Below are 111,902 nucleotides of genomic sequence, written 5' to 3'. Positions count from 1 at the left end.
TTATATCTTGAGTAGTTTTATATCATCTGCAAATTTTGCCACCTCACTGTATACTGATCAATTATGTGAATAGGATTGGTCCCAGTACAGACCCCTCAGCGACACCCCTATTTACCTCTCTCCATTCTGAAAACTGACCGTTCATTCCTACCCTTTGTTTCCTATCTTTTAACCAGTTACTCATCCAGGAGAGGACCTTCCCTCTTATCCCATGATTGCTTACTTTGCTTAAGAGCCTTTGTTGAGGGACTTTGTCAAAGGCTTTCTGAAAATCAAAGTACACTATATCCACTGGATTCCCCTTGTCCACATGCTTGTTGACCCCCTCAAAGAATTCTAGTAGATTGGTGAGGCATGATTTCCCTTTACAAAAACCATGTTGACTCTTCCCCAATAAATTATGTTCATCTATGTGTCTGACAATTTTGTTCTTTACTATAGTTTCAACCAGTTTGCCCAGTACTGAAGTTAGGCTTACTGGCCTGTAATTGCCAGGATCACCTCTGGAGCCCTTTTTAAAAATTGGCATCACATTAGCTATCCTCCAGTCATTTGATACAGAAGCTGATTTAAATGATAGGTTACAGACTACAATTAGTAGTTCTGCAATTTCACATTTGAGTTTCTTCAGAATTCTTGGGTGGATACCATCTGGTCCTGGTGACTGATTACTGTTTAGTTTGTCTATTTGTTCCAAAACCTCCTCTAATGACACCTCAATTTGGGGCAATTCCTCAGATTTGTCACCTAAAAAGAATGGCTCAGGTTTGGGAATCTCCCTCATATCTTCAACCACAAAGACCAATGCAAAGAATTAATTTAGTTTCTCCGCAATGGCCTTATCGTCCTTCAGTGCTCCTTTAGCATCTCGATCATCCAGTGGCCTCACGGGTTGTTTAGCAGGCTTCCTGCTTCTGACGTACTTAAAAATTTTTTTGCTATTACTTTTTGAGTAGAAGGATCTGGTTTTTGTCCAACAGAGCCCCAAGCCGGGTACCTTCACCCAACCCAATCAGATCACCCTGAGCAAGCACCTAGTGATATCACAATCGACAGTAACATCCCAGGATTTCCTGAGCCAGGGGGCAGTGGGAGCAGAGGAAAGGACCCCAAACAGTCTCCTCTTCAGGCACGTTTGTGAAGACCACATCACTCTTACCTCACCGATATCACAGGAGTTGTTCCCAATCTAAAGCAGTTTTGCTGGACTCAGAATCTGGCCCCCACTGCTTGTCAGATTTCTCCTCCCACCTACCTACCGCTAACTGGGAAGTTCCTCTTTTCTGTGGATTCAGGGATGGGGGAGGTGAAAACTGAACTGCCCTCTCAGAAAACACTGGCTGGACAAGGTTGGACCCCTTCACTGTGATGGGCTGCCTAGATCCCCCGGGCTTGTTAAACAGGTTCCTCCAGGAATGGCTCAGCCCAGCTGGGGGCATAGAGATCAAAGCCTCAGAAAGGTTTAAAAGACACAGACACTTTCTGGAGGAGGGCAGATGGTTAAGGGGGGAATCGAGGCAGAGATTGTTGGGGAGCAGTCTGCGCCCCAGGGGTTGGGGAGCCCGGTGCAGGATAGCCTTTAGGGAAGATAGGTATGGATATAGACTGTCTTAAGAGAGGGATAGAGGCTGACCTAGGATTCAGGCACTCTGGGTCCTATGCTTGGCTTGGTGACCAGCCTGCTGGGTAATCTTGGGCAAGTCACTTCCTCTCCCTTCCCCCCATGCTCTGTGCCTCAGTTTCCCCACCTGTAAAATGATACTGTCCTCCTTTGGAAAGCACTTTGAGCTCTGCTGGTGAAAGGCACCATATAAAGGTTAGGGATTACTGTTTAAAAAGACTTTTCTCTTGTCATGCTTCCTTCCTACTGTTAAGATTAAACAATACTTTAAGAAGGCTGGTTTGGGTCACTGTATTCATTTCCTGGTAACAGCTTCCAAAGGGATGAACCTCAGGGGCTGAACTCAGTCGGGACTGTTAGGCAATGAGGGTTGGTACACAGAGTATTGTAGCCAGCGCCCTATCTGGGAGTGAAGAATTGTGAAATTCCTCCCCAAGGTGAAAGCTAAGGGCCTAGCACCTGGAGGGAGTGCACTCAGAGAGCCAGGGAGCGGTCAGAGGCGCAGCTGGCCCTCTCAAGGTCTGGGGGGAGGGAGAAGGGGAACTTGGGGGGGAAGGGGGAATCTGTTTTTTTCCCTGGTCTGGAAAAATTGGAAATTTGGGGGGAAATTGAAAATAAACTGTTCTATTAATGACAGGTTTCAGAGTAGCAGCCGTGTTAGTCTATTAAGTATTTTTCTCTCAGAATGAACAGTGATCAAGGAAGGAAAGAAGTAAAATTGAGGTAGGCTGTTTAAGTTATATTATACTGTTCAGAGGATGGCTAGTTTTGCCTACAGTTATGGCACTTACTGTGTGTAGATGTATATCGGATGATAATGCACTATTGAAGAGTTTGGTGGTGGTTTTATGATCAAGTTTGGCTATATACCTGAATTTACAGTTGGTCCTTAATATTGTCAGGCCAGGTCTATTTACTCATTATTTCTGACCTGAAATGATATAACCTTCTCTTCTGTTTACAACAATATTGATGTTTTCTATTTGCAACATGTTATATTTTTATCTTATTTGCCAACGGGCAAAAATATACACCTAAGTACCTCAGTGAGCAGCTGCAGCGCCGGCCCTAATGCTAGGTATATTTGTCATCATTCAAATCCAAACTAAAGAATTTCTACATATCTATTTCATAAATAGACCAAACGGTACTTTTTAATGTGCTAACGAAATTATCCATCAGACAATTCTGATTCTTAAAGAAATAATCTTTAGCTTTGATAAATGCACAACTACTGCAGAGTTTTCCCCCAAATTTCTGATTTTTGCTGGAAAAAAGGGGGGGAAATGTGCTTTTTTTCCATGCCTTCAAAATTTCTGCACATTCGACAAGCCTCGTCCTGACCCACGATAACCCCCTAGATGACAAGAAGCAGTCACCCCTAGGGGGCAGCGATGTGTTTGACTTCCAGTTTTTCCTTTAGCAGCTCCCATCAGCCTCTGGGGCCCCCAAGGCCCTGTCCACACCACAGCTTCAGGAGTTGGTTGGCTCTAAACTTTTTTTTTTTTTTTTTTAAGATCAGTGCAATATAGTTAGCACTCAGTTGCCATGGCAACTAACCCTGTTTCACTGGTGCTTGGATGTCCCCCCCGTTCCCAGATTGCAACATTGAACGGCGTGGACCCCTAACCACACGGGCGCTGACTTTTGTTTTTGATGGTGGGTGCTCCACCCCTGCTCCGCCTCTTCCCCCGAGGTCCCGCCCCCGCTCCGTCCCCTCCCGCCTGCTGCTCGCTCCCTTCTGCGCCCTCTTGCCTTAAAGGCGAGTGACGGGGATGGGGCGGAGAGGAGTGAGCCGCGGGGGCATTAGGGGACGAGGCAGAGCAGGGGCAGAAAGAGGCGCAGCACAGGCAGGGCCACGGGGGAAGAGGCCAAGTGGGGGTGGGGCCTTGGGGTCTGTGGGTGCTGAACACCCCCGATTTTTTCCCATGGGTGCTTGAGCCCCGGAGTACCCAGCTTCCTCCTTCCCCGCTCTCTGTGTGGTAGGCCATCCCAGAATGCACCGCACCACAGGCGGTGGCGGCCACTCTCGCTCCCACTGAGAATACCCAGAATGCCTGGGGGGGGGCAAACAAACATGGCCGACACCGGCCTGCAGGGAAGAGGTGCTGGGCAGACACAACATAACTGTGTCCATTGCAAGCGGGTCAGACGCGAGTCACCACGAACCCCTGACACGCCTGCAGCATGGATGGGACCAACGAAGACTCCTAGGGCTGGCCCCTAGACTCGCTATCAAGGGCATCTCTCGGCGCTGATCAGCTGGGGGAAGAAGATATACGTGAGCCGTGCAGGAAGCCTCAGACGAGCTCCAGGAGAGGAGAGAGAACAAGGTCAATGTGCTGCCGTTTAAGCCATCAGCAGCGCTCACCGGAAGCTGCTCGGAGGAAGTGCGTGCAGCAGGCGTTAAGAGGCACTGGGTAGTTAGCACTGCAGATGGGGTGCTGGCAGCAGTGGAGAGGGCCATGGACCCCAGGAGATTTCTACCCTCAATGGAGACGCCCACGTGGAGCTGCCCAAAGAGCCACGCCCGAGAAAGACGAGGGCTTCAAGTGGGTGGTGCGTCAGATTGCTGCAATGGGTTGAGAGTTTGTCTCCTGGCGGGCAGACTCAGGCAAACAGAACCCCAGCAATCACTGCACCATGCACCGGCCAGCGTAGGCCACTGAGGAAATGGCTCCCAGACAGACTCAGCACCCCTCTTGAGCCTGCTGGCTCCCCCTACAGTAAAGGACCTGACCCAGGACCCATGCTGGAAGACAGAGATTAACCAGTCGAAGGCTGTGTCCGATTTCTGACAACACAAACCAGGGCCCTGTTCTTCAGCGTCTCAGGGTGAAGGGAAGAGGGGAGTGGAGTGAAGCTGGGGTTTATGTCAGTAGGATGGGGGAGGGGGCTGGCACAGTTTGGGTGGGGGGTGTATCACTAGAGGGCGATGCTCCTGGGGGGGGGGGGGGTCTATGTGACTGTAGAGGTAGGAGGGGATGGGGCATTCATAAGGTGGCCCATGGGTGGGGGGGGGGGAAAGAGGGGGATATATGGGAGGAAATGGAAAGGCCCTGACTGTAGGTGAAAGAAGGGAGCTCCTGGTGGCCAAATTCGGCGGGGGAACTCCCAATTGGAAGGAAGCACCAAGAGCTGCTGCCCATTATCCCTGTCGTAGAAGGACAAGGCCCTGCAGTCAGGTTCCCTGGGCTGAGGGATAGCCCAGAAACGGGCCAGGGAACAGCGCAGAAGAACTGCCTCGCAAAGGTTAACTGGAGCCTTGAGATGCTCTTTGAAAAAAACCCATCTGTCCTCTGTGCGTGGGCTGGGAAAGACGCTGAGAAACTGGAAGGCCAGGGTGGATTTGCCATTGATGTAACACACTCAGGGGATCGGGGCAGGGCAGGTGGCGCAGATGAGTACAGCACACCCACGGAGCATTCCGAGACAGGAAACTGTTCTGGCAAACTGCCTGGGTCCTGCCTTTATTCCCATGCCAGCCAACCTGCAGCGACAGGAGCGATGCTGGAAAGCTATTCAGTGAGAGCCAAGTGTGTTTGTTTCATATGGAGCTACGAGGGCTGAGCGTGTGAGAGCTGCTGAGAATTGCTACAACAGGTTGCCTGGATGCTGTTTGTGGCTGGAGCCGACAGCTCCACGTGCCTCCCCAGCCAAGGACAAATTTAAAAGAGGCCCGTGGGTGGAATCTGACAGGTTGACCTGGATTCTTAGAGCCATTCGGCTACAAAGCAGGGGAGAGCAGAGTCTATCTAGCCTCCTCATTGTAGCATGCGAGCGCTTCCCCATCACTGATGTGTCTATCCTCACACCACCACAGCCAAGAGGGAAACATTATTATGCCCATCTTACAGGTGGGGAAACTGAGGTACTGAGCGTTTAAGTGACAGACAGATCAGTGCTTTAATGTCACCACGATTTTTCCTTACTTTATAGAAATACAACTGTGATCCCCAATGGGTATTTTGTGTCTGGCTCTCAGGAGGGAGACCAAAATATGACTAAGATCAGAGTAAGATTGAGATGAAATAATGAAACCGATACATGTGGCATTCATCGGCATAAAGCTGGAGTTAGTCTTGGGAAAACCCCACTGAGTGACCCACCCCCACGCAATGCACAAGCCACTGGGCTGCCATGAAATATAATAATAGTCCACTGCTGCCTGGTAGTAGCCAGAGAGTGCAGGGCTTTCACAGTTATGCTGCCACCCCGTGGCTGCTCCAAGTAACTACATGCAATTACCCATGTAGCATCACTGCAGCTAGCTAATGAAGATGTTCCAAGGTTCATGGCTCAGCCCCAGTGCATGGTCAGTCCTGGTAATATAGCAGATGCTAGTCTCTGTAAAGGGCATTACTGGATGAGATAGCAGAGTGAATCCCACTGGCAGGACAGTACCAGGGCTGGAGGTTGGGAGAAGGGGGACAGGGGGAGGGCCAAAGGGGGGCTGGGCAGTACAGCAGTTTCAGGCCTGGTATCAGGTGCAATAACGCACCCTCCAGCAGGAGACTGTGCCCCTCCCTTGCAGGGAAATACATCCATTGAGCTAAACCGGTCTTCTCCATCTCTGTTATTATCCCACTTTAGGGATAAAGGCAAATGCTTGTAAAGGAAGTTAGCCATGCAAAAAAGGACCTCTCAGTCCCCGCCAGGAGAGGCACTAAACCTATAAGACTGTAATCGCCAGGATCGCTCACCATCCCATGCTTTGAAGATTAATGCTACATTTGCTTTTCTCCACCTTCATCAGCAACCTGGCTCCTTTTAGCCCTTGTCTCTGATGCTAACCCGCTGTGTAATGTTGTCACCCTCTTGTGGCTGGACCTCATAAAACACCTAAGGTGGGTTAAACACACGTGCACACACACAAATCAACAGAAACCTTCCCATCCGCTCGGTGTCCTCATCCAGCACAGCGCACAGACTCTGCCCTTGCTGGGATTGCTAGTGCCAATCTGTTTTGAGCGTGGTGTGAGCAGGGCAGTTTAGAGAGGACTGCTTGCTAAGAGGGTGATTGGGTGTCTCACGCAATGGCTGTTACTGGGATAGATTTGACAGCTCTGACAGAAACCACCACCTTGATGACGGACAGAATATGATGGCATTGCTGTAGAGTCTGTCTATGACTGCAATAGCCAGGTGATTTGTCACATGGTTTGCATGGGGAGCCATTAACATCACCTAAACAGAGAGAGCAAAATATACTGCTACTCTGCACCTCCACCCTACCGCAGTGCCACAGGCATGCACGGTCAGTGCATGGGCCTCAGCTACAAACTCCCATAATCCTCTGGCTCACCACTACCTGACTAAAGAGAACATTTCTTAAAGAAACACTAGCACTTCACAGAGAACCTCAAACCAATATCCAATACCACATGTGCTGGAACGCAGAAATGGGAAAATATGAAGTGGGACCTCTTTTTTGGTGGGGTGGAGGGATCTATATTTGTAAAGAAAGCGTCCATGTTGCAGATAAATGGGGGGGGGGGGGGATGTAGATCTTATTGCAGACTTAATCAGTAACATTGTTCCTTTACAAATACCATCAGTCTATCCTTTTCCATTGTTCAGTGGTTTTATCCCCATTTAAGCATAAATTCAGAGCAATTCCTCATCGACTCAGACTGGAGGTTGAGAGGTGTGATTGTTGTTTATGGAATGGAGTATTTTAAAGGTGATTTGCAAGGGGAAAATGAATCTGTGCCCCCTTTTTTCCTTATTTATGGTGAATTTCTCCCCTTTATTATGTTAGAAACTCTGGTCTTGTCTATTCTGTTTTTCCTGGAAGACTCTATGGATGATGGGAGACCTAGTGAAACAATGACATCATAAGAGTCAAGAAAATGAAAGTGGAGTAATTGGGAGGGGAAGGAATTTTCAGCCAGTCTGTTCAAAACGCTATTTCCTATTTGGTTTTGTCCGTCGTTATTTTATTCAAACACCTGACAAACAATTGGGATTAGCAAACTCATTGCTAAAAAAAAAAAAAAAATCAGAACCAACTCCCTTCAGTCCACAGCTGAGAAAACTCCCACTTCACAGTCTTGGGACTTCCAAGGAGAGCACCAGAAAAAAACCAACCACCACCTTTATATTTCTGATACTGTAAGTCTAAGGTAAAAAGCTTTTTTAAAGACAAATCACCCCCTCTCCTCCCCCCCCACACACTTTTAAGCTTTTCTGAAACAAGCAAGGCTCTAGCCCATTTCTCTCATCATCTTTAAAATCTCAGGAGTTGGTTTTTTGGTAAGAGATTTGACTGATCTGGAGGGAATTAAACTGCCCAAGTAGCTAGAGAGAGACCCCCCCCCCACCCCTCACTCAGTGAAGACACAAGTTAGAATGCCATCAGAACAGATTATTGCTGGCTGGAGGCCAACGCACGGTTACCTAGCAACTTCTGAAGCTGTTGCACAAAAGCACCCTGCCACACAAGCTTACATCACAAGAAGCTTTTACTGCACAACCACAGAGGACTGAAGAAGTCCCCATAGTGTCTTACTGTTGCAGCTCCTCCCCACAAACAACTCCTGGTTAACGAAAGCCTGGATTGTCTGGCCCTCGGGAAGAAGATACAGAACAAATCGATGCATGTGTGATGGCCACCATCTTAGCCAACACTGGGGATTGAACTGACAACCTTCTGAGCTAAAAGAATGAGTCCCTACAGCTCATGCTAGAGAGCCAAAGCTTATAACAGGTTCACCTCCACGTAGAACATACTGAGCAGTGGGTTACACGTGGCTCTCCCTTTATTATGTGTGTCCTGGTCTATTGAACTCAGATCTGCACTTGACCCCTTACAGCTGAGATCCAGCCATTTGTCCTGGCTTTCCAAGACCATCCCAGTTATATTGGGTGGATAATACGTCCTACAAAGCCATGCTTTCAGGACCTAAAATACCTTCCTAGCCCCTCGACATGTTTGTCCATGTGATGTCACAGTGGGGCAACATCCTGATGTGGCATGAAGCAACATGGAGACCTCGTTTTCACCCTAAATTACATGGGGTACTAAGTTCCAAGGCTTTTGTGGCCTAAGTTTTAGAGGTGCCAAGCGACTACAACTCATTGAAGTCAGTCAACTGCGTGTTCTCAGAGCAGGCCTTTGACCCAAAATAAAATTGTGTTCACAGAAGAAGTGGAGATGGCAACTTGCTAGCACTTCTCTTTGCTCTCTGTGGATAACAGGGACGCCGGATGGTTGCACTGTTCACTTGATGCAGACGGTGGGATCTAACCCATGCGCCATCGAAAAATAAAGGTGATCAAAGATTTTTTTGGAGATTCTATTTTATTTGGGGAACCCAAATGGATCACTAAATGACAGCGGTTTGAAACACCAGCCGCCAGCAGCGTCGGACACCCAAAATGCCAGGAGACAAAGGTCAAGCTTTGATCCAATTTAAATGGGATTGATTGTAGATGCTTGCTATCGGTTCACCCCACCCCTTGCTCTCGAAAAGGCCATTCGTCCTTCCAGAGTTCAGATCCAAGTGAGGAGAGGTTTAATTTCCTCTCTGAATGAGCACAGTGTTCATCTGCTTGAGGTAATTGGATTCTTCTCCTCGGACTAAAGAGGCCAGGAAACGTCAAAGCAAATGCCTGAAGGGTGGGATCACTAGAGACAGCTGCTGGCATCTCCCCTTTGCTCACTAATGGCATTTAATTCATGAAGCCTTAGAAAGTAGGAGATGGTAGCGGTCCGTGGCCACACGCATTCTGAGGGTCCAATCCTGTTAGATTCTGAGTGGGTCAGGTACTTCCATGAGCATCGGGAGAGAGAATACTATTAGTCCCATTTTACAGATGGGGAAGGGAGATAGTAAGTGTCTTGTCCAAGGCTTCCCAGGAAGATGCTGAAGACAGGTCTGCCGTGTCCCAATCCAGCGCCTTTAACCACAGAGCAGAAGATGTCAATGGAAATTCCACAGCGGCAGCTTGCCGTCCTGCTGTTTGCTCCAGCCCTGGCGTTGGGTAATTCCCATGCAGACCTCAGAACACACATCACCGGCTACGACCTTGGAAACGCTGCTGGCAACAGCTGATGAATCAAGCCATCCACTCTCTTGGAGAAATGACATTTCTCTTTTAACACAATGAGCCAATTCCTGAGCCGATTCCCTCCCCTCTCTACACACGGCCATTCCACCAGAGAAAAAAAGCCACGTTGGGTTTGGGAAATACGCAGAGAGCCAGGTCTTTACAGAAGGAGAAATACAAATCATTTGGGGAGCCCCGGGGAAGGTCAAATCTTGATGCTTCAGCGTGGATTCACAATTCAAAAAGGATGTTGGTAAATCGGAAGGATTCAGAGAAGAGCCACAAGAATGATCAAAGGTTTAGAAAATCTGCCTTACAGTGATAGACTCAACGAGCTCAATCTATTTAGTTTAACAAAGAGAAGGTTAAGGGGTGACTTGATCCAGTCTTAGGAGCCTTGAACTGAACCCCACGACACAGTAATTGCAGGTTGCGTGGATGCGAGAGCTGCTTGTCTCTTTTGATTCCTGAGCATCTGTTAGTCAGTCCCGGACTGATCATCTCATTTCCCCTTGCTGCAGCCCATCACTGCTGGCTTATACAGAATTAGCTGCACTATTTCTCCTATGTTTTAAGAAGACCAGTGTCCCCCTGCCTCCCCCCACTCCCAGAAGTCCTATTTTGTTATACTGCAGCAGTACAGGGAGCTCCAGCAAATTAAAACCCTCCCCCTTAACTTCATTCCCAACAACAGCACAGCCATAATTCACTGTGCTCCTTCATGCCACGCTTCTGGTTATGAAACAAACTGTGGTTTTCCCAGTTATCCCTCATCTGTGCAAGGACCTAGAGAGTCCTGAGCAGGTGGTCTGCCGGCAGCTGTGTGCAGTGGACACAGCTCACTTGCAGAAGTCTTGGCTGCCTCCCATTTCCCTCTTCCCATGTGCTTTTCCCTCCCCGGGACATTGCACCTGTGTTGAAGATTCTCCTGATAGGGTGTGAACTGGGATGTCAGTCTGACTCATAGAAGGTGGGGCTCCAAAGGCCAGATCCTGAATGCTATTTAGGCTCCAAACTTTCACCGAGCCTAAATACCTTAAAAGATCTGGGCCCAAGAGCCATATTAGGTCTCGACCCTTTCGGCAGCAGAAACAGGCACTGCTGGAGCCCACAGCATGTTTGATCTCCAGCAGCAAATCTCCTGGCTAAATTTAGAGAAGTAGAACTGCTGACCTCATCTAGGGTGAGCAGACAGCAAATGTGAAAAATCGGGACAGGGGGTGGGAGGTAATAGGAGCCTATATAAGAAAAAGACCCCAAAATCGGGACTGTCCCTATAAAATCAGGACATCTGGTCACCCTAACCTCATCCCCAAATATGCATTTAAAGACATCCGAGTGGCTGAAATGCAATCAAAAATCAACGGATCGCCTTTGGGATGACCTCTGGAATGGTAAAACTTGAGGGTTTTCTCCTGTACTCAGCACCCCATAATGAAGGAGTCCAGGGAATTCCAAGATTTGAGCTCAACAGGAATATTGGAATGAAGACAGTCAGAGCATTGTTACAACTGTCTGCATGGCTTTCGTCAGACAGAGGCACTGGAGATGGAGAAGACCTTCTCCTGGTCAGGACAGGACTGTTCCTTAGACATTCACTGTGCTAGTATTTTGTCTAGTCTGGTTTTAAATGTATCACACATCTGAGAGGTTCTGCTACTTCCGTTGGCAGCTGATACTCTCAGAAAGTTTCGCTGGGGAGAGATCTGTTCATCTAGATCTTCATCTTCAGTTTTCATTGCCTGAACCTTATCCTGCTCCTAGTTGTATTCCCCAGTCCTTGGTGTTTTTAAAAATAATTCCTAACTTCTGTTACACATTTCAAATATTCGTAGGTTATTGTCCTTCCTCACTGAAGGACATCTCTTACCCAAGCTATATTTTACTCTTCTTTGTTCGTGTAAGTCAATTTCATGCACACACACACACACACCCTCCCCTCCAGTACCCTAATCTTTTCTGTTGCTCTTCTCCACATCATTTCCCTCCAGTTTGTCGGCATTATTCTGGTGGTGAGGTATCCTGTCATCTAAGCCACTCAGCCTTAGTAGGAGACAATACAGAATTGTTCCATGGATTAGAATTTGCAGGGGTTGCTAGTGTCTCATTTTATACGATCCATGTGATGCCACTGCTTTCTTTGGACTAGTGGGGCATCTTCTCAACTCCACCACCAGAAACATTTTCCTGATCAGTCTAAAATCCATTTAGCTGTAGATTTCTCTTTATGTTTTGGCCTAACTTAACTGAGCTTTCCTTTGACCTTTGACGTTCAGTGATTTAAACCATATCCATTTATTTACCTATCATACATACCAGCAGGCTCTACAGTAGCGTATCTGATCTATGGCGGGTGGGCCATGAAGATTCTGATTGTGAAATTCATTTAATAAGAAACATTCAGTGCCTGAAAAAGAGAACCAGCCCCTTCCAACTCTGGGTCCTGTGGTCCTTCCCAATCAGTAGGTGATACTGCCCTCTGGTGACTTTATGGTGTGCTACTTTTATTTTGAGTTACAATTTTTTTCCCCCCATTTCCCCTGAGACTGCAAACACCACTCTCACCCGCACTCCAGGCTCAGTGTATTTGATACAGAAAAGCCGTCTAGCGTTCAGAGCAGGAGTTTCAGAGATTTTTAAGGCCACTGCTATGATGATCCGGTATGATCTCCTGCATAACACAGACCATAGAATTTTGACCCATGATTCCTGCATTGAATCCAATAATTTGAGGTTGAACTAGAGTAGATCCTTTAGAAAGGCATCCAGTCTTGCTTTAGCTTATTAAAAACATGCTCAAGAGGTGATTGATTATAGTGTCTAAGTACTTTCACAGTGAGAAAATACTGCAGAGTATACCCAGCTACTAAAGGGCTATTTAATTTAACAGAGCAAGGCAGACCAAGAGCCATTGGCTTGAAGTTAAAGTCAGACAAATTCACATTAGAAGCAAGGCACAGAGTTTTTAACAGCAACAGTGATTAGCCATTGAAACAAACTCCCAGGGAAAGCGGTGGGTTCTCTAGATCTCCAAATCCAGACGGGATGACTTCTGGAAGAAATAACTCAAACTTGGGACCACTATGATCATCACGTCTGACATCCTGCACATCACAGGACAGAGACCTTCACCCACCCACTCCTGTAATTGACCCCTAACCTCTGGCTGAGTTACTGAAGTCCTCCAATCAAGATTTAAAGACTTCGGGTTACAGAGAATCCACCGTTTACACTAGTTCAAACCTGCAAGTGACCCGTGCCCCATGCTTCAGAGAAAGATGACCTCCCCCCCCAGGGTCTCTGCCAATCTGAGCTGGGGGAAAATTCCTTCCCAACCCCAAATATGGCGATCAGTTAGCTGCTGAGCATATGGGCAAGAGCCACCAGCCAGACACCTGGGAAAGAATTCTCTGTAGTAACACAGAGCCCTCCCCATGTAGTGTCCCATCACCGAGGACTGTTGGAGATATTTGCCGCTAGCAGTCACAGATCAGTTACATGCCTTTGTCGGCAACCTCATCATCCCACCCCCTCCATACACTTATCCAGCTCAGTCTTGAAGCCAGTTAGGTTTTTTGCCCCCACTGCTCCCCTTGGAAGGCTGTTCCAGAACTTCCCTCCTCTGATGGTTAGAAACCTCTGTCTAATTTCAACCTGGTATCATGTTTGTGGCTTTAAATCATACACTAAGGTAGCAAATAAATAGGGTCCTTTAAAGGGGATGAGATTTGATGGTTACAGACTTTAAATAGAAATCCTCTCTGTGATTCATAAGCAGGCTGCAAAGTTACCCCCGCTCCTTACCAGAGCCCCAGCTGAGAACTCCACAGCACAAAGGCAGGGTACAGAGACGGCATTAAACTCCACCGTTTACTCCATCAATCTCAAGCTGTGTGCCTGCGGAAGTGGCAGGAAGAATCAGGCCTGGAGTTTCTATTGGGCCTTTCATCTCCTCAAAGCTCTGATGCCAATTTCTACCACCACTCACCATGGCAATCGGCATGGGTCACTCAAACCCGAATCAGTGGAGCGGGCACAGTAAGACCAGGCCGCACTTTCAAAGGACCAAGAGCGACTGATTTTCGATTTAGAATCAGCCGGAGGCATGGTCATGGCGTATCAGATGCTGACCCCCAAAAGAGGCCTATTAATATTGAACAATTGGGTGGCTTGTAACCAGCAAAAGGCTTTAGTTTGATTGTGCAACATCTCAGCCGACAGTGTCAGACAACAGGCTGTGGGGTGGGAATGAAACAGCTGTCAGTAGAGACCCCGCTCTCTTGGCGCTCTTGAGACACACATTCACAGCAAGGGCAGTGCTCTGGGAGGCAGAGTTAAATCTCATGACAGGTCTGCATGGTGTCACACCCATTTGAGAGACGGGTAAGCTCAGGCACACAGGGTCACAGCTACAAAAGCGCCCACGTGCCTGGCCCAAATTCCCAGCGAGTTTGTGGCGGAGCTGGGAACAGAACCCAGGAGTCTTGACGCTCTCACCGCTCTATCCCCTATGTAACACTGCTCCTGTTGCATGGGGGGGAAAGAACTGGCCAGCTCCACTTCTCCTCAGCTTACTGGGGAGAGGCCCTGAATCATCAGGTCCCACTTCTACAGCAGGTGGTGCATTTATGCAGGGTCAGGCCCTGGAAAAGGGGAGAGGGGAAAGGGTCCCACAATGAAGTGACGGGCAGACAGATGATGCGTAAAGAGACAGGGAATGAGACAGGCTTCCAAATGGAGAAAATAAAATGACAAACCCCTCCGGAAGGACCCTCAAAATCGTCTCAATACCCACGGGCCTTCTGAAACAGCCCCCCTGCAGGATCCTTGGTGGTGTAAATTCCTTTCCCTGCTGCCTTTGTCTGTCGGTGACACGTTTTCCCATCCAGAGTTTCAGGAACCCAGACGTTTCAATATTAAAAATGCTTCCAAAGCCCCACTCTTCTGTACTGGATCCCTTCCGATTCTGACCTCGTCACAACAGAGCAATGACTCATCCTCCTCCGCATTCACATTTCTAACAAATAATAAACAAACATCTCTTCTGCTCAAAGCTGGAGTGAGCCCTACACCTGATGTTAGTTTAGGAAGGGGAAGGATAATTTAGAGGCTAAAGCACGGGACTAAGGAGAGGTGGTTTTATTCTTAACTGCGTAACAGGAAAAAGCAAGCTTTTGTGCAAGTCATGTGGTCTGTCCCTCATAGGGTGACCAGACAGCAAGTGTGAAAAATTGGGACAGTTGTTGTTGTTGTTGGTGGTAATAGGAGCCTATATAAGGAAAAGACCCAAAAATCGGGACTGTGCCTATAAAATCGGGACCTCTGGTCACCCTAGTCCCTCAGTTTCCCCATACATACAATGGGGACAGCAGCATTGTCCTGCCTCACCAGAGCGTTGTGAGGTTCAGTCCACTGCGTTTGTAAAACACCTGGAGAAACTCACCAGGAAGGTGCCAGGGAGAAGGGCAAAGTGAAACTGTGTTGCTTCCACTGGAAGAAAGCGACAATCTCTCGCCAGACCGTCCCACGCAGCAAGAGTCGAGCTGCACCTTGTAACAGAAAGCGAGAGAGCCGGCCATAAGCCCTGCATTCACAGGCTGAGTGGGTCAAAAAACACACCTTTCCTTTTGTGGGGAATGTTGACGTTTCAAAATTACTTTCCGGATCGGAACGAAAACCTGAAATGTCAGCATGTCTGGTCAAAGCTAAACAAGCCAACGTGGTGAAACCAAAAGTGTCCTTTTGACATGTCACTTTGAAGCAATATTTTTCATTTTGTTTCTCGCAATTGAAAAATCAAAAAAAAAAAAAAATCTAGAAAAAAAAAATCAGCGTTTTTCTGCAAACAAGTCAATTCTGACAGAACGCGCACTTTGCAGTGGGGAAAAACTTTTTCCATGAAAAATGTCAACTAACTGCAGCTAGTGATGCTTCAGAAGGAAGTCAACTCTCATTTGCCACATGGCTTCCCACCTCCTGCGGGTGTGCTCACGCATCCATAAAGCAACTCTGTCCCTGGAGGAAACACTCCTTCTTGACCCTCTGCAAGTGATTATACACCTCTTTCCCTGAAACCATAAACAATGATTACCTTATTATCTTAGACTGAACAGCTGCAAATGCTATTATTGGTTGACATTATCAAGCCCTTATTTATTTAAATGCTGTCCCAGTGATTGCGATACTGACATCCTACTGAGATAACCACACACAGCATAAAGAAATGCCTCCCCTCTTGCTTCACATTTGCTGCTTTTTAAAGTCCCTTGAACGATTTCTTACCTTGTAACTATTTACAAGGTAGGTTAAAAGAAAGACTTAAAATTATGGGTAACACACACTTACTGTGTGGCTCTCTGTCCCCCTCTAGGGGTGGACTGTAGAAACTGGAACCTGCTACAGCCTTCAGCTAACAGAGCTTAAGGTCTTGTAGCTCAGAGGCTGAGTTTTAAGTCCTGCGTTTGATTCCCGCTGCCAATCACCCATGCGGGTGTCATGCTACATAGGTAGTGAAAACTTTTGCAATAGCTGGAAAATCTTGAAATCGGGAAGTGGTAGACAGATTGAAATCATCCTTCTTTCAGCGTATGAAGGGAAGCCGATAAATGTAACAGGAAGGCTACAAGAAACCCAGCAGAAGGAGGCAACTGTTTCGATGCTCCACTTTGTTTTTTGAAGAGGCGTGGTCTGTTAGGTGTATCATAGCACGAACAGGCAGGATTCAATAAGGACTGATTGCCCCCACTGTGCAGGGTGCTGTACACACACATAGGAACTTGAAACCTAATCAAAGCCTAGATGAGGTCACCAACTATCAAAGGCCAAGAGCATCCTCTCCTGCAGAAAAAAACCAGGAGGATGAGGCTCTTCTTCCAGAAAAACCCCACCACATCATCCCCGTTTGGGAACAAGGTTCACACCCAACCCCTGAAGAGAGCATCAGGGCACACCTCAAATCAAACAGATGCCCAGGGATCTGTGGGAAGCCAGGACCATCTATGTGAGGACTCTATGCCTCCATCCTGGCTCCACGATTTTGTCATCAGTTCCTTTACAGCTGCTCCCACAGGGACTCCCATGGCCCCAGATACCTACCAGGGCCCCTACCAAGCCAGCATGTCTTCTTTTCTAATTCCTGTTCAGCTGATGGAGGAATGTCACATCCCCAATCCCATCCCCACCCCCTCTTCCACTTGGCCTGACCAGTGGAGAAGCCTCCAGAGGGCCCAGGGTTAGGAAGAGGGTCAGACAGTTCTCAGGAGATACCTGAAACCTCCTTCCACCAGCAGTCGGGAGCACCACATGTGCACAGTATGAAGCAAGGGAGCAAGCACCGGCCCAACAGGAGAGAAGCACCAGTGTGTGTGTGTGGGGGGGCGGGGAGGATAACAGTCATGAACTATGTACATAAGTGAACAATGCCCACAACTCGATAGTTCAGCCCCATTCACACCTCGGCCTAATTCTAATAATGGGTCACACACAGGTTACGAGCCTTGTTCCGATCACTCAGGGCCGCCCAGAGGATTCAGGGGGCCTGGGGCAAAGCAATTTCGGGGAACCCTTCCATACAAAAAAAGTTGCAATACTATAGAATACTATATTCTCATGGGGGCCCCTGCGGAGCCCAGGGCAAATTGCCCCATTTGCCCCCCCCTCACCTCACCTGGCGGCCCTGCGATCACTGCTCCCTCTCTGGCTGGGGGCAAGTCTCTGACCCTTCCTAGCGCTATTTCCCACTCCGACAAACAATGCTTACCTACCTCATCGGGTGTTGGAAGGAGTAAACAATGTTTGCAAGGTGCTCTGGGCACTACCAACACGCAGTATGTGCTAAAGACAGTAATTACTGCTCGGGGTGTATGTGTGTGTTGAAATCCATTTGAGAAACATTGCAGTTTTATTCCCCCGAAGCTACAATTGCAGAAAAACACTGGCTGCCTTTCGTTTACTTCTCTAGCTGCGCACTGGCCTCATATTGTCAATGATCTGTGCACAGCTTTTGCACCCTCACTGTGCAGATCATTATGGCCCTTGTTCAAGGATTCAGTGGCTGCTTCCCACCGTCATTGCAAATAACGGGACTTCAGGCAATGCTTGCAAGATCCTTGCAGGAAAGGCGCTAGTTTCACCAGAGATCACCAAGGTTTATTAAGGCAGACTCACTTTAATTGCTGCTCGGTTGTATCATGTGCGATACATTCACTCCAGTGCATACGAGTTATCCCATGGTAATCCTGAACAGAATTACAAAGCTCTCTATTCCCAACCATTTTTAACGTTGTATACATTGTTTTTCCCAAATGATAAAGAGCTCTATTTTACCCCTTTCAAATGCGGACGTGTTTAAGAGCTGGCTGTCTAGATGATATCCGACAAACTAGTATGATCTCTAAAACAATTTAATTATCTGCTGGACTTTAGAAAGCCCAATATGCAAAAAGAAAACCCTGTTATCACATCCTGTCATTGGTGAAATGATCCCCAATACAGTGACCTAACAGCTGGGCACCGGAATGAAGTTCATGTCTCAATTAAAAAACCTGACATTCCCAGAGCCAAATCTAACTCAGCTGAGTGTTTTTTGGCCATAACTGCACTAGCATAGAAAGCAAAGCATGCATCCATGTAGGGAATCCCACACGTTAATCAACAAAGAGGAGCCTGTCTTAGATCATCAACTGCATTATCTTTTCACTGCTGGATGAAAGAGGGGAATTTATAATCTTCATACAAGATAAAACGCACTGACCCATGCAGTTATAGTGGAGGGCAACTTCCAAATAGCTTTTACTGAACACAAACATCCTTTGTTCTCTCTCTCCAGTGGCTGACATATTCCCGTAAGTAGCCCCTCTTCTCTCATTTGATTTATCGTTTCAAAAGGAATACTGCGCTCAGGCATAAGGTATTGAAAGAGTTGTTTTGATGAGGTTGGGTTAAGGTGCGTCGTTCCCATTCGGTCCTAGTTTGGCTGCCATATTTCCTTGCACCGATACAAAAAGTCAGGGGTGAATATCACTCCCCGAATCTTTCTTTTGTCCAGACCAACTCTGTAGCAAACAGGCCCCATATAAAAACTGGAGTTTGCCCTCAGTTAAAAAAACTCCTGTGTCAAGGACCCTTTCCAATGAGCAATTTCAGTTGCGTCTGGCCCAGATGCTGTGTAAATCAGACACTAGGCTTTGTCAGAGTCCCATCTAGGTCTCAGTTCTCTTCCAAGTCCGCTCTGCTCAAGCTCTGCTATAACTGCCATGTACTTAAACTCATTAGGTCTGTGGTTGAAGGTCTCCACTAGTCCATAGGTCTCTGGACGATCCGTCGCATAGAAAAGCTGCACCTGATTGGCTATGCACTGAGCTTCAGAGACATTCTGTAAGGTTAAAGAAAAAAAGAAAAAAAGAACGTATCAAAATAGCAAAAGCAGCAATTCTGACATTAAAGTAAGTTCCCCTTTCAAAAAAGCTCTGCGGTTACTGAAAAGCTGCAAACAGATCCCTCTTCAGTCCGCTTCTGTTACCTTAGCGAGCTTCCCGCTCAGCTCCTAACTCTATTCAAAGTTGGAGTTTTTCAAAGCTCCCCACAAGCCTGATCCATCTTCTCACTGACCTACTTACCTCTGTGCTGTTCCTACTAACTTGATCTCCTTATAGCTCTGCATTTCAGGAACCACTGCTCCACCACCCCTCTCATACTCCGCTCCCTCCAAGACTCTGAATATGTTCTCCTTAACTTTCCGCTCCACTCCTTGTCAGACTTCCTCGGTAAAAGTTTTTCAGTAATACTCTGTATTAAACACAGCTAGGCAAAGAACTCAAAGTTCTGGGCAACACAGTTTTTATAGCCATATAAAAGTCTGTCAGTTAGGGGTGAGATTTTATTTTATGGATATAGTTATACCAGTACAACCCCTAATGCGGACAGAGTTATACTGGTATAAAAGTGCTTTATACTGGTATGGCTTATTCCTAAGGTGGCCATTCAGTCAGCCAGACATTCAGGTACTTCAGGGAATGGTATAGACCTGCCTGCCCACCATGATCTCGCATGCCCGGTGTGTGGAAGGTCACCCCGCACAGTGCATTCAAGGTCACACGAGAGAGGGTGGAGTGGCACGCTCTTAAAGATGGTGTCCCCATCCAATACCAGACAAAACCATGTCTGGTTTTGTCTCAATGCTAGAATAGGACAACCCACCCCAAATGAGGGCTGTCTGGTTCAAAGCCAGACAAGTGGCCTCCCTACTTATTCCCCTTCCCATATGGGAGTAAGCGATACTGGCGTAAGGAACCTTTACATTGGCATAACTGCACCCACGCTAAAGTACCGCTTTAACTAGACAGATATAAGCTAGAGTGGTTCAATTCCGTGTGCAGGCATGCCCAAAGAGAACAACCAATTTCACCGGTTTGGAAACTGTAAGAGAAAGAGACCGGAATTTTCTCAATTTTATTAATCATAGAAAATTATTCAAAATGTTCCGCTTGGGAGCAGTTATTCACGAATATCCAATAGCCAAGCTGTGCTGGTTGATTTTGATTGGACTTCGGGGTCACATGCCTCAGTTTCCTGACTGGATGAGTAACTAACAATCAAGCTTAACCCGTAATTAAGGCCACACTGGGTCAGGCCAAAGGTCCATCTAGCCCAGTATCCTGTCTTCCAACAGTGGCCAATGCCAGGTGCCCCAGAGGGAATGAACAGAACAGGGAATCATCAAGTGATCCATCCCGTTGCCCATTCCCAGCTTCTGGTAAACAGAGGCTAGAGACACCATCCCTGTCCATCCTAATAGCCATTGATGGACTTATCCTCCATTAATTTATCTAGTTCTTTTTTTAACCCTTTTTTGGTCTTGGCCTTCACAACTTCCTCTGGCAAGGAGTTCCACAGGTTGACTGTGCATTGTGTGAAAAAATACTTCCTTTTGTTTGTTTTAAATCTGCTGCCTATTAATTTCATTTGGTGACCCCTAGTTCTTGTGTTATGAGAAGGAGTAAATAACACTTTCTTATTTACTTTCTCCACACCAGTCATGTTTTTATAAACCTCTATCATATCCCCCCTTAGTTGTCTCTTTTCCAAGCTGAAAAGTCCCAGTCTTAATCTCTCCTCATATGGCAGCCGTTCCAAACCCCTATTTATTTATGTTGCCCACAGCATGGTTTCTGAATTAAAAATCCATTTTCCTTGAATATTCTCCAATTTCCACCCTTTTTTCTATGAATATTTGTGACCCGGGATCTTCTTGGTGCCAACAGACAGAGGACACAGGAGGCACACAGAGTTTTACAGTGATCCCGTTTCAGATGTCTGCATAATAATTCACTAAAGGGTGGCATGTGAGGTCTTTACCGAAATCCGATAACCCATTGGACATCATAATCACTGTGAAATGTGTGTACGGATAATATTTAAGGAGATCTATGTCTATAATGAAAATTATGTTCTTAAGGCAGGTAACCAGGATGTGACGCGTCCCCGACAGGTTCCTTTCATAGCAAGAGATAACCAGACAGAGAGATAAACGTCTGTTATGTGTGTAGTGGGTATTGTATGTCTTACAATGGGTGCCTGTTTGTATAGTGAGCAAAATGCTAATGAAGAGATTGTGAAGTGTTCAAGAGAGGACATTTACAAGAAAAAATAAACAGCAGCAGGGCATCCTGTTCACGAGTAAAGACAGTGGAATGAGGATGTAAAATTAGTTTATAGAAACATTACAGAAAGCAGAGAGAGAGGAAACAACTTTGCTTAAAAATTCATACAAACATTCACTGAAAGGTTTTTATTTTGAGAATTTGCCTCGCTCTAGTATTAAGATATAATATACTTCTATATAATATAATTCACAGACAAAACTTTGGTAATGGAGTTAAAATTGGAAATGTGTCAATAACAGAACATTGGGGTGACTGAAAATCAACAAATATCGGAGGAAAAGAAAATGTGCACTGTGGTAAAATGTCACAATGTGTTTTGCCAGCAGAGTTCAGGTATCTACAGTCATAGATTTTAAGACCAGAAGGGACCATTAGATTATTTAGTCTGACATCCTGCAGAGCACAGACCACAGAATTTCATTCAGTTACCCCAGCGCTGAATCCAATAACTATGTTTGACTAAAGTACATCTATCAGAAAGGCATCCAATATTGATCTGAACACTTCATGAGATAGAGAATCCATCACTTCTTTCCGCAGATTGTTCCAAACAACATGAAACAACCTTAAACTCTCGCCCTTTAACAGCCCACCCTCTAATAAAACATTCTGCACGCATGCTATTCATGTGATTGGCAACATGAGTCCCGTAAGCTCATTACATGTACTATGAGAGCTATCCAAGTGGCAGTACATCCGCACTCAGGGGAGATACGGGAAGGCACAAGGAAAATCCAATGCAGGCTTAAAAATTTGTCCATCTGTGTTAATTTTAAAAAAGTGTGTTTTAACATTGCTGGGAAGTGCCAACTTTTTATTGCATCTTGCATCTGAAGAAGTGAGGTTCTTACCCACGAAAGCTTATGCTCCCAATACTTCTGTTAGTCTCAAAAGTGCCACAGGACCCTCTGTAACTTTTTATTATTATTCTTTAAATCCCCTTCCCTAAAAAAAGAGAAACGGAGGCTCCAAAATTCTGCACTTTTCTAAATTATCCTTCTGAATTATGCTAACGTCAAGAACGGAGTGGGGGGAGGGGGGGAAATTAGATGTGGCATAAACTACAATCACTAGACACCCAGTCTGCAGGCTTTGGGAATCTTTCTGCCTTTCTCTAGGTTGGTTATTCAATGGATAGCTGTAGATTTCTTTAACCTAATCGCTTTAGGTGAAGGATAGAAGAAGAACAGTGCTTCTCATTCAGAAAATCACCTGATCTTTCTGTTCAGTGTGGCTTTACAAGACTTAGCTTTTAATTGCTTTTAAAGAAACGCCAGGAGTATCAGAGCTTAGTAGAACACTAAGGAAACAATATGGGATTCTCTTACCAGGAAATTGGAGTCCATTTCGGCTGTCATTAGCACTATTCCCTTTTCCTTTTGGAGTTCAGGATAATGGTACAAGATCAACTGGCTAGCGGCAGTTTCACCTCGGGTCTGCAGGAGATGAGAGAGAGACTTCTTAAACAGTGCCCTAGAAAAACTCTAGATTTACTGCATATTTAATAGTCTGCTAATAAAGAATCTGAATATTAATTGCATGCATAGACTCACTCATTCAGAGTCTCCCCACTGTCCTCCTAGCAAGGTCAAGGAGAGGCTGTTTTAATTAAGAGTCAATTATTTGCGGTTCTGTGTGTCTGTAGCCAACAATAAGTCACAGATTCAGAGTTTTTAAGGCCAGAAGAGACTATTAGATCATCTAATCTGACCTCCTGTATAGCAGAGACCATGAAATCTCACCCAGTTACCCCTGTATTGAGCCTAATAACTTGGGTTCAGCTACAGCATAACTTCCAGAAAGGTCTCCTGTCCTGATCTGCAGACAGCAAGAGATGAAGAATCCACCACTTTCCTTGGTAGTTTGTTTCTACGGTTCATCACTCTCACTGATAAAAACGTGTGCCTCGTATATCATTTGAATTTGCTGGCTTCAGCTTCTAGCCATTGGTTTGTGTTCTGCCTTCCTCAACTAAATTAAAGAGCCTGGTAGTACCTGGTATTTTCTCCCTGTGAAAGCCTGCATATCCTGTATTCAAGTCATCTCTCAATTTTCCTTCTGTTTAGCTAAACAGATTGAGCTCTTTAAATCACTCACGGTGAGGCATTTTCTCCAGCCCCTGAATCATTTTTCTCTCTCTCTTCTGCCTCCTCTCCAATTTTTCAACATCCTTTTTAAAACGTGGACCCCATTCCCTTACTCAGGCTTGGTTTCAATCCTTTCCCTGCACGCCTCCTCACTACTCTCGTTTACACATCCAAGGATCTCATCAGCCCCTTTTGCCACAGCATCGCACTGGGAACTCATGGTGAATTGTTTGTCCACTATGACCCCTACATCCTTTTCAGGTCACTGCTTTCCAAACACAGTCCCCATTCTGTAGATATGGCCTGTATTCACTGTTCCTAGATATAGCTCTTTGCAACTAGCAGTATTAAAGATATTTGTTTGAATGGGTCCAGCTTACCAAATGGCTCTGTATGACTACCCTCTCCTCATTATTTATCGCTCTCCCAATCTGCGTGTCATCTGCAAATTTTATCAGCAGTGATTTTAGATTTACTTCTAGACCACTGATGAAAACGTCAGGCCTAGAACTGCTCCCTTCGGAGCCCCACTAAAAACATCTTCATTTGATGCCGATTCCCCACTAAAAACCACTTTTTGAGATTTGCAGTCAGCCAGATCTTAACCCAGGTAACGTGTGCCTTACTGATACTGTATGGTGCTCATTTTTAAATCAGACTGTCGTGGGGTAGCAAGTCAAATGCCTTACAAAAGTCTAAGTCTGTTACATCTACTAAGTTATCATTATCAACCACACTTGGCATCTCCTCAAAGAATGAAATAGGGCGTGTGTGACAAGACCTATTTTCCATACAACCATGTTGACTGGCAGTAATTATCTTCCCATCCTTTAATTCTTAATTGATTGGATCCCGTAACAGCTTTTCCATTAGTTTGCCTGAGGTTGACACCTGATCATCCCTCTTGCCCTTTTGGAATGTGGCACAACATTAGCCCTCTCCCAGTCTTCTGAATTTCCCGGGTATTCCAAGCTTTATTAAAAATTAACATCAGAGGACTAGAGATCTCATTGGCCAGCTTTTTCACTACTCTTGGGTGCAAGTTATCTGGGCCTGCTGATTGAAAAATATGTATCCCTAGCAGATGTAACATCCTCAGTCACGAATGGACTAGAAAGTACTTCATCATCCTCATGTGATAGGAGTACATTATCCTGCTTCTTTACAAATACAGACCAGAAATATTTAATGAGCACTTCTGTCTTTTCTGCACCATTAACAGTTTTACCATCTACATCTAGTAATGGGCCTATCCCATTGCTGTGATTTCTTTTGTTCCTAACATGCTTAAAACCTCCTTCTCATTGTCCTTAGCCCTGCCAGCCATTTTTCTCTGATGTTTTTAGCTTCCCTGATCAATTTTCTATCCTTCAGACTTTCTAATATATATTGACTGCTATCTCCCCCCCCCCGCACCCGCCCGTTTTCTATTAGTTATATATTGCCTTTTTATTTCTGATTGCTGCCTTCACTTCACCACTGACCCAGGATTGGCTTTAAGGCAAAAATGTTCATTTTATTGATTGTGGAATCATGGCTTTTTGGCTACCTAATAAACTCTTCTTAAATAACTCTCAATTTTCATTCATATTTTTCTGTCTAAATTTTCCCCTCAATCAATTTCTCTGATAATTTGCCTCATCTTTGGAGAATTAGCCCTTTTAAAGCACCAAGTTATATATATTACTGGCTGGGATTTTCCTTTGTTTGCCCACATTGAATGTAATCAAGTCATGATCACTGGTCCCTAGGCAACGACCAGCTTCCAGTCCAGTGATTCATTCATCTTTATGTGTCACAATGAAGTCCAAAATAGACTTACCTCACGTTGGGGACAATACCTTTTGTGTTAGAAAGGGGTTATTCTAGATAATAATTTAACTACACGATATATAGGTGTCAAACTAATTGTAGAAAAGAGAAATTAGAAAGCCTGTCTAAAAGGAACAAGAATAACTATACTGGTATACAACAAAATTAAATCATAGAGGGGTTAGAAGCCAAGGTCTTTGTAGACATTTTATTTATGACTCAAACATTTTCATAAGACAGTAAATACAGAACCAAGGACATACTAGAGAACTGCTTAATATCTTCTGTATTAAATTATATGATACCACTGAAGGGTACACATATCTATTTCATCAAATTTATAAACTTCACCATGGAGTCATCAGAATTGGCAACATTTTTATTACTTGAGGGTCAAAGGCATAGTGCCAAAATTGGAAAAACAATGACAGTGACAATTTCCACGTCTATGGTACTACTTTATGTTGTACGTGATGAATTTACGGAATCCAATGCTGCAAATGGTCAAAACATAATCATTCAATTTTACATTTGTATAGCACGTTTCATGCCCAAGGATCCCACAACTATTTAGAAACCACATACAGGAAACATTTCATCCGCTAAAGAAATGAAGCTTCCTCTGGGGTCAACCACATCAACTGTTTTACAGCACACATCACTCTACTTCAGTGGAGAATTGGAAGGGAATACCTTATCCAATTAAAAATGGAGAGGCCATTTATAGTGTCAGCATCTGAATGACCAATCAGGATTAGCTTCTCTATTCTTGCAAGATGTACCAAGGAATGTTTAGTGGCCATAAACTGTCAGCTCTTTGGTTTCAAGTCTGAAAATATGGCACTTCCAGCAGTGCACTACCATCCTGCAGCATGGAGATAATGATTCTGACCTCCTTTGTAAAGTGCTTCCAGATCTACTGATGAAAAGCGCTATCTCAGAGCTAGGGATTATCATTATTATTGCTGTACCGCCATAAGAGTGCCTGGTGCTTTACTCACAAACCCAATATTGTCCTCCGTGTTGAGGAGTTTACAATCTAAGCTAGACAAAGGTCAGTGAGTGATAATAAAATGCAACGGACCCGAGAGAAGCTTACGTTAAGTACATTATTGGCCCCTTGGTTCTCCCCACACTTTTTAAACTAACTTATTTATTAAAATATTTCAAAGGTTAAAGGGAACAAAATAAGGCAAGATGGCAGGCGTGGTGTAGGGAAAAGCCAAACTGGAAAACCAATGAAAAAGAAGCAACTCCAGAAAAGACTTGAAGGAAGAGTGAGGCGTCTTAGCACACTGGGTCTCAGGGGTGTTTTGCTAATAGATGAAGTTAAAGAAAGCTTGTGGGAGGCAACGAACAAGGGATTATCAAGTTCTGACTCAGAGGAATGAATGTCACAGATTGAATCTTGGAGTCTCCCGTCCATGTACTGAGCCTGTCTGAGCCTGCCGAATCTGAAGACTGAAGCATGTGGAACTGTAACTTGCAAGTCAGAGAAAAATCCCATGCATGGATTTTTAAAAGGTTGGGATGGTTTTCTGGACTCATATGCACAGGCTAAGAGAAGAGCGGTCAAATACGTCATGCATAAACTGATTGCTGGTGGGTGTGTGAAAGGAAACCTTGCTTAATTGAGTAGACAGACTATGAACAGGTAGGATAAGGCTGCAGAACACCAGAGCAGATAGACAAGTTGTTTGATCTAGTATGGCAAATCAAATGGAATAAAAACAGTTAGGGCCCAACAAACTTCTGAGACATTTACAACCTCTTTCATTTACAACACCAAGAAGAAATACATTATCTCAGAACTAGAATGCCTCATTTAAAGTCATGCACCAGCTCTATAAATGCTGCATTACATGGAGCTGGAGGAAACCAGGCAATAGTTTGCATGGTATTTTATGGAATGATTCCGCTAGGCAGGGTTTTGTAGTTTTGTTTAAAGATACATCTACCTCTAGATGTCACTCAGAGTCTAATACAGCTGGAGTTTCAAACCTAACCCTGGAGAGTAACACACTAAAATACACCCACCTGAATGTTTATAAGCGCGGTGAAGTGCAGCTCTGTCCCTGACCACTGCCCCACAAAAAACTCATAGCCTTCTTTCCTTGGCAAAGCACACAGGAACTGCAAAGAAAAAGACAGTCAGCGTTATATGTGCTCCCAGCCCACGTCAGAGTAAATGAGCATCCCCACTGCACAAAATGGGACCTAACCGGCAACCCTGTTAGGAGTCACAGCCGGGAGTTGGTTATTGAGACAGAGCTTACGGCTTTTCTACGCTGGGGGTGGAGTGCAGGGGACGTGTAGCCACACGCTGCCGTGAAAAGTAGGCTGTGCCCATGTTGTGGTGTGTAGCTACACACCACACTGAAAGGGAGCTGCTAGAGCCATTCCCTACTGCCTACCTCCTGCTGGCGTCTCCCAGGAAAACACACAAAGGCTTGGGTTGAGCGTTACTGGCAGGGCAGCGTAGGGAAGTCTGCCCTGCTGTTTCCTATGTACTACCTGCTTTGTGGAGAGAGCAGGCATCCATCTTCCAGGCAGACAACACACCAGCCTTACATCTCCTAGTAGATCGTTTTAGAAGCTCAGATTTAAAAGAATCATGACCCTAAACTTTACTGTGTTCTCAGAATCGCTTGATTCACTGTCATGGGAGGGACTCATGGAGGATGTTTGGTAACAGCGTTGTGAGACACTTAAAACCGGACAGTGAACAGTACGATACAATGAGACGGTGGCCTCGCACGCCCGACATTCTTGCCCTTCTCCCCAGATGCTGCAATGAGGGATTAAAGTCACAAAAGGTGAGTTAGGGACGCGGAGAGGCGAACGGCTTTCACACTAGTTTAGTTTTTCTAACTCTGTCCCACCGCAGCTTGAAAGCAACTTATCTCTGGAGATTTCTGGTCTATTTGGCTTCATAGGCTCTGGCGTTGCATCTATAACACTATCACACACAAAGAGAAAGGACTACATGGGACCTGAAAGAGAAGTGAGACACCAGACCATGTGCTGATGCACGGGGTTCTCTCTGCAGCAAAACACAGACAAGTGTAAGTTATTTCCCAAACTCTTGATAGCCTTCACTGTAGAAGGCCAAATACATTTGACCTTACTCTCAGTAAATTAAATAGAACTCACTTACTAGTGAATCAAGTTGGTGCAGTCTCTTCCTGTCAAAACCACAAGAATATTCCTCTTCCAGAATCTAGCTACGCATGAAGCATTTCACTGCTGCCTATGCAAACTGGGACTATGCTAGGCCATGCTTCATTGTACAAATTACTGTAAAGGCATGTACTTTACAATGGAAAACAATACTATTAACCCAGCATGTGGGGAAATGCAGTCAGATAATCTTCTTACTCTTTTTTGTTGTTCTGTTCCTTCCCCCCCCCCAGCTTAATCTCTCCTAAGCAACAGCACACTCCCTTGCACAGGTAGTCTTTGAACAGCAGTGCATAAGGTACCAACACACTCAGGCTGTAAACAACTGTTCCATAGCTTGGGCATTCATTTCATTTCTGGAAACAACTATGCTGAGCACCCCCACATGTTTAGCCTCTGGGTTGTCATCACACAGGAAGCACCATCTTGTATGTAATGAAGATAATTGATATTTACCACAAAGGTCATAGAATCATAGAATATTAGGGTTGGAAGAGACCTCAGGAGGTCATCTAGTCCAATCCCCGCTCAAAGCAGGACCAACCCAACTAAATCATCCCAGCCAGGGCTTTGTCAAGCCTGACCTTAAAAACCTCTAAGGATGGAGATTTCACCACCTCCCTAGGTAACCCATTCCAGTGCTTCACCACCCTCCTATTCAAATAGTTTTTTCTAATATCCAACCTAGACCTCTTCTACTGCAACTTGAGACCATTGCTTCTTGTTCTGTCATCTGCCACCACTGAGAACAGCCGAGCTCCATCCTCTTTGGAACACTCCTTCAAATAGTTGAAGGCTGTTATCAAATCCCCCCTCACTCTTCTCTTCTGCAAACTAAATAACCCCAGTTCCCTCAGCCTCTCCTCGTAAGTCATGTGCCCCAGCCCCCTAATCATTTTTGTTGCCCTCCGCTGGACTCTCTCCAATTTGTTCACATCCCTTCTGTAGTGGGGGGCACAAAACTCGATGCAATACTCCAGATGTGGCCTCACCAGTGCCTAATAGAGGGGAATATTCACTTCCCTCGATCTGGCAATGCTCCAACGAATGCAGCCCAATATGCCATTAACCTTCTTGGCAACAAGGTCACATTGATGACTCATAATCCAGCTTCTCGTCCACTGTAATCCCCAGATCATTTTCTGCAGAACTGCTACTTAGCCAGTCAGTCCTCAGCCAGGTCCTCCAACTGGCAGCTTTTTTATAAGGCTGCTGACTTGAAGCAGTTGGCCCAGCTCAAAGCTTTCTCTCCAATCAAACACTCAAGGCCCCCCTGGAACAAAACACTCCCAATTCACACTTTTCAAACAACCAACACACGGTCAAACAGTCACATGTTTCAAACAAAAGGTCCTAGCTACACACCTGAATACAAGCCCAGAATTACAAGACAGCGTTCCTTAATGGAACTAAAATTAACTTCAGTGCAACGTTAGTAACTTTTGCAATTTATAACAATACAATTCTGTCCTGAACATCTTTCACACAACCTATATCTCAGGATGATTCACTGACACAAGTAACACCAGAGTATAAATTGTATTAATACTAGTAAGCATTTACACAGCTTAATTTCCATCCAAGGATATCACATTGCTTTAATTAACATTAATTAACCCACAACAACCTTGCTACCTGAGTATCCTTATTGTACAGGTAGGGAAACAGAGCTTAAGAGTCTTGCATGAGCTTATATGTGTCAGGGATTCAGCTGTGGACAAAACCCAAGAATCCTGGTTTCCAGTCCCTTGCTCTAACTGCCTCCTCCATTACTAAAAATAGTGCTGTAGGACATGGGGGCAAATCATGTCAGCCAAAGGGCAAAACAACATTCTATTTGTCGCAACATGGCTCTTCAGCATGGAGTTTGGGGCATGGGTCATACCCTGTGCACCCCCTTCAGCAGCAGTGTGAGGAGGGGTCGGGAGCAATCCAGTAGAGGGGGGACTAAAACTGCAAAGATGCAGATCCACAGGGCGAACTTGCCATCTGCAGGGAGAGTAGTAAGACATGCAGCGGGACAGAAGCTGTTACACCTGTGAACAGCTCCACAGGTGCTGTGGCTTGTGAGGCAGGATTCCATTCCCCATCCAGCAGCCGTGAACTGGGCTTTGTGAATGGAAGGGATTTGGTCCATCGTAGAGTGAATGTATTTAACACATCAGGCCTGCCACAACGCTAGCTGCACTCAATGGAAAGACCCCCACTAACTTCAATCAAGCATTTAGCCATAAGGCTAATAAAGCAAGGAAATCTAGTAAGCAGCATAAACAAGAGGGATAGTTATGCAGTAGTGTCAATAAAGCTGGCATACAAGGCTAGCTTCTCCGCAGAGCGGCATGCAGATGATTTAACCACATGACACCTAGTACGGTGAATTTGAGGCATGTAGCTAAATCTCTCTATAAAACTAAGCTTGGGAGACTGCCTGGTTGTAGAACTCCTTACCTGTTATGCCCATACTGAAATGTTTGACAGCCTGCTGCCTTTAACTGACTGTTAAAATACGTGATCAAATGGCTTTTACCAATCAAGTTACGACAATTAATCTGAATAACAAAAGGTCAAAAGTTTATAAACTTCTACTCTAACTTCTCTCTAGAAGAGATCCATTAAAGCTGAATATGCATGCAGTATATATCACACTTACTGATGGACAATTCTGGGCCCGCTTCCACATTAAATCGAACGTCTCTGCCTTTGGAGATAAAACAAGATCATTTAATTCACTTTCACAACATAAAAATAATGGATACACAGTTATCACTCAGTCACTCCATTAACCTTTATCAGGTTCAACCTGCATATACAGTCGGTCTCAAATATGTAAATATTAACAATTAAGCAACAGTTTGGCTGCCTTAATTGGTAACGTTTACAGAAATGAGCAAATGGAAAGTATCATCAGCACCCCTTCTAGACAATGCAGTCCCTGGAAGCCAGTAACAAACTCTTGGAATTCAAAGCTTTTATATCTTGAAAAATGTCTACACCTCAGAATTATACCACCCCCCCCCCCCCCAATATAGTTCCACTGAAATACATGGTGGTGCTTTATACACAAGCAAACAAGCAGGTTGCTGACCCACAGGAACATACATTATAGATTCTCTTCTGCTCTTTATTACAGTACAAGCCAGATTATCATTCAAGTAAGTCGTACATCATATTTATCTTATTAAGTTATATTGATCCCCAGAAATATGTGAGTTCCACCATGCTGCATAACCATATAATTTGGTTCAAGTGTTCCCCAATATCCCCCTCCCTGCTGTTTTCTTTGCCCCTTTGTTGTGTCATATGCTAATCTAGATTATAAAATCTTCAGGGCAGGAGAAAGGTGCTGTTCAACTGTACTATGAATAGAGCTCTGCGCGGACACAAAATTTGTATCCGCATCCGATCTGCAGATATCAAGCAGATATCCGCAGATTTGCAGGGCTTTAGATATAAAATTTGGATCCACATCCACCTGTGATCCGCAAAAATGGTGCATGGATATAAAGCGGATATCCACGGATTTGCAGGGCTCTAACTATGAAGCTCTTAGCTTCCTTTTGAACATTGTACAGCGATAATTCAGCATCCAGCCAACTAAAACTGCAGGCTATTGAAATGCAGTTGCTTCCCTAAACAACAACATGCACCATGCATTGCTCCCCTACTTATACAAGATCTGGTTTATACTACGTTTGCGCCACAGCTCAGAGAGCAGAAACATCCACAACCTCTTCTGAGATCAACTTAGCTTTAATTGGAGACACATCTTATTGCCAATAGCAGCAATCTCTTGAAGTATATATATTTTATATTACCCACAAACATTATGTTAAAAGGACATGAAGGTTGCAAAGTCAAGCACTCAAAAGTTAGGAAATGCCAGAATTCAAGCTGCTTGTGCAACCTTAATTTGACCCCCTTGCACATATGCATGATCCAGTCTTTCATTACAGGATCATAAACGATTTTTTCCACAGGACCTCTGCCTCATCCATTACACAGGATGGACGGTGCTCAATGAATGAGCAGCTACAATTAAAGTTAAGATTTTGTCTCGGTTATTTTTAGTAAAAGTCATGGACAGGTCATGGACAATAAACAAAAATTCATGGGAGCCCGGGACCTGTCCATGACTTTACTAAAGATAACCGGGGGGCAGGGCTAGGTAGAGGGGAAATGACAGCAGGAGTCCCATGGTGGGGTGAGGGGGGCTGACAGACCGAGCCCCCCGCCATGGGGGGGGTGGGGCACAGCTCTGGCTCCAGCGGCAGCAGCCACGGGGGGGGCACACAGCCCCCACTTCAAAGTGGCCTGCAGCTGCACACAGTCCCCAGCTGTAACCCCAGCACAGCCCTGGCTGCCGCCGTGGGAGGGAGTGGTGATGGTCCTGGAAAGCTGTGAGGGGAGTGCAAGGCCCCTGCTGCAGCCCTGGCCATGGAGCAGGGGGCCGGGCAGCAGCCCCCACTGCAAGCCATGGGGCAGGGGTGCACGGCTCTGGCTGCAGCCCCCGCCTCAAGCTGCTGACAGCTGAAGTCGAAGAAGTCATGGAAGTGACTTTTGCCATGACCTCCATGACTAAACTGTAGCCTTAGCTATGATGAACTGAGAACTATCTACATTATATTTTATGAATATGATACATGTCTCTGTGTTCGTTTATGGTGGGTTCCTTGCTATGGAGTTACATCAAAAGGGATTGTTAAAGAAACCAAGCAGGAAAGGGAAAACACTGGCTCAGATAAGGAGTTTCCCTACCCCCCGCCCCCCAAACACAACAGCCAGGTTTATAGCAGTGACAGGAAGAGAGTTTAAACTGAACAATAAGCCATTTCCAGACCAAGGGCCTAGAAATGAAAAGCAGGGGGAGGCTGAACGAGTTGGGAGAGGCTGCTCATGGGGTGCCACTGAAAAGTTGGGATTGTCTAAGACTGTGGAGGTATAAATCTACCCTGCAGCAGCCTTCCACACACCAACTGTCCAAACGGATCCAGCTGCCACACGTGAGAACTTCCAGAGTGCACTTTGATCTGCCCTGCTTTGAAACAAGGATTTGACCAAATTTGGGCAGATTTCCTTAGGGACACACAAAGCTCACCCTGGACACAAAAGCCACCTTACTACCAATTTTCATGTCCTCACTCCAAAGCATGCGGCACTAGAGAAAAGGTCGCCAGAATTTAACATGGGAAAAACCATGCATTTTCCCCTAGACTCATTCTTGGAAATGGATAAACTGTTTAGGAAAATTTCAGCCAGAACTATTCTGGTCTAACAGACCACTGCTCCACACTGCTACGTGAGAGATCTGGGTTTGATCCCAGTGCTGCAGAAAGGATTGACACCACAGGCATTAGTGATTCTGAAAGTCAACAATTGGGAAAGTATGAAGACTATGCACTTAAGATACACAAAGACCACTGAGGTCAATGGAAGCCTAAGAAGCTTGACTTTCAAATTACTGATCTTACATGCAGAATTATGGCTGGTCAGCCTAGGAAGGAGACTGGGTTTAGAAACTTTACTTTCATTAAGTGATTGTTGTTACAAGCAACAGACACCTAGTGGAACGGAAGCTTGTATTGCAAAGCTTTTTGGGCTGACCTCCAGGGTGTACATTTTGTTAAGGTAACTACTTACAGGAATAACTGCATAAACTGTATCTTTTGCAGAAAAATACTGCTTCCAGATCTGTAAGAAAGGAGGGAAGCCAAATATGATTAACACCACAAACAAGCATCTAGCATTTAAAATTAAACACCTTTAAAAGTATTCATTTATCAACTAAACTTCGTTTGCAAGTACATCAGGGCAGGGGCCATTTTTCCATATATTTTTGAAAGCTATTATCTCATATATTATGTTCCGAGACTACTAGTATCAAATGCATATGCATATTTCAGCCAGACAACTGTCGTAAACAATGGGGTCAGATTTGGTGGCCCACAGTGTAGTAATGGTGAGAAATGCTTCAGACCATGTGACTTTTCACAAACACAGCACACAAGCAAAAGATTATTTCTAAGTAAGCCATGTACAAGATCCTTCCCATCAGAAGACAGTACTTGTATTTTTTATGATTCTCTGTATTTGCATAGTGCTTTGCTTCTGAGAATTTCAAAGCATTTGATAAAATTCTTTTCATTATGCATACAGGGAAAGTGATTTATACAACCAGCCCAAAGTCACTAATAAAGTCAGTGACAGAAATACAATCCAGACTCTCAAAACTCTTTTCTAACTGCTAGATAACACTGCCTCCCTATAATCCTTGATACTTAATCAGAATCTTCAGAAGGGCCTTTAACATACAAAATCTTGAAGTGTGGTGTAGCCCCAGAGACCTATGTGTACACAATGTATCCTCTTATACACCATTGCCTCACAATCTGATGAGCAAACAGAAAAACTCTGCTTGAGTTTGGCTGTTTCAGAGATGTAGAATGGAAGCAGATTTTTAAAAAGACAAAAAGAGGAAAATAAATCTCAGTGCAATGCCCACAACTGTACCAGGGAAACAACCTTTAATCTCACTGTTTTTAATAAAAATTCACTTCCCTCCCCTCCCCCTAAGCGTTGTTAGTGCTAGTGAAAGGCACCAGATTGACAGCCAGAGGGCTTCAGTTCTTCGGAAGAACTGCAGAATACGTGCAGTACAGGCAACATTAGCTTCCTGCAAGATGCCCCATCAAGGTGCTTCGACTCTGACTGCAGCTGGTGAGCAGGCAATTCGGTCGCCACACTTATCCAATTGTTGGGACGCTGCCAGTTGCACGGAAGGTAACTGTTGACTGATCAGGTCGAGATATGAACTGCTCATCTACCCAAAGGTGAAAGGTTCCATGTCACGTTACCTAACCCCGAGACAACTTTTATTTTTGTTTCTATTTAATTTTTTTTTTTTAAATGTTTGTCTGAAAGAGATGCCTTTATTTTCACAATTCTTCTTAGTACGCATTCCAACCTCACACATAGAATACTAAGTGAATTCCAGAATGATGCTTAACATTTAATTATAAAATTTCCATGTAAATGTATCACCTGTTTTATTTCCTCTGGTGTTTTCTCTTTCACCATTTCAACATTAAGTACTGAATCAAGGGTCTGCAACAGAAAGCACAAAGAATTCAAAAGGAAGACAATTCACTGGTACGTTACACAGGACAAATCCAGGCTGCAGAAAGTTCAGAAATGACATCTCATTTAAACCATACCCTGGCACACTTAATTGTCAAAAAAATGATAAATCATAAGGTAGCCCTACAATGAAAAGAAAAGGAAATATATACTGAGCTGAGAAACAGAGTCCATAAGGATACATGGTAAATTTTGGTTCCAGGAATTATCCGCAACAAGACCCATGTGCTTGTAATATGTGTTGTGACCTTTTTCCTTTCAACCATTACCTGCATGTGCTCGGTCAGTAGATTTCACAATTTTAAACAAGGAGATTGCTAGCACTGAAATATGAATAGTCCCTCTGCAGCATCTCCTCTGATGGAACCAGGAGAGGCCTCAATAAGCTCTAAAGGGAGCTTAACTTGTTGTATCAATTTCTGTGTGCATTCAAACTGATTCCCAGAATAGCACAGACTTCCAATATTTCACAGAGACAAGGATAGGAACTACTCTGGGATTTTAAGACTTCAAGACTACCTCAGTACTCAAAAACAATCCTAAAATGAGATACAATACAAGGAATTTCGGATTCTTGCATCCCACACAACAACCGGCGTAAGGATAATGCAGTGTTTAAAATTCATCTCCATGCTTGATTCACAGGCACGCCATAGCCAGACATGGAGGTCCATTTTACCTTACCTTGCCTTTTGTGAATCCTTCCTTTGATGCCTTTGTGCCCAAGGCTTCTGCCTAAAATTAAAAATAAGCCTTTAAAGTTTTACGTTTGTTTTCATGTTATTTATACTGCCTTATCCGGCAAGCATAATATGTCCACTGACAAAACCTTTCGAGCACGTGCCCTGTGAGTGGAAGTGAAGAAACCAAAGGACATACCTATGTAGTTCGTAACCTTGGTTGTTAAAGGGGCATTGACAAGGCCTACAATTAGACCTACAGGTTTTCTTCAACATGAGAAGGTCATACCCACTGCATTGTTCCTCTGCTCTGTTCTTGAGGCACATGGGGGTATTACAAATAAACAAGAACAGAAATTAGAGAAGGAAATCTCTGTTAAGACACCATGCCCACCCTCGTAGATAATGAAGGATTGCCCATTGCTTCCAAACCTTGTCTCTTTTAAAGAGCCTCAAACAATGGAGATTTCAGCACTTCTCATGGCCCTTGTCTACACACTGTTCACAGCAGACTGCTTTCTGGTTTTGTCAACAACCGTCTCCACTTTACCTGGTGCAGAAAATTGTTTAACTACTGGTGTGGACAGGCCAAAACTAGTTTCAACACCTTTAAAGCAAGCAAGTATATTCCAGATCTAGTAAAACTGGATTTCAAATCATGCTTACTGTAACAGTGGTGAAAATGAACCTGGAGAAATTGTTGCGACCAACTATTGGCAGCAATGGGTCATTTACCAGTATAAAAAAAGACCTTGGAAATTGTTCAGATAAAACTGAAAATGCTTCCTATTACAGAGCCTCAAGTTTACTTTGCTCATCCCCTTACTCCTGGTTATACCCCTAATTCCTCTCCCTTCTTGGTGTTTACAACTTCAAATATTTATAGGAAGTTAAGTCTTCCTTTAGTCTCTGCCTAGCCAAGCTATATGTAGTTTTTTTATGAGCTGACCCAGCAAGGTATTTGAGCAGACATGGCCTCATTGACTTTAACAGGACTACTGACATACATCCTACTTGGGGCCTTTATCTTTCCTCACAGATCAGTCCCTCCAGCCTCTTAATCAAGCAGCTGATGATTTCCACAGTTCTCAGACCTGAACGCCTGTACACGTCCACACAACTCAAACTTGTAAAAATGTAAAGTCCTAATGTGATGCACCCAATGCGTGAATGAGCACAATTTCAGCACCCTACATGTGGTGATTGGTGGTGGGTCATCTGGTGGAGCAGTCAGTATTTAAACAATGTTTCAGGCCTAATTTGGCTGGAAGAGAAGTTTTTTTCAGGATCGTAAGTGGTTTTCTTTTTAAAAGGTAATTTAAAGGTTAGTCCTGTAACCCTGGCAGTGCACTTGAAGGCAATACCATCAATACACCAGTCTAGACTGGGTAAGTGGTGCACTGATACTTCACACAAAGAAAAACACTGTAGAAAAGTTAACTCTGCATTAGTCTTCATGCCCACCAGAAGATGGTGTCCCTGCAACATTATAGCAGTGTCTCTGGAAGGGAGTAAGAAGTAAAGATGCTTAAAATGCAATTAACGTAGATAAAATACTGGATGAGGACAAATAAACATCAATAATAGGAGTAATTTAATGTAGCATATTGATTTTCTAATTAATAATCAACTGCTTAATCACTCCATTTTATTAATTGTTCAGCATCGAGTTGGGAAACGTCAGAGGGGACCTATAAAAGCCCATTCCAGATCCAACACTATTCAATTGTTTGTTTCATTCATAAAAAGAGAATGAAGGTGAGAGAATATGTCAACCGAGTTGGACCTCATGGATCTGGAACTTATCACAAACACTTTGAATAAGATTCAAACACAGCATTTACTAACAGCAATATCACCATTTGGAGCAAGCACCTGTCTTGCATATTTGCAGTGAGCCTTGTACTTTCAGGCACCATATAAATAGCAAACAGGAACATTTTTAATTCCAGACAGTAATTCCCAGTCCAGGATTACAGTTGTAAAAGATGACATTCTGAAGCTAATTTTAACACAATACTGAATGAAGTTAACAATTGGTCTTGCCTTTTCATCCATATATCTGATAAATTCCATTTGCTTGGAATGTCCCACTGGCTGCTTTTTCACTTCACTTCGTTTCTCCATGCGGGATTCAAACACACCTGGATTGGATCTGAAACAAAACGGAGACTATTACTACTTTTGAGTGGCTACTACTGTTCTGGCATTTTAAAACTTGACTTTCCACAGGACAGTTTTCTATTCTCTGCGTTTCTAGTTAGAGCCCTGCAAATCTGCAGATATCCGCTTTATATCAGCGGATCCTGTTTGTGGACCCTGGATTGGATGTGGATACAAATTTTGTAGCCGTGCAGGGCGCTATTTTCTAGTAGAGGAGGCAAATCTATTTACTGTTAAATTGATCACATTGCTGCCAATGATACCCACAGATAAATACATGCAGCCCTCGTAGTCCAAATTGAGAGTTGTGTGGCTGTATTTTAAGACTGAATTTGGCTTCAAACACAGCTTATTTTTTATAGAGACACAGCCCCGGGCATTCTACAGCACAGCAGTAGAACAAGTAATTTCAGACAAAAAATGTTCATTCAACCAGATCAAGGACACAGGGCTAGAACCCAGGTGCTATGCACAGCTATACTTATAATAGTCAGAACCAAGGTCAAATCACAGGCATAAACTATACTAGAGCTTTCCAGTAACTTACTTGAACATGTCAAAAAAGAACTAGATAAATTCATGGAAGATAGGTCCATCAATGGCTATTAGCCAGGATAGACAGGGATGGTGTCCCTAGCCTCTGTTTGCCAGAAGCTGGGAATGAACGACAGGGCATGGATCACTGGATGATTACCTGTTCTGTTCATTCCCTCTGGGGCACCTGGCATTAGCCACTGTCGGAAGACAGGATACTAAGCAAGATGGACCCTTGGTTTGAACCAGTATGGCCGTTCTTATGTCAAATGACAGCATCAAATGACAGAGGCATGATAGATTTGGGGTTTGGGACTGTCCATAAACCACGCAACACATGTTTTTGGTGATTTTCGAGACCCACTCCCCACCCCCTTGTAACACTTTCCTGAAAAAATGTAAAATCAAGAATTCCCACCCACCCCTTTATGCATTACATAATAAAGTACCCCGCCTCCCAGCCAAATATCCCTCCCTATTGTTACAACTTCTCCCTAAAGCCCCCTTATGTCAATGGCAACCTCTATCTACTAGGTATTTACATGCCCTCCACCTCACTGTAATATCTAGAACTTTGAGAAAACCATGTCCCAGGCTATGTTCTGGAGGGTCCCAGTTACCGCTCCCCAGCTCCCCCTGCAGTGCCCCATTCCCATCAAAGCCCCAAGCCCCACTGCCCCCCAAACTCTGAAGGCTCCATCTGCTTCCAGGAGACCCAAACTCTGGACCTCTCCCAGAACCCCTGAACCCCAAGTCCCACCAAGCACCAGCTCCCCCTGTGTGCCATTACCCCTGCTCCCAATGCTGCCAGAACCCCAATGCCGGAGGACTCCAGCCCCAACTCCCAGGGGTGTCTCCACCCCTGGCAACTCCCCATCCCCCAGGAGTGTCCTCTCCCCTCAACGGGCCCCTGGGGTGTCCCCAGCAACCCCCCATCCCTCAGGGGTGGCCCCCTCGGCGGAACCCTCCCCCTCAGCGACCCCCATCCCTCGGGGGTGCCCCCCCTCGGCAGACCCCTCCCCCTCAGCGACCCCCATCCCCCAGGGGTGACCCCCTCGGCAGACCCCTCCCCCTCAGCGACCCCCATCCCCCAGGGGTGCGCTCCTGGGCGGCTCCCTTCATCCCACTGACCCCCATCCCCCAGGGGTACCCCCCTCGGCAGAACCCCCCCCTCAGCGAGCCCCATCCCCCAGGGGTGTCCCCCCTCGGCAGAACCCCCCCCCTCAGCGACCCCCATCCCCCAGGGGTACCCCCCTCGGCAGAACCCCCCCCTCAGCGACCCCCATCCCCCAGGGGTGCCCCCCCTCGGCAGAACCCCCCCCCTCAGCGACCCCCATCCCCCAGGGGTACCCCCCTCGGCAGAACCCCCCCCTCAGCGACCCCCATCCCCCAGGGGTACCCCCCTCGGCAGAACCCCCCCCTCAGCGACCCCCATCCCCCAGGGGTACCCCCCTCGGCAGAACCCCCCCCCTCAGCGACCCCCATCCCCCAGGGGTGCCCCCCCTCGGCAGAACCCTCCCCCCTCAGCGACCCGCAGGGATGCCTCCCCCCCCCGCGCGGCCCCCGCACCTGCGCAGCGCCTGGATCTTGTCCCGGTACCTCCCGTAGAAGGGGTTCTCCTCCAGGCCGGGCTCGCCCCCCCCGGCCGGGCCCCGCGGCACCGCCAGCAGCCGGGCCTGCGGGGAGAGCAGGCCCAGGGGCCGCAGCACGGCCCGGCTGCGCACCGCCAGCGCCCCCCGGTACAGGCCGGACACCTGCTGCAGAGCCCCCGCCATCGGCTCCCCTGGGGCCCCCCACATAGAGCGGGTCCGCCTCCAACCCCCGCCGGCTCCGCCGCGCTGCCCGCACCAGCGTTCCGGGCAACACAGGTTCCGGAAGGGGCGGGTGGCGGTGGGGGAGGGATTAGGCGGTAGAGCTCTGTATTCTACAGCACATGGGGAGCCCAGAGCTCAGGCACCCAAGAGTTGAGTGGCTCTAGGAGGTGGCTATGGGGCCTCATCTGGATGCTGGGTGGGTGCAGGGCACAAGGGGCTGTGTAAGTCCCTCCTGCTTCATGACTATCCTATTACCCACTGGTTCTCAACCAGGGGTACCTGTTCCTCTGGGGGTACGCAGAGGCCTTCCTGGGGGTACATCAACCCAGCTAAATAGTTGCCTAGTTTTACAACAGGCGGCATAAGAAGGACTAGCGACGTCAGTACAAACTAAAATTTCATACAGACCCGGACTTGTTTATACTACGCTGTATACTATACACTGAAATGAAAGCACAATATTTATACTCCCATGGCTTTATTTTATAATTATAGGGTAAAAAGAAAAAGTTAGTAATTTTTCAGTAACGGTGCGCGGTGACACTTTTGTATTATGTTGTGTCTGATTTTGTGAGCAATCAGTTTTTAAGTGAGGTTAAACGGGGGTGGGTGGGGTGGGAGAGAGACGACACCATAAGATAAATCAGACTCGGAAAAAGGGTACAGTAGTCTGGAAAAGTTGAGAACCACTGCTATCGCTCACCAAGTACACACAGTGAATCTGTGATCAAGTGATTTGGGGGGGGGACTGAAAAATCTCTTCCCCCCCCCCCCCACTGAAAACTACAGAGTTAGGCCAGGCTGTAAGATTCAGCTGTAAAGGCTCCTGGCTGTATGATCAGTAAAAAGCCAGAGGCTTCTGCCAGGATAAGTCTGTGTATGGTGGGGGGCATGCTGAGTAAGTAGGCTTGGAAGGTTAGATTATCATCACTGGTAACTGGCCATGAACATCAGTTTCACCCAAACCCACCCACAAATCCACAAAAAATATTTCCATAACAATTGAATTGTACAGACAAGTAAAGTAAGGAAAAATGCTGCTTTAGAACTTATTAGAGATTGATGTAAGGATATTTACTTTGTATATTTTGATATGCGCTGTTGGTAGTTTGTGTTTTAAAAGCTTTAACTTTTAGAATCTCAACAGCTACTGTCATTAAATAATTTTCTCCCCCTTCCTTTCCCTTAACTGTGAAAATTTAAATTGATAAAAATAAAAAATGCTTAAAAATAAACATTGATATCTATCAGAATTATATACTGTAGATACAACAATCAAATCCTGCCAAGCCTATGACCATACCACCCCAAGTCTCTGCTGTGTATACAGTGATAGATCAGCCTCTGGCTTCGGTGTTAGCTGGAGGAGTTTCTGTCTTTGCATAGAGTAAGGCTTTGTCTACACTATCATTTTGTTGATAAAACTTCTGTTGGTCAAATGTGAAAACACACACCCCGATCAACATAAAGTACACCGAGAGAAGCACCAGCCCGTATGGACAGCACTATGTTGGTGGGAGACGCTCTCCCACTGACATGGCTACCGCCGCTCGTTGGGGGTGCTTTATTTATACTGACAGGAGAGCTCTTGCCTGTTGGCATGGAGCGGCTACACGGGAGACCTTAGAGTGGCGCAGCGGCAGCGATACATCTGTGCTGCTGTAAAGTCTCTAGTGTAGATGTAGCTTTATTCACACTTCTAGTATCAGCTCCATGCCCTTTAAAGAGATATTTCCAACAGCCCCAACATGGGTTTATTTTATGCCACCAGATATTGAGGCCCACAGCCCCAGGAGTGCCCTGAACACCCCAGGCTGATGTTCTAGTTCCTGCTGATGCAGCTGCAGCAGCAACCATTGTTTCATTGTGAGACCTAGAATGCTCAACTGCGGCAGTTCTGTTACATCAAAGGCATCGGCTGTAATCTCAGTGTGTTTGTGCCTTCAAACTCCCTCCTTTCCTCCCCGCTCCAACCAACCAACACAGCCCTGGGATTATTACCCACACCTCTTTGAAGAGCACGTTGTAGGTAATCAATGATTATCCCCAGCAGTGAGTACCATATTTACCATCGGAAAACTAGTCATCAATTTTCTATTACCTCCTTAAGATGTTCTTTTTTCTGAAACCTCAAATAATAATATTGTGTAAGTGAAATGGGCTAGCAAATGAGATCACTCACCCATCCTGCAGACTACTACTTACGGTTAAATGGAATCTTGCTGCTATCTTGTGACAAGTTTTAAGAAATGCCCGTTCCCCAGAAATTTGGAAGGTGACATTAGCAAGTGATTGTCTGAAGAGGCAATATTTCAATCTAGATTCTTTAACAGCTATAAATTTTATTAGCTTTAATTATGGACTGCAGATAGATTTGCTATGTTCAAAAGGCTTTTTGGTAACACCACAGCCATAGGTTTTAAGGCACGAAGGACCCAGTATGTTCATTTAACTGGAACTCCTCATAACACATGCCAGAAGTTCACTCTGTAATTCCTGCACCCAGCTCATAATTGGCCCTCTTTACTTGCCTGGTGATAACACCCATCAACCAGATCCCACTCTTTGTGTCTCCTTGCTGCTGGCTATGCACTGTTTATGCCCCCACAGACTGAAAGCAGCTCTTTCAATTAGACAAATAGTTTCCCTGGTGCCTTTACTAGAATAGCATGTGCTGACATTACATTTCTTCCTGAAGGATCCCCAAGTACTTCACATAGTAACAGCCTTGCTACTTTTGGGCAACAGGGTAGATTTTTGACCCAGAGACCAGGCCTTTCCCTTACCCAAGATACCACATGGCCTTTAACATGTGGATCCCGTCACTGGAGGTTTTTAAGAACACCTGTCTGCAACGGTCTGGGTTTACTTGGCCCTGCCTCATGGGCAGGGCAGATGGACTGGTGACTTCTTGAGGTCCCTTCCAGGTCTACATTTCTACAAGTATACACAGAGTAGACAGGTCTTTATTTTTTAAAAAGATTTCCTCAAGACTTTTACACCAACTGCATGGTCCGTCTAAACTGGCACTTCTGGGATTTGAACCTGGATTTCTAGATAGCCAGGGGAAAGTCTAAATACAGAGTTGGATTGGTTTAACTAAAGGTGTTACTTAAAACACATTTAGTAAAACCATTGCAAAAAAGGCTGCGTGGACACTTAGCTTAAGTCAATAAGGAACAGTTTAAGCCAAAGAAAGAATGTCCAGACAGGGGGTTACACCAGTTTCAACGGGTGCTCATTTGTGCAGGGCAATTGCATACATGTTTTAAAGCTGCAGTTTAGGTTCACTCAAATGGACCCTAGTCAGATTATATTTTTAGAATAATTAACACTCCGATGTTACTTGAACCCTAGCCTCAAGCACCAAGATCCACACATACAAAACAGGTGCAGCTACTAAAAGATAGAAAGGGAAAGAGGGGGAAATTCTCTCCTATATTTAATGGAAGTGGGTTAAAAAAATAATCAAATGACTGACCACTTAGTGTCATTTATAATAGGATAGCTCCAAAAAGGCCCTAATCAAACTTAAGTCTCCTATCGTGCTCGATGCTGCACAAATGCATTAATAGAGCACCAAAGAGCTTACCCTCTGCTCTTGCTTTTCAGGTTGGCTGCCTCTCTACTTTGCGAGCCTAGGGCTATGTTACATCTTGATATTCAGTAGCATGTTTTTCTTTCACTGGAAGAAAGTCGTCCAGCGGGAGCAACGTGCAAAAGCCTGGGTTGAGCTGATGAGGAGCGAAACATTCTTCCCCAATGCAGTAGTTCACTGGGCTAACAAGAGAGCTCATTATGGGATTAAAGCAGAGGTATGCACTCCCGAGTCCAGGACCAGCCCAAAACAAAATGGCAAAAGCTTTGACAGACAGAACAACACAGGCAGGGATGGAGCTTTCTTCCCTTCCCTCACAGGTGTGGGTTCATACAAACTGGTGTTTCAGGAACTGCCATGGGCTCGTTCACCCTCCAGCCTGCCACCGCTGCTCCATCATTCAACCTCTTATCCTTTTTCAGCCACTCCATCAAGGACTGTTCCATTCAGCTCTCTTCCTAATGTAACGAAGTCAGGAAATGGGAGATGCCACCTCAGTAACAGCAACTCTGCTTGTGAGATATAACTCATGTCAGACCCACAGTGGACTGCATCATTTGGGATGGAAACCAAAATAAAACAGAGAAAACTTCTTAAAGTCAAATAAAACAAGCTACTGTCACCAGAATACTTTCAAAGGCCCCTTAAATGGGTTTTCTTTGTTACTCACAAGACATGTAGGGACTGCAGTAGAGATATTTCCGCCTTTGAGGGAATTAAACCTGAACAACCCCAATTTCAACTTCCTATATGTAAATCTCCAGTTAGGATTAAACTGGCTATTTGATTCCTCATGAAATCTCCACAGAAGCCATTTGCCCCGCTTGGCAGTTTGCTTTGCATCTTCACATCATTCTGACGAGTATAGAATGCACCTTCTCTTATTTTCATGTCCAGGCCCCTGACCAAAGCAGTGTATCAAAATAAGCAACTGAGAGCTTACCCCAGCAATTTACTGTGCGGCAGACCCTTCCCTCTTTTCTTGAGGTTTAATTAAAAAAAATCAGCCACATAGGAATGGCGTTTTTCATCCTTTCACTCCAAATCACATAACCCCAGCTATGGCTGGATTGGGTGAGAGTGGCAATCCATGCCAGAGCCTTATTTTGTGTTGCTAGTTTAATTATGGAGAAAGTTTCTTCCTAATTAAGGTTATAACCATGGTTCCATTATAAACTAGGGGTGAAATCCTGGCTCCAATGAAGTCACAGAGTTTTGACATTGATTTTTAATACAGCCAGGATTTCAAGCCTTGAAGGCTGAGGGAGTTTGAATATCAATTTAGGCTAGGACATTAGTTTGCCCATCAAAATATGCATGGTTAATGTTAGATTGGAGCAGAATTTTCCCCACATACATTTTGGGTAATTTCCTGAATGTTTTAAAAGTTTGAGATGCCCCTTTAAAAAAACAAAACCAAAAAAAATCAAAACCACTTTTTTCCAGCCACCTCTAGTTTGAAAGCTGAAAGGACAACACTTAATTTTGTCTAGAGAAACTTGTCTGTAATTTTTTAAAAAGTATTCGTAACTCCTTTTTATCCCAATCACGGAAGACACTGATGAAAGAATTGCCGCAAACATCATCACTTTCCAAGCATAAAGCATTTCTTTGTTCTTGCCTTCAATAGCACACACAGCAGATACAAACTAATTAAAATCACAATTTTCCCCTTGGCGAGGAAAAAGGGAGGAAAAATTACACATAATAAATGTCTGTCACATTGCTTAATGCACTTCTGGAAGGTACTCTGATGCTATGATATTCTGATACTATGGCAACAAGGGTGGAATAAGAACCTGAATAGAATAAAAAGGTTTTATCATCAGTACCCATGTGCTGAAGTTGAACATTTGAAACACCAGGGAAAGTGAAGCTGATCTCAATTTTCAATGTCTTCTCACTTTTTTTTTTAAATTTTATCTGCTTATCATTCTAGTGCTGTTTATTCCACAAATGATTTACTCAAGTACACACTAAAAAATGAAATATTTTATTTAGATAAATTAAACAGTTATGTTACATGATGACATGTGCAGAACTCGGTAACTAAAATCAGCTTTAATTTACTCCATATACAGATCTAAAAAAGCCTCTGTACATTCCAAAATAGGTCCAACTTTATTCAAATAAAGCTAACATTTCACTTATTGTACAGGAAAGGTCAGGTAAACTAAAATTAACAAAATGGTCCTTATACACCGTTCAGTCTAAAAATCTGAGTTTAGTAAATCTAAGTTTAAAAACAAATTAGCAGGCAAGAATATAACATATATGGAAACAAAACTACAAAAAAAAATCACTGCAAAACAACTTGGTAATTATTTACAATTATAGGATAGATTATAAAATGGGTTTTTAAGAATCCTGGACAGCAATTGGCTACACCAGTGCAATGCTTTAGTACTAGTTTAACAGGAGAGTCCAGAGGGTCTCTTACGTAGCTATTCTCAACCAGGCATCTACAGCAAAGTTAAGAACATGAAAGTCAGAATGATTTTAAAAGCCCATTTAATAAAGTGATGCACCTTCTCTCCTGTCCCTTTCCCAATGCTTAGAAGCAACCTTTTTCAAACTTTCCCTGCTGCCAAGACCTCTGTCAAGTCCACTTCTCCATCTGCTCTCCCAAAGTAAACCCATCTCCTTAAACCCACCTCTGCTTCTCAGACTTAACCCTTTCCAGCTTGGGCTTCCACTAGCCAAGGTATAAGAAAGTTTCACTGGTATTTCTGTGGCAGCATCTTCCTTTAAGTACCGCATCCTAGTGACCATGGTTGAGCCTTTCTAGGGTAAGTAAAGAGTAACAACACTGGAATCCATGGAGTTAAGCACAGTGAGAGACTAGAATTTAGGATCCATGCATCTTCCATGAACTATCCCACTGTTTCATTTCGGAAGAGCTGTTCTAGTTGTGGGGGGAAGCATTAAGTCCCATGGCTGACAGAACAGGATTTAAAAATCACACCAACTGTGGCTCGATTAGACTGTTAGACTTTTTGGCTTGATTTCCCACTAGTGCCAGGTGGTGCAAATGTAGACCAGCCACCACTCATCTCACCCTGCTCAGAGCAAATCTAGGCAAGTGTTTAACATACCTGCAGCTACCAATGGCCGGTCAACAGTAGTGTAGATAAAGTCTTTGGGCTATCAACAAAAGTCTGCTGGTGCCTTACCTAACAATCTAGGTCAGAACATGGATTGATATCAGCAGCAGCAACTGAGAAGCCGTACAAGTCTCGAGCATTTGAATGCTGAGCAATACTTTGAGATTAGGACGGCTGCCTGCAGGCCAAAATTAAATGTAAAAAGAACTAGTTGAAAATGAATAATAATTCACTGTACTTTTAAATGACCCTATTTTGTTAAATTCCTTGTACGTGTCCACTCCACAATAATAGTAAGGCTGCAGACTTTGTGGCAATGCCAATTAATGACCTTAGAGATAGCACTATGTATCCAATATGCACATTAACCAAGGTTAACCAGCACCACAGAATGGTCATGTCTTAGTGCCTCAATAATTGATCAATTCAGTACCACTGCCATACACAGGACATAAAAATACTAGAGATTGGAAATGCATGCACTCTTTCCAGAGAGTTTTGAGTAAGATTTCTCATTACCACAGAAGAGCCCTGCAAACTTAAAACAAACTGCAACAAGGAAAACATTTAAAGTTGCGGTTATAGACAATTCTAAGTTTTACCTTTTACCTAAGTTTTGTTTCATACAAATAAACCTTCCAAAAATACCGTGCAAATTCTGGCATACAACTATGATACAGAATGTACAAACAAAATACCAGAATGGTTATTTTTTATTGCTAGAATTTTTATTTGGTTAAGGGATTTATACAGAAGTGTATAAAAGGGGTGTGGAAACTGGTCAAAAGTAATGAGTGTTGACTTCTACTTGGCTTAGAAGCCAGGTTATACTGCATTTCAAAACTTCACATCAATGAAAGCATCTCCCTGTTGGGCAAAGCAAACATGCCCAAAACAGGACAGTAAGAGTGATGGTGAAACAGACTAGATTACCTAGGAAAGGGTTCCATTTTGCTAAACCTTTCACTGATTTGACTACTTCCAGAGAATATTTCCTTGTAAAATTATAAGCATCCCATCAAAGTCACATAAAAACTAACTATGAACAGACTTCCAGATAACCCATGTCAATAGACCATCGGTATATTTTACAGTCCACTAAATCAATATTCAAATGACCATAAAAAAAAGCTATGAATTATGCTTGTGGCCAATGAAACAATTTGTATAAAGTCTAATTTGTCCCTGATCTGGCCTGAGGGAGACAACGTTCTGCAAAAGCCTTTTTGTATGTTCCAGAAAAAGTTTCTGGATATTGCGGTCTTCAAGTTGATTCATAATATTTATAATATGAACATATTAGTATGTTCTTTTTGGGTGTGAATATTTGTTTCAAAATCAAAGCAGTACCTATAGTAAAGAAAATTTATATTGCACTCATCAATAAAAAAATATATGTTGTACAATCTTACCCTGCACCTGCCTTTTATCCCCCTTTGAATGAGAGGAATGCACAGTTGTCTAAGACCCTAAGAACTATGAACATTCATGCAGCAAGGAAACTGCATCCAAGTTCTCTTTATTGTAGGCTTTCCCATCCTGTTGGTGACACTGCAGCACAAAGAGGCTTGTTTAGAAACAAACTGCTCTTGGTCTTGGGTAGACTAATAACATGAAACAATATTAGAAGGAAGAAACTGGGAGTGTCAGAAGCTCTGTTAAAAATAACACCAACCCCAGTCAGGGAGACCATTATCACACTTGTGAGCTTGCCAGGTACATGGAGCGTAATAGGGGTGCAAGTTACCTTGTCAAGATGGCAGCCAGCAGCAACTTCAGGGGACAAGCTTGCTTTAAACTAAGAGTCAATTAAAATGTTCCAATAGTTTCCCCTTTATAGCCACCCTCCTCCCACAAAATTATAACTCTGGATGCAACAGAGTTAAAAGGAAACACTGAACTGGGTCATAAACAGCTACCTTACCTAGTCCCAGCCATGTCATTATTCTGATGGGCTCAGGATGTAAAACAAAACAATACATTTCTCACTCCTTGCCTCTTAAAATGAAAGCCCTCTGTAGGATGGCATGAGAAATCATGCCTTGCATCTGCCTCAGTTTGAACTCAAATACCATCCCTGGATGCACTGGCCATTTAAAATCCAAGTGGAAACTGAAATACCCTCTGCCTTCAGACTATCCTGCATTTTTATGGTTTAGAAACCAGCATGGTCATCAACCCAGCCCTGAAAACGCCCCCCTCCCTAAAATATGCATAATTTACTCTATTTCAAATATTTACAAGCAGAAAAGGCTTACCTTTAAAAGACAGATTTCTTCTGGCTCTATATAAAGTGCAGCTCTCTAATTTAAGGCAAATTTATGTGAAATATAAAACATGGGTTTGTCTAGATGTACACATGTTCCAATTTAAACACAAGAATGCCCCTTAAAGGGAAAGAAAATGTTGGCTGATGATTCCTAACATAGTTTGAGTTTAGGATCTTCCTGGAATTTTGAAGGAACTTCCTAACATTATGCCATAGATGAAACCCTTTAAAAAAATCTTTCAATATATCCAAAGAATGCAAATTAAAAAGGTGGCAACATGTACATAAAGTTAGCTCCAAATATTTGAAGGACGTTGGGCAAAGTGCAGACGTAGCTTTTGCAGTTTTCAGTAGCTATAGTAAAGTTCATCAATACTGCATTTCTAAATATTTATGCTATACACCTAAAGCTAATCTCAGTTCTGGTAATGAGTATTTTTCATCCCCGTCTGTATCAAATTCCTTATAGCTCTGTGGCTCTTGTATTGCCAAGCCAACCAGAGTTTGGAGATCTTCATAGGATAGCTTTCCACCAATGCCTTGATCTGTCTTTTCAAACAAATCCTGGAGATCTGCAAGAAGGACAAACAGTTTTAAGCAGCAAGCACTTTAATTACGCAATGTACAAGTTCTCTTCCTATTTTACTACATTATATGGTCCCCTACAAGCCTGGAAAACTACATGAGGCTTTATAAGATATTCTCTGTATACATACAGTAAGTTAAACACAAAGCGTAAGCCAGTAATGATGAAAATTCAGAAAGCAAGTGTAAGCTCTGTTGAAGATGTGTAGATTTTATTTAGTTGGAATCCACTTTGTAAATCTGAACACAAAAGCATTTAATCGCTATTTCTAATAACCCACTCCCCCAACCAAACATTGATAAAAATATGCAGACTGAGTTTACCTTCCATGACAGAAGCCTTTGAACTAAAGTTTCTGTACTTGTTATGTAGATCATACGGAGGGACAAGTATTATTATTCTCTGCACATTTTCTGAAGCTAAAACGTCATATTTTTTGCCAACGTAAGAGTTGAAATAGTTCTATCCAAATACCAATTTGCTCCATCTTACAGCTATATCCTTTGCCCTTGACACCTTCCACTCCTCCTCTTATCCCTTCACCCCCACCCTGTTTTCTGTATCTTTCATGATATACCTTACACTCAAAACATTTCTCCCATTTCATGCAAATACCACTTCTCCTCCAAATCACTAAAACACGTCTTCTTCCATCTATCCTTCTTCTGTTGGACTTGTCAACATACTTTCTATACGTTCCATTTCCAGAACTACTGTCCCATATTCTGCCTCAGCTATGTTATTCCACAACTATTCATGGTCTGTTAGTCTGCACTTACAAGAAGTGTTTATGCAAATCAAAGGCAAACTGAGATGTACCTTTTATGGTGGCAATTCCTGGTATCGACAAGCGTCTTGGGTGTCCATTTCTCTCCATGTTGACTCCAAGTGATCTTGATAAAAGTTTTGGAAGATTTGTAGGCTTTGATGTAGCAGTCTGCATTTTTCCACCTGTTAGAAGTTATTTTACATTAGTTTTATAAATTTTAACACAATTAAAATCAACAGCAATAGCCTGGGACAAGATAGACCAGTGGTACAAAGACTTTTTGCCTTACAAAAACTAGGTTCAAATGTACTATGGGGTGGGTTTGCTAGTTTCAACATGTAACAAGATTTTGCTGTATCTCACTACTAGTAGGGAGGCCCATCAGAAATTTAACTTTGAGTAACCGCAAGTAAGCAAACAAGCCATCCTATAGGATACATCACCTAAGTACATTTTGTAAAACAATTATGTGGTCTTAATACTTCATGCTATGCTAGGAAATATACATTAGTACACTGTGAAAAGAACAAACACTTGCAGTATGAGTGCACTTCAGGGTATATGCAGCGCTCTAGCTGAGGGGGTTAAAGAACAACATTACCTAATGGCTAGATACCGTAATTGTCCACTTCAGGGTTTCTTGCACCTTCCTCTAGATCATCTGGTGCTAAATTTTTTGGAGATCGGCCATTGGCCTGATTTGGCATGGCAATTCCTACGTAGGTCTCACTAATCCTCTTATCTCTTTCCCAGTAAGTGAGGGGAGCCTTTTTTAGGGAAGGAACTGTCAAGTTTACCAATTAGATGAGAATTAGCAAGGTTCTACTTCAGTAAACAGTGGCCATTTAACACACATGTTTGGTATTACTCAGGACTGGAATAGCAGAGATACTGAAATTCAGGACTGAAGTGCAGTGGTACAGCTGTAACTCGTTGGCATTATGCTAAACTTTTAGAAGCACTAACTTTTATTGAAAAAGCAGTACGCTTAATTTGGCTACAGAGCACCAATTAGTATTAAAATTATAAAATTACGATATGATAGTTTAACAGACACTGATGATAAACATTTCATTCCATGCCTGTATTGCTTCTACATATTTATCTACATAAATGGAAATGCTACACAGCATAAGTGTAGGGGTCCTTCTAAGCACAATGGAAAACCTCACTTAATTGCTCCACGTTATATTTTGAACTCTAAGCAAGAGTTCTGTTTTAGTACCATCAATTTCTTACTATTTTAAAGACTCATTCATTCATATTCATATCTTAAGAAAATATTAATTATTCACCTTTGTTATTTATTCTCTGAATTATACAGTTACTACAATATTCCCACCTTTTATTGATGCCTCAAGAGATCTTTCATTTTCTGGCTTGCTTGTGAGAGCATTGATCAGCTGAAGCTTCTCTCTTAGTTTTGATACCTGAGGATCTACATTTTCTATTTTCTGCACAAAGCAACAGGAAAATATTTCTTAAAAGCAACCTTTCTTCACCAGGTACAGCTCAGCAGGTAAAGAGAATTCACTTTACAACAGATCTGTAAACTTTTAGCCTACATACTTCCAGGCCAAGTAAGTTTTAGTTGATTAAGAAGGTAAAAAACCTTCAGGGAACTATATCCCAAAGTTCACTCCTGTGCAACCCATTAGTCTTTAATACCAGAACTTGAATCTAAAACAACTGGCAAAAATTTTTTGCATTATTTGTTTCAAAACAAAAACTTTTTCCCAGTGCTTTATTTACCACTATTTTGTATCTAAATTTAAGGTGTCTAATACATTGACTGAAGCCTCCATTTACTATATTTTCCCAACGTAACACGGAATAAGCTTCTGACACATTAGTAGAGCTGCACAACATTGCTTCAACTGCTTATTTTCTAAGTGTTTGTGCAGTAATGATTGCCATGGTGGGATGCAGGAATTATAAATTACTAAATCCCTGTCAAATCAACTGAAAATACCCAGACCTTTATATAGAGCTCGTTTGTCACACATGGGACCTATTTTGCTAATTCTCATAGTGAGCCTAGGATTTAAGCCATGTACTAAAACCCAACCACCACATGCAGTTGAACTTGGGGTCTTGTTTATAAGTTACATCAACTCACTGAATCTTAGGACATCTTGGGAATTATTTCATCCATCTGAACTCCTTTTCAGAGAGTCTAAGTAAAGTTTTATCACATGGTCCCTTTCAAGCTCTTTGCTCAGTCTATCCCTTCTCTGGCCCTTACTTCACAGACTGAACATGTAAGTCAAGATTACATGAGAGTCACAAAAACAGGGTTACTGAAGGTATTTATTCTTCATCAAGCATCACTCAGATCACAGGTGGTTTTTTTTTTTAAACCAGTGCCGAAGCATTTTTTATGCGTGGGGTTGGTCCTGCTTTGAGCAGGGGATTGGATTAGATGACCTCCTGAGGTCTCTTCCAACCTTAATATTCTATGATTCAATGCATCCAACTACCCTCCAACTCTATTTATATACTGAATACAAAGAATAAACTGTTTTCCAGAAATAATAACTCCCACCCACAACACTTCAGCTGCTGTTACTTAATCAGAGTGTTCTTTCATTTGTCTATTAGAGATGCTCCCAGTTAGTCTTTAGAGTTTGTTACTTGAGGGGGAAGGCTTTCACTGAGCCACAAAAAATGCCAGGCTTGTCCTGATGTCTATTAGTAAGGAGTTGATGTGCCAAGGGCTGTCTGCCAAGACGACCCAGCCCCTGGCCCCTCAGTCTCCATCAATGCTCCTTCAGTTGCAATATCCCAGTTGAATGCAGCTATCTTGGCAAGTTGCAGAGGGAGATGTAGTTACTGGGAGCCTGGATCTTGCAGCTTTTACTCATGTGCATGCTGCTTCTACAGATTTCAAGATGGCAGGGTCTTACCCTATTACTAGTTTTACTTCCATCTTAACTCATTTCCTGCACACATAACGTTGTGGGAAAGTTACTTTGCTACCTCATTGTCTTTGAAAATATGTATTAGTATCAGAGTGACCCAAATAAATGTGACTTAACATGACTAATAGCATGATCTACTAATCAACACTGATTTTAGTTTCCTCTATTTACCTTTGCATTCTGTGCTTTTTCTGTAGCAGTTTCATTCTCTGATTGATCTTGACTTTCCACATTTGGGGAGGTAGTTGTATTACCCATCTGAAGAAAAAGGTGAGAGTATTAGAGCTTAGACATTTGCTTAAAGTCTTCTGTAATGAAGATTTCTTCCTTCAAACTGGGCACGCATGTAGCAGTAAAACAGAATCAAACTTACAACAAGTATACACCAGAACCACATTAATATTAAGAGATTAATTCTGGTTACCACACTATGTGAAACATTTCTGCAGGATCTCCTGCATGGACTTGGCCACATGTTCTACTTTCAAATAAACCACCAAGACCCTGCAGATGAAGATGGGATTAAGCAGTGTATTTAAATGCAAATTTCAAATATGGCATTGGAAATCTTACATTATGTAGTCCTAAAATTTAATTTCAGCCCTGAAATTTATCTGCATGGCTTAATGTTAATGAGACTTATACAATTAAATTCCTACACACTGTAGCATCAGCATACCCTTACTGTATAGCATACACTTGGAAAACCCTATCAAGAGGCAGTCCTAGGTAGGAGCATTCAGGGATTGGCCTAGATTCTTAATGGGGTGGTGGAAGAACGGTCTCTGTTTCAGCACACAACTGTTCTTAAGGTTGCCACTTAAGATACCTGAACAGCAGCTGAAACTTCCAACTTCCTTTAAAATCAAATATTAAGCCTCCCAAAGCATCATCTTGACACATTTCCTTTACGTTAGCCAGTGGTTCTCAAACTTCGTTGCACTGCGACCCCCTCTGACAACAAAAATTACGACAGGACTCTGAAAAGGGGGACTAAAGCCTGAGCCCGAACCCCACCACCCGAAGCCAGAGGTCTTCAGCCACAGGCAGGGGGGCTGTAACCTGAGCCCCGCCACCCAGGGGATTCGGCTTCAGCCCATCAATTCTAGCACCAGCCTGGCAACCCCATTAAAAATGGGGCTGTGACCCACTTTGGGGTCCCAACCCACAGTTTGAGAAACGCTGGCTTAGGCCATCCCCAGTGTAGCGAAAGGCCTCCCTAGTCTCTTGCAGACTAGGGTTGCTGCACAGGAAGCACCCTAGGCCACTCAAGTACCCTACAAGGCAAGTAGGCACCCATGGTCACTGAACACTTACCGCACTAATGGACAAATTCGCTCTGTTTTCCAACGTATTCACAGCAGCCACAGAGTTTTCTAGCCACGTAACCCTCTGAGTTATATTACTGATTGCTGTATCCATACTTAGAAGCTTTAGATCATTGATCTTTTGGTATGTCACTAAGGAAGCATTTATCTCTTCTACCATGGCGTGCAGGAACTGGTTATCCTGAAATAAAAAAAGAATAAGTTGTGTTATCCCACTACTATTGTTTGGAAACACTGCCACAGCATTATTTCAATTAATGAAACAGTGAGCGGCCCAGTTCAACCAAGTATCCTTCTCCAAAGGGCTTCAGAGCCACACAAACTACTGCGTATTTGGAATTGCCTGACAGTGAGGAAGACTAGAGTGAGTCCCTTTAGCCTTTGCTGTTCGAAAATGGGATTTCCTAGTGCTAAAATTCATTGCTGCCAATGAATACTCTGATTACAACAGGTGCCATGCAGTTAACTGAAGTGAGCATTAACCTAATTTTTCAATGCAAGTTACCTTAGGCACAATACCAACTACTGTATTAGACAAAGAGCTTAAGCACTAGGCATTGTTCATACAAGGTTTACTTCTGAAGTTGGCACTGTTTGTATTAAAAATACAAACACTGGTTTCACTCCCATCCCAAGGTATTTCGGTCTAGTCATATGTCCAATTCACTCATTTTTCCAAAGCCCTGTTTCTGTACTTTACCATCTTCAGAATGATTCATCACCTGCCTCTCCCTCTCTTGCTCAAGCTGACAGGCAAGTACCTGACATTAAAGCCAGGTTCTATTTCAAGTCCTTAACTCATTAGTCACACTTCTACTACAAGATACACCCTTAACTTGTTCAACCACCACTTATTAAGCCTTTGCAGTACACTCCCGTACATGGATTATATTCAAATTCAACCTCGACATGAACAAACTTCATAGTATCATACTACAATATTGAAGAGCCTAAGGGTACATTTACACTACAGGGGGGAGTCGATTTAAGATACGCAAATTCAGCTACGTGAATAGCGTAGCTGAATTCGACGTATCGCAGCCGACTAACCCCGTTGTGAGGACGGCGGCAAAATCGACTTCTGCGGCTTTTTGTCGGCGGCGCTTACTACCACCTCCGCTGGTGGAGTTAGAGCGCCGATTCGGGGATCGATTGTCGCGTCCCGATGGGACGCAATAAATCAATCCCCGAGAGGTCGATTTCTACCCGCCGATTCAGGCGGGTAGTATAGACCTAGCCTAAGGAAAAATATTAATTGTACTTTTACCCACTGCAATGCTGCTGGCATTTAATGGCAAAGCAATAAATACCTGTTTACAATTCTCCGTCTGATTTCTATTGCTAATTCTTGGACTGGCAGTGGTGGAAAGTGAAGATACCTGTTTTTCTCCATTTTCTTTAATGTATTCATTCTGACAAAAGAAGCAGAAGTTGCAATAATAAATATTTTGTTACATCTATGAAACTCTTGAGGCTAGACAAACATTGTAGTCATAACTTCAGATATTTTACTAAAATATCTGCAAGAATTACACATTTTGAACCATAGGTTGGTTGTGCATGGAATATTTTAAGTATGCTAGTACAAAACACAGTGTACGATTTCTGTTCTATTAAATAGGCAGGGTCCAGACTTAAGTTTCACTAAAATAGTGGCCATACATCAGCCATTTTCCCTGTCACATGCAGCATTCAAAGTACACATGCACGTGATATACATTTCAGTTAAGAAAAATTATGAATGAACTGCATAGTTTCTTAGAATCAGCATCAATTATTTTCCAATACATAGCACAAAGAATCCCTGGTTGTCAGTGCTGGAGAGTTAACCCTGCCATAAAAGAAAAATAGGATTAGTAGAAGTGAACAAATCAATTAGCATTATGGTGTTCTTGAAGTGTTTCTTGCTGCAGCAGGAGAAGTTAGTTTACAAACGCTCCCACTGTGGCACCAAGACTGAATGTTTAAAAGTAAATTAAGATTTCTAAAGGTTCAGCTATTTGAGAGTTTCAGCTGGGATTTGTGAACCTGTATTTCTTATGTACGCACCTTGATTTGGGCCATGGGCTTGTTCACTCCAGCACACTCCCAACACAACCACAATCTCAACTGCTCTCCAGTTGTTCCGAGAGCCACAATAAGTTGTACTTTGCAGCACGTAGGTGGCATAAAGCCCTCCTGAGACGGCCACACATAGTGGGCAACCACTATTTCCAGTCTTGCGAACCTACTGAAATTTTGGCCTCAAGAAAATATGCTCTCATTGCTGTAGAATAGATGTCACATGAAGACTATTCGCTATTTTATTATACTAGCCAGCATCTTGCAGAGATCTTTAACTATTTATTATTTTTCAAGTTACACAGCACTTGGTAGAGTTCACATTAAGCTTTACTACAGATTCTGTAGCTAATATTTAACTCTGTTAAATTAGTACTGTCCTTACCAAATCATTCTGGAGCCTCTCTGTGGTTTTCTTGTGTTCGTCAATCGCTGCCTGCATAGCCTCAACATCATGAGCCACACTGGTTAGAGTGCTACCAATAGTAGCTACGCTCTGAAAACAGAAATAGCAACCTAATAAACTTCCGCTGTGCTCAACTGCGGAATCTGAAAGACCAACTTGGAAAACAAGGTTTTGTTCATTAAATGCCACGCAGCCAGATTGCCAGAAACCTAAGTGATGAACTGGAGGATTCAGATTTGCATTTACAGACTATAATAGTTATTTTATCCTTAGTCTTTGCTCAAAATGTTTTGATGCCAACAAGGAAGATTAATATAACCTCCATCCACATGTATTCTTCCATTTTTCATGTGGGTGATTTAAGGGGATATATAGGGGCATGCTCCTCCTGCAGGAATCTAAGTATTCCTGGGCAGTACTTAGATGAAAAGTAATCTAATTTTTCTGTGTGCAGTTTTAATATCAGCATCCCTACACCAAATATGAACCATTAATCTTCCCTTTTAAGCCCCATCATGGCCTGTTCTCCCTTGTATCCTATTAAGATGTTGACCCCATCTCCATTCTGCCAATGACCCCACTTTTTAGATTTTCAAACAAGCTTCTCCCAGGTAGCAACTCATACATAGGAGGAGGCGCTCCCTGTAAATATCCACTAAGACACCTCATTATCCACCTTCAACTCTCAGGAAACTTGACCATTTTCTCCTCTTGTAAATCCCAATACAAGCATACAGCATACGCCCCCCTCCACTCTTATGGAAGTCAGGACCCCAGCTGTCCTGCTGTAGCAACAGTGCCTTCACCACTTCCCCATAACCAAGTGCCCTGCTGCAGGGGGAACTCTGATACAGTAAAGGAATTCTTCAGGCTTGTTTAACAGTATAAAAAGGCTCCTCATTGCTTTCAGAGACATTAACTGCAATGGGGGAGGAGGCTTACAAATATTTTTAAAATCCAATTCAGGGGGTAGTAGCAGTTTCCCTAGCAAACAAGGCAACACCCAAAGACAACAATGAAGAAGCTCCACATATGCTTCATTTCCATAAGAGTGTTCAAAAACATATAGTGAGGGGTGAAGGACACCAAGCTTTAAGGTTAGAATTTCACCACTTTTTTTAGTTTTCAAACCTGAAAGCAATTTAAACAATTTTATTTAATTCCACATAGTGTTTTTCTAGCACTTTCTGTAAAAATAAAATTAAGGCATATGTACTTCCTGGCAGGATTCCAATTTTACACTGCACATACCAAATATAAGAGTGCAAGCAAGAGGATATCCAGGAGAAGAGTGAAAATGGATGCCACTATTTTTAATACCTTAGCTTAGGGCTGGAAATAATGCCATTCATTAACCCAGTTCAGCTCCCAAAGTTCCATCATACAGTCAGCTGAGCTTCAACTTTAGTGAGATGTGGCCAAGCATCACTTATTCCAGTATGAAATACAGCCTTGTCATTCAGCTCAAAAATGGAGCATTGCATGCTGTAACCTGTAGCCCTACAGACCACAGTTCTAGATTAAAATCGGTGGTGGTGAATCTGGGGAGACTGCAATCTTTTGTTTTATGCAAACTAGGTGCAGCCCTTGGGCTCCTAGAAAATTACTTTAATACTTCTCTGATATAATGCCTACAAAACAGCGTCTCCTGATCATGTCAAAACAGGTGACTAGCTATGAATATTCTCCTCTTCCCCAATCCCTACACCTATCTCTAACCTCAATTAAAAAATAAAACCCCTACAATATAACCAACCACGCTGCGCCAATTCTTCATTATATTAATTTGTTTGTATGTTGTATCCCCATCTTCGACCTTTACTCGGTGTCGGTAGACTGTAAGACTTCCACTTAGATACTGTCAGCACGATGGGGTTCCATCCCATCTATAGCCTTTAGGTATTGCCAGAATAGAAATATTTACTTCTAACAAAACTGCTAATGCGGACCTTGGGAAAGTTTAGGCAACTACTTGCTTAACCCAGGGAACAAGCCAACTCCTCTTTTTGAAAGAAGATTCAGCTAAAGCATGTGCCACAGAAATCACCACTAGAATAGTTAAGTCCATGTACAGTTAACCTCTTGAAAGACTAGCTAGATGGAAACAAGTGTATCAACAGCCTGGAAATATTCTCTATACGTTGAACCCTGCTCTCCAAGAACTCTGAGTACAAGAGGGGTCTATGTTTGTTACCTTTAAAGAGTTAAAAGCAGTGAAAATTTAAAATAAAAAGTAGCTGAGATAGTTTTGCCTTGTATAATTCCAAAGATACTTTTACCAATCAATTTAAATTTAGTCAGCTAATAGCTTTATGAAAACCATTAACATAACATGGCAGATCTGTTCTTGGAAATTCTGATTAGTATGTGTACACTGACCACTTTTCATAATTTCACTAGGCATATACTGGAAACACAATACCCTGAGGGCTTTCATCTTGTCACTTCAGCCTATTGGATAAATGACACTAAGTTTCTGCACTTCTACATGTTAATATAAAAATAAACCATTCAGAGAATTACACTACTTCTGAAGTTTAAGAAGGTTTTCCAAAAAGGATCTGCTTCCATTTTCTACCAAAGAAAGCTAAATAAATATTGATTTAGGGTTGTAAGGGTTATAAAACAAAGCCAAGACTTTCACGTACATGTGAATGGAGCAAGATTACCAACGCAAATGGTAATATATACATAAAACCAACATAAAGATGTAACCATTTCATTAGAGATATATTTATCGTTTTACCAATTAAAATGCATCTAGAGAATTCTCAATCATATTCTAGATTGCATTAAGTAAGGATCACTGAGCGTGACACTAAAGGTGTTCCACTGAAATGAACACAAGCTAACAGTATTTCATAGAGGCATACGATCTTTGAGAGATTCTGGTAGTTACTGCTGTTTGCAGAAATATTTGGAAACTAGCCAATCAGCTACAGTTTAGAGTTAGTGTGATGTTCACTAAAAGCCATATTTATAATACTTACCTTCTGAAGTTCCTCTACAGTAACAGGAAGAGTAATCAAGTCAGAAGCAGATTTGATGTTGGCTTTGAGGTGATTTACTGCTGATGTCAAAAACAATATCTAAAAAACAGAGAAAAGTATTTAGAATGAGTAAACACAGCAACTTTATTTCAATCTTCCCCCACCCCTAATGACTGACTTTAATTTATGACTGACATTCAACACATGCAACTGCTTGAGGCCATGTGTTTTTCTTGAACGTGCACAGAATCCCTAGCCTAACCAGTCTTCACCACCAAGGAGATGTGGAATGGCTGATGTTTCTAACACTATTTACGCCATCTCATAAAACAAAAACGCAAGAATTTAATCAGCCTGGACCCTGCAAGTCACAGGAAAATCCTTACCACAAACCTCAGAATTTGCAAAAGAGAATTTGTGGTGTATATATCAGGTTCATTTCACTCTTTAGACTGCTTCTGTTTGGATGGATTGCTACCCTCCTTTACTATTCAGAATATCTATCTTCTCCTTCATATTAAATCTGCATACAAGACAGACATGGAAAGTCATTTTTGTGGTACTAACATCTGGTTAAATTATAATAATCAGGATTGGGAACTAGCATAAGAAACTGATCGTTTGGATGAGATACAAGTGCCTGAAAATAGGACCTATGAAGAAATATCTTCTCTACTGTGTTACTTTATTCATATCACTGCCACCTGAAAAAGGAAAGAATCTTAATGCCTTTTTATTAATAGAAACTTTTGAAATGCAAAGCCTTAACAGAAGTGTCCACTGGATATTTTTGCACTTTCACTATTCAGTGAACTCTCAAATATAACATTGTACACCTTGATAATATTGTAAGATATTGTAAGTACTTTATTTTACTTGGCAGTCACCTGAAAAAGAAGAGCTAGAAAAGGATGGCCCAGTGGTTGGTATGCCAGCCTGGGATTGGGGAATCCCGGGTTCAATTCCAGCTCTGCCACAGACTTCCTGTGTGATCTTGGGCTTGTCACCCAGTCTGGGCCTCGGTTCACTATCTGTACAATGGGGATAAATGCCCATCCTACTTCACAGGGGTGCTGAGAGGAGAAACACCTTAAAGATTGTGAGGGGTTCTAATTCTAGTTTAAACGGGGGGTGTCAAATAATTAACTAAGAAATAGAATACTACACTGAACACAACTGACATACAACTAATACTGTAAGTTGGCCTATATAAGAGCTCTATTACATGAGACATCAGTATTACTCCTTACATTCCGTTTAAAACTTTGCTCTATTTGTAAGAATCATAGGAACTAAAGCCTATATATTTGTTTTCAACAACTTTTTTCAATTTGTATTTGCCCATTGCTATACAATTCATTTCCTTTAAGAGACCAACAAAATAAATGCACTATCATCTAGTTCCATATTGGTTAGCCTACTTATTCACAGTATCAGATACAACAAAATGCTCAACTTTCCTGTCTGTCCTTCCCTTAATATGCGCTTCAAACAGCTACAAAAAAAGGGAGCTACATACATAACACACTGAAAAACTAAGTTATGAAAAGCAACAAAGAGTCCTGTGGCACCTCATAGACTAACAGATGTAAGTTCTGAACGTAGAACTAAGAATTTGTGCAAAATAGTTTAGCTCAAAAATTAGTTACAAATAATGCACCAGAAGTTGAGTAATTAAAAAGATTAACTCATTCAAATTGGCTTATAAATATGATCTATGCAAGTTACAAAATTGCCAATTAGCAAGTAAAAATATTGACAAGTTGTGGTCATTTGCTAAACACATCACTTTAAAAGCAGTTTACACTTCTCTGCAGTTCAAGTGAACAAAGTACAAAGTCCTTCCATTCGACAATCCAGTTGTTAAACAGATAAATTCAGCCTGCTCCTGTAAAAATATATGCAGCTTCCCAAGCTGAGGAAAGGCATAGATACTGGTTTAGCAGTAGGCTGGCCGTGACGGAAATTAGTAAATCCCTTGTATGTCTCCAAGTGGAAAGTTAGGCTGACTATAAGACTGGCCTGAAGTGGCCAGCTATAAAATAACTGAAAACTTGGAAGTGATTAGTGCCAAAGGGCCAAATGTAAAGGTATTTAGGTGCCTAAGGATGCAGATAGGTGCCTACGTGGACATTTAAAATTTAAAGACCCCAGAAGGCACCTATTTGCATTTTTAGGCATCTAAATATCTTTAAAAATCTGACTCAAAGTGAAGACTTTATCCAATGCTAAATTGTTTTTGAAAACAATCAGTTTCACTGACTGAATCTAAATCTCCATCTTGCCAACAAAAGGTACCTTTATCTTCACTAAGATTCTTATCTGCCAGTTTTATTAATAAACTACGATTAAAATTAGATAAAACTCAAAGGCTCAGATCCTCAGCTAGTATAAACTGGCTTAGTGCCATCGACTTCAATGGAGCTACAATTTATACCCGCTGAGAACTGACTCAGTTTTTTTAGTATGTTATATACTAATAGAGGCACTGTGTTCTTTATTTGCCTTTGCAATACTAAAACAGGAGATTAAACTGCAATTTAGGTATCTTTCATCCCCCCAGCTTCTGATGTAATTAGGTATGCTAATTCCCACCTCCGACAGCCCCTCACACTTGGGGCTGCCCTCATGTCAGGTATTTAGGGACAAGTTGCACAATTATCACTGTCACAAAGATGAAACAATGTCAACCTTAGGCTGTCTCCTTTAAACTTTTCCTCCCAGATAAATGATATTCAGTCACTATTTTTGATCCATTGTAATGTGCTCTGGTTGAGATTTTCAAAGCTAAGGCATTTTGCTGTGTATGTGCCATGAAAAAAAATACAGAGAGTGGTGTCTGAATCCCTTAGTCAGCTTTGAAAATTTCAACCTACATCTACATAACTTCTCATATTAAGTCTTTAGAGAAGAGTGCTAGCATGTTTGTAAGTATCAGACAGTTCATTTTCATTCTTACTTTACTGTGTGTTTACACTTCATATGAAAGTCAAGAAGGCAGAGTTGATTTAAAACATTAATATTGAAAAATATTTTGTGAAATATTGTCAAACATTTGTTCCTATTACCTGTTTATTGATCTCAGTGATATTTATCCAAATTTTATTTAGTCCCATGTCTCCAGTCTCTATTTTCTCAAGGTGCTTTTGCTTATCAAGCAGATCTTCATTTAATTTGGGGATCTCTTGGAATGATGTTTTTTGGTAAGATTCCACTAAAAAAGAAATGAAAAATTGAGTAATCCTGCAAAACAGACTAAGATGTGAAAATTATACAAGCTAAAACTCAAGTTGTAGCCAGTGACATCTACAGTAGTTGAAGAACATTGCAAGTAACATTCTCCATTGTATAATCCTCCTATATTCAGAATCAACCCAGAAATAGAGTGTTGATTTAAATTGATAGCTCCTGACCCAACAGTATCCAACACATGATGCTTGGAGAATGCCAAAAATTAGAGAGTCTACTATGTTTAGCACTTTACAGTATCTTCATATTATGTTATTTCTGATAATCTTTAGAATCTCTTCAGGTAGTCCAATCATTTTGCACTATTTTCTTATTACAACATAGTTGGGAGCATATACAATAACTAATGTAATAAAGAAACTGTGCAAAATGAGTAAGTGATGAGAACTGCCAGGAACTGTACTCTCACAGTAGCAGCATATGAAATTAACCCCAATCCCCAATTCAAACATACAGAGTGACTGCTGACTATGAAGAATATTCCAAAAAGATTAGGGTGATTTCATATCACTTGAAGGAACTTGGAGTACTGAACAGAGTAAGCTCCCTTTACCAAAAAAAAAAAAAAAAAAAAGCATGTACTTACACACTAAAAGTCTGCTTGTAAAACAAGTTGGCAAACAGAAAATTCCTTGACTAAAGAGAAATTTGTAAATAAACAGCACACCTTTAAAGAAAGAATAGTGCAATGAATTCTGTGGATTTATGATCTACAGGAAAGCTACTTTTTTATTTAGAATTTAAGATGGGGATTTTTAAAAGGGCCTAAAGGAAAGTAAGTAAATTAAGAACAGCCACTCCCATTGACTTTATATGGTTCTCCAAGGAAAATAAATGTACTTGATTGCTATATGCTGTGCTGGGCTTCCTTAAAGCCCTAAAGGGTGGCAGCCCCACTACACTTCTGTTTTCTAGTCCCACACACTTTCCTCATCCTGAAAGGCTGCTTCCCACGTTTAACTGCCTATTTCTTTGGGCTCAAAAATATACCAATATTTAAGTAACTTTTATAAAAAAATTACTTTTTATAACTTGTTTAAAACAAAAACATGTTTGGGTCCTGATCAAGGATTATAATAGACCTGTATGGACTCCTCAGGATCCAAACAGTGTTTTATTCAGAAGCTCTTATAGGTAAATCAGGTATTTATAAAATAGATTTAGAAAGAAAGTAAATGTTTTTACCTAAACAGTCTGACAGAGTCCTTCGCATTTCTATGCTTTTCACTTTAAGAGCTCACACTGAAATATGATGGCTTGTCCGCCCACTCCTACTTACAATTCCAGGAAACCCTGGAAAAGTTTTTCACATTAACGAATGCTACTGATTCCCCCACTTTCATGTATTTATTATTATGCATTTAAGTGACCCATTTAAAGCCTGAATGATGCTTTGAAGATTAAGTACTATATAAATTCTAAGCATCACTACTGACAACTGACCTGAAACTGTCTTAGTGAAAGGCATAGTGTTATTGTAGTCATGTTGGTCCCAGGATATTCGAGACAAGGTGGGCGAGAGGTAATATATTTTATTGAACCAACCTGTGGTGATGCGAGACACAAGCTTTCGAGCTACACAGAGCTATTCTTCGGGTCTGGGAAAGGCATTCCAGGCATCACAGCTAAATACAAGGTGGAACAGATTCTTTGTTTTTAGCTGTGATGCTTGGAGTGCCTTTCCCAGACCCAAAGAAGAGTTCTGTGTAGCTCGAAAGTTTGTCTCTCGCATCAACACAAGTTGGTTTAATAAAAGTTATTACCTCACCAACCATGTCTCTTTAGTGAAAAGCTGTCAGATTAAAAAAACCCTATTTGAAGTTACAAGAGATTTTTCATTTGAATTTTCTTAGTATCATACTGAAAAAAATCGTAAGGGTGAAATCCTTTTTCTTACACAAAGCTGCTTCAGACATCGATAGCAGAAATGATCATGTCCACTTTGCATACAAGCTCAATTATAAAAAATACACCACCTACCATTTAAATCAAAAGGAAAACACTAATTAAGAGGTATGTTCATGTTATGAGAACATGCCCATAAAAATCTGTGTTTCTCTGTAATTATAACAAAAGTAAAGCAGAAGCGTTTTTGGTTATCAGAAGCAGTTTACTGAGCATACTCCCAATGCAACATCAGGAATGTACAATAGGAACAACAATGAGAAACCGTTAAAATAAAAATAAACCCCAACAGAACAAAAAGGAAAACTGGTCTTGTAATTACAGCCCTTCATTGAGACTCAGGAGATCAGGGTTCAATTCCCAGCCCTGCCAGGGCACCTCTGTGCCATCTGCAAAACGTGAATAATAATGTTTCCTCTCTGAATCGTCATCTGTCTTGTCTATTTCGATTGTTAGCTCCTTGAGGAAGGGACTGTCTTCTGTGTTTTTGTACATTGCGCCTAGTACAATATGACCCAGAACTTGCCTGGGAACTTGAGGCACTACAGTAATACAAATAAACAGTAACAAGACAGTTCTGTATTTCTTGCCATGTGAGGGTTCATACTCTGATTTTCCAGCAATTGTTTGAGAGAGGTCTATGCACAGGGATGTGATTTGATCGTGCTGCAACTGTGTCAACCTTGTATGAGTGAACAAAGCAAGACTCACACTAATAAGCAGAATGCCTCATGTAAACCTAAATTCCTCTAAGTACAGAATTATCAACTATCAGTTTTAAACAAGAGTTGAAGATAAATAATGAGAAAAAATGGGTCCTGGAGTGAGCAATTTCAAATGAAAGTAATGAGTTACAGGTTTTAGAAAGATGCACAGAAATAGCCAAAGTTGTACTAAAGCAGTACATAACCAGCAGCATTCAAAGACTTGAAAAGAAGTTGAGTTATTTTAAAGCAGCCAAAGGGATTTTCACACATCTTCCATTAACTTTAATGAAAGATGTGTCAAAATCCCTTAAGACTACTTGGAAAGTTTGATTTTTATTTATTTATTTAAAAAAAAAAAAAAACAGTGCTGCAATCATGTTAATCTTTAACAGTCCACAGACCATACACGTCTGGGTATTTTTGAGAACCATTTTCAGGTTTTGTTTCTAAGAAAGATTTGTATACAAATCTCCATAAAAACAAGTAGACAGTTGAGGTTCTGACCTTGTCTATCCAGACCTTGTCTTGTGACAATCTGAAGCACAGGATAGTATGTTATATTACCTTCTCCCAGCAGCTAGGGTAAAAAACAGCTAAGTTATTCAGTTTAAGAAGATTGATATACTTACTAGTTCGAAATTTTTCCTTTAGCGCATCCAGATCTTCCTTGAGGGCAACCTGCATCCATACTAAGCCAACGCAAGCTACCACACAAGCAGCCAGAATGACAAAAGCACATAGTGGATAACAGAACTTGCAGCATCGCAGGTATTCTCCCCTGAGTAAAAGATGAAAAATTGATCATGAATCTGCAATGGGACATGTACAGCTATATTATAAGTGTAAGAAGATCTACGGTCAAGTTAACTTAACTGACAGCCTAACAAAACAGCAAGTTTGCTTCACTGGGGATAAGAATCAATGCAGTGCATTTCCAAGAGTAAACAGTGAAAATCTGGTTTAAACGGTATTCATAGTAAAATGTATCCGTGAGACTGAAAACATGCTTCCTCCTCCATGATTAGTATAATTGTCATGCTTCTGTTTCCAGAGTTTCCTGCTTTATTACAATAGAGTTACAATGCAAAATTCAAGTTTAATTGTTTGGAAAGTAATGTAGACTTAAAGGGTAAGACTTGATCAATTATTATGATATGACAAAAAACAGAAGCTATTTCAGATCTTTTCTGCTAGTTGTATGAAGATGAATTCTTTCATACAAGACAACACAATTTATTTAAGAAAAACTTTCTAAAGATCATTTTGCCCTTACTGACTTTTACAAAATGAAAGATTCTAAAAATACATTTAATGAGTTACTTTAGAAGAGTTAAGGATCAATTTGTCATCAGACTACCTGGTAACAATCCTGTAAGGTTAGCTACTGTGGACATCCAGTGATGTTGAGAGATGGAAGACAACCAAGGAAGGATGGAGGAACTTTTTTTTTCCTCCGAAGGAGAAACAGAAGATAATTCCCTGAGCATCAAAATAAAAGTGGTGTCTACAACTACAGTGGTTGGTGCATTAGAAACATGGAAGACAAAACCCTCTTCTGACAGAAGGGGATTTGTTCATTCAGAAACCAGATAGCTAGGTGTGTGACTAATCTGCCCAGTGGGTGCAGAAGTTTTGAAAAATGGGAAAAAGCCAGTGACAGCCTTACATAACACCACCAGCAACTTAGAAAACTGAAGAGAGCTGAGTCTTGGAAGTAAATATAAATTAGAAAGACCTGTCAGTGCCTGTGTGAGAGCTTTATCTGAAATGTCACCAGCCAGATAATGTCAGCTAGACATGGGTAATGAGTTACGCATGGATACAAAAACAGTCTAATATGGACACATAGAAGAAAGGATGGGATGAAGGTTATTAGAGGCAGCCTAACCTTTTGGAAACAGAAATTATGCAGGAAGAATTATCTCCACCTTAACCACAAGGGAACCATACTGCTGACAATTAAGACTTATTTTGTGTGTTTGAGAAGAGAGAAGTAAAGAAGGGGTTGAAACTAGGAGTCCAGGAGCCAGGTTTATTAAGGGTAGAAAATGAGCAACTGAACTCACTGATGCCAAGTAGAACAAAGACGGAAATAACTAGGATCAGGTAAGGGGTGGGACAAATGGGAAGCAGGGAACAACAAACTCAATAGGGCAACAATAGTGTCTCAACAAAAGAGTGCATAAACCCCTTTTTATCTTCAAGGGTTATTCCTCATATGTCAGAACCTGACGAAACCAGGTGCTAAGACCAAGTTACCCTCACAGCCCAGAACTAGCTCCCCTATTACACCTATCCTACCACGTAGCTCATAACCTTGATCCCCTCCCAAATTGTACTTCCAGTTCCTCTCCCTTATTACATCCACTCTATGCCCCCCCCGCTCTTAATCTTCTTAAGCCCCCGCCACACCCAATGTATAACATCTAAAACAACCCTCAGCCCCCCTTATCACACCAACTAATCCCCTGCTCCAACCACATTCCAACTCATCCCCATTCCCTTCCAGCATACAACCAGCCCCCCCCAGCCCCACACCTCTAATGCCCCAACCCCCATCCCAACTCCCCCAGCCCCCTCTAATGTCCCCAACCCCTATCCCAACTCCCCCAGCCCCACCCCACTTCCCTCTCCCAGCAGCCCCCAACCCAACTCCCCCCAGCCCCCCCCAAATGCCCCAACTCCCCAACCCAACTCCCCCCAACCCCGCCCCGCCCCACTTCCTTCCCCCAGCTCCCCCACGTCCCCTAAATATAACCCAGAGTCCTCCCCCCCGCCCCCACCCCATTCCCCTCCCCCCCGACCCCGCCGGGCTCACTTGGCGAAGCGGGAGCGGGTGCCCGGCGTCCCGAACTCGTCCTCGTCGGCCTCGGAGCTGGACTCGGAGTCGGAGGCGGGCGGCTCGGTGCGCAGCAGCCGGTGGCCCGACCCCTTCTTGGGCAGCTTCTTCCGGCGGCCGTCGCCGGCCCGGCCGATGAGCGCGTTGAGCTCCTTGCGCTTCTTCATCCTCTTGGGCGGGGTCAGCGGGGCCCCGGCGGCGGGGGGCGCCGGGGGCTGGTACCCGACTCCCAGCACCGCCGCCGGGCCCCGGCGCTCCAGCGTGGGGCGGCTCCGCGCCGGCAGGAGGAGCCGCCCGGGGGGCGTCGGGCGGGCGGGCGGGCGCGCGGGGCCGGTCTCAGCCGGGGGCGGGGTCGGTCCCTGGCCCGGGCGGTTCGGTGTCCGGCTCTCAGCGGGGCCTCGCTCGGGGCCGCTGCCGCTGCCTCGCCGCCGCCGCCTGGGCCATGGCTCCTCCCTCAGCCGCCGAGCAGGGGGCGGCCGCCGCCGCTCCGCTTCCCTCAGCCCCAGCCCGGCCCCACCTGCCAGTAAGGGCCGCTCCCATTGGCCAGCGGCGCCCGCCTCGCCCCGCCCCGCCTGGCCGGAGGGGGGGGGGAATCATTAAAGGGCCAGCAGCACCGTGTGGCGAGTTGGGGGGGGGGGGGCGGAAAGTGGAAGGTTCCAGTCCGGCTGACCGCAGGCCTAAGTGGTATCTCCCATCTGGGGGGCTTTGTGATCCCTCTCTGTGCTGCGAGAGGTGAGATTCTGCTTGAGGGGGTCTTTGGTGCATTTCCACTGCCCCCCCTTCCGGCGGTTTCCGAGCTCCCGCTGAGCATCCAACACTTTTTATGGGCGCCTAGCATTGCCCATTCTGCTAACAGGACCTCTCCATCTCAGCTGATCATGGCTGGTTGGTTTTGCTCTTTCGAGGAGGTTTCAGACTGGGTCTTGCCAGGGGACCTTCCCCCCAGAGCAGAAACCGCGCGTGTGAAATTTGGGAAGATGGGACTCAGTCCACCCTGTGTCACAAAATCTCTCGCTAGAGCTAGGGGCCCAGGGACTGGGCTCCGTGGGGTATAGTTTGGCTGCACTTCCACAGCGGCTCATGCCAAGTCTCACGGACTGGCTCGCGCTGCCGTACCTGCTCTGTGGAGAAACGGAGGGTTTCCGGCTCAGCCTGCCGTGTGGTTTTGCGTGCCTGTGCTGAACTCACAAGAGCAATGCATGTTTTCTAAAGTAAATTGGATTTAAAGCCTTTCAAAGCAGCAGGTCGATTCGAGCCGGAGTTACAGAGTTATTGGGTTACATTTCACTTGCACTAGAGTAGCCGTGGCTCATAAGAAGTACATAATGACATGATGCGTTTACATGCGTCTGACGAAGTGGGGATTCACCCACGGAAGCTTATGCTCCAATACATCTGTTAGTCTTAAAGGTGCCACAGGACTCTCTGTTGCTTTTTACAGATCCAGACTAACACGGCTACCCCTCTGATAATGACATGATTTAATCTTTTCTCTTAGCTACCCTCAGAGACGGCCCATGCCTGGAGGGGTGGAGCGGCAGAGTGAGGGCAGATAGGTTCAGCAATGTGTGAGCATGCTCAGTGCAAGCCAAGCCGCAAATCTGGGGAGGGGGGAACATGACCCCGGATGCCCCCCTCCCCGCACACGTCACCTCTGTTACCCCTATCAATAATTACAAGATAAGGGCTCAATCTAGGAATTTATTTAGCAAATGTAAAGCAAACAAGAGGAGACATTTCTTATGCAGTGTATAGTTATTGCAGTAGGACGTCAGTATAGCAAACACCAGGGCTGGATTTAAATAAACAAGGGCTTGGCAGTGTCATAACTGATCCTACATTTTCAGCTGTTCACGCTAGATTATAAAGTAATCAAACTTTATGGCTTCACGGAGAAAGGTGAATAACCACCTGCAGGAGACAAGAAGGTTTATTTCCCTCTATGTGTGTTGCTTTAAGGGTATGTCTGCACACACACATGCAGGAGGTGGGCGGGTGTGTGGCGTATGGGACTGTGCCTTCTTCTGAAGCATCTAATACTAGCCCTTGCTGATGTACACAAGGATCTGTTCTGATATGGAGGGAGGTGGAAAACCAGACCAGATTGAGCTGGGCTCTATTCTGTGTGGCAAACCCTGTGTTCTTTGTAGATACTTGGGAATGAAAATAGGAAGCATCACCCTGACAAAGAGATTCTGTATATAGTACACATGAAATATCTGCAGTCCAATGGCATGTAGGTCTTTAACACATGGTTAGCTAGCTCCACTCTCAGATAATTCACCTCAAGCATCCCTGAGACCACCCCACTGAGGTTGACTCTTTGTAACTCATTATTCTACCATCATGATGAAAGGTTTGGCTGGAACAAGCTGGCGCTGGTAAGGCTGTGAGACTGTCTGTGCCAGCTTTGCTATCAGAGTTGAATTTGCCAGGGCCTGTCACCCACAACCAATGACCTTCTCTGAACAAGTGTGAAGCAGTGGAGACACAATGAGGATCTAGTTTTTAACCACTCTACTTACTAGTGTTACACCAGCAACACAAAGGTAGGTTACTGTGGATAGGGTCTTGACTCAGCCATGGTTACAGGGTAATACAATGGGATAATTCCCACATATATAATCTGGGCACAAATAAAATCAAGTTTAAAAGTTTTATTAAGATGATGTTAAAAAAAAGTGAACAGAGTTTGAGCGTAGAAGTTTCTGGTTCTCAGGAAATAACATACAGATTATCGAGAGTGCAAAGTTTGGTTTAAGATCAGGTGGCGTAAGGAATACAGAATCTGCAATATCCCCAATTGGGGGTAAAAGGTTGATGGGTCAAAGTACAGGCATTGAGATATGAGGGTATGCAGTTCATAGAGTGGCTATGTTTGGGTGTGGGGTATAATGAGTGGATATGATGATGAGGATGGCTTGACCCACATTTGGTGAGATTTAATGTTCAGGGAGTTTATGGTTCCAGTTCATATGATCCAACGGAGGTCACTTGGTCCCTTTCTCGTAGTGGGAGAACGATGTCACTCTGGCTCACGCCTCCTGGCACTGTCGATGGCCGGTGATGTGCTCGATGTAGATGTCCCTGGACCATCGGATGGCGTCTGAGACCATGAGGCGCCACATGAGCCGTGCATAGCGTCGACTGATCCCGCAGGTCCACAGCTCATGCTCGTTGCAGGGGTCCCAGGCGGCCAGGGCTCCAACAATCAGGGCGTCCATCTGCACCTCGTAGCCCTTCGCTCTCAGGGTGTCAGCCAGGGGGGGCGTACTTTTCCAGCTTACGACCTCAGGCTTCGCGAAATGCCGGGGTCCTGTTCTCAAAGGAGACCGTAACGTCGACGAGGATGATCTTTTTCTGGGCCTCGTTGGTGATGACCACGTCAGGTCGTAGCTGGGTGTTGGTACCAGGGATGGTGCGGTTCACGGAGATCTCCCCGAGGCGTGGCGCGATGGCTTTCACCAGGCAGTTGTCCATCAGGGTGTCGAAGTTCTCGAAGTCCTCATCCTTTGCCAGCTCCTCCATCCAGGCGGATTGCCACAGCATGGCGACCCTCGCTCGCAGCCATCGCTCCTTCTGCTGCGTTGTCTCCTCAGGTTCAGGTGCTGCAAGGACGGTCTGCTGCCTTGTTGTCCCTCGGACTGGGGAGCAGTATTCAGGTGGGTCTTGAGGCAGGGGTCCTGGTGTGGTGGGGAGGGCAGCTCTCGGTGTCTCCGAGACTGTGCTGGATCTTCTGGGAGGGAGTGGGGTTCTGGAAGCACTGGTGCTGGGCTTTGTGGGGGCATGGTCGTGTTTGGGAGCGCTGGGGATAGTTCTGGTTCTTCTGCGGGCTGCATCCAGCTGGGGGGTCCTCGGTGGGGCATGGGGTATTTGGCGGTTGGAGGCTCTTTGGGTAACCTTGGAGGAGGTGTTGGGTCTCCCGGGAGCGGGGTCCGGCCATGGGATCTGGGGGCTGCGGGAGGCTCCTCCGTTGGCTGGGTCTCGCCGTGTGGCCTGGGGGGCAGTGCTAGTTGCTCCTACGGCAGGGTGGCATGAGGTTACCTGTGGGGGAGCGCTGCAGCGTCTTGTTTCCGTGTTGTGCCGGATGGTTTTTATGAGGTCGCTGAGGCGTCTGGTGAGGTTGCTGACTTGCGAGGTGGCGGTGGTCCCCCTCACAGCAGGGTCCAACATGGGGATTCTGGAGACGGGACTGGTTCTTTTGGTGGCATCGTCAGTCCTCGAGGCGGGGGTTACGCTTCCCTCAGTTGGCGGTTGGTCCCCCCTTATCTGCTGTGACTCTGGGGATGCTGGCTGGGGTGCTGAAGCCAGACCATCAGTGGAGGTCAGGGTTGGAACCCGCAGGATGTCAGTGGGATTCACCTTCACGGTCGTGGGGGGTCCCTTGCATGTGGCTAAATGGAACTTACATTTCCTTTGGGTCTCGAAGGGGAGATCGCAGCGGCTACACCGGAAAGCAATCCGTTTGTTGTAGGTCTTACGAACGTGTTTGCTGAGGGCCGCGAGGGTCTGGACTCCATGGACAGGGAGACAGAAGAGGCAGAGGAGGAGACCTATAGGGAGTGGGTACTGGAGGTAGATGCAGTCTTCTTCCCCAGCTCACTCTCCATGGGGCGGATCTCTGTTGGGCCTGCAGACTTGCCAGGTGATTCCTCTGGGTCTGGTAGAGAAGCTTGGGGGGGTGAAGTCGCTCTTGGTGGGGTGCTGGACTCACTGGCCACGATGTCTCTTTGCCCGGAAGGACAGCATGCAGCATCGAGATCTTGGGCTCTGAAGTGCATTCCCCTTCGAGCGGCCCTCCTCCGGACAGCTGGGTGATAAGTAGTTTCAGGGTCTGGGGTTGAGGAGGTGGTTCCTTCCAGAGCATCCCTCTCTGGAGCAGCGGGGCAGAGATCAGCATCCTGGTCCCGGGTCATCGGGGGGGCTCCTCCAGTGGCATCCTTCCCGGCGGGGCAGCCATCAGCATCCTGGTCCTGGGTCGTCGTCGGGGGACTCTTCTGGTGGCAGCCTTCTCTGGAGCAGCAGGGCAGCACTCACATCCTGGTCCTGGGAAGCAGGCAGGGTTTTCCAGGGGTCCTACTCCTGAAGAGCTGTTGAGATATTCTTGCTCCTGGATGTGAGGTCCCGAAGAGCTGTCTTTTGGGTGCTAGGTCTCCCTGCAGAGGTATCCATGGGGGTTTTCTTCAGCCACCTCCAAATGTTTTCATCCTTGCAGGTGGTCCGGGTCTTCCGTGAAGCACCAAGAGTGGTCTTTGGGATAGGTTTCTGCTGAGCTTTCTGGGAAGTAGAGAACACAGGAACAGCAGCAGCCGACAACAGTGTAGATGAAGGTGAAATAGAGTTTTCTTCCGAAATAGCAGGAGTGGAGTATATCTTCAAAGCAGCATCAATTTTTTCAAAAATGGCTGCAGGAGATTCCATCTTCAGGACGGGTGTTCACAGATGTCCATCAGAAGAAATTAAACTGATAAGAACAGACACTATACTTGGATCTTAGCTCCAAGGAGCCGAGAAGCAGCACAAATAAAATCAAAATTAAATAAAGCACTAACTACTCAAATTCTTCTTACTGCTAGTGGACACATAGGACTGTATTGTGGCTCTAATTATATTTAACAAGGGAAACTCCTTTTCCTCCCCTCCCCCGCTCACTTTTCTGAGCCATCCACTCTCCCCACCCTGTGGTTGGATTGGAGATGTAGGAGTGTCCAAGCAACAAAAGGCTCCTTACCTCAGGGTCAATCCCCCTCATCCATCCATCTTCATATCTTTCTTTCTCTCCTCCCTCTCTGCACTGCCACACACCTGATCTGTAGGGTTGCCAGCCTTCCCCGGTTGTCTTGGAGTTTCCAGGAATTAAAGATTAGTCTTTCATTAAACGCATTGTGCTACTAAAGTGAAACAACACTAGTAGCTCCACTAGTAACCACAACTGCGTGACAACAGCAGAGCTTAGTGACCCCATGGTAGTTCTGAAGAATTTCACAGAGCCTCTTTCTTTACAATATACATGCAGCCTGCTGGCCTGTCCCTCAGCCCAAGAGCCTGGATCAGGCCCCTTTCTCAGAGTTCAGTATATTATTCAAGTACAAAACAAAGCTATTCTCCTGACCAAAGCAAGTTGTAGGTATCTAGAGGACTTTCCTCTTGCATCTTCTCCACTCCAGGGCTGGCCACAGCAACCCACCTGCTTCCTATCGCCCACCTCCAATTGTATTCTCTTAGCCTTTTATAGTAACCCCCTGACCCCTTCCCATCTGTGTCTGACAATCGAACAGGGCTTGCTGGCTCCTGGCCTCCAGACTCTTCAAGGAGCAGAGCAGCTTGTTATAACACCCCAGGCATGCAGACACCCAGTATAACCCCCTATTGTAACATGGTGTCATGAAAGGCGGTGGGCAATTATTACACAGTGGCAAAGAGCATTGTTTCCCGGGCCGTTGTAGTCTGCAGCACAGATGGCTTGTTGAAAGTCGGTTGAGCAAGATGGTCACTGCAAGAAGCATCCAGCAAAGCATATCATTTGCCTGTGGTTGTGATTGTTCTCCCCACGACAGGGCAGGAATTTGAAGTGTTGTCGGGGTGAATAAGCAGAGGCATGTGCAGAATACGAGTTTCACGGGCAGAAGTGAGTCAGGATTGTCTATGGAGGGCGTATGCCCCAGCATTAATCATCTGTGACAGCTGAACTCGATAAACAGATTTCTATTGCTTATTTATTCAGATTTATAACACTGTGGATACAAGCACCTGGCCTAGGCCTTTGCCAATGCTTAAAAACAATAATCAATCCAGAGTAAAGTCAGCAGCTGCTCCACACCCCTGTGCCAATGCTAACAGTGCACAGGAGAAGCCAACCCAACAATTCTCACCCTCTTCCACATAATTGATCGCTTCTAGCGTGTCCCTCCCTCCACAAAGGCCTGGCTGAATAAATGGGCTTTGCAGCCTGCCCACATCTGAGCCATTTCAGACGAAGGGCTTGTCTACACTTGAAGGTTGTACCACGATAACCATGTTGATGAAGGGGCTGGTTTGTTTACTGATATAGTTCTACTGGTACAAGCCCAAACGAAGACACAGTTATATCAGTATAAAAGTGCCTGATACCAGTATAGTTATTCCTCTTCCCTTACAGAAACAACTCTAACTAAGCACCTTCATGCTGGTATAACGCCTGTACCACTTCAGCTATACTGGAGTCATTAAAATAGCACAATTTTCTAGTGTAGACATGGCCGACGTGGAGAATAGGTTCCAAATAGGGCAGCTTGGAGACTTTCCATCAAAACGAGAAACTACGAACGAAAAACTGCAGAACTGGAATGAATTTGCAAACTGGACACCATTAAACTAGGCTTGAATAAAGACCAGGAGTGGATGGGTCATTACACAAAGTAAAAACTATTTCCCCGTGCTAATTTTCCCCCTGCTGTTCCTCACACCTTCTTGTCAACGGTTGGAAATGGGCCATCCTGATTATCACGACAAAACTTTTTTTTTTCTCCTGCTGATAATAGCCCACCTTAATTGATACCACCGTAGTCTCCTTAGAGTGGGTATGGCAACACCCATTTTTCATATTCTCAGTATATATATAACTTCCTACTGTATTTTCCACTGCATGCATCTGATGAAGTGGGTTTTAGCCCACGAAAACTTATGCCCAAATAAATTTGTTAGTCTCTAAGGTGCCACAAGTACTCCTGTTCTTTTTGCTGATACAGACTAACACGGCTACCACTCTGAAACCTTAAGAGAAGGTTAATGCATGAAGCATGTTATCCTACATCTGCCTGCTCCTGGGTTTCTTACCACGGCGACCCCTCCGAAACCAATCTTTAGTTACACGATTGCATACTAATTTTTCCGCCGGCGCCCTGACGCATTCAGTGCACAGGATGGATGGTGCTCAGTTAATGAGCAGCCACTGGACGGTTCTCTTTATCCTCGTTGAACAATGGAGGTCACTCAGTGGGGCTGATTTTCCACTACCTTACACCTTGTGCCATTCTTGACAGCAGTGCGATGGGAGTGTTATTCCTGCTGCCATAAGCCCCAGGAAAGGCAGGCCAGATTGTTGCTCTGCTGCCCTCTTCCCCTCACAAACGATGGCTCCCCGAGGCTGTGCTGGTTGGACTCTTCCCTCCAATAAAGACTCTCATGATTTGGCAGCAAAGCAGCCTCTGAGATTCTGCCTCTTTGCACAGCATTGGCTGAGGGCTGCTGACTATAACTGTAGCAAAGGACGGGTGAGACAGGACAATGAGTGCAGCTTGCGGGAGCCAAACAGAAGCAGCAGGAACATGACATCTGTGCTAGAGAGAGGGTTAAAGCCCTCCTGGTCCTGGCTGGGGGTGGATATCTATCGGGTTTTTCACCTGGTTGCTGTGTTCGGCTTAACCTGTGTGCTGTTGAAAGTGATTCAGCTGTATCACCGGAGACAGGAATTGATCAAAGCTTTCAGCAGATTCCCAAGCCATCCGACCCACTGGCTATACGGCCATGTCCATGAGGTAGGAAAAGGGCTGAGTTTGCACCTTGGGGGATGGGGATGGGACAGAAGGAGGTGGTATTTAAAAATGAAATAGACACAGTGCAGTGAACCGAGTAAGCAGCTTCCCTGAACTAGGGAGGGGCGGGGGGAAGCGGGGAAAATCTCACTGATATGGTATGTCCCTAGGATCTGTGAGAAACCTCCTTGTGCCCCTTGGGCTAATATAAATCATTGGTAAGTCATGCATCCCACTAGACAGGGGTCGGCAACCTTTCAGAAGTGGTGTGCCAAGTCTTCATTTATTCACTCTAATTTAAGGTTTCACGTGCCAGTCATACATTTTAATGTTTTTAGAAGGTCACTTTCTATAAGTCTATAATATATAACTAAACTATTGTTGTATGTCAAGTAAATAAGGTTTTTAAAATGTTTAAGTAGCTTCATATTAAATTAAAATGCAGAGCCCCCCGGACCGGTGGCCAGGACCCGGGCAGTGTGAGCATCGCTGAAAATCAGCTCGCGTGCCGCCTTCGGCGCGCATGCCATAGGTTGTCTACCCCTGCACTATACAAAGCTTGCTCTGCAATCATGATCTAAAGAGTGTTGTGTAAAGAACAAAAGACACAGCTCAGTGCAAAAACCACAAAGAGGTAATGATTAACTGAGGGCAAAGGAGAAGGTAACACCTTATGACACCTTATGGGTCAACTCTTCACCTGGCGTAAATCAGGGTAGCGCCATTAAAACTACACTGATTTCCACCTGCTGACCCCAGGTCTCTTCTGGTTTGACTGGGGAGTGAACTGAGAGTGAAACCACTGCAATGGTCTCCATGTTGTAATTCCTTTGCAGAAGGGCAGAATGCATATTAGGATCAAGCTTCCACACATGGCAGATACGCGTTTGTAGGGTTTCGTTAATTCCATTGCCAAATGAGATGTACCAAGTAGTTATGATCAGTTTGTAATGTGCCGGCCCATGCCACAAATCCCACACTCAGCAGTCAGCACTGATTGTCATGGACTGGGGTGTGAGCAGTCATGCCTAGTGGTTGGAGTAGCAATGGTCAGGCCTAGCGGTTATAGCAGGAATCAGAGGCCAGGAACAGCGCTGAGGGTCAGACCCAGCGTCAGAGACCGGGGTAAGAGTATTTTGACAGCTGCAGGGGACAGAAGAAGATTCTTTCTTACAGGAATAGGAATTCCATACGATCCATAATGGTAAATGTAGCTATTATTGATTTTTTTAATAATAAATCAATGAAAAGTTAACACAAGCCCTGGTAATAACATAGTAATACAATAAATATATACTTGGTGGTGTTAGTCTAGCAAGTCTGAAGGTAGTATGGGGAATCCAGGATAAGGTCCGATTTCCACTGACTTTAGCTGGAGATTAGAATGAGCAATGAATGCAAGAACAGATAATTATAGACCATTGGTTTGTGGTGGTGAGTGACTGTTGATTTGAGGGCTACTCAGATGAGTAAATTTGTGCATCATCAGTTCCAAGGCCATAGATCCTGCACTTGGAGCTAGGAACACTAATGTCTGCAATGGTATAGGGTCGCCCAGACTATCCTTCTAAAATTTAGGGTCTCCCTTAATTAAATCTTTATAACCCGTAGAGAAAATCCATAACCACTCTAGTGTATGGCTGTAAATATTTCCATTTCCCCTGGAAACATAACCCATTCAAAGGTTACTAGGCTGAATTAAGTGGTTGTAATTGTTAGATGCTGTACAAGACCTGGGACTGAAGTTTAGGAGTGAAAGGTGAAGGGCATGGTCTTATAATAATTAATGGAGATATCCCATCTCCTAGAACTGGAAGGGACCTTGAAAGGTCATCAAGTCCAGCCCCCTGCCTTCACTAGCAGGACCAAGTACTGATTTTTGCCCCAGATCCCTAAGTAGCCCCCTCAAGGATTGAACTCACAACCCTGGGTTTAGCAGGCCAATGCTCAAACCACTGAGCTATCCCTCCCCCAGCTATCCCTTCCATGGTTTTGCACCCATGGAAATCAGTGGACTGCAAAGACTGGGGAACCTCATGAAGTTTCAGCGGATCAGGGCTAGGAAAAGGAGTTGCGAAATATTTTCCCTGTTACTTGTTGCTCTGGCTCCATGTCTTATGGGTACTGTCACAAACTTGGCTTGGTATCTTGTCCAGCCCAGGAGAGGTGAAGGAGCTGCCCTGCTTTCCCCCTCCCTCCCCAAGTCTTAGTAGTTCCCCTCCTTCCCCCTCCTATCCCTCTGACCCCCACTCTCCCATTCACAGGGAGCTTCTGCCCGGCCCCTCCCCAGCGATGTGACAAAGCAGACAGGCCTTTGCTATAAAATGGGCCTGATTCAGCTCCCATCGACTTCAAAGGCAGCAGGTGTGAGGCCGTTTAGGCAGATGTCTAATGGGCGGGCTCAAACATGATTTTTCAATCGCTTGTAACTGAGGATCAGATTGTGATCCAGTTACTCATACTGAGTAGGACCCTACGCCAGGAGCAGGGGCGGCTCCAGGCACCAGCGCAGCAAGCGCGCGCCTGGGGTGGCAAGCCACGGGGGGTGGCCTGCTGGTTGTTGTGAGGGCGGCCGTCAGGCTGCCTTCGGCAGCATGCCTGTGGGAGGTCCGCCAGCCCCGCGGCTTCGGCGGTAATTCGGCGGCAGGGACGCTGAAGGCGCGGGACCAGCAGACCTCCTGCAGGCATGCCACTGAATCCGCGTGGCCAGCGGACTACCCGCAGGTGTGCCGCCGAATCCACGTGGCCAGCGGACCGCCCGCAGGCGTGCCGCCGAAAGCCACCTGACTGCCGTGCTTGGGGCGGCAAAAACCATAGAGCCGCCCCTGTCTAGGAGTAGCTCCAGCTGTAGCGTCAGATATTATTCAGTGCGAGTTAAGGTATCAGAATCTGGCCTTTCATTATTCCACAGTGAAATGCTATCCAGGATCTGCTCCAAAAGGCAAGCTATTTACAGGCTTGTGTTTGAGTTTCAAAGTTCAGCTGTTTCCAGGTTAATGAGCAAACAAGGGCCCCATTAAAGCGTCAGAACTAGAGTAAATCTGAAATAGGATCATTAAGAAATGAGGCACTGATCCATTAATTTCGATGGGCTTTGGATCAAGCCTTTAGTGATCCTAGACGTTACTATATTATTAATTATTATTATGTGTATTCCCGTAGCACTTAGCAGTCTAGTCATGAACCAGGACCCCAAAGGACTAGGTGCTGCTCAAACACAGATTAAAAACATAGTTCCTGTTCTAACGAGTGTACAGTCTAAGTATTGCACCATGGCCTATATCCTGCCCCCAAGCTGTGGCTCACACCCGATGCCACATTCTGTATGTAAATCAGTGGGGTGACTCTGCAGAAGTTAGACATAACAAGGACTTTTCCTCAGGAGCAAATTGCCCCAAAAGTTCACACAATCAGGATAGCAACGCTTTATTACTCCTGCCCCAATAACAAGGAGACTGGGGATCCAACACCAGCCACAAGTGATCATTTGTGCAAGCAGTCCCATCATGCTGAGCACCTAGGCAGGGTGGGTGTGTCCATGCAAACGAGATCAGCTTCTGAAGTCTTTCCACAGCTCACCACTAGATGTCAGAGGAGAGCTCATCCAGACTGTGCTTACACTTGTAAAACCAAACCCAGCGGTGGTTTGGCATTGGTTTCCATGCTAACTCCACCACCGTTTGATGGAAGGGATGGGTGAATGCTTTTGTGACAGATATGGTAATTTCCTTCACCATCCTGGACAAACCTTATTGGATTAAGTTGAGTATTTTAGGAGTTATTGAATTAACGATGCAAAGGTTTATATATTATTGTGGGATTGTATGTAACATCTCTAGGGGGAGATGTGACGAATGCAAACCCTAGGAAGTGTTATGAGCATCAAAGGACTCTTTTAAACAGTGTGCCAGGCAAGAATGAACTTTTGGCTAAGTGGGTTTCCTAGGAAATCTCTGGGGGGAGATGAATGCAAATGTACCTCATCCCCTTTCTAGTTATGCAAAAAACCCAGCCTTTTGAAGCTATGCCCTGAGGAAAGGTCCATTGTCTGTTTACCTGCTCCTGGAATCTCTAAATTAGAGACCCCAGATGTATAAAGGACAGGCAGATTTATTCATGAGGGATCTTCTTCTGAGCAAAAGACGTATGAACTTGTAACCAAAGAAAACACCCTGTGTGTGGATTGAAAGACTGACTCCTACCAGAGCCCTTGTTGGAGTTTGGGGTGGGGGTTATGATCTCTGATATGCTAGTTAGCATGTGTGTAGGTCCTTTTGTTGTTTTTAACATGTTTTCTCTGTAATGTTTTCACCTTTATAACAAATGTGTTTGCTTAAAAGAGCAGGGTGTTAATTTCTAACCAGGGGCAATTATGCTGTTTACAGCCTCTGAGGAGAAAGCCAAGCAGGCCTGCTTGGGCAGTCTGACTTGCTGGGGAACTGCGCAGTCTGCCAGTAGGGAGAGAGACAGGTCTCCGCCCCAGAGAGGTGACGGCTGAGGAGTTGGGAGCCTAGAGTGGGTGCCCTTGTGAGACCACAAAGGGAATTTTAGATCAGTCCTGATCTGTGACAGCTTCTGGCCCATCTTTATCTGGGCTTTTTATTGGTTGGTTAGATTCCTCCTGCTCCTTTACAAAGTCCATTATATATTGTACCACTGTGGCAAGGATTGAACCAGAAACCTCATAGAGCTGAAAACTTGAGTCTCCATCTATGAGCTAAAAAGCCAGGCTGTCCTGCTGGGAGCTGTAACAGATTCACATCCTCTGTGGATTGGTTCCAGGGTAGGGACAGGTAACATACACTGACCAGTCCGTTACAGCATTCCATGTAAAGGTATTTTCCTTGGTGAGAATCCCTGGATGAACAGTTATTTCATATAATGTTTAAAATAACAACCCTCTCTGCAGTACATCAGGCCAATTCAGAGAGACCATGGACTATTTATAACTGTCATGTCCTATGAACATTCCCCATTCTTCTGGCTGTAGCAAGATTACCATGAGCTCTTCTGGACAGTTTTCCAACCCTGTTTTCTTCTCTCTTTTTGCCTCCGCTGTTGCAGCTTCTACAAGGGGAGATTTTAAACAAAACAGAGCTATGGAGCCAGAAGTACCCGTACGCCTTCCCTCTCTGGTTTGGGAGTTTCTCAGCATTCTTAAACATCACCCACCCTGATTATGCCAAGGCCGTATTTGCCAGAGGAGGTAAGGCATGGTGCATCTGAGTTCTGAACGATTGTAACGTTCCTGCAAATTGCAAATGCCGAGCATAATTTCCCGGGTATTAACTATTCACAGCAAAGCAGAATTCCACAACTATGATGTCACTCAGGAATCCCAACTCCTTAATGCATCATCATCTGCAAACTGATAGAGGACCTAGACAAATTAGAGGATTGGGTCCAAAGAAATCTGATGAGTTTCAACAAGGACAAGTGCAGAATCCGCACTTAGGACGGAAGAATCCCATGCACTGCTACAGACTAGGGACCGAATGGCTAGGCAGCAGTTCTGCAGAAAAGGACCTAGGGGTTACAGTGGACGAGAAGCTGGATATGAGTCGACAGTGTGCCCTTGTTGCCAAGAAGGCTAACGGCATTTCGAGCTGTATAAGTAGGGGCTGTGCCAGCAGATTGAGGGACGCGATCATTCCCCTCTATTAGACATTGGTGAGGCCTCATCTGGAGTACTGTGTCCAGTTTTGGGCCCCACACTACAAAAAAGATGTGGAAAAATTGGAAAGAGTCCAGCGGAGTGCAACAAAAATGATTAGGGGGCTGGAGCACATGCCTTATGAGGAGAGGCTGAGGGAACTGGGATTGTTTAGTCTGCAGAAGAGAAGAATGAGGGGGGATTTGATAGCTGCTTTCAGCTACCTGAAAGGGGGTTCCAAAGAGGATGGATCTAGACTGTTCTCAGTGGTGGCAGATGACAGAACAAGGAGTAATGGTCTCAAGTTGCAGTGGGGGAGGTTTAGGTTGGATATTAGGAAACACTATTTCACTAGGAGGGTGGTGAAGCACTGGAATGGGTTACCTAGGGAGGTAGTGGAATCTCCTTCCTTAGAGGCTTTTAAGGTCAGGCTTGACAAAGCCCTGGCTGGGATGATTTAGTTGGGGATTGGTCCTGCTTTGAGCAGGTGGTTGGACTAGATGACCTCCTGAGGTCCCTTTCCATGTTCCCGTTCAGCTCTAGACCTGCAGTATCCTTGGTTAATGCTAGTCTTGCATCTGTCCTTCATTCAGCCACCTCACAATTATGCTGAACTGGGTGTTGCTTTGTTGTGTAATATTGATTCATTATGAAGAGATGCCACCAATTTTGTTTCATTCACAACTGAAGGTTGGTGTGTACCCCACAGATAAACGTACAATGCAGTGAATCATTACTAATAAAGTATTATCTTCTTCTCTCTCTCTCAATTGACTTTTCCAGATCCCAAGGATAACGTTAGCTATAGGCATATAGTTCCATGGATTGGTACGTATATTCGTGGTCTCCTCCATATTCTCGACCAGAAATGATGCCGAGGTCAGTCAAGAACAAGCCATCAATCGATGGCATTTCCCGCTCCTTGGTGTAGTGAGGGCCAGAAGCTCTCTGAAATCATCATGTATGCATTGTGTGTCAAAAAAAGGTGAAACTTGAAGAAGCTTTTGGATAAAGGTGGTTACATGCCGGAGAAGAAGGTTCAGATTGCAGGGTTGAAAGGGCTAGTTTTAAATTGGCGGATACAAAGTCATTTTCTTTTAAAAATTACTAAAAATATTGAGTTTAGCGAAATAAGAAAGGGTAGGCCAGCTGTTATGGATTGTTTCTCTTACTGCCAACTCATTGGTGTGGCTTCCATTATTTAATCACCAGGGCTCTTTGACATACCATAGGAAACACCAAGCCAACTAATCACAATGATTAACTCTGGCCTTTTGATTATTAAAGAAAGAAAAAGAAAACATTAAACAAAATACCACAAATCACAGATTGATAAACTGGTTAGTGTCAGTGACGGGGAGGTGGGCAGTCATGTCTAGTGATCGGAACAGGAGTCAGGCCTAGTGGTTGGACAGAAGTCGGTAGCCAGGCATCAGAGCCAAGGGTCCTAGCTGGAGTCAGCAGCCAGGGTCAGAGCTGGGTTACCTGGAGTGAAGCAAGGCCGGAGCAGGGCTGGGACCGAGGCAGGAGTAGGAGCTATTGCAGCCACAGGCTAATACTTTAAGCCACTGCTGCTGGATTTAAGAGCCAGTCTGCTGCCTCTTCCAAGCAAGAAGCAGTGGAGCCAATCAGGCAGCCTACTAAAGGCCAGCTGTGATCCACTGACTTTGCTGCACTGATTCTAGACTGTAACTTCCATTAGTCTCTTTTGCAAGCCTTTCTGTGGTGAGCTTTTAACAGAGATTATACCCTTGAGAGCGAACCCGCCTGTTGGGAGGAGGGGTCACTTTTCCCTCAATAAGTAAAGACCCAAGTATAGTGTTTTCCAAAATTCTTGTGAATTTGGTTGTAGCTTATTAGATACGTAAGTGTTTAATGTCTGGCAAAATAATTTGTTTAAGCCCCAAACAGTTTATAGCTGGGCAAAGGAAGCAATCTTAACTAAATCCTATGAATTCGAAGACGATATTTACATTAGTTTCTTAGAAGAAGCCATTTAACAAGCTATCTCAAAACAGGCCAGTTACAAATATTAAGAATCCTAAATCCAATTAAATCCCACTGTTTCTCGGTTTACCAATGTTTAGCCCGTGTCTCCTCTCCAGGAATACATGATCTAACCATTTGGTGATTAACAGGAGAAATGGTTAGTAAATTTAAGTTATGACAGCATTTCAATGTTCCAATAAAAATCATTACAAGAGTTTTAAACCTAATCCCTTGTAAGTGAGTTAACTTCCTCTCACCGATCCATGTTGAAGTCATGGAGAGGTTGCTTTGGGTTGGTTTCTTCTTGAGTCTTCTCTGTTTTTCTTATCTGCCTGTTGCAGCTTGCTTGTAGAGAGAGACAGGATGAGTTAGGGTGTACTCGCTCCATGAGTACTGGGAGTGTGTGAGCAGGAGATGTTTATTTCAGAGTCTTTTATACCTTCTTATTTTTGTGAAATTATAGGAAAACAAACCTCTTTTATGCTTGTTTTAGATTCTGGTTGGTTGCTGCCACTCTTCTTGACTCCATGATTTCGGGGTTGGCTTAGGTGGCATTTTCAACTCCCGAATATGCAGTCTGTCTAATGAATATGCAACATTTCTTTATCAACAAATCATAGAAGATTAGGTTTGGAAGAGACCTCAGGAGGTCATCAAGTCCAACCCCCTGCTCAAAGCAGGATCAACCCCAACTAAATCATCCCAGCCAGGGCTTTGTCAAGCCGGGCCTTCAAAACTTCTAAGGATGGAGATTTCATCACCTCCCTAGGTAACCCATTCCAGTGCTTCACCACCCTCCTAGTGAAATAGTGTTTCCTAATATCCAACCTGGACCTCCCCCACTGCAACTTGAGACCATTACTCCTTGTTCTGTCATCTGCCACCACTGAGAACAGTCTAGATCCATCCTCTTTGGAACCCCCTTTCAGGTAGCTGAAGGCTGCTATCAAATCCCCCCTCACTCTTCTCTTCTGCAGACTAAACAATCCCAGTTCCCTCAGCCTCTCCTTGTAAGTCATGTGCCCCAACCCCCTAATCATTTTCGTTGCCCTCCACTGGACTCTCTACAATTTGTCCACATCCTTTCTCTAGTGGGGGCCAAAAACTGGACATAATACTCCAGGTGTGGCCTCACCAGTGCCGAATAGAGGGGAATAATCACTTCCCTTGATCTGCTGGCAATACTCCTACTAATGCAGCCCAATATGCCGCTAGCCTTCTTGGCAACAAGGGCACACTGCTGACTCATATCCAGCTTCTCATCCACTGTAATCCCCAGGTCCTTTTCTGCAGAACTGCTGCTTAGCCAGTCGGCTAATTACCTTTGTTCTTGTGGCAGGGAATATCCAGATAACTTTTAAAGTTAAAACTAACTCTTTTCATTCAGTCCATTTTCTGATATAATGTTTTTACCTTAGTTTGACAGGAAGTGAAATTCTGTTTTCAAAAAGTCCAAACATTCCTGTTCATTATATAAGAGTTTGTAGTCCTCAAAACGGTCTTTTAAAATTAAATAACTCTTAGTAAGACCTTAGCTCAAGTTGTTGATTTTACATGGAAATTTTGGAAATGATGATTTTATGTTCTTCCTGTGTTGGATGAGGGTTTGCTTTGATTAATTAATTCCCCATTATTATAACTATTCTATACTTAAATGGCTTCTTATATTAGTTGTTAGTCTAGTATCAAATGACTTTGCTGTATTTGTACATAAAACATCTTACTATTCATATAACAATAATATCAAGCAATTATGATAGGAAGGCTTGTATTTAGATACAAAATATTTGCAAATATACATATTAAAAGCAGCTGATGCCATCTTAAGCATTTGAGAAACAACAAAGGTGTTGCTCCTTAAGTGGAAACACAAGTTGAAAGTAACCAGTGTCTTCTGTAAAAACTAGGGCTATCAAGCGATTAAAAAAATTAATTGCGATTAATCGCTATCACTGTTAATAATAGAATACCGTTTATTTACATATTTTTGTATGTTTTCTACATTTTCAAATATATAAATTACAACACAGAATACAAAGTGTACAGAGCTCATCATATTTATTTTTTATTACAAATATTTGTGCTGTAAAAAGCAAAATAAATAGTATTTTTCAATTCACCTCATACAAGTACTGGAGTGCAATCTCTTTACCATGAAAGTTGAACTTACAAAATGTAGAATTATCTTAAAAAAAAACTACATTCAAAAATAAAGCAATGTAAAACTTTAGAGCCTACATGTCCACTGAGTCCTACTTCTTGTTCAGCCAATTGCTCAGACAAACAAGTTTGGTTACATTTGCAGGAGATAATGCACCCCGCGTCTTGTTTACAATGTCACCTGAAAGTGAGAACAAGCGTTCACATGGCACTGTTGTAGCCGGCGTTGCAATATATTTATGTGCCAGATGTACTAAAGATTCATATGTCCCTTCATCTTCAACCACCATTCCATGTTTTTGTGCTGATGATGGGTTCTGCTTGATAACGATCCAAAGCAGTGTGGACCGACGGACGCATGTTCATTTTCATTATCTGAGTCAGATGCCACCAGCAGAAGGTTGATTTTCTTTTTTGGTGGTTCAGGTTCTATAGGTATCCTCATCGGAGTGTTGCTCTTTGAAGACTTCTTCTGAAAGCATGCTCCAGAAGTACCTCATCCCTCTCAGATTTTGGACGGCACTTCAGATTCTTAAACCTTGGGTCAAGTGCTGTAGCTATTTTTAGAAATCTCACAGTGGTACCTTCTTTGCGCTTTGTCAAATCTGCAGTGAAAGTGTTCTTAAAATGAACAACATGTTCTGGGTCATCATCTGAGCCTGTTATAACATGAAATATATGGCAGAATGCGGGTAAAACACAGAGCAGGAGACATACATTTCTCCCCCAAGGAGTTCAGTCACAAATTTAATTAACCAATTACTTTTAACGAGTGTCATCAGCATGGAAGCATGTCCTCTGGAATGGTGGTCAAAGCATGAAGGGTCATATGAATATTTAGCAGATCTGGCATGTAAATACCTGGCAAAGTCGGCTACAAAAGTGCCATGCGAACCCCTGTTCTCACTTTCAGGTGACACTGTAAATAAGAAGCGGGCAGCATTATCTCCCGTAAATGTAAACAAACTTGTTTGTTTGAGCGAGTGGCTGAACAAGAAGTAGGACTGAGTGGACTTGTAGGCTCTAAAGTTTTACATTGTTTTGTTTTTGAGTGCAGTTATGTAACAAAAAAAATCTACATTTGTAAGTTGCACTTTCACAATAAAGAGATTGCACTACAGTACTTGTATGAGGTGAATTGAAAAAAGACTATTTCTTTTGTTTATCATTTTTACAGTGCAAATATTTGTAACAAAAATAAATAATATTAATTGAGCACTGTACACTTTGCATTCTGTGTTGTAATTTCAATCAATATATTTGAAAATTTAGAAAAACATCCCAAAATATTTAATAAATTTCAATTGGTATTCTATTGTATAACAGTGCGATTAAAACTGTAATTAATCACGATTAATTTTGTTAACTATGATTAATTTTTTTGAGTTCATAGCGTGAGTTAACTGCGATTAATCGACAGCCCTAGTAAAAACATTTACCATCATGAATATTCTGCAGGTTTAAAGAATGAAGACTTTAGTGTGTTTACAGGAGAAATCAATTTCAATGAGGATATTCCTAGCATTCCTTGTGTGGGTTTAAACTCCGGTTTCTCTTTGAAAAGAAAAGGGGAGGGGATCTGTTATAGGACTAATTTACCTCTTGATTTATTGCTCTGATAGCACAACTTTGAATTCCTTTCATAATCAGTTTTCTTCCTATCAGGGTGTAAATGGTTATTCTACTTGATGACTGCTTGTCTTTGGCTATTAGAAACAGAAACCTTCCACTATTTCTTTGATTAGCTTTAACATTTTGTAACATAATTAGCTAAACATGTGCCTGTTATATTTTCAAGCATCCTGGCTAAAACATTATTATGGCTATATCTTAATGTTCAGTAAAGGTCCAGACAAGTTTGTAGCAACTTAAAAAAAAAGTTAACATTTTTATTATCATTTTTGTATCAACACTGAGGTCTCTCCCCCACAAGATGCTACTTATGTAGAGTTACCAACCCTCTAGGCCTGTCCTGGAGTCTCCAGGAATTAAAAATTAATCTTTAATTAAAGATTATGTCATGTGATGAAATCTCCAGGAATTTGTCAAAGTTGGCAACCCTATACTTATGTGATATATACAAATTAAATTCCATTAACATACCTTGAATCCAGCAAGGACTAGTGACGGGCGAAGATAGACTCATAGACTCATAGACTCTAAGGTCAGAAGGGACCATTATGATCATCTAGTCTGACCTCCCGCATGATGCGGGCCACAAAAGCTGACCCACCCACTCCTGGAAGAATTCTCTCCCTTGACTCAGCTGTTGAAGTCCCCAAATCATGATTTAAAGACTTCAAATCGCTGAGAATCCTCCAGCCAGCGACCCCTGCCCCATGCTGCGGAGGAAGGCGAAAAACCTCCAGGGCCTCTGCCAATCTACCCTGGAGGAAAATTCCTTCCCGATCCAAAGGTTCAGTTTGAAGAAGCAACCAAAAGTTTAGCTGCTCATCTGAACTTCTTGGATCTAGAAATCTGGTTGTGGATTTCATAAGAACAGGCATTCTCTTGCGAGTTAGGCTATTCTTTGCTTCTGGTCCAATCAGGAATCTTGGGAGTACAGCCTTTCTACAGGCATTTCTGTACGTCCACTTCTGGTAAATACAGAGAAGCACGAAAATGAATATCAAAGCTAATTTTACTGGAGATTGGTAAAAGATTAGTTAGTTTCAAGTTATGGGTGAAAGGTTCAAATAGGTTCTTATTTCATCTAAACCTGGTCACCTATCTACAATAAAATCATCATCTGGAGTATGATCCTGAACAATCATGGTGAAATTTGAAGATGAAAGATCAAGATCCTCTGCATTCCTATCAGTTGTTTGTTATCGTAGCACTAGAAAATATACTATCCTAACAAATAGGAGATGGAGTAGATGTGACCAAATAGTTTCCATCTCTGATGGAAGTTTTAGTTATTGTAGGCTAAGGCTTTACCTATACACATCAAAAATATCTGCTTATGGTCTTTAAAATCTGAAATGATCTGAATTCTATTGCTTGTGTTCCCCCAGGGAAAGGATTATTGGTCTTACATGGGCCAAAGTGGTACCAGCATCGTAAACTGCTGACTCCAGGGTTTCATTATGACATTTTGAAACCTTACGTGCCATTGATTGCAGATTCTACCAAAGTGATGCTGGTAGGAATGATGATTGCTATTGCCATATTTATTATGTTAGTTTCTTATCCTTGATGGGTTGAAGGCAAAGTGATGGATCAAGAGTTTCCTTGCTGTTCTTGCTGTTACTTAGCTGTTATCAGCCTGTACAGTCTATAATTCCATGGAAATTCTCTTTTTTGGTGGTTTAGCTTTTTGAATGAATCACATTTCTTTTCTGAGCTATAGCAACTAATTGGTCCAGAAGATGTACAGACTCTGTGGCAAAGCCTATAACAGGGTTCGGCAACCTTTCAGAAGTGGTGTGCCGAGTCTTCATTTATTCACTCTAATTTAAGGTTTCATGTGCCAGTAATACATTTTAACGTTTTTAGACGGTCTCTTTCTATAAGTCTATAATATAGAACTAAACTATTGTTGTATGTAAAGTAAATAAGGTTTTTAGTAGGTTTAAGAAGCTTCATTTAAAATTAAATTAAAATGCAGAACCGCCCAGACCAGTGGCCAGGACCCGGGCAGTGTGAGTGCCACTGAAAATCAGCTTGCGTGCCGCCTTCGGCATGCGTGCCATAGGTTGCCTACCCCTGGCCTATAATATCATTAAAAAAAAAAAATAAGGGACCAGGGCTGATCAGAGAATGGTGTTTTGAGTAAACGAAAATCTGCCTGTGACGCGTCTCCTGTCCTTGAACATTTTCGTTTTTTCTCCCCATCAAAACTTTAAAACAATTTTTAAAAACTTTTCGGCAGTTTACAGCCAAATATTTGTGGGGTTTTGAGTTTTGTTTTCCAATGAAAAGTTGTCCTTTTCAATGGAAAATGCCCCGGTGTTCTGACCAGCTCTGTGAGGGACACATTTTAAAATGAAAAGGTGTGTGAGGAATGGGTCCTGACCAGCTCTACTCTTGAGTTAATTAATGCGTTTTGCCTGTTAGACAATTGGCAGTCTGGGCCTTTCTGAAATGGATTCCAGCTGCAGTATTTCATTGCTTTTCAATAGGTAACAATTCTAGAATCCAGGGATTTGGGGTTCCCTTTTACCGTGATCCAAAAATCACATCTAATCTACAATAGTGATTACTACTATTAATAAGGCATTAAATAGGTTCTTGGTGGTACTCTTTAAAGGTACTTATATGAAAGGCAGGATTAAATAAGGGATCTCATGCATTCCTAAACCTAGGATTGGGACGCTTCAACCTTGTGATCTGGGGATTAGAAAATGCCCTGAGATGCCAATATTCACAATGTTTAGATTTCAGAGTAGCAGCCGTGTTAGTCTGTATCCGCAAAAAGAACAGGAGTACTTGTGGCACCTTAGAGACTAACAAATTTATTTGAGCATAAGCTTTCATGGGCTAAAACCCACTTCATTGGATGCATGCAGTGGAAAATACAGTAGGAAGATATATATGTTTAGATTGCAATCTCTGCTTTCCATAGTACACATTGCAACTACAGTTTCACTTCTCGGTGGGCTCTGTGCAGGAAAAATAATAGAGTTACAAGGTTTGCGCTTGGGACCCTCATTAATTTCTGCAGCTACATTGTCAGGGAGTCTGGGTACAAGAGCAACTAAACGTGCAATGCATTGTCCCTGAAAGAACTCTGATTCCATGTGGACAACACTGCCTTCTAGTGTGAGAATTCAAAACAGCCCTGCAGCATAGATTCACTACTGAGTGAACCAAGTATGTGCATGGAGAGAAACCGGAATATTGACACACTGGCATGGAGTTTGAACCACACTGGGCTCCTGTTACAGAAAAATAAAACAGCCCTATTTTCTGTATGTGTCAGCCAATATAACTGGGATCGAACGGGGGACTTCCACTGCTGAAAACATGAGTCTGTACATCTTGTATGGAGCTAAAGAGCCTCTGGGTGTGGCTGGGAGCTGTAACAGACCCAGACCCTCTTTGGAATGGATCTGGAAGGGGCACACATTCACTAGTAGGTCACATCTCCTTAAGACTGACCAGTATTGCGGCCTCTTTTGCTGCCTTCTTTAATAGGGCAGCAAAAGAACTAATACGTTACAGTTTTAAATATAATGGGCAAGATTCTCACTTGCCTTCTTCTGGCTGTGCGGGCACATAATTCCCCACTGACCACAGCCCTTCTATTTAGCCTGCACAGACTACAGCTTCAGGTGGGTGGGGGGGAGGGAAGGTGAGATCCGATGCTGCAGTATTACTACTTCTGAACCCCAGCAGGTTGGGCAGTGAATAGGATAGGAGGGGAGAAGAGTAGCCACAGAGTTGTGGCTTCTCCCCGCCCCCACATGCCAGTTGGCAGATGTCATAACCCAGTGCAAGCTTCGCGGTGTTAAGAGCCGGAAGCCTTTGCAGTGCATAAAACTTTACTGAACCTATAAACTTACAAACCATACAACAGATGCTATTATTCTTATGCATCCGAAGAAGTGGGCTGTAGTCCACAAAAGCTTATGCTCTAATAAATTTGTTAGTCTCTAAGGTGCCACAAGTACTCCTGTTCTTTTTGCGGATACAGACTAACACGGCTGCTACTCTAATACCTATTATTCTTATATGTGCCTCTAGAGGGTGATCTCTCTCCCCATAGGCTTGGTAGAATTCATTTATGCATTTATATATCTTGGACAGCTAATACGGATTATTTGTAAGCATTTTTTTTTTCAATTTTCAACTTAAATTTTGACAGTTGCACAAAATTATGGGTTAGCTTTTTTCATATCATCAATTTAAATTTTTCACAGTTTCAGGAAACGATCGGGGTGCCAGACAATAATTATTTAAAGACAGAGATTGAGATTCAAAAAGGTAACGCTTTCTAACCATTAAAACACAATTTGTCAACATCACATTGACGAAGTTACTAGCCTTAAATCAAACTCTAAGTTCTCCTATCTGTGTATTTTGATTTATTATCTACAGAAATATTTCCCCCCCTCTGTTTGTGTATGTATTTGAAATTGACATTCACTGACATTTATCAATGCATCTAATCCTTCCAAGCCTATATAAATATGCCAACCCCCCCACCCCCCACACACGAGGAAGCAAGCTGCATCCTACAGATACTTGCATCAACTTACACCCCAGCTGATGCAAAGAGGAACCCAGGCTGGAGTTGCAAGTCTTTTAATCAATTTCCTTTCCAGGGCTGCTCCTGGCTAATCTAGCTATGGCCACCCTTATGCTGGAGTAAGACGCAATACAAATCATATATCAAAGTCTAAGCATCTGACATCCTCAGCCATCAGTGGCCTTTATATCAGTCAGAACTGGTACCTGAAATCATTGATCAATGAACAAATTATTTTTAGATTGACTTTTATAACAACACCTAAGAGCCTCACAGTGCCACATTACTAAACATTAATAGCCCATTGTGGGACCACTCAGCTGTCGTTGTGGCTTCCGCTGTACTCCAACACTTCCCCTGGTGGCAGTTATTTCTGACCTCATCGTGATATGAGCCTGAGGCTTCTTCCAAGGAGGCCTTTGGCAATGACATTTGACACATCAGGATGGGCTGTGGGCCAGCATTAGCGTGTCTCCAGTCTGAATTGACACTGGCAGTGTTGGCATGGGACAGATATCTGTCTGGTAGTGAACCTGCCTTGTAAGGAAGAGGAAGGCATTGCTGAGGCTGGGGGCAGAGCGTCTGGCATCCTATACATGGGGACTAAAGTAAAAGATCACCCCTGTGCAGAGGGCCAGCCCAAGACCTTTGCATCAGGGTTTGGCTCAAGAGGGACCATTTGTACATAGTAATTTTTCTGACAAATTTTCCATACCATAAGATAACGTGCAGTGTAACGATCAAAGCAACTGACTCTGGACAAAGGCAAAAGAGAGAAAAATAACTTGGGTCTATACCATATGTGCCAAGTCAGATTCCTAGCTTCCTCTTGTTTCAAACTAGCATCTCTAAATAAGAAATAAGGGAGTGTCTCCCTTTCCCATATTTTGTTGCCTAGAATACACAACTGGTTAAAGATGTCCCGCGTTTATTTTTAAGATGGAAGGTAAATGCTGATACTGCAGAGCAAGGCATTTCTGGGCCTTCTCACCTGTCTCCTTCCTGCACTAGGATAAGTGGGAACAGCTGATCACACAGGAGAAGTCAGTGGAGCTCTTTGAACATGTCAGCTTGATGACTCTCGACAGCATCATGAAATGTGCCTTCAGTTACCAGAGCAACTGCCAGACGGACAGGTCAGTACCAGATGCTCTTGGGTCCTGACGTAAGGCTGCTATTCATTGGCCATGAATAAACTGCGCAAGTTGCTTATGACTGGTAAATTTTTCCCACCTTCATTTTAAAAGTTCTCCAACAGTCCATGCAGTTTAATGGGTGGAATGCACAGGAATCCCACCTCCGGCTGCCAGTCACTCTGTGCCAGAGGTGACTTTTACATTTCCCAGAGTATTATACAGTCTCAGCATGTACATTTCCTTCTCAGCAGATAACCCGCAGCAAAGATTTTGCCTCTGCCAGAGTGTCTCTGGGCTCCCAGGAGCGGATGCGGTATTGAGAACACTACCGCCTTTTCAAGGCGTGTGATATTTGCTTCCCTCCCTCCTGAGGCAGAGAGGAAGGATGGTCTTGCAGTTCAGGCATTGGAAGGGGACTCGGGACCTCTGGCTTCAATTTCCAGTTCTGCTACAGATTCCTGTTGTGCCACCTAATCTCTGTGCCTCAGTTTCCCATCTGTAAAAGGGAGATAATAATTCTCCCTTTCTCCTACCCTTAGACTGTCTTGTTTATTCAGACTGTGTATTTCCCTGCAGCATGGCCCAGTGTACTGTCTCTTACCACGTATGCATACAGGGCCTAGACCAGAAGAGCTCTGGTCTTGCATAAGGCCTTCTGATGCTACTGTATTATAACTAATAGTGGTAGCCCACTCCTTCCTGGGTGGTATCTAGTTGAATATATGGAGTCCTTGTGTATTTGCCCCTCCCTTCTATTCTTGGTCACCATCTTCTGCTTTAAAATCCCATTCAGCTGCTCCCTCATGTTACATTACGGTACTAAAATTGATCATACTTCGGAGAGAGATAACTGTTCCCTCTGAAACGACGGTGCTGCTTTGTAGCCTGTGACCAGGTGGGGCCGGGCAGTGAGGGTGTCCATGTGTGAAAGTAAGCATGGACCATGTGCACCACGGCATACAATATTTGATTTCCTGAAAGCAAATCCCTTCTGTTTGTCCCTCACCTCCAAACCCAGGGAGAATTCCTACATCCGAGCCGTCTTTGACCTCAGCTACTTGGTGGACCAGAGGCTGCGCATCTTCCCGTATCACAATGATCTCATTTATTGGCTCAGCCCTCATGGTTTCCAATTCAGGAAGGCCTGCCAGCTTGCGCACCGCCACACAGGTACTTCCCAATACTCTGGCCTTTGGTTTTCGGAATCCTTTGTGCATTTGGGGTGTTTAACATGGAACCCTCTCTAGCCACAAAACAAGCTGCAGCCATTACAGCTCCTGACCAATGTGCTCCAACCTTCTTCTAAAAGGCTAGAGCTGAGTAGTGCAGACGATCTGGCCCATGCGCTCCCTGGCCTCAGTGCCGAGTTTTCAGCCAAGGGTCCAGTGACTTGTCAGAGGTACCATTGTTTCTCATGATGTGAGCACAAGGCAGCTAGGAACCAGGTGGAGACCCAGCAAGTTGACTCATGAATGGCCATCCTGGGGTAACAGCTTTGGGTGCTCACTCATGCCCGGTCTGCACCGGAATTGATCAGTGACCTTTCTCTGAAATCCTAATTGTGCCATATTGTTCCTGGAGTGTAGTAAATGGGGTTGGCAGAGGTGCTGAGGTAAATGGGGTCAGGAGAGGAGGAAGTCCCCACTCCTGAAAGCCTCCTAACAGACCTTTGCTGAGGCACGAGGGCCCACACCCTCAAAGGTATTTAGATGCCTAACATCCATTGATTTCAATGAACAAAAGGATTCTAAATCTGGGGGATCTGGCCTACATACTATGGTAACAGAGTGAATGCTACCATGTTCCCATAGGTCAGAGGAGGGTTGGTATAGTTGAATGGCCACTCCAGTTTGTGTTTGGAGAGCACACAGGCAGTCTCCAGGACTACAGTGCTCTACCGGCTGTAGCTGAAAGGTGTACTTCAATCGTTTTCTAATGCAGACAAGGTGATCTGGGAGCGGAAGGAGTCTCTCAAGGACGAGCGAGAACGTGAGAAGGTCCAGAAGAAGAGGCACTTGGACTTTCTGGATATTCTTCTCCATGCCAAAGTGAGTTATGGAGGAATGCGTGTGCACTAAATTCCACCAAGCAGGGGGTATGTTCCACTGGGCTTCACCACCAGAAGTGATCCCAAGTGAACTGCATTCCTGTGCTGAGAGACAGCACAGGACTAATGCACCACTTAGGCCCTCAAATGAGGGCCGAAGTGATGCACAAGCCTCATGGCTGGCCTATTGCATAGAGTGAATTTCACCTGGTGATTAAATAAAATATTCCCTCTTCTCATCCTACTGAAAGTTGGGTGGGCCTCCAGACTTTAACTGCCGGGCCCCTGTAGAGAAAGTGAAAAGAGAAGTTAGTCCCCATGCTCAGTTAGTGACCAATCAAGCATCTATATGTAAATCTCACTTCTTGTCTATAACCTGCTTTTCCAATCTGCAATAATTGATTCAGTCCACCAGGGAGCCCCCTTGCTTCAATTTACCCCTCTCTAGCATAGGCAGGCCTTGCTCTCAAGTCTTCTTTCCAGCTGTCATTTCATAGCGCTGGAGAGTGAAGATATTCTCTTCTCCCTTCCTCATAGTTGCTTGCTGGAAGCTCTTGGAGTGGTGTGTGTCTACACAGAAGAGCAGAGAGGGCAGATTAATTTTTACAGGGGACATAACTCCTTTCCCAGGACAGGTGGCATAACCTGGACTAAAGGGGCAGTATTAAGAAAGGAAATGTAGATGTAACCCACACACCTCCTGGGTGTGGTGTTCTGTCCCCTCTAGTGGCACCAAGACCACCTAGAGAGAGGGAAAGAGATTAATGAGTCTGCTCTACAGACTTAGCTAACAGCCAGTTAGCTTTCAGTTCAGTGCATAGTCATGCACTATGCTCCAGAGGTCCCAGGTTCAATCCTGCCCCCAGATGACCAGGGCCTGTCAGCGTTACATAGACACAACTGGTCAAAAGTTGATAAAACTTCATGGCAGTCAATTGGGTAAGACCAGAATGAATTTGACCCTTTGGGCCTCCAGAACAGTCTCTGAAGGAAAGTGGGAGAGCATTCTTGCTGGAGAAAACCAAAAGAAGTGTGCTGTAGGGAGCAATTCTTCACTGCTCCTCCACAAAAGGAGCCAACCTACCTCTTCCCTTCTCTGTGCCAGGGTGAGGCAGCAGGAGTTGTCCATGGGCACTGGGACAAAGAGATTTTGGATTCCCGCCTGAACTGGTTGGCCTAGTGATAGCCAGCATGATGAGTGACTGTAATTCCTATTGCTGGATTCATTTGTGCCACTGAGAGTGTCCATGCATTGTTAGGATGAAAACGGAGCTGGATTATCCGATGAAGACCTACGTGCTGAGGTGGACACGTTTATGTTTGAGGGTCATGATACCACGGCCAGTGGGATCTCCTGGCTCTTGTACTGCATGGCCCTGCACCCAGAGCACCAGCAGAGATGCAGGGAAGAGATCAAGGAGATTCTGGGAGACAGGACTACTATCCAGTGGTGAATCTCACCTTTTCATATTTATCTGATTCCTCCCTATCATTGTTGTTACTAGGAGATAAGGTATTAATAAATGTTAGTTAGGAAGCCAAGGTGCTCAGGGCCTAGTTTTCAGAGGCACCGAATACACAGTAGTTATGACTTCATTTGATGTAGTGGATGCTACGCCCTTCTGAAAACTGGGCCTGCAATATCTATATCAGTGGTTCTCAACTTATTTATCATTGTGGGCTGCATATGTGGGCCACAATTTGTTACCTGGGCCGCAGGGGCCGGGTGGCAGGGCAGCGGCAGCTCTGATCCTGGACCCCCACCAGGCAGGGCCAGCCAGCTGCCCGCCCTGGACCCTGGCCTCTCCCTGCATGGGGCTGGCCGGCTGCCCCGGAGCTTGCGGGGCTGGGTGGCAGCGCCGGATCCTGGAGCTTTTGGGACTGCGTGGCAAGCCCAGATCCCCGTGGGGCTGGCTGGGAGCCTCAACCCTGGACCTCCACCACGCTGGGCGGGCCAGCAGCCCTGACCCCGCCATGCTGGGCAGCTGGAAACCTGGACCCCGCCTTGCGGACCGGTCTTTAGCACATGGCTGAGCTGGGCTGCAGCTGTGTGGTAATTGGGTCCCATGCGGCCAGAGACCCTCTGATCTATATTTAATCTAGTCCGTGTCACTGCATTTCAGGGCATCGGGCAGTGCAAATATTAATTACCCTCAAATTAAGTCCAAGCAGATGGAGGGAAAGTTATAATTCCAAACCACAACCAGAGGTGTGGCGGATGCAAACAGCGTGTATGCTCTGGGTACAGTTGTTGCTTGCTGGAATAGCTGTACTGGAAATATCTGAATCACTCACTCACACCCTTGCCTTTGGGTCATTTCAGGGATGACCTTGGCAAGATGACGTACAGCACCATGTGCATCAAGGAGAGCCTTCGCCTTTACCCTCCGGTACCTGGAGTGTCCCGACAGCTCAGCAAATCCATCACGTTCCACGATGGACGTACCTTACCAGAAGGTCTGTATTCGGGTTCCTCTTTTCCATTAATTTTTAATGGTCAAATTCTGCTCTCAGCTATACAGGTACAACTCCCATGGACAGCCATGAGAGCTACACCTCAGAAACGGAGAGAAGGATATGGCCCGCCCCTAAATAAGTTATATGTCATTAGAAGTAGGGTGACCAGACAGCAAGTGTGAAAAATTGGGACAGGGGATGGGGGAGGGGGGTAATAGGAGCCTATATAAGAAAAAGGCCCAAATATCGGGACTGTCCCTATAAAATTGGGACATCTGGTCACCCTAATTAGAAGAGCAAGCATTGATATAAAAAGCTGCAGACAGCACCCTCTGGTTGTCAGGAGATGAAGTGCACGAAGAAGAAGGCGATTAGAATCAAACTGTTGGAAACCAATTGAATGAATTCCGACGCAAAAATGTTGAGTCAAATTTTTGACCACTCTAATATTGTGAAGAGCGGAGACTTAAGTCCTTTAGAAAGGGGTACTCGATTGCTCTAGGGATTAGTGTTGGGTAATGGAATGGCAAGTTTAGTTAGTTGAAAAGCAACATATGACGTTAGAGCAAGAATTATTTGTGACCGCTGGTCATGTGCCTATATGAAATGAATCAGAGATCTAAGTTCAATTAATAGATTCTACGGCTGGAAGGGACCATTGCGATCATAGTCTCACCTTCTGTATAGCACAGGCCAGAGAACTCCCCGCCCCCTCCCCCAATAATTCCTAGAGTAGATCTTTTAGAAAAAACATCCAATTTTGATTTTAAAATGGTCAGTGATGGAGAATCCACCACAACCCTTGGTAAATTGTTCCATAATTACTCACTGTTAATTTATGCCTTTTCACAGTGGATTGGTATCATATCACACAAAAACCCACCACAACTGAAACACAACTGAAGAGAGTAGAGACGGAATGAGATCTTGGAGATTAAGCTCCCTCCAGGCCAGTTCTATGAAACCTTGGCCTGACTCGGGGGCAATTTACATTGCTGCTGCCTGGGAAATTTCTTATCGGTGGACAAACAGATTTCTTTCTGCAGGATTATCAGGCCAGCACCCTGCCCTAGTTCTGAACTTTGCACAATATTTGCTTTAAAAAATAATGAAGAAAGTTGGACTTTGCTCTCCTGTATCCATAGCATTTAATTTGTTCCTCTCTATTCACACAAGATTCTTGATTATTCACGTCAAAGTGTGGAGTGTGAAATTTACCCCAGGCCGTGTGCCAGAACAAGGTATATGCCTCATTTAAGTCCTAAAAAATAAGGACTAATTGGGATGTGAGTGGTTCATGAGCCTTTCTGCACAGAGATGAACTTCACCCCCTAATGTTTAAATAAATTCATTTCTTGGTTTATCTTTTACTAGATGATGGTTTTATATTTTAATGCCCGACAATGTTCATGCTCACTGGGGATCCAGTAACCTAAACTAATTGGAATGGGATGCTACTCTACAGTCACAATAGGGATATCATGGGCCCACCAGAGCTGGGGTGTCCTGTGGAGCAGGCTCACTTTAGTTTAGTTTTCTGTAAAACAATTTTCAACTCAAAATGGCCACCTGGGTGTTAAAGACCATAACATAACAGTCTTTCACAGATCTAACCAAACTGTCAGCGTTAGGCCCAAGACCAGCCCAGGTTTTATTCTTAAATCAGGGAGACAGCGCCTTCCCTCTCACAGCCACACCCAGAACTGGACTTTGAAAGCAGCAGCCAACCCTTTTTATCTGGCTTGCTGGCCCCTGATTGGCCTCTGCCTGCTCCCAGCCCTTCTAGCCTCACTTATTCCTCCAGCAGCTGATCCTGGGAGGCCTCTCTAGGCAACTCCTGGAGGTCTGAGCTCGCTACTCTTCTCTTCCAAAAGAACTGCTTCATAGGGCAGGATTACCATGGCAGCAGGGCCTCCAGCAGGGGGCAGTGAACATCTAGTACCCCCCTGTCAGAAGGAATCAGCAGATTTTCACCCTGTTGACTTGTTCTCCTCCTAAACGGATACTGAACGAGTGACATTTAATTTGGAAAACAAATCAAATAGAAATCCTCTGACAGGGCCTGATCTAACGCCCATTGACTTCACCGGGTGTTCGATCAGGCCCCTAAAGCCCAAGAGAATATGTACCTGGCCCCTTGTGAAAGGCAGTGTAGCAGTTTGCAGACTCACCGGTGCGGCGCCTCCTGCTGCTCGTCTGGGAATTATCTCTTTTCCAGCCTCGGAGCACCCTCTGCTGGCCGGTGTCTTGCCTGCCTCAGACCCCTGTGTCCCTCCCAGACCCCAGTGCCCTTTACCTCGGGGGTATGCCCCAGCAGTACCCCCACTCTCTGGGTCTCCCCTCCCAGGGGAACCCTCAACCCTCTATCCCCACCTTACCTTAGTAGCTACTGCCAGTCACCATGTAGCCCCTTTCCCTGGGGGCAGACTGCAGTCTGTAATGGCCACTCATGAGTGGTAAGGGGGGTTGGACCAGCTGCCTCTGCCTATATCTGTAGCCCCAGTACCTGCTTAGGCCTTACCCAGGGCCTCAGCCTGGGAAGTTGCCAGGCTGGAGCTCCCCAGTTCCTCTTGCCTTTCCCCAGCACTGCTCTGCGGCAGGTAACCTCTGTTCCCAGGCAGCTAGGCCCTTCCCACTCCAAGGCTGGAGTGAGACTGACCCAGCTCCTCCCTCAGCCCTTTTATCAGGGCCTGCTGTGGCCTGGTTAGGTGTGGCCACAGCTGTGGCCGCTTCCTCACTCAGCCTACCTTTTCTCCGAGGAGTGGGTAACTGCCCCGCCACAGGCAGTCATTGAAGTCCAATGTCTCCTCAAGCGGGAATTTACACTCCCGCTCCAAGTGTAGACATTCCCCAAGAAAGAACTATTCAAAACGGCCCTTTGTTCTTCCAAGCCCACTGCCACGCTTTTAAAAATGTGAGAACATCTGAGTGAAATGATCCCATCTTGACCAACAGATGGAGAGACAAGACACACACATTATTTTGTACTGAAGCTCCACTCTTCTGATCAGCAAGTGGGCTGCTAAATCAGGGGCTGGGGAAGATGTAGGTGCAGCAGAAACTTGTTGCTAATTTCCACCTCCTGGCCACTTAAGCAAGTGTCAAATGCAGACAGATGGAAAAAAATGGATTAAAAACAAAGAAAGTAATATTTCACTAGCAGGGTGGTGAAGCACTGGAATGGGTTCTCTAGGGAGGTGATGGAATTTCCATCCTTAGAGGTTTTTAAGGTCCAGCTTGACAAAGCCCTGGCTGGGATGATTTAGTTGGTATTGGTCCTGCTTTGAGCAGGGGATTGGACTAGATGACCTCCTGAGGTCTCTTCCAACCCTCATATTCTATGATTCTATGAAATAGTAGGTACCTACATCCCAATTCCTGTTCAAAGATTCACAAGACAAATGGCAAAACTTCAATGGGCTTTAGTGGGGCTAGGATTTCATCCATAACTAAGGCCTGAAGAGACCACTGATCACCTAAGCAGGTTTCCTGTGTAACATAGAATTTCCCTCTGTAATTGCTGCATCAGTAAACTTTTTCTCCCCTTTGTTTGCTTTACAGGCTCTTTGGTTGCAGTAAGCATCTATCTCATTCACAGAAACCCCAGCATGTGGAAAGATCCGCTGGTATGTTTTCGTTTGTCCTTACAAGACCCTTTCCGCTGCAAGCAGGGCATTCAATGTACGTGTTTTAGTAACTGAGTTAGCACCTTTAGTAGCTAAACTCCTTGGCATACAGGCCCCTGTGATTGAAGATTATAGGCTGCAGAGGTTTCATGCACACTGTGTCGTGACTTTCCTGGCTTTGTCTCCTCAGCTGGATGGGTGGCATTGATGGGCTATTTCTACCCCACTCCCAACCCCCCACAAAAAACTCCACAAGAAAATCCAGGTGCATGTGCATACAACCCATGGAGTCCGGACTCCTCGGTTTATTCCTGGCTCTACCAATGTCTGACTCTGTGGTCTTGGAGAAATCCTTGAGTCAGAGACCTTTGTCAGCAATTAAAGACACAGTTAGGGGAGAGCAGCAAAGGGATTTCACAAGTCCACCTGCCTCCCCTGTGTTGATCAGGCACTTCAAGAAGCCTCTTCTGATGGGTGGATCTTTTAAAGCACTTGCACAATAGTTATTTGCACTTCTGTACCATCTTTTTATCTGAGGATCTCCAAGAGGCTCTATACATATGAATTAAACCTTCCCACACCTCCAAGTAGGGGCACCCAGAATGAACATCCACTTTTCAAAATGGGGGCCCTGACCTTTCTGTGGGTATCAGCTTAGCCAAACAGAAATTGGCTATGCTAGCAATCTTACTGGTACCTCACAAGGGCACTGGAAGACTTAATTAATTGTTTGCATTGCACTCCTCAGTTAAAGTCCCACAGGTGTGCAAATTATTGATGATTATTAAGTGGTTTTGGAGACACTCCCCTCCCCCACCCCCAATCGAGAGATGAAGTCCTTACTCAGATTCATAAAATAATAGTAGATCTCGGTGTGTGTCACAACCTTGTTTTGAGCTACAAAGCGGGTTGAGCTTTCAGACAGGCAAAGTCCTCAGGGAAACCTCCCTGATTCTTACATCTGGTGAGTGGCTTTACAATCCTCATTATACAACCGAAGGGCTGTAATTTATGAAAACAGAGACAACTAGAGGCAGGTGGCTCACCAAATAATAGCCACGATTCTCAAAAGTGACTAGTGATTTTTGGGTGCTCAACTGGAGATACCTAAAGAACATAGGACTGGAAGAGACCTCCTGGGCCAGAGTCCAGTCCCTTGCTTTTGCAGGCAACTCTGTCATATAATCCCATTCATAAACATATCAAGCTCCAGCCTCAAAATTAGAGCGTTTGCCCCCACTGCTTCTGTTGGGAGGCTGTCCCAGAACCTAACTCCTCTGATGCCTGGACACCACCTTCTCATTTCCAGCCTGAATTTGTTTGTGGGAGTAGATCCCCATTTGTTCTTGTGCCAAGATTGTCCTTTATTTTTCAATAGCTCTTTCTCCTGCTCTAATTTACCTCCTCCCCCATTTTAACCCAATGTATTTAGAGAACAATCAGATCCCCTTCCCAGTCTTCATTTTGCTAGGCTAAACAAGCAAGCTCTTTTCATCTCCCCTGGTTAAACAGGCTCTCCATTCCCCTGATCATCCTAGCAGCCCTTCTCTCCATCTGTTCCAATTTGAATTCATCTTTCTCAAACATGCATGATCTGAGCTGGCCACTATTCCAGATGAGGTTTTACCAGTGCCTACTATTGGCATTAATACGTCTCTATCTCTGCTGGAAAGATCTTGCCTGATACATCCTAGGACTGCCTTTACTTTCCCCCCCACAGTCACATCAGTGGTGGCCGATAGTCTTACTGTGATTGACTAAGACAGCCTGGTCTTTCTCCTCCTCTGTTTCCAACTGATGGATAGCAGAAATACTTAGTAGTCTAAGTGCATAACCTTACACTTAATACTATTAAATTTATATTACTTCAGTTCTCCAGTTCTACCTGTATTGCGGGTGCCTCCCAATTTGGGTCATCAGCAAGTTTAATTAGTACCCTTCCCTTAAAGGGACCTGTCTTTCAGAGGGCAGGTACTTGACCCTTCCTGGGGTTGAAGTGGGGAAGAGAGAGACAGATTCTAAGGTCAGAAGGGACGATTAGATCATCTAGTCTGATTTTCTGCATAGCAGGACCTAGTAATTGCAGCATCAAGCCCACCTTTTCTATTGGAGCTAGAGAAAGCTGTTTAAATCAAGACTGGATTCCTATGTAAAGACTTTAAGTGATAGAGAATGGACTGTATCCCTTTTTCAGTGGTTCCATGATTAAGCAGTGGCCAATTGGGGGCCCCTGGAAAAATGGGCACCCCTGCACCCCAACCTGCTCCATCTGTCTGGTGCTCCAGCCGGGGAGCAGGGTCAGGGCGCAAGGGCTTGTCCCGCTCAGCCCGCCTGGCGCTTTTGCAGAATGGGGCAAGCCCCCACGCCCCAATCCCGCTCCCGGTTGAAGCGCCGGGCGTGTGAAGCAAGCCCCCACACCCCGACCCCGCTCCCCAGCAGCAATGTAGGGGGGACTGCAGGTGGAGGGGTGGGAAGGGGCCCCCACTTGCTCTGGCCCAGGGCCCTGCAAAAATCATAATCCACCCCTGTGGATAATCACCCTTGCTGTGAAAAATAAGTTGTGCCTTGTTTCTTGTCTGAATTTGTCCAGCTTTATCCTATGAACTAGTCTCAAATTGGGCATCGAGAACATAGACGCCAAAGCCATTAGTTGCTGCTGAAAGAATTGGCCAGTAGTTTTGAAATTGAAATGACCATTGTTTGTTTGTTTTTTAAATTAACTCTTTCATTCCAGGTGTTTGATCCGTGGAGATTTTCTCCAGAGAACGTCTCTGACAGACATTCTCATGCCTTCCTGCCTTTTGCTGCTGGGTCAAGGTAAAGTATATTTTAATTAAGTCAAAGGGAAGAAAAGAACCACCATTCTGAAATGTGATTTAGCAGATGTTTCTATCTGTATTGCAGAAGCACTTAGAGACCCCAGCCAAGAACGAAGGTTGGGCCCCATTGTGCAAGGTGCTATACAAGCACAAAGGAACAGATGAGCCCTGCCCCAAAGACTTACAATCTTAATATTTTCTATCAAGTTGACATAAGTTATTATCTATATTCTGGTAGCACCCAGAGGCCCCAGCTAAAATCCTGTCCCACCGTGCTGGCAGTCATGTACCGTCATGCAAAGAGCTTATAATCTAAATACACAAAATAGGAAAGTAGTATTATCCTTGTTTTAGATACCGGGAACCGAGGCACAAAGAGATTAAATGACTTGGCTGGGATCATGCAAGGAGTCTACCCCATTTCAGCCAAAGAAATTCTCATCTGCTCTTCTCCTCTGAGATCTCCCCTTGCCCAAGGGACCCCATCCCATCTCCTGATCTCCCTCATGCCCCCTCTCATCCACTCCCTTACTCTCCTTCTTAACCTCTCACAGTCCTCGGGCTTTTAGAGTCATAGAGTTTAAGGCTAGAAGGGACCACCAGATCTTCTATTCTGACCTCCTGTACATCACAGGCCACCATCATTACACAGCACCAACACATGAAACCCAAAGCATTACAGCTGACAGGAGACTAGATGTGGGAAGAGAGAGATCATACAGAAACTGAGAACAGAAAGGGAGAGGTAGAGAGACAAGAAAGCGAAGCAGGAACCTGTAAGCACAGTATAACCCTGGAAAAGCTAGTGAGAAAAATTTGGGGTCTGGTGTTAGCTAGAGAGACTTTGGGCTTGTAAGATAAGAAACTGCTCCTTTTATTTTTGGTTCTTTCTGTGTTCAGAGACACGGGACTTTGTACATTCCTTGTAAATAAACAAGATAGATACCCGACTCCATTAATTTCTGCTTCCAACTGGAACATTCCCAAGGCCCCAGACTTTAATTGTGTCAAGAAGGGGAAACATAAGACCAAAGGTCCATCTAGGCCAGTATCCTGTCTTCCAACAGTGGCCAATGCCAGGTGCCCCAGAGGGAATAAACAGAACAGGTAATCATCAAGTGATCCATCCCCTGTCGCTCATTCCCAGCTTCTGGCCAACAGAGGCTAGGGACACCATCCCTGCCCATCTTGGCTAATACAAACACAAATACGAACACTGTGTTTGAAGGAGGCTGTTGGTCACTAGCATTGGCTACAGGTACCTAAAGGGAGGAAACAGGTGCCTGAAACCCAGTCAAGCCTTCAAGGTAATAAATCGTTGGTACATGGGGGAGCGTACTTTAGTCCTAATCTAGTGGGGGAAACACTGCAAGATTCCACCATAAGGCAGGGCAAAGGCAAGAGGCCTATCTCCTGAGGGGCTGTACACAGAGACCAGAAAAGGGACAGACGGGCAAGAGTCTTATGGGACACTCTGGAACTCTATGGAGGGTTTTAGTAGAACACGTGTGAAGGACGAGTGGGTTGGTTAAATCTGAAAATAGACTGGATACATCAGGCAGGCAGTACGTGAGTCTCAGCTACTGGAACTACTGAGTCGCCATTTGCCCGACAACTGTGTCTGTCTGGCAAAGAGTAAGAGAACTAAAGAAAACCACAAGTAATGGCTGAGAGGGTGAGCTATGGAGAGAGGTTCTTGCTTTTTGCTGATGCAGGCCCAGCTTCTCTGAATTTCCGTTGGGTCTCTTTTCTCAGGAACTGCATCGGGCAGCAGTTTGCCATGAATGAGTTGAAAGTGGCTCTCGCCCTGACTCTGCTCCGCTTCGAACTCTCACCGGATCTGGCCAACCCCCCCATCAAAATACCTCAGCTCGTCCTACGCGCCAAGAACGGGATTCACCTGCACTTGAAGAAAGTCCTCTGAGGCCAATATTGCACTGATCTAAGTGTGAGAAAGGGACCAAGTAGATAACGTGGTGCCATTTGAATCAGACCAAGAGGTTAGTTAGAATAGACAAGCTTCTGGGCCCAAAGATCTTCATCCCCCCTTCTTCTGCCACCATCAGCCAAAGTGCCTATTTTGGCCTGAACTGATGTGTCATAGGTAGTTGGTTCAATAAAAGGCCTGGGTCTTATTGCCCAGTAGGATTTTATTCTGCCTAGCAAGTGGTCCCTTTGGAATATCTGCCCCTGCTTTGATCTTGCCTCTCCACGTCCCTTCACTGGCTTCCTCTCGTCTTTCGCACAGGGGTCAAATCTAGCACCCACTGAAGCCTTGCAATGGGCAGTGGATCAGGCCCCAAAGTTCTAGCCTCTCTCTTACAGCTCTTACTGCTTTGTACTATCCATCTATCCTAAATTTCCCTCCCAATTACCTTTTTGGGTCCTTCTTTCACTGTCCATACCTTCTACAATGCCTACATATGAACCCCTCCGCCCTCCTTCAAAACTCGCCTTCTGTTGCACTTGCAAGAACAGGCCAACTATTACAGACCTTTTTGTTTTTTAATAAGCATTGATTAAAGTTTGGACTGTCGACCTCTGGGCACACTGCATTATCTGCATCTGATGAAGACTGGAAAGCCGCTCGGACAGTGTCTGTCTTCTGTGTTAATAAACAACCAGTTATTAACATAACAACAGCTGTATTGCGTTATCGGTGACAGTTGTAGATAAACCGATCAAACAGGAGTACTCCAGAAAACACCTTAGCACTGGGGAAGGAAAAAGCCTGGACCTGAAGGAACTAGACAGATCCTCAGCTAGTGTAAATTGGTAGAGCTCCGCTGACTTCAACGGAGCTATGGTGATTTACACGCTCTAAGAATCTGGCCCAGTGTGCAAGAGAAACGATTGCAATGCTGGGTGTCAAATCCCATGAACCCCCCTTGCAGAACACCCGTGCCCCTAGCTGAATATTATTGACATGTCTATAAATACAATGCCTGTGAAAGTAAGAAGTCACGGGGCTGCCGTAACAGCTAGGGCAGGGGTGGCCAACCGGAGCCTGAGAAGGAGCCAGAATTTACCCAATGTGCATTGCCAAAAAGCCACAGTAATATGTCAGCAGCCCCCCATCAGCTCCCCACCCCCGCTCCCAGCACCTCCCACCCACCGGCAGCTCCCACCTGCCAATCAGCGCCTCCCCCTCCCTCCCTACATCTCCCAATCAGCTGTTTCGTGGCGTGCAGGAGGCACTGGAGGGGAGGAGCGAGGGCATCGCAGGCTGAGGGGAGGGGGCGGGAAGGTGTGGAGTGGGGGCAGGGCCTGTGGCAGAGCCAGGGGTTGAGCGGTGAGCACCCCCTGGCACATTGGAAAGTTGGCACCTGTAGCTCCAGCCCCGGAGTCGGTGCCTGTACAAGGAGCCGCACGTTAACTTCTGAAGAGCCGCGTGTGGCTCCGGAGCCACAGGTTGGTCCACCCCTGAGCTAAGGCCATTGGAACATCTCACATGGTGTTTTGCCTCCTGCTATAAAAGATCCCACTATTTTTCCATCATACCCTGTCTCCAGCAGTTGTCTATCTGACACTTCAGAGGAATATGAACACCCCCCACAACTTACAATTCTAATCAGGGCAATGCTGTTTCTGAGGATGCAGATTCCTTCCTGACCATTGAAGGTAGCCAGTTCATACTCTGAAGCAGGACGTTGTATGATTACCCTTGTACTTATGGCCAGATCCAGTTTAACGCCCCCTGAAGTCAGTGGAAGACTTTTGTTTGCATAGCCATGAATGTTATCAGTGGTTAAAGTTACCCAGTTACTGAACCAAAAAACATATTGCCTTGTATTTGTTCTAAATCTCCTGCCTTGTCACTGTCCCCAAGCCCCATTCTGTACATCACATGGGACATGGTGCAAGAGATCCTCAGATGATCCTGCCTCTTACTTCTCCATGCAGACCTAGCAAGTGAACAAGATGTGAATGATTCACCAGTGAATCAATGCCAATGTGCCGTGGCCCAAGTGTAATAAAATGCCAAGGTGCCATTCCAGTGCTCAAATGACTGTTGCTAAAAGAAACACAACAGAGTGTAAGGGAGAGACACCAACCTACACATTGCACCTGGTGAGTGATACCTGTAGGAGCATGGAAAATCATAGAATCATAAAATATCAGGGCTGGAAGGGACCTCAGGAGGTCATCTAGTCCAACCTCCTGCTCAAAACAGGACCAAAGAAAATAGAATCAAACTTCTTAGAGACAGATCTGCACATTCAAGCCAAGGAGTCTCCTGTCCTCTCACTAGGACATTCAAGCTGAACAACAGGACAAAAACTGATTAAAATGCCTTAAAACGTAATTAAATTTAAAAAAGCTAACCACCATCATAAAATTCAAAGCGGTAAAGCAAACGGAGTGTGTGTGTGCGCGCGCGCGTGTGTGTGTGTGTGCGTGTGTGTGTGTGTGTGGACAATACACAAAAAGAGAAGTGACAGGCGATAATGAAGATGGAACTACAGGTGCTATCCTGAAACACATTTGGGGGAGTGGGGGGAAGGTTTCGGTGTTTCTTAAAGGCTGGATCTAATTCCCATTGACCTCGGTGGGAGCTTTTCCATTGACTTCAATGAAAATTGGATCAGGCCCTAAAATGAACGAGGATGACTCTCAAGGCGATCGTGTTCCATAGTCAAAGGCCCACCACAACAAAGGCAGGAGAGCTCCCCAATCTCAAGTGTGATTTTGGGACCCCCAAGGAGTCTGGATTGTAAGCGCACTTATCCCTCGGGTGCGAGGACTCAGCCGCGGCTAGAACCCACCTTGCGTAGGGCTGTATAAATGGTCATCTTCGTCAATCCACCAGTGTAACTGACGCAGAGTTGTGGGTAAACAAGAAATCCCCTTCGTGCCCATACATTTCCTTAGGCCTCATTTAAAACAGGCTCTTCAAGTTTCCTGCACTGTGGAGTAGGCTTTCCAAACACATTCAACCCTGGGCTAACTCTGCTCTCGCTGGAGTTTGACCATTCATTTCATTGGGGACAGAATGAGGCCAATACTGAGAACTTTTAAAACTCCCACATGCAGTGTTGAACCTCGATTGGTCCCAGTTTGCAAGCACTAGTTAAGTCAGTCCGTATTTACCTCTATACAGCCGGCTCTTTCTCCATTGTCCAAAGTGTAGTTAGCTCCTTTTTCCTCTTTCGCCGTTTGATACGATACGTTCATTTGAAAATAAAGAGCCCCAGCTCGTGCCCAGCAATATCACGAACAGTCCAGACACCAAATGAGGAACCCGAGTTCAGAGCCCAGCATTTGTTGCCCAAATGCAAAAAAAAAAAAAAAAACATGGGCGTGACAACATAAAGCAATTTCCCATCTCCCCAGTGTAGGATGCAGGTCCCTTGGCCTCTTGCATTCTAGTAACCAGGGACTTCCCTCAGCCCATGGATTTCCCCAGGGCCTCCCGCCCCTTGCAGCTCTTCACGGCAAGGTCTACAATTTGGGCTTTTGTTTGAGGAGGGCATTTTCGTAGCCGTCTCCTGGGTCCCAGGGTTCTTTAACAGAGCTGGGGCCCTCCTCTCCATGCCTAGCTGCTAATCATTAGACCCAGTCACCTGACTCCGCTCAAGGGGGTCTGATGACTCCCAGAACCGGCTGACTCTTCCCCGCCACTCCCAGGCCTTAACGGGGCAGCCTTCCCTGTTACCCTTACCCACTCATCCCGCATTACAGTGGCATGTGTTTTGTACTTTGCAATGCATTTCCCCCAGATTAACACTGAGGAATATCACACTCTTCCGTGCAATGTGTTTTGTATTGATTTTTTTTCTTTTCCGGGCAAGTTTTAGCAGCTTCAGGAGTACACTTCCAATCTTGATTGTGATCTG

General features: G+C 44.4%; 4 protein-coding genes across 4 annotated transcripts; 2 read left to right on the top strand and 2 right to left on the bottom strand.

The window, feature by feature from the left end:
• Positions 1 to 17,799: 17,799 nt before the first annotated feature.
• On the bottom strand, positions 17,800 to 40,735 carry ATPAF1 (ATP synthase mitochondrial F1 complex assembly factor 1). The gene is made up of 9 exons (XM_054037663.1): positions 40,496 to 40,735; positions 38,276 to 38,384; positions 36,234 to 36,284; positions 35,454 to 35,516; positions 34,053 to 34,103; positions 31,066 to 31,113; positions 27,273 to 27,368; positions 22,665 to 22,772; positions 17,800 to 19,046 (listed from the first exon to the last, which is right to left on the bottom strand). The coding sequence occupies exons 1-9, from the start codon at positions 40,723 to 40,725 to the stop codon at positions 18,852 to 18,854; spliced, it is 951 nt and encodes a 316-aa protein (XP_053893638.1). The 5' UTR covers positions 40,726 to 40,735; the 3' UTR covers positions 17,800 to 18,851.
• A 2,041-nt stretch (positions 40,736 to 42,776) lies between these two features.
• On the top strand, positions 42,777 to 44,864 carry TEX38 (testis expressed 38). Its single transcript, XM_054037664.1, has 2 exons — positions 42,777 to 42,792; positions 44,353 to 44,864. Exons 1-2 carry the CDS (start codon positions 42,777 to 42,779, stop codon positions 44,862 to 44,864), a joined length of 528 nt encoding a protein of 175 aa, XP_053893639.1.
• A 1,451-nt stretch (positions 44,865 to 46,315) lies between these two features.
• EFCAB14 (EF-hand calcium binding domain 14) lies at positions 46,316 to 69,784 on the bottom strand. The gene is made up of 11 exons (XM_054037662.1): positions 69,452 to 69,784; positions 67,263 to 67,411; positions 63,841 to 63,986; positions 60,773 to 60,871; positions 57,762 to 57,872; positions 56,626 to 56,727; positions 55,305 to 55,496; positions 54,159 to 54,245; positions 52,409 to 52,520; positions 51,117 to 51,248; positions 46,316 to 50,283 (listed from the first exon to the last, which is right to left on the bottom strand). The coding sequence occupies exons 1-11, from the start codon at positions 69,637 to 69,639 to the stop codon at positions 50,108 to 50,110; spliced, it is 1,494 nt and encodes a 497-aa protein (XP_053893637.1). The 5' UTR covers positions 69,640 to 69,784; the 3' UTR covers positions 46,316 to 50,107.
• Positions 69,785 to 77,583: 7,799 nt separating this feature from the next.
• LOC128842489 (cytochrome P450 4B1-like) lies at positions 77,584 to 108,739 on the top strand. Its single transcript, XM_054038527.1, has 12 exons — positions 77,584 to 77,988; positions 83,050 to 83,191; positions 84,422 to 84,466; positions 90,805 to 90,932; positions 94,992 to 95,116; positions 96,135 to 96,286; positions 97,058 to 97,164; positions 98,423 to 98,613; positions 99,487 to 99,620; positions 103,182 to 103,246; positions 105,981 to 106,063; positions 107,821 to 108,739. The coding sequence occupies exons 1-12, from the start codon at positions 77,584 to 77,586 to the stop codon at positions 107,987 to 107,989; spliced, it is 1,746 nt and encodes a 581-aa protein (XP_053894502.1). The 3' UTR covers positions 107,990 to 108,739.
• The last annotated feature ends 3,163 nt before the right edge of the window (positions 108,740 to 111,902 follow it).

This window comes from Malaclemys terrapin, chromosome 8 (assembly GCF_027887155.1).
Source record: "Malaclemys terrapin pileata isolate rMalTer1 chromosome 8, rMalTer1.hap1, whole genome shotgun sequence".
Taxonomy (NCBI): Eukaryota; Metazoa; Chordata; order Testudines; family Emydidae; genus Malaclemys; species Malaclemys terrapin.
The sequence above is the reverse complement of the archived record's forward strand: the minus strand, read 5'-3'. Positions and strand labels throughout refer to the sequence as shown.

What these genes read in the sequence shown, in the direction of transcription:
- ATPAF1 (XM_054037663.1), bottom strand. Translation starts at nt 40,725, where the DNA reads ATGTGGGGGGCCCCAGGGGAGCCGATGGCGGGGGCTCTGCAGCAGGTG. An exon ending in AAGGATTCACAAAAGGCAAG is followed by an intron (nt 35,517 to 36,233) that starts GTAAGGTAAAAT and finishes TTTCTGTTGCAG; the next exon opens with ACCCTTGATTCAGTACTTAA. An exon ending in AAATGGACTCCAATTTCCTG is followed by an intron (nt 19,047 to 22,664) that starts GTAAGAGAATCC and finishes TTAACCTTACAG; the next exon opens with AATGTCTCTGAAGCTCAGTG.
- EFCAB14 (XM_054037662.1), bottom strand. Translation starts at nt 69,639, where the DNA reads ATGAAGAAGCGCAAGGAGCTCAACGCGCTCATCGGCCGGGCCGGCGAC. An exon ending in AAAAAGCACAGAATGCAAAG is followed by an intron (nt 52,521 to 54,158) that starts GTAAATAGAGGA and finishes TGCTTTGTGCAG; the next exon opens with AAAATAGAAAATGTAGATCC. An exon ending in AGGAATTGCCACCATAAAAG is followed by an intron (nt 50,284 to 51,116) that starts GTACATCTCAGT and finishes TCCTTCTTGCAG; the next exon opens with ATCTCCAGGATTTGTTTGAA.
- LOC128842489 (XM_054038527.1), top strand. Translation starts at nt 77,584, where the DNA reads ATGGCTCCCCGAGGCTGTGCTGGTTGGACTCTTCCCTCCAATAAAGAC. An exon ending in TATACGGCCATGTCCATGAG is followed by an intron (nt 77,989 to 83,049) that starts GTAGGAAAAGGG and finishes CCGCTGTTGCAG; the next exon opens with CTTCTACAAGGGGAGATTTT. An exon ending in GCATATAGTTCCATGGATTG is followed by an intron (nt 84,467 to 90,804) that starts GTACGTATATTC and finishes GTGTTCCCCCAG; the next exon opens with GGAAAGGATTATTGGTCTTA.